This window comes from Suncus etruscus, chromosome 3, assembly GCF_024139225.1.
Source record: "Suncus etruscus isolate mSunEtr1 chromosome 3, mSunEtr1.pri.cur, whole genome shotgun sequence".
In the NCBI taxonomy this organism is placed as follows: Eukaryota; Metazoa; Chordata; class Mammalia; order Eulipotyphla; family Soricidae; genus Suncus; species Suncus etruscus.
This window is the reverse complement of record NC_064850.1, coordinates 96,108,255-96,247,628: the sequence shown is the minus strand read 5'-3', so window position 1 is coordinate 96,247,628 and position 139,374 is coordinate 96,108,255. Positions and strand designations below refer to the sequence as shown.

Sequence of the window (139,374 nt, the reverse complement as noted above, 5' to 3'; positions counted from 1 at the left end):
TCTGGCCCCATCCTTTGTGTCATTTCATCCTTTGCCTATTACATTTATCTATGTTCAAATATTTATTATTTATCTTCTTCAGCTATGTAGTTTTGTTTTTCTAGTTTTTAAATATGAAAACATTGGCAGATTTGAGACATTTCTCTTATCACTTTTTTTGTTTTGGGTGCTGGAGATCAAACCAAAGACCTCATCCATACAAAGCATGTGCATACTACCTTACTTTCCCTTTACTCCTTTTTTTTTTGGTTTTTCGGGCCACCCCTGTTTGATGCTCAGGAGTTACTCCTGGCTAAGCGCTCAGAAATTGCCCCTGGCTTGGGGGGACCATATGGGACTCCAGGGGATTGAACCGCGGTCCTTCCTTGGCTAGCGCTTGCAAGGCAGGCACCTTACATCTAGTGCCACCTCGCCGGCCCCCCTTTACTACTTTTTTATTGCAGTAATTTTCTGCATATGTTTACATCTAAGCATTTTTTGCTTTATTCCATATGTTTTGATGTATTTTCTGTTTCCATTCTTATCAAAATATTTTTATTTTTTATTAACCCATTCATTTTTTAAAAATATGTTAGTGTCATTATTTTCAGCTTTTATTTTGCCCTTTTTTTTTTGAGGGGGTGGAGCACACCAGAGGTCAAATTTAGGACCTTGAATAGGCAAGGCAGGTGCTCTACTGCTGAGCCTCATCCCTCTCCCCATAAGCTAATTTTGTTGTTTTGTTTTGTTTTGTTTTGTCACACCTGAAGGCACTCAGAGGTTACTAATAGCTTTGTGCTCAGAAATTACTCCTAGCAGGCTCAAGGAAGCATATGGGATCTGGGATCAAACCCAGGTCAGGCATGTGCAAGGCAACCGCTGTGGTATCACTCCAGCCCCAGAAGATACTATTTGTTTGTTTTTGTGCTCCTACCAACAGTACTCTAGAGTTACCCTTGGTTCTGTGCTCAAAGGTCATTCCTAATAATATGCAATAGACATCTGTAGTGCTGGGGTCAAACTGGCATTGGCAACAAAGCAGGCAAGCACCATGACCTCTGTATAATCTATACATCTCTTAGGCCTCAAGAGATGATATTTTGTATGATTTAAATCTTTCTAGTTTTTATTTTATTAAGACTATGTGTTTTCAATATCTTTTATTGAGACTATGTTTTTGATACTTGTCATATACTAAAGAATATTCTGGGCCGGGAAGGTGGCGCTAGAGGTAAGGTGTCTGACTTACAAGCACTAGCCAAGGAACGGACCGAGGTTCGATCCCCGGCGTCCCATATGGTCCCCCCAAGCCAGGGGCGATTTCTGAGCACATAGCCAGGAGTAACCCCTGAGCGTCAAACGGGTGTGGCCCAAAAACCAAAAAAAAAAAAAATATTCTATGTGTAGTTAAAAAGAATGTGTATTCTACTGTTGTTGGGTATAGTATTCTCTATATGTTAGATATAGTACTGCTTTTCATACTTATGCTCAACCTGTTTCTATTACTGGAGATAAAGTGAATCTCTTATAGGTGGAATGCTGCCAGTTATATTTTTATATTTATTCTTCTGACATCCACCAATTTGTTTTAATCTATTTTACAGGGTTTTAAGCCACAGTCTGCTGTGCTCAGGACTTATTTCTCAGTTTCTTTGCTTCTGTTGGTGCTTTGAAGGACCATATACAATGCTAGGGTTCAGACTTGGGTTTTCTTGTGCAAGGCAAGCTCTTTACCTACTATACTGTCTCTTTGGTCCCTTTCCCTATCTACTAAGCAAAATTATTTATATATTTAATGATTACAGATAACAGAGGACTTGTTTCTACAATTTTTCTATTTATTTTTGTATATTTTATGTCTTTAACGCTCTCATTTTCTCCAATGTATTTTTCTTTATTAAATTCATTTTTCATATTGTAGTTTTAATTCTGGCTCATTTTCATTTCTATATATTTTTCAAATATTTTCTCTGGTTACCATAGGGATTGAATTAAACCCTAAATTTAGGGGCTAGAAAGATGACTCAGAGGACTGGAGCACATGTGGGAGGTCCATGTTTGATTTCTAGCATTCCCCCCAACTCCAGCACTTCCAGGAGTGATCCCCAAACACCAAGGCAGTAATAACACCTGAGCAATGGCTATTACACTCACCCTCAAAATGCAAAAATAAATAAATAATAAAATCTTAAGTTTATTGCAACTTAGTTTAAATTGATGTCATTCTGACTTTAGTAACATACAAAACACTACCTCCATATAGCTCTATCATATATAAATAATATATTATTGCCACAAAGTATGTATACATTATTTACACACTAACTGAGACTTTAAGTTGTTTCTTTAGGGCTGGGTATATTTGGATTTTTTGTTTTTGAGTAACACCCGGCAGCGCTCAGGGGTTCTGCCTAGCTCTACACTCAGAAATCGCTCCTGGCAGGCTCGGGGGACCATATGGGATGCCGGGATTCGAACCACCATCCATCCTGGATCGGCTGCATGCTATCTCTGTGCTATCTCTCTGGCCCATCTTTTAAGTTTTTTTGTTTTGTTTTGTGTGTGTGTGTTTTTTTTTTGGGGGGTCACATCTGGCAGTGCTCAGGGGCTACTCCTGGCTCTATGCTCAGAAATCACCCCTGGCAGGCTGTGCTATCTCTCCAGCCCCATCTTTTAAGTATTTTTAAAATTTTTAAATATTTAAATTTTAAATTTTTAAATATTTAAAAAAAAATTTTTTTTTTGTGGTTTTTGGGTCACACCCGGCAGTGCTCAGGGGATACTCCTGGCTCCATGCTCAGAAATTGCTCCTGGCAGGCACGGGGGACCATATGGGAATCTGGATTCGAACTGATGACCTTCTGCATGAAAGGCAAACGCCTTACCTTCATGCTATCTCTCCGGCCCCCAATATTTAAAATTTTTTAAATATTATCTCCCACCCCATTTTAGTTGTGACATTAACCAGGATTGCACACAGTTGTGGCACTTACATGCTTGCTTGGAGCTGTACATTCAGTTATTGTGTTCACATTAATTTTTAGCTGTATCAGTAGTTGAGTCCCACCCTCATGTCCATTTGTGTGGGGGGGGGGTGATGGGAGCACATCTGATGGTATTCTAAAAAAAAAACTTGCCGGAGAGATAACATGGAGGTAGAGCGTTTGCCTTGCTTGCAGAAGGACGGTGGTTCGAACCCCGGCATCCCATATGGTCCCCTGAGCCTGCCAAGAACGATTTCTAAGTTTAGAGCCAGGAGTAATCCCACAAACAAAAACAAACAAACAAACAACAACAAAAAACTGATAGTGTTCAGGAGCTAGTCCTGACTCTGTTCCTGGAAATCCCTGGGAGAGAGGGAACATATGTGGTGCCACGAATCTAAACTCAAGTTGGAGGAATACAAGGCTGGTGACCTACCCTATATTATTTTCATGGCTTCCTCGTCTCTATTTTTTGCCAGATATAGAATTCATGATCGATTGTTTTTTTTCCCCTTCAATACTTTAAATATAAATCTTTAGATGTTTTTCTTTGTTTTTGTTGCTTTTTTCTTGTTTTTGCTTTTTGGGTCACACCCAGTTACGCTCAGGGGTTACTCCTGGCTATGGGCTCAGAAATCGCTCCTGGCTTGGGGACCATATGGAACGCCGGGGGGATCAAACCACGGTCCGTCCTAGGCTAGAACGAGCAGATGCTTATACCCCTTGCGCCACTGCTCCGGCCCCAGTCTTTAGATTTTTTTTTATACCTTCTGTTATTTTTAATTAAAATCAACGTTGGGTCTGGAGAGAGAGCACAGCGGTAGGGCGTTTGCCTTGCAAGCGGTCGATCCAGGACCGTCGTTGGTTCGAATCCTGGCATCCCATATGCTTCCCTGTGCCTGCCAGGGGCGATTTCTGAGCAGAGAACCAGGGGTAATCCCTGAGCGCCGCCGGGTGTAGCCCCAAAACAAACAAACAAACAAAATCAACCTGACAGCTCTAAGAAAATGCTCCCAGTGTGTTTTCAGGATGGCTCCTTATAGTAAGTAATTGGGGGTCCATATGGAACTGGGGATTTCAAACCCGGGTCTTTTTTTGTGCAAAGTATAAAAACCCTTGAACTGTCGTCTCTCTTGCCCAAGAAACCAACTTTTATTTTCTTAATGATTTCCTTTTTTTAAATAATATATTTATTTAAACACGTGATTACAAACATGATTGTAGTTGGGTTTCAGTCATAAAAAAAAACAAAACCACCCCTTCACAAGTGCAGCATTCCACCAATGCACCCAATCTCCCTCCTCCCCCCACCCCCCCCCCCGCCTGTATTTGAGACAGGCATTCTACTCTCATTAACATTGTCATGGTAGTTGTTAATGTAGTTATTTCTCTAACTGCACTCTACACTCTTTGTAGTGAGCTTTATTCTTCCCTCCAAACCTCTACTTCCTGAAAATAACTGTTCCCCCCCCCTTTTTTTTATGGTCGTACCTTTCTAGAATGCCATATCATTGGAATCATACAGTATGTAGTCTTTTCACATTGGATTCCTTTTCTTAGTAATATGCATATAACTTTGTTTCTTCTATATCTTTTCAGAGCTTGTTATCTTATTTCTTTGTACTGAATAATATTTCCTGTATATTTGGGGAGTACACCTGGTAGTTCTCAGGATTTACTCCTTCTTCACTCATTAATTCTGAGTAGTTCACAGAGACCATATGGTATGCTAGGAATCAAACGTGGGTCAGCCATATGCAAGTCAAATGCCCTACACCACTGTTCTATCACTTCAGCCCCCTGGATAATATTTTATTGTTTAGATGTACCACAGAATGGTTTAAATAATTAGCCTTGCAGATAATGAATCCTAGTTCAATTTTTGGTACCCCATAGTCCCTTGAGCTCTACCAAGAGTGATTCGCAAGCAGAAAGCCAGGTGTTGCCTGCCCTGAGCATTGTCATGTATGTATGCCTCAACCACACTCCTCCAGCTAAAATAGATGTAACACAATTTATTTATATATATAATTATTTTATTTTATTATTTTTTGTATATATAATTTTTGAGTTAATACTTTGATATTAAGAATGTAGGGGCCGGAGAGGTGGCACTAGAGGTAAAGGTGTCTGCCTTGCAAGTGCTAGCAAAGGAAGGACCACGGTTCTATCCCCCTGCGTCCCATATGGTCCCCCCAAGCCAGGGGCTATTTCTGAGTGCTTAGCAAGGAGTAACCCCTAAACATCAAATGGGTATGGCCCAAAAAAAAAAAAAACAAAAAAAAATTGGGGGCCTGAGAGATAGTACAGCGGTGTTTGCCTTGCAAGCAGCTGATCTAGGACCTAAGGTGGTTGGTTTGAATCCGGGCATTTCATATGGTTCCCCTGTGCCTGCCAGGCGCTATTTCTGAGCAGATAGCCAGGAGTAACCCCTGAGCACCACCGGGTGTGACCCCCCCCCAAAAAAAAAAGAAAAAGAAAAAAAAAAGAATGTAGTATAAAATAGGGGGATGGGGGCTACAAAGAATAAAGAATATCTTCAATTTTTTTTTGTTTTGGGCCACACCCGGTGACTCTCAGGGGTTACTCTTGGCTATGTGCTCAGAAGTTGCTCCTAACTTGAGGGACCATATGGGATGCCAGGGGATCGAACCGAGGTCTGTCCTAGGCTAGCGCTGGCAAGGCAGATACCTTACCTCTAGCGCCACCACTCTGGCCCCAAGAATAATTTCAATTTTGAACCACATCCACAAACACGTTCTTCATATTCACATTGAATTAGCTCTGTAGATACACCATTTTTTTGAAAGAGATGTAAACCAAATCATGAAAATTCATGTGTATACCAGCCACGTAGCAGAAAGCTGACAATCTCAAGAGGAGAAAGCATGCCATGTTCCTGCCTTGCCAAAGCTATGCCTGCTGCATCCATCACTCAGAATCATGTTTTGCCTATGGTTCTGCCTCATCACCCGTCTACAATTCTCTTTCGGACACCAATCTGACCAAACTTCAGGTAAGCCAGTATTTGGGCTGATATCATCAGAGCTTTTTGGAGCAAATACAGGCATCCTTCCCCCATGTCTTCCTTTTTCCAGGAGGCCTGACAGCTGAGTACATACTCCTAAAAATCTGTTTCAGTAATAGTACTTTAAATTTCTGGATAACTTCATTTGTTTGATGTTGTCATCCTTATAGAAACACACTAATATAACAGAATGGACAGCTAAGAACAAGAGCTTACTAAACACTGCCATTGTATTCATGACTTCATTGGAGATAAAATAATTTTTACAAATGTGCTTGCTATACTGTACTTCTTTCTATTCTTATTTATTTATTTATTTTGGTTTTTGGGTCACACCCAGCAGTGCTCAGAGGTTACTCCTGGCTCTGCGCTCAGAAATTGCTCCTGGCAGGCTCGGGGGACCATATGGGATGCTGGGATTTGAACCACTGACCTTCGGCATGCAAGCAAACACCTTACCTCCATGCTATATCTCCAGCCCCCTCTTTTTTTACTCTTTAAAAAATTTTTTTCGGGGCCAGAGAGATATAGCACAGCGACATTTGCCTTGCAAGCAGCCGACCCAGGACCTAAGGTAGTTGGTTCAAATCCCGGCATCCCATATGGTCCCCGGTGCCTGTCAGGAGCTATTTCTGAGCAGACAGCCAGGAGTAACCCCTGAGTAAAAAAAAAAATTCTCTCTCTCTCTCTCTCTCTCTCTCTCTCTCTCTCTCTCTCTCTCTCTCTCTCTCTCTCTCTCTCTCTCTCGTTTTTGGGTCACACCCAATAGCGCTCAGGGATTACTCCTGGCTCTAGGTTCAGAAATTGCTCCTGGCAGGTTCAGGGGACCATATGGGATGCCGGGATTCAAACCACTGACCTTCTGCATGCAAGGCAAACACTTTACCTCCATGCTATATCTCCGACCCCTTTCTTCTCTTTTTTATTTTTTCTTTCTATTTTTTTGTTTGTTTTTGGTTTCTATTGGGCCACACCCGGTAACGCTCAGGGCTTACTCCTGGCTATGGACTCAGAAATCACTCCTGGCTTAGAGACCATATAGGATATCGGGGGATCGAATCACGTATAGAAATCTACATAGGGAACTAAACAATAGTCCCGCTAAAATGTCATAGTTTTAGTGCAAATGGCTAATTTTGTTCACCCCAAGAAATATTTAATCAGAAGGCCTGCTGTGGAAGATTTTACTCCTGCGTGGATCACTGGAAATATTTCTGAGATTTGTGTTATAGTACTGGCATTAGATTACCTTCATATTATTTGGCCTTAAAATTAATTCTCCCTTCTGCTGATATTCACAAGCAAAGTATAGCCTTGATTAAAATCCCTTTACCTGAATAGTTTTTAGCACCAAATCAAAGACAATATTTTTTTCTCTCTCTTCAAAGTGCCCTTGCAGCCTCGGCTTCTGACATGCAAGTCCATGGCCAGAATGCAGATTCTGGGCTATTGACTTTTCCCAGAAAAAGTGAAAACTCCTTAGTGGATTTAGTTCTTTCTTTCACTGTAAAATAAAAGAATCGATCCCAGTGAAGATAAGAATTCCTAAATTTTGGGGCCGGAGAGATAGCATTGAGGTAAGGTGTTTGCCTTTCATGCAGGAGGTCATCCGTTCGAATCCCGGCATCCCATATGGTCCCCCGTGCCTGCCAGGAGCAATTTCTGAGTCCGGAGCCAGGAACAACCCCTGAGCACTGCCGGGTGTGACCCAAAAACCACAAAAAAAAAAAAAAAAAAAAAGAATTCTTAGATTTTGGGGCTGGAGCAGTGGCGGTAGGGCATTTGCCTTGCACATGATAACCTAGGACTGACAGTGATTCTATCCTCCATTATCCCATATGATCCCCCAAGCCAGGAGCGATTTCTGAGTGCATAGCCAGGAGTACCCCCGAACATTACCGGGTGTGGCCCCAAATCAAAACAAAACAAAAGAATTCCTGGATTTTTACTTCTCACTAATCCCTTATTTTGCACCTGCAACTAGCCTACCAGGAACAACTTTGAGTTGTAAAATGTTCTCCTATGTAACTCAGAACTCTTTTTTTTTTTTTTTTTGGTGGGGGCCCACACCCGGTGACACTCAGGGGTTACTCCTGGCTATGCACTCAGAAATCGCTCCTGGCTTGGGGGACCATATGGACGCCTGGGGAACCCAGGTCCATCCTAGGCTAACAACCGCTCCGCACCTCCTCTCCAGACTCGTGCTTTTGGGAATTTTTAAAATTTCTTTCTAATCCTTTGGTTGTTCAATAGTGAACTGTTTAATTTTCCAGTGTTTTAATTATTTCTCCATTTCTGTTTTCAAATCACTTCTATTTTCATTGTACTTTGGTCTGAGAAGATAGTTGATATAATTTCTATGCTCTTGATTTTATCAGGTATTTTTGTGGTCCATTATGTGGTCTATCTTGAAAAATGTTCCATATGCATTGGAGAAAAAGCGTACTAACTCCCTCCCTCTCTTCAAAGCCAGTATTTTCTTGCTGAGTTTTAGCCAGGTTGAACAAGAGACAAAGTGATATTGAAGTGTCCAATTATAATTGGGTTGCCATTGATATTCTTTCTCCAGACTTAATTGCTGTTGTCTTAAGTATTTTGCTGGTCCCTCATTAAATGCATATAGGGTAGGTGTGTAATTTATTCCTGATATACATATTTCTTGATTATTAAGAAATGAACCTCTCTGTCTCTTCTAACCTATTTGAACCTGAAGTTTATGTTGTCTGATTTTAGTATAGCCACACCAGCCATTTTTTATTGTGTGTGTGTTTGTTTTTGTTTTTGAGCCACACCCGGCAGTGCTCAGGGGTTACTCCTGGCTGTCTGCTCAGAAATAGCTCCTGGCAGGCACGGGGGACCATATGGGACACCGGGATTCGAACCAACCACCTTTGGTCCTGGATCGGCTGCTTGCAAGGCAAATGCCGCTGTGTTATCTCTTCAGGCCCGGAATTTAATTTTTAATTCATTTTGCCACCTGTCTCTTGATTGGTGCACTTAGTTTATTGGCATTGAAAGATTATTGCTATAGAATTTTATGCCATCTTTCCATAGATTCGTGTGTTTGTGGTTTTTGTCTTGTCTTAAAGTACCTCCTTTAGTTCTTCTTTTGAAGTTGGTTGTGAAGTTCCTGAGCTGTTGTTTATCCACAAAGTTGTGTATGGTTCCTTCAAATGTTTTGTTTTTGGTTCATACCCAGCAGCGCTCAGAAATCACTCCTGGCAGGCTCAGGGCAGCATATGGGATTATGAGAATCAAATTACTGTCTTTCATGGGTTGGCCTTGAGCAAGGCAAACACCCAACCACTGTGCTATCTCTCCAGCTCCTGGTTCCTTTAAATTTGAATGAGAGAGGCTGAGCAGTGGTGCAGCAGTAGGGCATTTGCCTTGCACGTGGCTGACATAGGACAGGTCACAGTTCGATTCCCTGGCGTCCCATATGGTCCCCCCAACCAGAAGCGATTTCTGAGCAGAGAGTCAGGAGTAACGAGTGTCACTGGGTGTGGCCCCCCAATTTTTTTTGAATGAGAGTCTGGCTGGGTAAATTATTGTGAGGCAATCAATTTGTTGAAATTTTTTTCACTATATGCACCACTTCCTTTAGGCCTGGAGGATTTCCTTTGACAAATCTGCTGTAAATCTTTATTTTTGGTGTGGGGGGGGGAGTTGGGTCACACCTGGCAGCGCTCAGGGGTCACTCCTGGCTCTAAGCTCAGAAATCGCTCTTGGCAGGCTCGAGGGACCATATGGGATGCTGGGATTCAAACCACCGTCCTTCTGCATGCAAGGCAAACGACTTACCTCCATGCTATCTCTCCAGCCCCATCTGCTGTAAACCTTAAGGAGCTCCTTTGTATTTGGTTTTCTTCCCTGATCTTGCTGCTTTGAGTATTCTATCTCCATCTGTGGTTTTCATCATTTTGATTAGAATGTGTATTGGAATATTTTTATTCGGATCTTCTTTAGTAAGTGCCCCTACATGTTCACTCTATTCTTTTTGTTGCTTTGACTAGATGACAACACTTCTCTATCTTCTAGTTTATTTTAGTTTATCTTTGTAGTTTATCTTTTAGTACATTTTTAAAATCTAGCATGCTGTTGAATTTTTCAGCTGTATGGTTGTTCTCTTCAGTTCTGTGACTTTTGTTCGGTACTTCTGTTTTCCCTTCACTTGAAATCTATACCTCTGTGGATTTTTTTTTACTTCTTAAATTTATTTATTTATTTTATGCATTAAATAAAATAGATATCTCTCTTGGTCTTGATGGAATGGTCTCATTTAGAAGATAAAACATATCTGCTATAATTGAAACATATTTTTGTCTGTTAAAAAATGTGGTAGGGGACATATCTGATGGTGCTCAGGGCTTCCTGGCTCTACATTTCAGGGATCACTTCTAGAGAGGCTAAGGGGACCATAAAAGGATACTGAACTCTGGGCCAGATAAAAGGCAAGTGCCTTACTTAATAGCTGTACTACCTTTCCAGACTCATTGTCAAACTTTTTTTGTGTGTGTGGTTTTTGGGTCACACCCGGCAGTGCTCAGGGGTTATTCCTGGCTCCAGGCTCAGAAATTGCTCCTGGCAGGCATGGGGGACCATATGGGACTCCAGGATTCGAACCGATGACCTCCTGCATGAAAGGCAAATGCCTTACCTCCATGCTATCTCTCCGGCCCCAAACTTTTGTACTTTTAAAGGTGACCTACTTTTTTCACAGTGTTCTCAGTATGAGAGTTTTCCAAAAGGAAATACCTTAATTGTCCTCTAGATTTCAGCTAATTAAAGCTTAAATCCTCACTAATAAATCTAGCACTATTTAAGGTATGCAAATATACCTCTTTCAGGAAAAGATGGGACTAATCACTTTTGGTTTGTTGATTCTGTGCTCTGCCCTGTGATGATGGTTTCCTATGGTTTCTTTTCTGCTGATACCTTTTATTCATAAATATAGCCTCTGTGACCAAGAGTGGCATATGATGAAGACACATCTCCTGCAAAGTAGCCATGGAAACAAACTAAGGCACAGATGTAAATGAGACACCTGATGCATGTTCTCAGGAAAACAAAATCATCTTGAACGCCCCAAAAGGAGATTACAAAAATGGTACCTGCTCTCTAAAGAGGATTTTAGTTGATCTTAGATCTGAATTTGAAGATTACATCTCATGCAACACTATAAGATGACCTAATAAATTTTTCAGATTCCTCAGTTGCCTTCTGTGTGGTCTTGTGTACCATGCTAAAAATGTCTCTGATTCTTATCAGTATTGCTTGAATAAGTCTGACCTCTCTCAGCAGTCCATCCAAATGTGAACCTGGTTAGCATGTGAGGACTTCAGTGGCAGAGCAGCACACATATAGCATATAACATTGCCCTGATCTCAGTACTGTGTGCTCCCCTCACTCCGACCACCAGATATAGCTCCTGTGGCTCACCAAGACCACAAGAACGGAACACTGTGTTGCTGGGCCAACTGTTGCTATTGTATCCCTAGATCTTCTAAGCACCACTGAGTATAGCTCTTAGGAAAATTGAAAAATTAAAGGCTGGACTGATAGCACAATGGATAGGACTTTTGCCTTATATGCAGCTGACCCAGATTCAGCTAAGTACAGAACCACGGGTAACCCCTGAGCATTGCCTAGTGTAGCCCAAAAAACCAAAATAACATTTCAAAATTGGAGCCAGAGAGATAGTATAGTGGGTAGGTACTTGCCTGGCATGTGAATGACCCAGTTTTGACCCCCAGCATCCTATATGATTCCCCAAGCCCACCAGGAGTGATTCCTGGGTGAAGAGCCAAAAGTAACCTCTGAGCACCATTAAGTATGACCCCCCCCCCCCCCGCAATTAAAAAAAATTTTTTTTTGCTTTGGTTTTTGTGTCACACCCGGCAGCGCTCAAGGGTTACTCCTGGATCTATGCTCAGATATCTCTCCTGTCAGGCTTGGGGGACCATATGGGATGCCAGGATTCGAACCACCATCTTTCTGTGTCTAATGCAAATGCCTTACTGCTGTGCTATCTCTCTGGCCCCCTAAAAATTCTTAAATTTACATACCTACAATGATAAGCGATTCAGTTCTTGAAAAAAATTTCAAATTATCATCGATCTAAAATTTTGTGGTGTCACCACTTCCACAATAAAAATATTTTGAAGATCTTTCTCATATATGGGATATAAAGAAATAGAGTAAAGGAACAATAAATGAATGGTCAAAGTCATTGTAACTGTCTATTGAATTGAGCTTCCATGGGATAACCTAGCAGGACAGAATACTTTGGTTTGGAGATACTGCTGTTTACCACTTTGCATGTATTATGCTAAAAATGATCAGGATACAAATACTGTCAATTATCTTTTCATGGAGAAATCATTCCAACACCACTGCCATCAGCAGTGTCTATTACCCTTCACCAGTCTCCAGCAACTCTCCCATGGAAGCTCAGTTCTGTTTCTTCCTATGGTCTCTTCTTACTTCCCTCTCAACTTTTTTTGTTTGTTTTGGGGCCACACCTGGTGATGCTCAGGGGTTACTTCTGGCTAAGAGCTCAGAAATCGCTCCTGGCTTGGGGGGCATATGGGTCACCAGGGGATTGAATGACGGTCCATCCTAAACTAATGCTAGCAAGGCAGATGCTTTACCTCTAGTGCCACTGCTCCTGCCCCTCCCCTCTCAACTTGATTTCTTTCCTTACCTGTCCTCATTTCTGTGATTCAGGTGAAGAGTAATCTGAGCATCCCCCTTTTATATCCTAATTTCCCTTTTTCTGTTATTATCACAGATAAATGGTCTTTTTATTTTTTAGATAAGTGGTCTTAATATTATTCTTCTATAACCTTTATATTGTGAGGTTATAATAATTTTACTTTTCTTGTTTTAGACCTTGTTACTTTTTTGCTTGGTTTATTTATTATTCTGGTTTATTTGGGCCACACTCAGCCATGCACAAAGTCTACTCCTGGTTCTGGGTATGGGAGGTACTCTCCTTGGTGTCAGGGATCAAATGAGGTCAGGTATGTGGACAAGCTCCTTAACTGGTATACATCTCCTTAGCCCCCTTAATTTCTTTTCTAATTTGGTATCCTCCAGGGTTTTGAAAAAAAAAAAAAAAAAAAAAACCATCTTGAAGTGGAGTGAGAGTATAGTGCGTAAGGCATTTATCTTGCATACAGCTGACCAGATTCAATCCCTGGCATCCTGTATGATCTCCCTCAAGCTCGCCAGTTGTGATCCCTGAGAGTAGAGTCAGGAGTAAACCTGAGAATTGCTAGATATGACTATAAAACAGCAACAACACAATACTTTAATCTATGGATTTAGAGGTCAGTCTAGTAGTTTCTATTGTAGAAGTAATAACAAGTAGGGAGGGTGTTTAGTGGAGGCACTGGGGTGATGACAGACCTGTGCTCATCAGGATGTTGTTAACTGGAGTGTGCACTTTGTGCAAATTTGTTCAGCTGCTTACTGAACAGTTTGTGATCTTTCCACGATGGAAATTAGGCTTCAATAAAAAATCACCTTAATGGGGCCAGAATGATAACACAGTGGGTAGGGCATTTGCCTTGCACCCAGCTGATCCAGATTCAATCCCCAGCAACCCATATGGTACCTGAGCCTGCTAGGAGTGATTTCTGAGAAGAGAGCCAGGAACTAACCCCTGAACTCCTTCAGGTGTGGCCCAAACAAAAGGCATAGAAAACAAACAAAAAAAATCAGCTTAAGGGTAGGGATGAGGTTTAGCAGTAGAGCACTTGACTTTCCTAGTTTATTCAAGTTTCTGGATTTGGCTTTTGCCAATGGAAAACAAAAACAATAACAGTAACTTAAGGGCATGCTGTAAAGTACAAACAAAGGCCTACCTTTGATTCAGCACCACATGAGGACTCACTGCCTTGGAGATACTTGAGCATCTCTGGGTCTGGCTGTGATAGTCCCATTGCACCACCTACTACTACTTGGGTTTAGGTACTGCACCATCAGGCTGGAACACAGCTGGAATGACCTGGATTGCTCCCCACATCTTCACACACACACACATTCATACACAAACTCACACCCCACTCCACTCCCATAAGCAATACTGAAAGTGACCCCTATTAAAAAAATAACTTAAACGGAAAAGGATGGCCCATGAATGCGATTGTAAATCATTCAGCCATAAGAATAAAGTCATAAAATTTTCCTATATGTGGATAGACATGGAAACTATTATGCTGAGTGGAATAAGTCAGAGGGAGAGAGATAGACACAGAATAGTCTCACTCATCTGTGGGATTTAAGAAAAATAAAAGACATTATTGTAATAACACCTAAAGACAATTGAGATAAGGGCTAGAAGGACCGGCCCACAATATGAAGCTTACCACAAAGAGGGGTGAGTGCAGTTAGAGAAATAACCACACTAACAACTATCATGACAATGGTAGTGAGTGAGAGAAATAGAATGCCTGTCTGGAATACAGCCAGGGGATGGGGGAGGAAGGAAATGGGGGCCATTGGTGGTGGGAATGTTACACTAGTGAACATCAGTGTTCTTTGTGAACTGAAACCCAACTAAAAACATGTTTGTAATCATGGTCCTTAAATAAAAATATAATAAAAAGAGAGAGTTGGGGCCAGAGCAGTGGTGCAGTGGTAGGGCATTTGCCTTGCATGCAGCTGACCCAGGACAGACCACAGTTCAATCCCCTGGCATCCCATATGGTATCCCAAGCTAGGAGTGATTTCTGAGCGCATAGCCAGAGTGACCCCTGAGCATCACTGGTTGTGACCCATAAACCAAAAGAAGAGTAGTACAAAATAGAAAAGGAGCAGAGAATACCAGCCTTCACATGTAAGATATAAAGTACAATAGGGTGTTCATTTTGGCAGCAGGGATACTAAAATTTGAGCAAGCACAGAAATTAGCACAAGGATTGCGCAGAAACTCATGAAGCAGTCTGTATTTCTGGTAAGTCATATGAATCAAAGTTCTGGCTTTTAAAGCAAAACAAAATAACAAGATTTCCATGCTTTAGAGAATATTTCAATTAAGTTCAAACTGAATTTTGAAAAAAATATGAAGCCTGAACTAAAACTAGTATATGTCCTTTTCCCATGTTTGTTATAATGAGAAATGCTACATCCAAGCAAGATACTTGTTAGAAGCAACAAGTGGCCTACTCGGTCCTATTTTAAGCTAAAACCTGATTCTTTGCTGATTAAAGCAATAATCATGAGGGAAGATTTTTTCCTTTTTATTGACATATGAGATAGATTGGACCTGCATGCTGGAGTTTATAAATATTATTCTATATACTCACTTTCCCCCTGCCTTTAATCAATACCAATAAGACAATCAATTAGTCTTAGCAGTAGAAAAGGATATCAAACATTTACAATGGTAGTTGAAGTTATTGCATTTTACTATTATATATTTACTATGCTTACTTATAAATGTTTTATATAGTTGATTTCCCATTATATTCTCTCAACACCCCATAAGAGATCTGCCAGAGATCCAAGAACAGTCCTGGATGTTCTTGTTCAACCAGATCAGAAATGGCTGGGGGAATCACAGGGGGATATTTTAGTTCAATAGAGCCTGGCAGGAGACAATCATACAAAATAATCAAGTTTCAATTAAGTTTCAAACCAGGAGTCTGGTTTGCAACAGTGAACTTTTATACCTTTTTGGGGAGCAGGGTGTCGTTGATTTAGGCTTTATAATTTATAAGGCTTTTTTTTTAAATGGATAGAACAGTGTTTAATTTTTTTTAAAAAACTGTCAAACTGAATCCTCAAGGACCAGTTACTTTTCCTGCCAGCAAGTTGTCCTGTTGCCCCACATCTCTTCTAAAATCAGGTCATCATCACTCTTTCCAGTTTCAGCCAGTGTAGCTGACATGTGATTATTTATTTGTCTTTCCTTGATGACTAATGATGTTGAGCATCTTTTATATGTCTGTATACTGTTGTATTTTGGTGACATCACGTAACTTCCTTAGGTGACATCACGTAACTTTCTTAGGTGACATCACGTAACTTCCTTAGGTATTTCAAAAGCTCTGTATACAAATTCTTTCTCTGAGTTTTGAGCTGCTATCTTCTGCTATTGGTTGCCTTTTTTTAGTGGTATATTCTGAACAGTGGGATTTTATATCCTAGCCATATCCATTGACCCTTTTTTCCTCCATAATTTATGGTTTTAATGTGGTATCTTCTGAAATAATTTATAAGGTTTTGTTGTTGTTGTTGTTGTTGTTGTTGTTTTGGTTTTGTGGATAACCCCGGCAACGCTCAGGGGTTACTCCTGGCTCTATGCTCAGAAATCGCTCCTGGCAGTCTCAGGGACCACATGCCAGGATTCGAACCATCGTCCTTCTGCATGCAAAGCAAATGCACTACCTCCATGTTATCTCTCTGGCCCCTCTCAGGTTTTTATAGAGAGTTTTAGGCACACAGCAATCCAGCAGCATCAATTCCATTTTCAGTGTCCCCACATTCTCTCCTACCCCGACTGCCTCCTTGATGGGAACATTTTTTTTTGTTGTTGTTTTGCTTTGTTTTAGTTTTTGGGTCACACTCAGTGGTGCTCAGGGGTTTCTCCTGGCTCTATGCTCAGAAATCTCTACAGGCTTGCTCCGGGAACAATATGGAATGACGGGTTTCGAGCCACTATTTGTCATGGGTCAGCTGCATGCAAGGTAACCACCCTACTGCTGTGCTATTTCTCAGGCCCCTGGGAGCATTTTTAAGTTTGGTGGTTGTAGTTTGAATCTCATGCTTTCAGACGTGCTGTGGTTCATGTATAATACCTTTATATTGCCAATCTGCCCATTGCCCCTGCAACCTACCTCAGTGACTTCCCACCTTAGTTTTAATTTGTATTTATTTTAGTTTGGATATTAGGCCACACTTGGTGATACCTTAGGGCTTACTCCTTCTTGGCTCTGTGCTCAGGCCATCTGCATCTTTTTACTTTCCCCTTGATTTCTTTCCTTTACTGTCTTTCTCATTTCTGTAATCTAGGGTCAATGATAATCTAGGTATCCCTTCTTTGATACTTTGCATACCCTTGCCTGTTTTACTTTTTTTGTATGTTTGTTTGTTTTGAAGCCACATCCGGTGACACTCAGGAGTTATTTCAGGCTATGTGCTCAGAAATTGCTCCCGGCTCAGGGGACCAAATGGGATGCCGGGGATCGAACCCAGGTCCGTCCTAAGCAGCTGTGTGCAAAGCAAATGCTGTGCTATCGCTCCGGCCCCATCCCTTGACCTTTTATTATAAATGAAATCATTTTATATTTTTCTTCTCTGACTCACTTTACTTAGTATGATATCCTTCAGTTCCACCCAAGTTGCAGTGAATTGCATGACTTTATCATTCATTGTAGCTGCATAGTATTCCAAATGTGTGCATATACCATACCTTCGTTTTTTACTTATCTGTCTTTGTCTATTTGTCTATTTACTTTGTCCATCCATATCCTAGATATTGTATTAAGTACTGTAATAAATAATGGTGTATATGTATTCTCTTGAATGAACTGGGATAGATACCAAGAAGTGAACTTGCCAGATCGTATGTAGCTCTATACCATTTTCCACCAGGTTTGAAATAGATCACATTCCTGCCAGCAATGGTTTATATTCTTATATAACTCCAAATAATGCTCAATTTCCATTTTTTATTTTTGGTTTTTTTTTTGGCCACACCCGGCGGTGCTCAGGGGTTATTCCTGGCTGTCTGCTCAGAAACAGCTCCTGGCAGGCACGGGGGACCATATGGGACACCGGGATTCGAACCAACCACCTTTGGTCCTGGATCGGCTGCTTGCAAGGCAAACGCCACTGTGCTATCTCTCCGGGCCCTCAATTTCCATTTTTAACACAAATGTGAATGAAGTGACCATGGTGTGCTGATTAAAGCTTAATTGTTCTGCTTCCTATGCACTGGCAAGAAAAATGGCTCCAGTTAAATGATTATTCTTTATCCAGATATGAATCACAAGTCACTAATTTTCACTACCTTCCTTCAGAACCTCTTATCAAAACAGAGTTCACAGTTTAAAAAGTTAAGTTCTTATGCAAAATTCAGACTATGTGATGACTGAACTGGACCAGTTCCATAGCTCATTTTTTCTTTTCCTTCTTTCCTTCCTTCTTTCCTTCCTTCTTTCCTTCCTTCTTTCCTTCCTTCCTTCCTTCCTTCCTTCCTCCTTCCTTCCTTCCTTCCTTCCTTCCTTCCTTCCTTCCTTCCTTCCTTCCTTCCTTCCTTCCTTCCTTCCTTCCTTCCTTCCTCTTTTTTTGTTTTTGGGTCACACCTGACAGCACTCAGAGGTTACTCCTGGCAGACTCGGAGACCATATGGGATACCAGGATTGGATCACCATCCTTCATGTAAGGCAAATGCCCCACCTCCGTGCTATCTCTCCGGCCCTTAAACAAGATGTAAACCAAGCCATGAAATGTCATGGGTACACCAGCCCATGCAACAGAAAGTTGGTCATCTTGGGAAGATAGAGTGGGTTAAGCCCCCACCCTGCCAAAGCCATGCCTGTGCTTCTATCATCCACAGTCTCCATTACCTGATGGCCCTGCCTCATCACTATGATTCTCTTCTGGGACACCAATCTGACCAAAACTGCAGGAACACAACCAAATTTAACAGACTGGACAGCTAACAACAAGAGCTTCTAAACCTTCTGTCATTGTATTAATAACTTCATTGGAGATACAATACTTTTCACAAATATGCTTGTTACTGTACTTTTTTTTTTTTAAAAAAAAACTTTCTTCTCTTCCTTTTTATTTTTCCATCTATTATTTTTCCAATAACTGCTTTCACTTATCTGGAAACAAATATATTCTGATCAATAATGCCAACTATGTGATGTATTTTCTTTAAATAAATTAAAAAATAAATAATAAATAAACTGGAAAAATTCTGACTATGTGTGTCCATGGAGATAGTTCAGAGGGTTAGTGCAGTGCACTGTATGCTGGAGGCCCAGATTCTGAACACCTCTGCAAGCAACCACAAAGCAACAAGCATGGACACCCCTAAGCACTGCCAGGTGTGGCCCCAAAAATAAAGTGAAAAACAAGTATGATATTTAACTATTTAGCATTTGATTTCTAGGAAAGGTATGGTTTTCTTTGAACTGATAAGTGAAATGTTAGCTGCCTGGGTGTTAATTCCCTGAATGATCTCTTGCCATCCTGTCAAAAGAAAGCTGAATCAGAATTATGTTACATAGAACAATTCTACCTTAATTGTTGAAGCATCATCTAGTTCACTCTGATATTTCATTGCTTTAATAAAAATAAGGGGCAAGCAATTAAATTAGTAAGGAAATGGACATTTTGATCCAAAATATTGGAGACTTCTTTGGCACCTGAACATTAATATCAAAATTATAAGTTGTAAACACTTTTTCACCAAGACTGTTTTGTCTAAATCTTTTGAGTCTAAAAAGACTTTTGAGTTATACAAATAAAGGTCAAATTGAAATATATAATCTAATGATCCAGCATGTTCATTTTCAGAAAAAAATATTCTAAAAGTATAATCAAGAATAAGATGCTTGTATATGGATAGGAAATGCACCATTATTTGAAACATAAAACAGGAGGAAAAGCTACATGTGGCCAATGGATATCAACATAATATGTAAAGGTATATCCTTATAATAGTCATTAAAATTTTTAAAAGAAGCATCATTTCTATGAGGCTCAACACAGACCATTTGCCTTGGTCAATCCTAGACACAGATTTAAAAAACTACATACAAGGGAAGGAAGGAAAGAAAAAAGAGAAAGAAAAATTTGTCAGCAGTGGAAAATTGGGAGGCATAATGTGAATGAAAATAGTTTGCAGGGCCCGAGAGGTAGCTCAGTGGAGTGGAGCATGTGTTTTGCCTGCATGGTCCCCAGGCCATTGTTAGGAGAGACCCTCCAGCACAAGTCAAAGACTGGTTCCTGGGCGCTGCCAGATATCACCCCAAAAACCCTCCACAGTGAAGAAAACATTTGTAAACCAGTTATGACTACCACTTCCGTGTCTGAATATAGCAATACAAATAATTTCTAAGAGGTGAAATTATGAATTTGTTTATTGGGTCTCCACCTTGTACACAAACCAGCACTGAGCCAAGTCCCACCCTGTGGTCTGGGGGGCGGAGTTCTGCCCCCTTGACTCCTGACCTCTTACCTTCGCCTTCACCCACCAGAAAGGAGGATGAGAGGAGAGAATAGGAGGAGGAAGAAGAGAGGGAGGGAGGGAGGGAGAAGAGAGAGCTAGTCAGAGGTCAGTAGGAGGGAGGGAAACAAGAGGAGTCAAAGGGGATGTATCTATGGCCCTATGACCCAGGGCCAAGCAGCAGGCCTAGATCTGCATTATGGGACCCTCCACTTCTCTCAGTAACCCACCCTAGCACGCCTGCCTGCTCAGGACCCGCAGTGTAGAGGAGCCCCCCTCCTCATCAGCCGATTACTCTGGATTCTAACCCCTGACCCGCTGCTGCACCTTCACTCATCTCCCAGGGCCACCGGCCTGATCCTTCCTGCACCTGTAGCCCTGCCCTAGCCTCACTAGTGTCACCACCCGGGAGATACCCACACTCCTGAGGCCGTCTCTGCGGAGATACATCAGCAAAGGGGCGCTTCAAACAGTCCCTGCGCTCTGGGTGGAGTCTGTCATTTGATGGAGGTAATCACCCACAAGCACGGGAGACTGTAGCATGAAATAATTAACGATGGGGCTGGATGGCGATGGATGGAGGCCTTTGTGCTTAGGCCCCAGCCACGTGGCTTCATCCCCATCCAGCTGGCGAATTCCAGGCCCAGGTAATCGGCGTAATCAAGACTCACTCACAGGCAGGCTTTAGGAAGAATCATCTTTATTCAGGCCCTATTCACCACATGTGTGTGGCCTATCTCATAACCTTTTAAGCACTAGTTATTCTTGGCCCTGCATCTAAACTCCTTTCAGCCATCTTCCCTTTGGGCTCCATGCTGGTCAAAGACCAGAACACAGAAACCCAAAAGCCAGAGCGCCCAGCAGCGCAGAACGGGCAAAGAGCCAAAAGGGCAACAAGCCCAAAAGGGCCGAATTCCCTTGGTCCAAGCCTTATCTACCTTTTCCCCGACCCCTCCCAGGAATGGGAGGGTCTAGCAGGTAAGGTTACACCTACTATCCGGTTTCCAAGACCCCTCTCCGAAATGGGTGGGTCTAGGGTCTTAAATAGGTACACCCACACCTGCGCTCTGGGTGGAGTCTGTCATTTGATGGAGGTAATCACCCACAAGCACGGGAGACAATAAACATGCCGCAGAAACACGGCAGTCAATGGCATACACGCACATACATGGGCACCATAGAGACATATATGTGCATGCACATGGGAGCCTCAGATAGGGGTCGCCTCCTTTTGGAGGTGTGAGGTAGCCAGGTGGTGCGTGACCTTACACAATCATGTTGTTGAAGGAAAAAAGAAGAAAAGACGAAGCTGGAAGATGACTCGCTGGGTCTTCATTGGCTCTACCACTTATAGACTGTATGGCTCTAGGCAGATTATTTTTGACAAAATTTAATGTAAATTTAGGCAAAGCACTTCGTATATGCAACTATCGTCATTATATCACCACCATTATAAAATGAAAACACAGTGAAGGAATCTTCAGTCTCCAAGAGGCAAGGGGTGTAATACAGTGCTAAACAAAACAAAACAAAACAAACCAGATCTCCAGTGTAAATATATACTCGAGGATCATATCCTGAGTCAGATTTCACGAACAGAATGGGGAAAGATTTTTTTTTTTTTACCATCTTAGAGCTGTAATAGAATCGAATTAGATGTTCCTAAGAGGTCTACATAAAGCATGACATGCTCTGCAGAACGTCTTATTGGTAGTAATAGATCGAGTCCATCATTTAATCCACAATTTCAAGTAGTTTTGCCTGGTTTTGGTCCTAATAGGGAACAATATAGGTGCACAGTGGTTACAGAGGGGCCCTTACACCACGTGACAGAATAGCCTGGCAAATGACCTGCTGACAGGCTTTCTCAGCCAATGCCCAAATCATGAACATTTCAGACAACCTATGAGACTGTGAAACACCATCAGCAACACAAATCATGGCTTTTTTCCACTCTGGAGAATACATGCTCTCTCTCTCTCTCTCTCTCTCTCTCTCTCTCTCTCTCTCTCTCTCTCTCTCTCTCTCTCTCTCTCTCTCTCTCTCTCTCTCTCCCTCTCTCCTTCCCCTCCCCCTTCCTGTTTCCAAATAAAACTTGTTTTGTTTTTTTTTCTAAACAAAAAATATCTTGTGGGGCTGGAGAGGTAGCAGTGGGTAGGGCACATGCCTTGCACACTCTGACCTGAGTTTAATCTCCAGCATCCTATACGGACCCCAGAGCACTGCCAGAAGTGTAGAACTAGGCATAACCCCTGAACATTGCCAGGTGTGACCCCCCAAACAAGCAAATACTATATTGCTTCACTGTTTTGCTGCCTTCGGAAAGTCTTTTCTGCAAGAAAGGTGACAAACCCAAGGGTAGGACTGACTCTGCTCTCCTGCAAAAAGCAATTCCTAGCTCCAGTCTGAGTCCAGGCTCCTCAAGAAATAAGGTGGCAGGATCATCTCTCACACTAGCGCAGAACCAGGACTCCAGAAATATAGCCTGGTAGCAGCAGGACATGAGCGTTTGTGCATGTAGGTGCTTAAAACTGACTTTCCCAGACCTGATCCATGCCAGCCATTTCTAAGCACTGGTGGTTGAGGTGGGTGAGCAGAGATAGAGCACTCTTCCTGAGTCTACTTTCCATTCTCCTTACTTTACAGAGCCGCCAACTACATCTTTACTCTCCATCAGAACCAGCCATTCTATCAGCCATCTGCTGGACATCCTGCATTGAGATATTCAAAAGAAATACCCACTCCCCCCCGCCACACCTTCATATTATGATGCAGCCTTATTTTGTTTGTTGGGCAATTATACAGTTCGGTCTCCCGAAGGGAAATATTTTAGTTTACTTGTAGTATGATCCACAGTGATATGATCCTTAAAAGACCAGTTTTCTGTTTCATGTTTCTCACTTCCCTTTTATGGGGGTGCTGCTCTGACGAGGTGACACATGGTTGCAGTGCTGGAACTCACGTGGCTCCAGTGCTCACACCCTCCTGGTTATGGTGTTCACTCTTAATTTTGGTGTTTTTGTTGTTGCTATTGTTTTTGGTCACAACTGGCTGTGCTCAGGGGTTACTCCTGGCTCTGCTCTCAGAAATTGCTCCTGGCAGGCTTGGGGGAATCATATGGGAGCCAGGGCTTGAACCCAGTTGGTCCCAGATTGGCTGTGTGCAAGGCAAATGCCCTACCTGCTGTGCTATCACTCCGGCCCCATCTGAGGAGAGATGTCCATTAGTGGTGATGCTCGCACACACCTGGCTGCAGTGTCTTGGAGGGCACAATTTTTCCTTGTGGCCCTAGGCATCACCAATAGCAGTACAACAGGAGTGCACTCAGTATGAGGGGCAAGGCAGGTATCTCCTGTACTCTCCCAGTACTTGGTCATATTTCATATAACAAGATGGCTAAGAAGGTTTTAGGTCTTTTAAACAGTACATAAATTGTATGATCATGATTAATAGCTAATGGGACATATGATAATCTGGAATGAATACATATAAGTTATAACCTATTATAATTTTGATGTGATTCAAAAACAAGAGCTTTTGGAAAAGATAATGGCCATGAGACAAATACATGACATCTCTGATCACTCCACTGCAGTAAAAAAAGGATATACGTTTGGCTGAATAAAACATGCATTGAAACATAACCATCTCAACTAATTTTATGATGCTTATTCAATTCTGAAGAAAAAAGAGCTACACAAGACAAACATTACTTTTAGATCATAGAAGTAAACTCCCATGCCATCCTCAATATTAGTCATCCCTTTTCAGTAATTCAACACAGAAAAAAATAAATTCAATAAACAGTCATTGTGCTGCCCTCAGTGGGAGAGCAGTGTCACTGATGAGATCTTGGGTCTGCGATCCAGACCTAGAGCCATAAACAAAAATATAGTCAGAAATGTTATTACATTTGATTATGTGGATGGGTCTGGAGAATACCATGCTCAGTGAAATTGGCCAAAGGACATAGAATGATTGCTTTTATTAAGTGGGATATATAGATATATATATCTATATATACATACACATATACATACACATCTATATATACATACACATACAATTGCCTTTATTAAGTGGAATATTCATAATAAAAGCATTTAGTAAATGAACATGAAAATCTCTCATCTTAAGGTGAAAGGACCTAATCATAAATTAAAAACAAACAAACAAACAAAAAAAAAAACTAGGGCCTGGAGAAAGTACTGGGGCTAGGGTACTTTTCTCTGGCCACCGTAGTTCAATCCCAAGCATTGTACATGCAACCGTAAGTACTTCCAGGAGCAGTCCCTGAGCTGTATGTTTGCTTTTTTGCTCATTTTGGATTGCACCTGACAATGTTCAGGGCTTACTCCTGGCTCTGTGCTTTGAGATCACTCTGGTGATGCTCAAAAGATATGGGGTGTCAGGGATCAAACCTGGTTTGGCCTTAGCACCCTACTCACTGTACTCTTGCTGCAGCCCACTGTTTAGTATGGACCCCACCCTAGATGCACATTAAAAATAATCCACCCTGGGCCCGGAGAGATAGCACAGCGGCGTTTGCCTTGCAAGCAGCCGATCCAGGACCAAAGGTGGTTGATTCGAATCCCGGTGTCCCACATAGTCCCCTGTGCCTGCCAGGAGCTGTTTCTGAGCAGACAGCCAAGAGTAACCCCTGAACAACGCCGGGGTGGCCCCAAAACAAAAACAAAACAAAAACAAACAAAAAAAATCCACCCCAAGTAGCCTACAAGTATTTATAAACTGAAACTCAAATCGCTAGTATTGGGGATTATAGGTGATTTTTAAAAAATAATTTTTAGGGCCCAGAGAGATAGCACAGCGGCGTTTGCCTTGCAAGCAGCTGATCCAGGATCAAAGGTGATTGGTTCGAATCCCGGTGTCCCATATGGTCCCCTGTGCCTGCCAGGAGCTATTTCTGAGCAGACAGCCAGGAGTAATCCCTGAGCACCGCCGGGTGTGACCCAAAAATCAAAAAAAAATTTTTTTTTTATTATTACCAAAGTGAATTACATATCTTTCACAGTAATATTTAAGGTACATAATGACATTGAATCAGGGGCATTCCCACCACCAGTGTTGTCCTTCCTATATAGGTAATTTTTTCACAAAGTATTAAATAGATGTTATGGACTAGATATTGAAGCCCTTTTCCCTAATATGACAATGGATACTGGAGATGAACTCACTAGAAGGCAGTCAAGTTTAGATGAGTTTATTTGAGGAAGCAGCTTTGTGTTGCTAAATTGTGATCTCTAAGCACAGGGCCAGGAGCAAGTTCTGAGTGTGCTATTCAGTAGGCAAACTTGGACAATATTGTAAAGGCTACCTACAAAATTACAATGATAAAATAGCAAATGAGCTGGTTATGCACTTGTCTTGTGTATGGCCCACCGAGGTATAATCCCCAGCAACCTATATGAGTTTCAAGAGTGATCCCTGAGTAAATCCAGAGTACAACTGGGTGTGGTCCCCATTTTCTTTAAAAGCCAAATTTCCTCTTAATATTAGTAGTAAAGCAAAAATACAAAACTCTTTTCACACTCCTTTCACCATCAGTCTGGAAGGTCTAATAAGTCCAGCACAAGAAAAAGTCACTGGAACATTATGAAGACCAGGAAAAATTATTATAAATACACTGCACACAATGTAACAACATAGAAAACAGATCTCTAGTGCATTTGACAGGTTATCAGGTTTTTAGGTCAAATTTTATTTTATTTTATTTTTTGGTCACACCTGGAGACACTCAAGGGTTACTCCTGGCTCTGCGCTCAGAAATTGCACCTGGCAGGCTCAGGGGACCATGTGGGATTTGGGGATTCAAACCATTGTTGGCCCTGGGATGGCTGCTGTGCTATCTCTCCAGTTCCTAGGTCAAATTTTTAAAGACCTGATTTTAGACTAGAAAATAACATTTGGAAACTGAAAATTTTTAAGAGTACATTGACAATAGCACACACAAAAGCACTGTCAAAATATGTGCATGACTTGTATGCTATAACTAAAAACATGCTGCATTTATGGGTTGAAAAGTAATTATGCCATGCTCTAAATCAGGGGTCTCAAACTCAATTTACCTGGGGGCCGCAGAAGGCAAAGTCAGGGTGGTCCTGACTTTGTCAGTAGTAAGCCTTGAACATTGGGGGATGTGACCCAAACAACTAAAACAAAACAGAACAAAACAAAACAAAAAAAGATTCGGGCCCCTGTGCGTTTGCCTTGCAAGCAGCCGATCCAGGACCTAAGTGTTTGGTTTGAATCCCGGTGTCCCATATGGTCCCCCGTGCCTGCCAGGAGCTATTTCTGAGCAGGCAGCCAGGAGTAACCCCTGAGCACCGCTGGGTGTGGCCCAAAACCCAATCCCCCCCCCCAAAAAAAGATTCCTCTAGGGCAGGGCCACAAAATGTATGGAGGGCCGCGAGTTTGAGACACCTGCTCTATATTGTTCTATAGATTTAATGCAGTTGGCACCAAAAGGCAAGTATTTTTTAAAGTTCTTGTCAACAAGTCGATTATAAAGTATATAAATACATGGAAAGGTAAGGAATCTATAGTAGCAAAAAATTTTAAAAGGCTTAAAATAGTTATTACATGCATGCATGTAAAGAGAATGGTATGCTGAAACATAAGCAGTTTAGTTTTAAAACTCAACTAAGTTTAAGTAATACCATTTAATGGTATTCAACTGAAGGAAAAATAAACATCAACATATGCAGCACGTAATTTTTATTATAAATTCTTTTATCAGTGGATCACATACCTGTTGTAAAAACTGAAAATGACATTTAAAAAGTGTTACCATTGGGCAACTTTTTCTGTTTTCTTTTTGGATCATGCCCAGGGGTTACTCCTGGTTCTGCCCTCAGAATTTGCTCCTGGCAGGCTTGAGGGACCATATAGGATGCCAGGATTCGAACTGCTGCCCGCCTGGGTCAGCTGCGTGCAAGGTAAATGCCCTACCATTGTGCAATCTATATGGGGCCCCCACTAGGCAATTAAAAAATAATCTTTAAGCACCATTACAATCATGTTTGTAGTTGGGTTTTAGTCATAAAAAGAACACCCCCTTCACCAGTGCAATATTACCACCACCAGTGCTCCCCATCTCCCTCCTCCCCCACACCCTGCCTGATCAAAACAGCCATTAGGCAATTTCTTATATCCAACACCAAATCTGTAAAAATTAATGACATCAGAAAGCTGTTAAGAGTGAAAACGCAGTCATGTCTGATTAATTCATATATTCAGATTACACATATCTGAATAAAAAATATGCTGGCTGTTGAATACTCTGGGTTGACTTTATTTTTTTGTATTTCAAACTGCTAAAACATAGGATTGAAATTTTTGTTCCCAAATGTGAAAACCAGTGTAACAGACATACTTATGATGTCCACACCTCGACAGCTATACCAAATCTTAAAAATACCCATATAGTTTTAACACAGTAATTGTATTTCTAGGCATGTATCCTAAAAACCTGTACACCAAGACCAGTATATTCACTACCCAAAGTCTATTTGTAGAAATGAAAACAAATCGGTCTTAACAATAGGTTATAGTTAAATGGACTGTCTATAAAAGAGATGTCAAAAAAACCCCACTTGATTATGGAAAATATTTGATATGAAAACTGCCGATATTTAAGTCAGAAAATAAGGCATTAAACAGAAAATTTAATTTACTAGAATATATTTTACTTGCCCAATAAATACACATAAATAGAAATAGTTTCTGTGCCTGATGATTTTCTGGCGGGGTGCTTTTTGTTCTATTTTATAAATTTAACTTTTCCTAGTATGTATGTTTCAGAGTTACATTGATTAAAGGTCAATCTCCTTGTAAATGAAAAGAGAAAGCTAACCAGGCATAAGAATTTCATTGAGCAGAGGCAGAAGAATCTGATTGAAAAGGCAGCACGACTACTTTTTTGCCTCTTCCTTTTAGGTGCGCCCTATGCATTTTAGTTTGCCACTTAAATTTCCCTCAAGCCTGCGGGACTATATCTAATAGTGATTTATTTGGCATAGAAACGTTTCAGATTTGGAGGTCAGATGACAGAACAGTGGCAAAGTGTTTGCCTTGCATGTGGCCAATCCAAGACAGACTCAGGTCTGATCCCTGGCTCCCAAATCTGCCTCCACATCTGAGCACAGCTGGGAGTAACTCGAGCGCCACCAGGTGTGACCCAAAAACAAAATAAAGGGGAAACATTTCAGACTTGATCTGATTTAGATACTAATATTGAAGTCCTTAGAGCAGAGACAGAACCCTTGATCAAGCATCTCAAAACTTCAACTTTATTATTGCCATCTAGTGGAAAGGTTCTTAAGAAAAACTGGTTGCTCACCTTTCAGCTATTACTAGGAAGCACAATGGGAAATATTAAAAAAGCAAACACTATCTTAATTCTGTAGACCAAGTATTTTTGTTTGCCAAACTCAATGTGGGTAGTACTTGCTGTGAGATAGGCACTGTGATAAGTGGCCATGCCCATTGTGTACTAGTCACTTTTTTCAGTTAGTTGACTTTAATTGTTCTAATTGAATCACTAATAATTATAAAGCTGATCCTGATTTTCAGTCATACAATGAGTGTTCTATTAACTTTTTTCTTGTTATTTCGGGGCCATACCTGGTAGCGCTTATGGGGACCATATGGGATGCCAAGAATCAAACCTGAGTCGGCTGCGTCCACTTACCCACTCTGACCCGTTCTAACTTTAATAAAGCCAGTAGAGCAGGTGTTTATAATCACTGAAAAATCATCAACACCTGAGAATAACAATACTTTTTTTTTTTTTATGGTTTTTGGGCCACACCCAGCGGTGCTCAGGGGTTACTCCAGGCTGTCTGCTCAGAAATAGCTCCTGGCAGGCACGGGGGACCATATGGGACACCGGGATTCGAACCAACCACCATTGGTCCTGGATCGGCTGCTTGCAAGGCAAATGCTGCTGTGCTATCTCTCCGGCCCATAACAATACTTCTTAAATGAGAATACAAACTTAAATGATGGTAAAATTTAGACTTAATAAAAGTGCTAGCATCAATACTGTTTTCATCTTATAAGTCTTACACTTAAGGTTAAAAAAGAATTCCCCACTTGAAAAAATAGCTTCCATCTGTGTTACCACTTTTAAAGGGAGTGTCAATGGATTTTAAGAAGCAACTTAACACCCAGTAGTAGTTATATGAATGTGTTTATATAGATTTAGAATGATTATTCTTATTGCCCAGCCACTAAAGATCAAAGGACATTAAATGAAATCTTTTTTCCTGTCACTTTTTAAATAAGGTTAAGACAGAGGGTTGGAAATTGCGAATGTTCACAGGTGGCAAGTGGATAGGAAAATACAAGCAACTTGACAAGACTAAGTTTATTCTAAGCATCATTTTATTAATAAAAAGATTAACCATGATCATATATAGGAGTGGCTGGGCTTATAGTTTGCTACACCAGAGAAATTAAAAACTGTTATTTGAGATTATTGTTACAATGATTTATAATAGCATTCCTTGACAAAGGCAGTTTAATTTTAGCACTGTTTCTCTTAAATATAAAAACTAACCCTTAGTGTCATGGATGAGAATAATAGCTATTTATAAATTTAAAAAATGCATTTCCAAGAGCTATTTTGTAGTGTTATCTTATGATCGACATCCAAAGTTTAGGGTAACAACTTCCCGAAAAGGTCTGGAGAGGTTCCAGATCAGACAGAGTATCAATAGAGACACAAAGAATCACTAATCAAGTGTGAAGAATAAGTAACACAAACTATGAATGCACTCAACGTCCCCAAATAAATGGTAAGAATGATCAGGCATAGAATCAATGTGTTAAATACAAATTCAAGTTTGTTGAGTACAAGAGATACAGTAATTTTATTACATAAAACTTGTCCTGTGAGCTAAAAATGTTAACTTACAAGACATATTAGTGGAGAGGGAAATCGTTTGATCATTTTCCACTGATAATAAAACAAAAGCAGTGGGCATGTAAGAACCACTCATTTCTCTAAAATTCAAAGTTGTATTACTGTTCAACCGAAACATACTACCGTTCCTTAATAAGTTAATTAAATACCTACTCAGTTTCTCTTAAAAATAAATTCCTTTTTCTCCATTAAAGCTTCTGTAAGACTGACAAAGGTACATTCGACCTATTAAAAATAGGGACAATCTTCATCTTTGGATAAAGTCTCATCACTTCAGAAAATGTTGTCATGTACAGATCACTAAATTTATATTGAGGCAGCTGTTGTGAGTTCATTAAGCACTTTCGAACACTGTACCTTTAAAGTTGTCTTTAATAATAGCTTTGGAAAACCAAAATAGAAGACATCTATGGCAAAAGTACAATTTTATTCAGATTTGTTAGCTTTAAAATACTCCCAAAGATATTTAGTGCAGTCAGTTTTAAATATGTAAAGAACTTGAGGTTAGTTTTATGTTATGATTAAATGATAAAAAACTTTTAACTTGTTATGAAAAAATTTTAAGTCTTTGACTTAGTGATATCAGTAAGGCAAAATGAAATTAAGCACTGTAAAAAGAAATCTTTAAAAATTTGATTCTCTTTTACAAGTTTAGTTAATAGACGAGTCAAGTGTAGATACAATGTATCCAACACCCTCTAGCTACAGTAAAAAAAAAGAATCTAGTAGCATTTAGATTGAAATCTTTAGTAATACCACTGTAAGTTTCAAAACATGTTCATACAGAACCAATACCTTTCCTTCTCAATGTAAAAGGCGACTTAAAAAAATAACAAAAATACCAATAAAACATTGGAAACTCATTTTACTGTGCCCAAAAGCATAACACAAAAATATTGGCTTAAAGAGGTAGATTAAAAAGAAAAAGAAAACCAGATTCTCCATTCTTTGTCACTTTTATTCAGTAGTAGTTTTTTTTCCTTATTTTCAGTGCCAGACATGGCAAGGAGTGATTACAGCCAACTGTTATTAAAACATTTGTTCGCAACATATATCCCCTTTACCACTGACCCCAAACTGACTCATTGTGTGCTTACGTTCGTTCTTTTTAACATGACCACCACCGAGACTGGGTGGCAGGGACAGGGGTAAGAGATGAAGAGGGGAGAGTCCAGGAGCCAGAAGAGGAGGAATGCTACAAGCCACAGTAAGAATGAGCTGTATTTAATTTTAAAAAGGAGGGAGGGGTGTACCCCACAAATGATACAGTAATGAGGATACACAATTAAATCCCATAAGCATGACTGAAGGCTTTCACTGTGTTTGACGTCATCACAATGGAAGGCATAAAAAGTGGAGTAAATCAATGTTGATATAGTCCAATCTAGTCCATTAGGCAAGATGGTGCAAGAAGTCATTTAAATTAAAAGTGCCCTACCCTTACCTAGATGGCTAGCAGACATGGAGAACACCACAGTGAAGGAGCCACAGAGCTTTCTCCATGTAGCTATAAAAATATGTTGTCGAATGGCACATAGTCAAACACTGGAAAGGGGCACCACAATGGACCTCTCTCTTTTTTAGGTACGAATGCTAGATTCAACTATCTCAACTAAGCAGGAAGTGGGCTCTTCTGCTAGGAATGCCAACCCTAATTCACTTTGTCTTGAAATATATACAGATTGTTTGTAGTAGCTACAGCAATGATATTTTCCTTGGGGTGCCAGGCTGTATGAAGAATTTTCTTGTTGAAGTCTAAGCTGTCAACACTTATTTCATCCTTCTTTCGTTTGCCACTTGCACAGACTTTGCGTGGCTTCAGAACCGTGCGGGGTTTATTGTTTTCCCGTGATGCTTCAAGGGTTATATCTCGCTTTGTGTTCCTGTCAAACATTCTGAAGAAGTTATTGTAAGATCCGGTCATGACAACACTGTAAAAGCAGACAAAACATACAGTTAAGAATTAAGTTGGAACAAATGTTGGAGCAAGAATAGCACTCCAAACAGATGTGAGTCAAGGGGAGGGACTCTGCCCAGTGCAAGGACTGATCACCAAACCAACTGAGAATAAGGTACTAGTCAACTTCGTTTTTCCTACCAAAACTAATACCAGCATTCAAAGCATGCTGAAGTCAAATGTCTTAATAATTTCTATAAATATAGGCCAGTGGTCGGCAAACTTTTTTTTCAACTGAGCCAAATCTCGCCAAAACTACGGTTAAAATTTATTTTGAGGGCCACACAGGGCGCGTACTGACAGAGGCTAGGAGCAGAGTCCTGACTCCTGGAGCGGCCGCCCGGCAACAGAAGAGCCAAATTAAAAGTGTAAAGAGCCACATGTGGCTCGTGAGCTGCAGGTTGCCGACCACTGGTATAGGCTATGTAACATTAGGCATACAGTTTCTACAAATATAAAAAGTGCATTTGTTTACAATTTCTTTGTAGGAAATCAATGCTTCAGTTCAAGATAGTTTTGGGGGGGGATTTTTTTTTGGGGGGGGGGACCACATCTGGCAGTGCTCAGGGGTTATTCCTGGATCTAAACTCAGAAATCACTCCTAGTAGGCTCGGGGAACCATATAGGATGCCAGGGATCAAACCGGGTTGGCCATGTGCAAGGTACACAGCCTTCCTGCTGTCCTATTTTTCCAGACTCAACATTTGGGGTGGGGGGTTGGGGGAGAAGAGGCAATACCTTGAGGCAGACGGGTCCAGACACTTGGAGCCATCACCTTAGTTCCTCCTCATAGCTTAATTTTTAGTGAAAGAAAAATATTTTGCCTATAACACTAAATACAATCAAGCCCCAAAATTTTCTTTTTACTATTTAAAAATTTTAGTTTAGGGCCAGAGAGATAGCATGGCGGTAGGGCATTTGCCTTGCATGCAAAGGGACGATGGTTCAAATCCTGCCATCCCATATGGTCCTGCAAGCCTGCCAGGAGTGATTTCTGAGCATAGAGGTGCCAGGAGTAACCCCTGAGCGCTGTCAGGTGTGACTCAACCCCCCAAATAATAATAATTTTAGTTTAGAAAAGTGTGCCATAAAAATATATTTTTTTAAATTTTTAGACCATATCTGTGATGCTGAGGGCCATATAGGATGCGGGAATCAAACTTAAGTTTAGCCATGTGTAAAAAGCAAGTGCCTTAACACTGTTATCTCTCTGGCCTCATAGAAATCAAGAAAATGTTATGAAAAATAACAGTACTAGAGATTTGGGGGGAGAGGGGAGTGGCATACCCAGTGGTGCTCAGGGCTAATTCCTGGTTCACTGCTCAAGCACCACTCCTGGTAGGTTCAGGGACCATATATGGGATGCCATATATGGAACTCAAATTGGTTGCACTCAAGGCAAACATCCTACCACCTGTACTGTATGTATCCTTAGCCACTAAAAAGGCTTACGTTAAATTAAAAGTGTAAAAAGATACCACAAAAATGACCCCGATCAAGACAATTAATTTGGGGACACATTGTTGTGTGTGCACGCGCAGGCACGTACCTGTTTTGCACTGCTCAGGGAACCATGATGTGGTGAGGAATAATAATAGGTCCTCTGAGCTTCTACGTAGCCCCCAAGAAGCTTTCCTATTAGTTCTACTTATTATCTATCACTGCTCAATGTTACCAAGTATCCTAACAAACAAAACTTCGTACTTTCAAGTATTTAATTCTGAGAATGCTTGCAGGCTGGGGAAACAGCTCAAAGGATTGGAGAATATGGTTTGCATCTGAGCTGTCTCCAGAGCACTGTGGGGTATGGCCCCAGAACAAAGAAAAAGGGATAGTCCTATCCTACCTAGGCTTACCACGATCATGTATTACCAACTTTAAATTATGATCAAGTCCTTTATAGTATACACCACTATAAAACCTCAATTATACCAAGGCTTATATTGAGTAAAGTATCTTTAATTGCTGCACAAACAAGTTAAAAAACTTTCCAGTTGTTTTTCTTATATTATTTTCTGCTCTAACAGACATAATAGATGGTAGATAATATTCACAACTAAAGTATTAAAAGATTTAGATTTATCTAGGGAATAATGGTAAAAATTTGGAGACACAATAAAAGGAGTAGCCTAATAAATCAAGGTAATATGGTTATATTACCACTTCAAATATTTTTAATGTACCTGAAAACTCACATTCCTTTCCTAATGAATTATCTACTATATTAAATAGCTCAAAGAATAGTTTACAAAATTGGCCCAAACTGGTATTTAACAGTTCTAGTTACTGGTATGTTAAAAAGTCACTTACCTGGCTCATGAAAAGGCAAAAATTAAAGATATTTTTATTATAATCGCCTAGAATTTTTGTACTTTTAAAATGTACCATAAATGAAATACAATGTTTATTTTTATCAGCCTACATTGTTCGAAGATAACTATTTCAAGGAAATGATGAGATTTTAAAAATAACATTACTAATCACAATTTTTAAAAATCTATTTTTGGTAACATTGTTATACATACTAAGAGTGAGGTGGCACATTTCTTTCCTTGACAAAATTTACATTTGAATGAGGTTCAATTTAAAACAATTACCTGTCTGATCCATTCCAACAACATTCAAACTTGTCAAATATGCAGTCATTTTCATACAGTGAACAAAGTTTACTTCTGAGGTATTCATGTACCTAGGAAAAATATACATACAACTTATACCTCAAGGAAGGCCTACTGGCTGAAATTAAGAAAACTATCATAGATACATATATTTTATATCTTACTAAAATCAACTTTCTCAGTTAAAGAAACAGAATTTTATTCTTTTATAAACATTAGGATCCCTTTTCATGGACATACATGTTCCTATTCTATAATGAAGAAAAATATCGTTTATAAATCTAAAAAACAAAAATAGCATAAATAAGAGATTATAGAATATTAGAGCAGGGGCCGGGCGGTGGCGCTGGAGGTAAGGTGCCTGCCTTACAAGCGCTAGCCAAGGAACGGACAGCGGTTCGATCCCCCGGCGTCCCATATGGTTCCCCCAAGCCATGGGCGATTTCTGAGCACATAGCCAGGAGTAACCCCTGAGCGTCAAACGGGTGTGGCCCAAAAACCAAAAAAAAAAAAAAAAAAAAAAAAAAAAAAAAAAGAATATTAGAGCAATATTTGATTTGGCTTTTATTTGGGGGGGGTCAGGAGTCACTCTAGTTCTGCACTTGGAAATTGCTCCTGGCAGGCTTGGGGTACTATATGAGATGCCAGTAATTAAACTGGTTTCTGTCTTGCATTCGCAGTGTGTAAAACAAACGCCCTACAGCTGTGCTATCACCTTGGCCCCTACAGCAATATCTGAAAATGGTGCCAGTGGATACGTGATAATTTTTTTTTTGGTTTTTTTTTTTGGGCCACACCCGTTTGACGCTCAGGGGTTACTCCTGGCTAAGTGCTCAGAAATTGCCCCTGGCTTGGGGGGACCATATGGGATGCCGGGGGATCGAACCGCGGTCCGTTCCTTGGCTAACGCTTACAAGGCAGACACCTTATCTCTAGCGCCACCTTCCTGGCCCCGGATAAGTGATAATTTAAAAAAATGTAATCTAAAGTGCTTACTGTATTGGACAGAAGTAAGTGTATATATTCACTGTATGTAATATGCTATGATAGCACATCTATGCTCTGATAATATCCATGGTTCCTATCAGTATAGGTTGAAAATCTTTTTTCTCCCACCCCTTGAAAATCTTATTTTTACTCATTTACTCAGTGCCCATTTCAATTTTAAGCACAGTGGGGTGGTTATTATCACATCACACAGAAAACTTGTAAATGCAGATGAATTGCACCTCATGTAGAATTAGGAACAAAACAGAATGCGTGGAAAAAATGAAAAATATACACAATTCTGCAAGATACTTCATAATTCATCAATAACTAAATGTACTACATTTAAATAATATGATTCTACCTTCAAATATTAATCCAATTTAGCAGAAACTGCAAATCAGACAAACAGAAGCAAATTATTATTAATTCAGCTAAGCTTTGGAATGCAAATGTGGAACAGTTTCTCAGCAAATAAATGAAGTTAGGACTCAAATCACAAGTTTATGACAAAAGATATAGGTAGTGTGGAATCAGAATCTTGGCAGTTACATGAATGTATTTGAAAGAAAGTAGAATTGCATCCCTTTCCTTCAGTGAAGTACGGTATTTCTTTTTAAACTCCAGGCACCATCAAGTGGTTTTTATTTGTCAAAGAGGGTTTAAATGCCTTAGAAGTACTTAATTTTGAGAACATACACATGGAGGACCTATTTAAACTACACCCATGACACAGCATCAAGTGTTCTCTACACGAGTGCCACTCAACTTTGTAGTGACCGCTGAACTCTCCTGACTTGCCTTCCTATGGTCCACTTGTCCTACCACTAGCCTCCTACTCTGGTGCTGTGGGCCTCCATTTGTAGGATTTTCACCTATTGTTTCCTGCAACACTTTGGGGCCCTCAAAAAGACATATAGATACTGGTTAAGAAATGTTGCTCTTTAATCTCAGTTTAAGCACAGGGTCTAACCATTTCTATGCCCCCACGCCCCCCCCCCCCCGGTTGTGTGTATCATCTTTCTCTTTTCTAAAAGAGGAGGACAGGATTCATGGTAGCAGCAGACTAGAACCAAGAAATGATGAAGCTCACAGATTGGTAACTATCAAAGGTATGTGTATGGCTTTGATGCAGTAGATCCACCAAAAGGCAGATTGGACACCCATTTATTTGTCTCAGTATGGCCAAAACTGTAGTTCAGCTGCTACCTACAGCACACACCTCAGCTAGGACTAGCCATTCTCTTTAATCTTCCTCTGCAGAGCTTAATAGAGACTGTACTTCCCTTCTCCTTTATTTGGGCCACACCCGGCAGCACTCGGGTTACTCCTGGCTCTTCACTCAGAAATCGCACCTGGCAGGGTCAGGTGACCATGTGGGATGCCAGGGATAGAACGCGGATCCATCCGGGGTTGGCAGCATGCAAGGCAAACACCCTACTGCTGTGCTATCTCTCCGGCCTCTGTACTTCCTTTCTTACTGTGTGACTGTGTGTGTGTGTGTATGTGTGGTGATGGTGGAGGATAGGTGTGGGTCAGAATTAGTCAGTATTAAATCAAACTGGCAGTAAAATATCCACTTAAACTGCAAAACTCAATAGATAATGCACCTATAAAATACATATAAAGCTAAGAAAAGCAAAAGCAATGTACTTGTGAACCTCTGAAAGAAAAACCTACTACAGAACTAACACAATAGTAGAATTAACAGTAAAAAATCCTCTATAAATATTTAAAAACACTGCAAATACCTGATATGTTTCCACAGGCCTGTTTTCCATATTTAAGTCCCAAATTTTGACTGACAAATAGTCTCTAGTCATCATATATCGACCACTATGGCTGAATTTTACATCAGAAATAGAGGAGATGATTTCAGAAAAAAAAGACCTGTTACTGGGATCTTCTGGTTCTTCAAACACTAAAAACAAGCAAAAATAGGGGGAGAAAAGGAATAATTGGCATAATATTCTGATTGGGGTAAAGAATTTGTCCAATGCTAACAACTATTCACAAATTTTCTAAGAGTAAACTTAAAATAATAAAGAACTGAAAAACATCTCTCTAAAAAAAAAATCTTACCATGTTTCTGAAAGCTTTACTACAGGTTGAAGATGCCTAAGAATGGAGAAAATTTGTTCTACAGCTAATTTAGCAGAACCAAACTCAGCCAACACATATTTTAGTACATCAGTTTTTAATTCTGCACATCACTTTAATGACTAACCCACTGATACCACCATGAAAAACACACCAACCTCAATATCCAAATTCATAGCAGTATTTTAACTTTTATTGCCCAGTTAAAATGATTTTTGCCAACAGGCATGTTATAATTTTCATCACTATTAAAAATACTCAGTAACAACATTACCACTACAGTCATCCCTTAAATTTTTTAACCCAATACTTTTCCAAATTTTGAGCAAGAAAACTAAAAAATCGAGAGGAAAAAAAGACGAGGAGAAAAGGACTATTTAAAAACATGGCCGAAGAGGTGGTCTCTGAGTTCCTCAAAATGCCCTGATAAAATGACATCCGAACAGATACACCTATCACTAACCTTCACAATAGCTATTACCATCACCACCTCCACATCCTTCTGTTTTTCTAAGAGTATTCTCCCACATCACATATGGAATGAGGTAATAGCCCTGGGCACAGGCTTAAGACTTATAAATGTATGTAAATGTGTCTAAGATATTTAAAAAGCTTTAGACAAAGAATTATCTTAAAAAAAAATACAATAAACTTACATTTAGAATGCCTATCACAGAGGGCAGAGGCCCTCATGTCACATAACCGAATAGTTCCTTTACTGCTGCTGTATACAAACGTGTTACAGCTGTTTGGGTGGAATTCTGCTGCTGTAATCACCTCTGTGAGCTCTTCCATATTGGCAGGCTTAATGTCCACAATATCTAGATAGCATTTTATTAAGGAATTTCCACTTAAAAACGACAAACATAATTTTACATTTCTCAGATGTAATATTCACTCAGAGTATGTTAAGTGCTTTGAATTGTGATCTGCTACTTACATGAATACATATCCCAGAGGAATCAAAACTACTGATGCTTAAAAAAACATAGAAAATATTCTCTTAAATAACTGTAAATATAGATAATACCTATTTCTAAGTATGAAATAAATACTAGAAAAAAAAAGAAATAAATACTAGAAGACAGACAAAGACTAATACTTAGGTGCTATCCAAATTTAAATAGATCCTTAATATTGACAGCACTGGGGGCCGGAGAGATAGCATGGAGGTAAGGCGTTTGCCTTTCATGCAGGAGGTCATTGGTTCAAATCCCGGCGCCCCATATGGTCCCCCGTGCCTGCCAGGAGCAATTTCTGAGCCTGGAGCCAGGAATAATCCCTGAGCACTGCTGGGTGTGACCCAAAAACAAAAAACAAAACAACAAAAAAAATATTGACAGCACTGTAAATCTCAGAATCTCAAAAATTATATATTTTACCCAACTATGAATGACTTGTTAAATCACAATAGTTTCAACAAAATAAAATTTTAAAAAATTATAAATTTTAAATGGGCAAAAGTGGAATCAAAAAATCCTTACTAGAAAAAAAAGAGGAAACTGTACCACAATAGAAGGCTAGGTGTTTAATTAACATAATAAAGATTTAAAAACAAAAGTCAATTAAAAAATCACAAATTCAAAGGCAAAACTAGGGAAAAAAGAAATTTCAGGGACTAGGGAAGGTGCTCAGTAACAGAAAGTATGCCTTGCATGAATGAGTAAGGCCTGAGTCAACCTCTGCCATAGACAGAAAGACAAAGGGAAGGAAGGGTATAATGGGGGTGGGAAGAGAGAGAAGGGAGAAATGTAAAGGGCTGATAAATATGAACGGATGTTCAAGAAAGATCTGGGAAATTGGTGGTGGGAATCCTGCACTGCTGAAGGGGGGTGTTCTTTACATGACTGTAATCATACAAGTATAATTATATTTGTAATCACAGTGTTTAAATAAAGATAATTAAAAAAAATAAATAACTTTTTAGGGTTTTTTTTTTGGTTTTTGGGTCACACCCAGCAGTGCTCAGAGGGTTCTCTTGGCAGGCTCAGGGGACCATACAGATGCCAGGATTCGACCCACTGTCCTGCATGCAAGACAAATGCCTTATCTTCATGCCATCTCTTTGGCCACAAGTAGCTTTTTACTATGTAGAATTATAAAGCTAATACATCTAGAAAGATTTTTTCTGCATTTATATATACATATAATGCTTTATGTGTACATCAGGCATAAGCTTATGTATCACAAACTTGTATGTGTTCAAAAAAATTCCAGAGTGACAATAATAAACCAATGAGAGTGAGGTTTGGAGAAGTCACAACTTTTATGACATGTTATTAATACCATGATTTTTTCAGACTTGATGAAAAGTTTTTTTTAAGCTGATGGGTATGGTTGGTGCTAAAACATATTATTCATGAAGCACCCTTCCAATAAAAAAACAAAGATGTGTTGACATATAATAGCAAATACACTTCAAACAGTCAATAAAATAATTCTAAGAATGCAACTTTTGTTTTGGAGCATGCCCAGCAATCTTAAGAATTTCTTCTCATTGGTGCTTAGGAGACTATAAGGAGGTGCCCAAGGGGGGTGCTGAGAGGATTGAACCAGGTTGGCTGCATATAATGCAAGCATCTTATTCGATGTACTATTGTTCCGGTTCTCAGAATTCAAATTTTACATCAGTAAGTCAGATCATTTACTAAATAACTTGACCCAGCAGCAAAAAAACAAGTACATAAAGAAAAAAAGTGGTATAAAATAATTTACTATCTGGGGCTGGAGAAATAATATAGCGGGGTAGGGCACTTGTCTTGCAGGTAGATATTGCAAACCAGGATCAATTACCAGCATCCCATGTAGTTCCCTGAGCACCACTGGATATGGCCAAGAACCAAGAGTAAAGAGGAAAAAAAAAAAAAAAAGATGTCACTACAAAGAAAAAACAAACTAAGGAGAGAGGAAAATAAATGTAATGTAGACACAATACACCCCTCTCCATTTTCTTCAGGTTCTTGCCACACCCTGCAATGCCCACCGCTTAATACTGACTCTGTTCAGGGGATTAAACCTTGGCTGGCCATATACAAGCCAAGTTTCTTACCCCTACACTCTGACCTCTGTGTTATGCATTCTTTACCAATACCAAAGAAAGAAATGGATACTAAAACTTCTGTCTGTAATTTCTAGATGCCAAAGATTAATCCGCAAGTCATCTGCAGATAAATATGTTTCATAATCACTATTAATAGAAATTGAATTGATGTGATATGTATGAGCATTGGCAAATATTCTTCGTGGACTGGCTTCAACCATTAGATCCATGGGCCTAAAGACTGGCACCTGAAAATAGAACACATAAAAAGTAGTTATTGCATATTGATAAGTCTACAATAGAACTTCAAGTTCACTGATTCAATTTTTGATAAGAGAATATAAGACTTTTACAATAAGACAGGTTAATTGATGGTTAATATTAAAGTGCTGAGGGGCCAGCAAGGTGGTGCTAGAGGTAAGGTGTCTGCCTTGCGAGCGCTAACCAGGGAAGGACCGTGGTTCGATCCCCTGGTGTCCCATATGGTCCCCCCCAAGCCGGGGCAATTCCTGAGCGCTTAGCCAGGAGTAACCCCTGAACATCAAACGGGTGTGGCCCGAAAAACCAAAAAAAAAAAAAAAAAAAAAAAACAAAAAAAAAAAATCAACCCAAAACATTAAAGTGCTGAAATAGGAAGAAAAACAAACAAATGACCTGCCATAAGATGGTTGTTTCGATTTTATCAATTGCTTGAAAGATGTGCAAAGTTAATAAATGTTAATAGTTTAAATTAGCTAAGAAATAACCCAGAGCCCAAACTTGGCACTTTTATGTAGCAGCAAAAATCTTGAAACTATGTACCTGACCTTCAAACTAAAAAGGGGTGTGGTACCGTATTAACATTTGCAGAGTTCTGGTTCTGCCTCAAGGCATTAATACTTCTATGAGGGGAACAGATTGTGATTGTAATTATTCCTATTCATGTTTACTTCAGAAGAATATGCAATATGAACACAAAACACTGTATCAGAATTCTAATGATCTTTTCCTATGTACTTACACGTAGTGTAGTAACTGTAGTGGGATCTCTATACCTTCCATCTTCTTCTTTCAAGTTATACCCTTCTGGTCTTTTGTCCCTTTCACTGATTTTCCATAATTTTATTGTTTTATCTGGAGAGAAAATGAAGACATTTGAAAGAATAATACAGATGTGGTTTATGGTACAGAATATTGCATATGCAAATATCTTGATTCAATCCTCATCACCAAGAGTGGGAAACAATTGGGATTAAAAAAAAAAAATTGTGGGCCCGGAGAGATAGCACAGCGGTGTTTGCCTTGCAAGCAGCCGATCTAGGACCAAAGGTGGTTGGTTCAAATCCCGGTGTCCCATATGGTCCCCCGAGCCTGCCAGGAGCTATTTCTGAGCAGACAGCCAGGAGTAACCCCTGAGCACCGCCGGGTGTGGCCCAAAAACAAAAAAACAAAAAAACAAACAAAAAAAAATTGTAAGATATATTTAAAAAGGAGTCAGAGCAAGAGTACAGCGAGTTGGGCATTTGACTTGCACACAGCCAACCTGGGTTAGATACCCTGTCATCTTTATGGTTTCCCGAGTCTGCCAAGATTAAACTCCTGAGCATGGCTGGTTATGACCCAAAAGATGTACGTAAGCATTCCATTTTATAGCTCACATAAAAGGATTAATAATGAAATTCCTTATCTTACTGAATGAAAAGAAAATTTCTTAACAGAAGTTTTAATTATGATTAAAGCATTTCTATATTATTAACACCCACAATCAACTTATATTTTATTACTTCCTTTCTTTTTCTTTTTTTTTGGTTTTTGGGTCACACCCGGCAGCGCTCAAGGGTTACTTCTGGCTCTACGCTCAGAAATCGCTCCTGGCAGGCTCGGGGGAACATAAAGGATGCCGGGATTCAAACCCCTGACCTGCTGCTGCATGCAAGGCAAATGCCTTACCTCCATGCTATTTCTCCGGCCCCCTTTATTTCTTAAAGTACAAATGCATACTATGTGATCCGTGTTTAATTTTAAATAACAAGCAACATAGTTAAAACATCCAATTATTTAGAATAAAAATAGTAAAGAGTAACCAGTGAACTTGGTCCCATACCATTTAATATATCTAACTAAAAACTCCAAAATATTTCATTAATTTGGCTACCTCTGTTCAGATCTATCTTTTCCCTGTATTACAAATTTTTAGTTACAGATTGAAAAAGACTACTTAATCAATTAAAAGCATAGATCTCTCAAGATCTTCAAGCCAAAATGTGTCAGCATTAAAATAAATCTTATTGGGCTGGCGCAGTGGCACTAGAGGTAAAGTGTCAGCCTTGCCAGAGCTAGCTTAGGACGAACCATGGTTCGATCCCCCGGCATCCCATATGGTCCCCCAAGCCAGGAGCAACTTCTGAGCACATAGCCAGGAATAACCCCTGAGCGTCACCGGGTGTGGTCCAAAAACCAAAAAAATAAAATAAAATAAAAAATCTTATGTTGTAAAAAAAAGTCTAGTGAAAGAAGAGTTGGAAAAACACATTTGCTAAAACTACGAAATAGGCATTAATAAGTTAACATCAAATTCCATGCTTTAATTCAAACTTCACCCGATAGTCCACTGATTTCCCATTCCAGTTCTTTTTTTTTTTTTTTTTTTAAGTTTTTTTGGGTCACGCCTGGCACGCTCAGGGGTTACTCCTGGCTCTATGCTCAGAAATCGCCCCTGGCAGGCACGGGGGACCATATGGGATACCCGGATTCGAACCACTGTCCTTCTGCATGGAAGGCAAACTCCTAACCTCCATGCTATCTCGCCGGCCCCTCCCATTCCAGTTCTAGGATCCAAACTCTGCATTTAGAAGCTCCCAATTTGATCATCATAATTTCTCAAGATTATCCTTGTTTTGCATTATCTGCCTAGTTCTGAGAAGCAATAGTAAAGTATTTTATGGACTGTCTCTCAATTGGGTGTAACAGATCAGACTGGGATCACAGATGTTTGAGAGGGTACCAAAGGTATTGAGGGTTTACATGATTATCACTACTTTATTTGATAATGGTGGCTTTGATCACTTTAAGGTAAGGTACTATCTGCTAGGTTTCTCCATTTTACAATTACAATTGTCCTCCTTGCCCTTCTTTGGAAGTTGCTGTCCAGTCCATACTGAAAGGGAAAATTAAGTTACCCACTACAGGGAACTCACATTTTCATTTGGAACTATCCTATAAAGAGTCCCTTCTCACTTGGTTAATCATTTTTTCATATCACTATGTGTTAACATGTTTGTATGATAATCTTAAAATGGCATTCATATAAGCTTTCTTTTTTATTCATTTTTATTTTGACCAAAGTGGATTACAAATCTTTCACAGTAATATTTTAGGTACATAGTAACATTGAATCAGGGGCATTCCCACCATCAAAGCTGTCCTCCCTCCACCCCAGTTCCCAGCATGCATCCCATGTCCCCCTATTTTATCCTCCGGACTGCTAGTATAAGTAAGTCCCTTCTGTGTCTAGCATGTAAACCCATAGCTTTCTTAACAGCCTAATTTAAGAAGCAAATGAGTATCACACAAAATCATTTAAAAAGCATTAAAGACACATTATATAACCTCAAATATGGGCACAGGCCTCCTCTTGTCTAAATATCTCTGCTGGAGTGAGAAGCATTGGAAGTTGCCTTTGTGTATACAAAGATGATACAGAAAACCCACAAATGCTGATCTGTGATCTAGTCTTTTGTTCATATACTCATAACAAAATTTTATGCACTATTTATCCCAAAATTCATACCCAAAAATTGGGTATGGTCCAAAAAAAAATCAATATACAAGATGAGGTTGACCTCTACCCAATTCTTCCAATTCCTAGAACTATTTTATGAACCTGTTCAATTTATAATCCTTAATTATAAGATTCAGATATTTTTTTTTGCTTTTTGGGCCACACCCTAAGACGCTGAGGGGTTACTTCTAGCTATGCACTCAGAAATAGCTCCTGGCTTGGGGGATCATATGGGATGCTGGGGATCGAACCCAGGTTCATCCTAGGCTAGTGCAGGCAAGGCAAAAGCCCTATGACTATGCTATCGCTCTGGCTAAAAATTCAGATTTTTAAGATGACAAAATACCTACCAAGTTTTCAAATGAGACAAAGTTAATATCATCCCAATAGTGTTACAGGAAGAAAGTTCTGGAAAAATAAAATCATTTAAAATGAGCCAGACCAAACAGTACAGCAGGCAGTGTGCTTTCCTTTGCACTTGAAAGACGGGGGTTCTGCCATCAGGGCCTGTCAAAACTTAATCCCTGAGCAGAGAGCCAGGAATAAGCCCTGAGCAAAGCCAGGGGTAGGCCCAAAACAAATAATTTAAAAATAAGTAGAAATAATTCATTCTTGTCCATTTTGTATTCTGCCCTTTTGCACGCCCCTACAAAGCTCATTTTTACTCCTTAACTCTCTCACCCCCCCACCATCAGTAACCAACATTACTCTTTTTAACTTCAGTACCGCAAAATCCTAATCACAGACCAAAGCCGTGCATTGGAACTAACAACCCCCAAATATTTCAAAAGACATAAAATGGACACATATCTTTTTAATATTTTTGTGTTTTTTCTCTGAAAGCTATAAATCTTACTAATATTCTCTTATACAATAACTATTCTAACAATTTTTTATCTTTCCTTCTCTTTGTGAGCTGTTCAATAAGGAATTTTGGTGAAAGAGTCCCCCAGTTTAATGCTTATGATTGAACCATGTACATGGGGATTGTTGGACTTTTTCTTATGGCCCCCATATGCGCCGATAACGTCACATAGCGTTGTTCCTTGTTTGCATAGGCACATTAAAATGGGAAAATACTATACATACAAATAAGATCTTATCTAATAGAAATTGGAACACACAAATCTCATAGTGCAACGGGACCTTACACCCTGAACACTGACATAATGACCTGGCACATGCTTCAGAAGAATGGGCATTCTCCATTCACCCCTGAACCAGGGAAGCCATCCACGAAACATCCAAGTTTGTCTATAACATCACCTGGAAGCAATCCTCTACCAGAAAAGACCCTACTGCTGCTCTGACTTCGACCTGCTCAAAAGAGACTTCCCTTAACACTGAGAAGACTTAACAACAACGACCTGCTTACATGACAGTGCTCTCAGCATTGCCCTTTAATTGTGAGGTGAAACTAGAGAATGCTCCACATCCTAACTTCAATGTAGGATATGCAGATTCCAGGATCTTTAATACAGAAACATGATACCAACAACAGAGACTGTGTGAAAAATAAAAGTGTGTTGGCACTACAGATAATGTCTTGGATTGGACAAACTAGCTTGCCCGGAGCCTTGAGTTGGTCTTATGCCAGGAAACTTCAGGGGTAGGGTCTCCTTATATTTAGGCCAAGGTTTTTCCTTTCCATGTCCCTCATATTTTGGTGGGCCTATGCAAACAATAATTGCCACTCTAACACCGTTTTTACTGTGCTCCTTTGACTCTAATCCAGGGGTCTCAAACTCAATTTACCTGGGGGCCGCAGGAGGCAAAGTCGGGGTGAGGCAGGGCTTCATAAGGGATTTCGCTTACTGAATATTCACAATAAAAAATCGCATTAGTAAGAAAAAAAATCGCATTAAACATCTGCATACCCCGAAAGGAACTGCTCAGGGTATGCGAATGTTTAATGTGATTTTTACTGTGTTCTTATTGGATCATGGGGCACACAGAAAGAGTGCTCTCATGGGAATAGAGAGATCCTTGACTGGAGACCAACCTTTGAAAGAATAGTTATGATCTGAAAAGTTTTGTTGAATTTAGGCATTCTAGAACAAAAAAGTGACTGAAGAATTAACATTTATTTAGCACTCAAAATGTACTGGAAGATCTAACAAATTAAATTAGATTTATGAGGCAATTTCCACTCAGTAGTAGCTGTCCAAGGCAAAAGTTAAAAATGTAGCAGAAATGATCTCACCAAAATCCTATGTAATAGAGTCCATTGTTTTCACTACAAATCTCCTGATAAAAGAAAACTGACATCTAAGAATCTTTTCAATAGAAGTTTCTAAACTAAGTAACCATAAAAGACAAAGACTAGAGTTTCTATCATGCTTTCTTAGAAAGGACTACATACTAAGGGACATGCACATGTACAGTATATCACATTCATAGAGCACATGAAAAGAAAAAAGTTACACTTACCATTGGTAGACAATAAAAACTGAGCAGCATTTTTTTGGGGTAACCACCTAATTTTGTTGATCTTTTCTTCTATTTCTAAACTTTTCAAGTAGTCAAACTCTGGTTCATGGCTCTGAAAGGTGCTGTAAACATTATATTCTCCTCTGCTATGAGACTGGATTTTGTTCTAAAATGGAAACAAAAAACATTTGGGATGTTTTTTTGAGAAATACTTCAAAATAATGATATGTACATCAACTCCAATGAAACTGGATCATGAAATTCTAGCTGATTCATTTATCTCATGTGCACGTAAGATAGATCTTCCTGACCTCCTTAATTTAATATAGTTTAGCCTACCTACCTCAAATGTGCTCAGAACAAAGATTAGCCAGCAACTATTAAAAATACTTACACAAACGTTTTCTAAGTGATATACTACATATCTATATATGTTAAATACTAGACTAAAAATTAATAACATTTTTGGGGCCGGAAAGATAGCGTTAAGGTAGGGTGTTTGCCTTGCATGCAGAGGGACGGTGGTTTGAATTCCGGCATCCCATATGATCCCGAGCCTGCCAGTAGCGATTTCTGAGCATAGAGCCAGGAGTAACCCCCGAGTACTGCCAGGTGTGACCCAACAACAACAACAACAACAACAACAACAACAAACTAAAAACGTTTTAGGGAATATTCTTTGTCCTCATGGCAGAACAGCCATGGCTGTGAACAGCCATTGGCTCACTGCAGTACAAGAATCTCACATCATCATTTATCTAAGGGACAAGTTAGAACACAAGGCAGTTTCTCTGGGATGTGTATCACTTCTGTACATTTGCAAAGTAGAACAGTTTTTGTTGTTTTTGTTTTTATTTAAGTAGAACTTTTTTGGGGGGGGGCCACACCCAGCGGTGTTCAGGGGTTACTCCTGGCTATCTGCTCAGAAATAGCTCCTGGGAGGCATGAGGGAACCATATGGAACGCTGGGAATCGAGCCAACCACCTTAGGTCCTGGATCGGCTGCTTGCAAGGCAAACATGGCTGTGCTATCTCTCTGGCCCTAAAGTACATTTTTAAGTCAAGGCTTGCCTATAGAATTTTAAGAAAGCTATTTAATCTAAAACCAAAATTGAAATCTGACTCCAACTCTACATGTGCTCTAGCACTACAGGGTGGCTCTCAGGCCTGAACAAAAAGCACCAACAGGTCAGAGCATTGACTGTTTATGAATCACAGGAGTGGCTTAAAAATCAAATTCAACATAATAGACATTACAGTAAGAATCATTAATTCCCTATTATATCTTGAATAGTATAGCAGCATACTAATTTTTAATCCATGCACAAATATGGTAGTTATCTAAAAATCACAGATTAATAAATAAGGACTTGTCAGAAACAATTGGTAGAGGCAGAGATTTTTCTGCCCACTTTACAGTCAATTCTTATGGTTGTCTATTAATCAAAAAAAATTTTTTTTTGGTCATACCCAGCAGTGCTTGGGAATAACTCCTAGCTCTGTGTACAAGTATGCTGGGGTAGGGGTGGGAGTGGGAGAGGTTGCTTCCACAGGTACTTTGGGGATCATGTGGTTCTGGGGATCAAACAGGGGCTCCCACATAAGCCAGCCCATTATCTCCAGAGCCCTACAGTCAACCCTTGACCAGTTACAGTTTGTTACTTTAAAAATGTCCTTCCTTGGGGCTGGAGAGACAGCATGGAGGTAGGGCATTTGCCTTGCATGCAGAAGGACAGAGGTTCAAATCCTGGCATGCCATATGGTCCACCAAGCCTGCCAGGAGTGACTTCTGAGCGTAGAGCCTGGAGGAACCTCTGAGCACTGCTGGGTGTGACCCAAAAAAACCATATATATACTGTTGTGCGATCTCCACATCCCTTGACTTATCTCTAAATCGCTTATAAGGCTAGCACACAAGGGTGATCTATTTCAATTGGCACCCCTCTCCCAATTTCCTGCTATCTTTCCTGAATAGTGAGACCCTCCAACAGCTGGGAGGGGTGAGAGGCAGGAAGAGGCAGCAGGTAGAGAAGGGGCACAGGTTGGGTACAGAGAGGCTGGTTAGCTTAAAGGCCATGTGAGATATGCACAAGGTGGTTTAGCTTGTAATAAAACCTTTTGTCTCCTGAAACTTCATCTGACTGTTGTGGATCATTTCCTTGCCATATCCTGAACCTACAGATCCCGGGGTGGGACTGGGCGGGGCTGGGCTGGGCCAGGCCAAAAAAAGCCCATTCTCTCCATGCATGGTTAGGACTATATAATAATTGATATTTTTTATTTTTTTGGTTTTTAGTTTTTGGGTCACACCCGGCAGCGCTCAGGGGTTACTCCTTACTCTACACTCAGAAGTCGCTCCTGGCAGTCTCGGGGGACCATATGGGACGCTGGGATTCGAACCACCGTCCTTCTGCATGCAAGGCAAATGCCCTACCTCCATGCTATCTATCTCTCCAGCCCCCTGGAATATTAATATTTTTATGCAGGAACCTTGAGTTGTATCCCCAACTCTGCTTGGTCCCCTCTGCCCTGTTACACTTTAAATGTAATCATAAATATATGTTAGCATTTTATTTACTAGTATTTACATCATTTTAGACTTAAATCTAGATCTTAGAGAAATTCTACACGTGGATTTGAAGGCAATCTGGCTGGCTAGGAGGTGTTTCCTTCCTCCCTCACTGCTCCATATGCATCCTTCCCAAAGCTGCGCTCAGTCAAAGAGAATGTCCTTCCCAGAAAAGTGCTGGACCGTTCTTTGGTCGAGGTCATACAAGTAGCTGAGCTCCCCCTCCAAGCAAGCTCTCAAGTTCCATTTGTAGGAGGAAGTAGGGTAGTCAAGATTCTAAGACTCCACACACATCCAAATGAGGCGCATGTGGTAGTCTGCCTTAAAAAATCATTATATGTCGTTTGGAGAGATGGTACAACCTGAATTCAACCCACAGCACCCTAATACAGTCCCTGAATACCACCAGGAGTAAACTTGATCAGCCCCTCCCCACCAAAGAACTTCTACACATGGACTTTATTTTTCATTTTTGATTTCTAGGCACACTAACAAGTATGCAGACCACTTCTTACAGTCATTCCCCAGCTTTGTATGTTCAACTAAAAGTAGAAGCTGATTCAATGTAAAGACTCAGAGACAAGTACACACTAATCTATATGCAAAGCCTGGGGTTAGGTGTGGGGGTTGGCTGGAGAGATAGTACAGTCTTGCTTATGATTCAATCACTGGCGCTGCACAAGGAATAGCAAGAGATGCCAGGTATCACTCCAGAGCACAGCAAAGAGGCTAAGAACCCCTTGGTGAGCATTAATCTCCCCATTCCCCCACAAATTTAATCTGGGTTGGGACCCTATGGCCTACACTTTATTTGATAAAGAATGAAGAGCAAAAACATAAAAATACTTCTGAAACAGAAAGGAACATTATTCTATCCTAGAGAATCAAGAATAAGTACAAGTCTAAACATGATTTATCTATAATTCACCAACATTATTGTGAAGGTGTTAGGAAGTCTCTGGAGTTCAATGCTCATTTACAATAGGAAAAAAGTATCACAAGGCATTATTTCAAAAAGTTAAACATGGTATATTTTAGCATCATCTCTTCTGCAAATTCACTACATTTTCGATAATTTTCACTTCCAGCAAATAGTCTTTAAGCAAAATCAAGAAGTACAAGAATACTGGCACAAAAAACAGCAACAGTCACAAACAGAAGACCATAAAACAATACTAGTGCCAAAAGATAGTACAGGAGGCATGTGGCTGGGGAGCAAGCAAGCAAACAAATATATATAAGAGCCAAGAAAGATACAGTACAGGAGTTAAGGCACTTGCCTTTTATGCAATCAACCACATTTCAATTCCCAGCACTGCACACAGTCCTCAGAGGACACCCAACCACCGGTCATTTCCAGGTGAGGAAAGGAAGGAGGGGGAGAGATAGCTCAGATATGAATGTACCCAGCTATGACTCAAAGAGTTTCACTGCCAGCAGAGTTACTGTTCCTAAAAATTGGTGAAGAGTTTCTATCAAAATGATCAAATCTGTAATTTTTTTTCTGCATAGACAATGAACAAATATGACAGGGAAACATTCCCAAGTCCTTGATACTAACAATACAAACTGCGTATCAATGAATTCTCTCCTACAATCATGGAGAACAGGTACACTCAAATGCCTCATACTCAAGTTTATTTCACACAGCTTTTCACGTCTTCTTTTGGGAGATGGGGGTGGGTCACACCCAATGGTGTTCAAGATTAATCCTGGCTCTGTGCTTAGTGATTTTCCTGGCAATGCTCAGGGGACCATGGATCCCAAATGCCAGGGTTCCAGGGATCAAACTTGGATTGGCCATGTGCAAGGCACATGTATTATCCACCTGTATTATCCCTATGGCCCTTGCAACTTCCTTTTTTCTTAAATTTCCTTTATAATCTCTGAGAAAATTTCTTTTTTTATTGTTGTTTTTGGGCCACACCTGGTAATGCTCAGAAGTTGCTCCTGGCTTGGGGGACCATATGGGACGCCAGGGGATGGAACCGCGGTCCGTCCAAGGCTAGCGCAGGCAAGGCAGGCACCTTACCTCTAGCGCCACCGCCTGGCCCCAAGAGAAAATTTATTTTCTTATCCACACAATTTGCATGCAAGAGTCTACAATAAAACCGGAAGTATTTTATCTGAAACACATTTAGAGGCCTAGCACAACAAAGACATTCATGAATGTGAAGACTTTCTACATAAATTGGGGCCAGAGCATTTGCATGCAACCAACCCATATGGTCTCCCAAGCCTGCCAGGAGACTTCTGAGCGCAGAGCCAGGAGTAACCCTGAGTGATGCCGGGGTGTGACCCAACAACCAAAAATAACAACAACAACAATAAAAAAAAAACAAAAACCAAAACAAAAGAAAACAAAACAAAACAAAACAAAACAAAAAAACCCAAGAACAGCAACAGCTTGGTCACAAAACAGGCCTGGATTTTAGCCAGCTCCTAGAGCTCTTGTTAAGCGAGAAGCAACTTCAAAGTGTCAACGGGCTTGTCTGTCTTGTGTAATGACCTTCGAATTCTTTTTTTTTTTTTTTTTTTTTTTTGGTTTTTGGGCCACACCGGGTGATGCTCAGGGGTTACTCCTGGCTATGCGCTCAGAAGTCGCTCCTGGCTTGGGGGACCATATGGGACACCGGGGGATCGAACCACGGTCCGTCCTAGGCTAGTGCAGGCAAGGCAGGCACCTTACCTCTAGCGCCACCGCCCGGCCCCATGACCTTCGAATTCTTAATTCCCAAAACCACTCACGTAAACTAAAACCAAATGAATCATAAATGTGAATGTTCACTACTTAGGTTCCAGGATAACTGTGTCCAAGATACCTTTCTTGTAACCACGAAAATGATCACTATATATTCATAGAAATATCTATTCTGTCCAATCACTAACCACACATATATACTGAGCACTGAAATACTGTAACCAAATTGTCTAATTTTAATTAAAATGCAAATAGCCACATAGACATAGAAGTAAAATTAATAGGCAGACACACACATGCACACACTTTTTTTTTTTTTGGTTTTTGGGTCACACCTGGCTGTGCTCAGGGGTTCCTCCTGACTCTATGCTCAGAAGTAGCTCCTGGCACGCTCAGGGAACCATATGGGATGCCAGGATTTGAACCACAGACCTTCTGCATGAAAAGCAAATGCTTTACCTCCACCATGCTATCTCTCCGGCCCCTTTTTGCACACACTTTTTTGACATATTTATCTGCTATGAAGAAAATAATGTCTAATGATGGGGCCAGAAAGTTATACCATAGTGGATTCAATCCCCAACATTCTATAGGGTCTGAGCACTGCCAGGAGTAATTACTGAGTGCAGAGCCAGGAGTAACCTTGAGCTTTGTCGGGTGTGGCCCCCAAACCAAAAGAGAATCAAAGTCATAAAAGTGTAACAAATTTCTATGTGATTTTCAAGCAAAACAAAACCTATTGGTGGGCCCGGAGAGCTAGCACAGCGGCATTTGCCTTGCAAGCAGCCGATTCAGGACCAAAGGTGGTTGGTTCAAATCCCGGTGTCCCATATGGTCCCCCGTGCCTGCCAGGAGCTATTACTGAGCAGACAGCCAGGAGATAACCCCTGAGCAACGCCGGCGGGTGTGGCCCAAAAACCAAAAAACCAAAAACAAACAAACAAACAAACAAACAAAAAAAACTATTGGTATAAAAATCTAAAAGCAAAAGAGTGCCCTCCCCCCCAAATGCTGACAATTCTGACTAAGAAGTAAACTACTAAAGGTTAAAGAGGACCTCTCATGCGTGGAGCATGAAAAAAGGCACAGCAAGAGAACAAAGCAACAGAATCTAAGAACTAATTTGGGATGATGAAACTTGAGTTTCCCAAGGCAGTGAGACCTGGGGATGGGGGCAGGGCACAGATTCAGACAATGGCTGAGGAAATGAATGGAGACAAAGGTGGGCGGGGTTGGAATGACCTATGCATGAAACCCTATCAGAGACTAAAATGTCAAACTACAAATCAGTGACTTAAGTATTCAGTCTTAAAAATTAAGTATGATTAATCAATAATTAAAACTTGTGAAAATACTACTTAACATTCGCTAACAGCTAATTCTAAATATAAGCTTCAGTGTAATTGCATCCATCATGCTTTTTTACTTAGAAAATGGTGAAAATGTGGGAAATCTTTAGATTACTTCTTGAGCAGATCATATTAGGCATTTTCAGAAAATATTAAATATACTTTCCTTGTTTTGTTTTTGGGTCAGACCCAGCGGCCCTCAGGGGTTATTCCTGGCTTTGAGCTCAGAAATCTCTCCTGGGGCCCGGAGAGACAGCACAGCAGCCGATCCAGGACCAAAAGTGGTTGGTTCCTGCCAGGAGCTATTTCTGAGCAGACAGCCAGGAGTGACCCCTGAGCACCGCCGGGTGTGGCCCAAAAACCAAAAAAAAAAACAAACAAACAAACAAACAAAAAAAAACAAACAAAAAGAAATCTCTCCTGGCAGGCTCAGGACCATATGGGATGCCAGGATTTAAACCATCAGTCCTGAATTCGATACGTGCAAGGCAAAAGCCCTACGGCTGTGCTATTTCTCCAGCCCCTAAATATACTTACTTTTATCATCTCATATAAGAAAGAATGTTTCACCACAAAGAAAGACTTCATCATAAGTCCCACTCCTGGACCTGTGCAGATAATGAGATCTATAGATACAGAGGTCTTATTTCATCACCCAGGATGGAGTAGAAGTTTTCCAAACACCACGAAAGCACCACCAGTAGAATAAATGAACCTGAACAAAGTCTATAGTTAATCCCGTGACAATATACCCCAAGGGTGAAGAAACCCCATAGCGCTAAGGCCAAGTGAATTCCTTTTCGAATGACGCCAGTATTTACTGTGCCAGTGCAGGAGGGAAAAAAAAAAGGCAAAAAGCACAAAACATTTATCTTTTATATATTATTTTTTCTTCATTTATTATTATTTTTATTTACCTATCTACTTTTTGTAGATTGCTTTGTTTTCGTGTGGTTATTGAAGTTGTTGTCCCCATTTATATTTATATTGTTTTTTTTTCTTCTTTTCTTTCTTTAGATGCTCTGCCATGTTTTTTAACTCATGTTTTTTTGTGGTGCCTATTGTTATCACTGGAGTGCTCACTAGATATTTGACTCTTCTTTTTGTACTGTTGGGGTGTTTCACCTTTTTCTCCATCTCTCAAACCGACAATGAGAGTCTCTAGAAGGATTCCCCCCATTTTCAGCATATTAGACTTTTACCCCAGTTTATTACTTTTCTCTTTTTCAAATAAAACCACATAACTTGAACTATGTAGTCCTTCCTCCCAGTTAGAGGGGGAAATAAGGGAGGCACCAAGACCAAGACTACTAAGTACTAAGCTAGGTACAGAGGGGACCACAATTTCTCGCAGCCCCGAGGATGAGGGAGGAGGATATGGGAGGTAGGATGAACACGGAGGTGTAGGGAGAACAAATCGGTGATAGGAACCCCCCCTGATTTTATGTAAATGTGAACCTGTAATATTATTGTCAACAATATGTAAACCAGTACGATCAAAATAAAAATTGTATTAAAAAAAGAAAGAATGTTTCTTTAAGCCTCAACAAAATTATTAAAACTTAAGTTATTGGCTTATTTTTTAATCTTCTATATCACAGGAAGTCATTTGTTTTAAATTTCAAAATAGTTGAAAGTACTTAAAAAGAGCCTTATAAAGTTATCTGATAACAAAAAAAATTCTTAAGTAGACTGGAGAGGAGGTACGGTAAAATTGCTGTGCACATAGCCAACCTAGACTTGATCTCAAATACAGTATGTGGTCCTCTGATTCCTACTGAAAAGAAAAGAAGCCAGACAATCAAAAGAGAAGTTGGAGATAACAAGTCTTGCATGTGGCCAATGCAGTTTTATTCCAAGTACTACATACAGTCTAGTCCTCTGAGCACCAGAAGGAACATGAGCAAACACTCTTGAGGAGTCAGAAACAGACCCTGAATTCCACAAAGTATGTGCCAGAACAAAATCAGTTCATATTTGTTAAGCTCTGTATCAATCCATTCAGCAGAAAGTGGAACTTTTTCTAGAATATAGCAAGTAAAATTTAAAATACAAAAAAATGGGGCCAGAGAGATAGCAAGGAGGTAAGGCTGCTTTTCATGCAGAAGGTCGGTGGTTCGAATCCCAGCATCCCATATGGTCCCCTGAGCCTGCCAGGAGCGATTTCTGAGCATAGAGCCAGGAGTAACCCCTGAACGCTGCCATGTGTGACCAAAAAACCAGAAAAAAAAAATTACAACAAACCGTGTACAGAAAACAAAACAAGGGGCCGGGCGGTGGCGCTAAAGGTAAGGTGCCTGCCTTGCCTGTGCTAGCCTTGGACGGACCGCGGTTTGATCCCCCAAGCCAGGAGCAACTTCTGAGCACATAGCCAGGAGTAACCCCTGAGCGTTACCGGGTGTGGCCCAAAAACAAAAAACAAAAAACAAACAAACAAAAAAAAACCCACAACCAAGGGAACTTTTTTCCCCCTAAACCCCACATAATCATTAGCAAATCAAATAGTATTCTTGTCTATAATGTAAAGAAAATGTGATAATATAATTGATATAGTGTTTATAAAAATCTGAAATGATTAACCTATTAGACCGTTAGTCCTACAATATGCGACAAAAGTAGGGGAAGGTTACAGAGGAAGAATGCTTTAGTTTAGGTTTCTCATGCTGCTGATAACATCAGACACAAAAAGCACACACAATTCCCCCTTCCCCTACTTATTATCCCCCTTCACTCCAACTTCACATCACTCCTCAATTTCAAAAGGCACTCCTTACAAATTCAGTCAAATTTTTACTTTGAGCTTCAAAAAAAAAACCTTTGGATCTCAAATTTTCTCATGTGTTAAATACAACTCATCCTTTCTATCTCTAAAGTGGCATGGCAGTTTGGAGAACTTAAGGGAAAATGAATAATGTTCAAATATTGCTCTCTCTTCCTGATAGGCCCAAATTTAATCCAATAAAAGATATAGGTATTTAATGTTACATGATTTAGGGCAGGAGAGATAACATGGAGGTGGGGCATTTGCCTTGCATGCAGAAGGATGGTGGTTTGAATCCCGGCATCCCATATGGTCCCCTGAGCCTGCCAGGAGCGATTTCTGAGTACTGAGCCAGGAGTAATCCCTAAGCGCTGCCGGGTGTAACCTAAAAACCCAAAAACCAGGAAAAGAAAAAAAAAAAAGATTACATGATTTGATACAACTAAAACTACACCAAGGCCTGGATTTCAAGAAACCTGAGGTTTTTCAATAAATACGAATAGGTGGGGAACTAGCGGAAGGTACAATCACTGGGGTCTCAAACTCACGGCCCTCCGTAAACATTTTGTGGCCCTGCCCTAGAGGAATCTTTTTTTGTTTTGTTTTGTTTTAGTTGTTTGGGTCACACCCCAATTTGTTCAAGGCTTACTACTGGCTTTGCACTCAAGGATCACCCCGATTTTGTGTCCTGCGGCCTCCAGATAAATTGAGTTTGAGACCCCTGATTTAGAGTAAAAAATAAGATGAGTTTAAGTGAGAAAAAAAAAATGAAATGCAGGCAAATAATTTGAAGGGAAGTGACCAAGAAACAAAAACAAAAAAGTCAATCTATTGAAGATTAATGCCTGGTCTCCTGAAGGACTACTGCCTTTCACAGCATGTGGCCTACAAAACCCAATCAATACATTAGAAAAACTGGACACACTAAGTAAATAATTTTATTTATTTATTTTTAAATAATTTTATTTAAATTATAAAGAAACATAAAACGAAAACCCTTTAAAACAATCTTTCGTTTTTCTCTTGTTTGAAAAAAAAAAAAGGTGGTATGAGGAACACTAAAAACTAAAGAAAAAAATCAACTAAAGAAAAATTTGGAAGCCTAATTTAGTAAAAATTTCTGGTTTTTTTTTGGGCCACACCCAGTAATGCTCAGGGGTTACTCCTGGCTTGGGGGACCATATGGGACACCGGGGGATCAAACCGCGGTCCATCCAAGGCTAGGGCAGGCAAGGCAGGCACCTTACCTTTAGCGCCACTGCCCGGCCCCAGTAAAAATTTCTGGAAGCTGTGACAATGTTAGTAAAAACCGCTTTGATACAGCTCCCTAGTAGACTCAAATATAGGGATGCTGTTTTCAATGACTGTCCCTCTCATTGACTAGCAAGAGTCACCTGGTTGGTCGAAATGTTAAATAAACTGTAGCACATCTCTTTATATAGTGTCTGTCATGTAATATAAAGAATAAAAATATCAATGACATTTATAGATATTAAGAAGGGGCTGGAGAAATAATACAAGGGTAATGCCTCAAATGCAGTGGGCCAGGATTCAATCCTTGGCACCCTATACACTATACAGTCTCTCTAAGCACTGCCAGAAGTGAAAATGCAGAAACAGGAGTATGTCTGGAACACTGCCAAGTGTGGCCTAATAAAACTAAACAAAGCAGGGGAAAATAAAAGGCACTAAGGAAAGGGCTGTAGAAAAAGAGTCAATACAAGAGTTACGGTGCTTGTCTTGGTGCCTTGATCTGGCCTGGTCTCAAGCACCTGGGTATATGGTCCCTGAGTATTCCAGGAGTGACCAAAGACCAGGGCCAAAAATGGTCCCTGAGTACTAGTGTTGCCATACAGGGTCTATCACCCCGCTACCTCAAACAAGAGATCTGAAGGGAAAACCAGACCCTAATTATACTATGATCTCATTTTAAAAATACATGCCAAGTTCAAGAGTCCTCTGAAGCCACCAGGAGGTTACTTCGGAGTGCAGAGATGGGAAGTCCTAAAAGTACCACTGGGTGTTGACCACCCCGTCAAAACAATACCAAGTAAAGGAATACTACCTAACATCATGTGACAATGTTCATGCCAATGGGTGCTACAAACAGGAAAAGTAGTGCATGTTAATCCAATTCTAGAAAATGTAATAATCAAATGCAGTAGAACCCTCAATAGATTAGCACTAACTGTTAAGTATTGGGTAGCTGGCTGGAGAGAGGGCTAAACAAGAAAGAAAGGTGGCTGTATGAATTCACAAAGATAAAGTGATCTAGAATCATGCCTTTCAACACTCAGTCTAAACTCTCCCATTTTTCCCTGAGGGATCTCAGCCTGAGGATCAAGTACTTACACTTCATTACAAATCATGAAATTAAGTTTCCTCAATTAACACGAAGGCTCTTTACTTAAAGGAACAAACCTTTTTTTTCCTTCTGTTAAATAATAGCCAGTACAGTATATACTGAATTATTCTTACCTAAAAAGAATACCGTATTTTCCGGCGTTTAAGACGACCCCCTAATTTTGCAGTTAAAACATAGGTTTAGGCCTATATTCGCTGTATCAGACAGAACGTTCCTGTGCTGCAACTGTATATACCACAGTGAGCCAATCACAACAAGCAAAGTTTCAAAGATTATACTGTAATAGACTTCCTCTCTGACTCTGGCCAATCTGAGCAGGCTTTTTACAGTGTAGATTCAGGTCCAGAACATTGTCTAATTTGCATGCATAAAAAGCCTGCTTGGATTGGCTGAGTTAGAGGCGGTCCGAGGAGCCTTGTAGTGATTGGTGCAGGATCAAGTTGGAAAATTCGTTTTGTGGCAATATTCAGACATTTTCGTTTAGCAGCATATTGAAACATTTTGGGGGTATACTCGGCGTATAAAACGACCCCCGATTTTCGGTTGACTTTTTTTTTTGTTTCAAAAGTCGTCTTATACGCTGGAAAATACGGTAGTTGTGGGACATCACAACCCCTCAGCACAGAACCCAGGAGTAGCTTCTAAGCACCACAGAGTGTGGTCTAAAATAAAAACCAAAGAGCCAAATTGGTAACTGAAGATAGTACAGTGGATAAATAAAGGTTTGCACACAAATGACCTGGAATCAATTCTTGGAACTCTTGGGTCCCCTGAGGGATTTTTGAGCACAGAACTAGGAGTAAGCAATGAGCAACAAAAGGTCTGCCCCCAAAACAAAACACCAAAATTTAGAGCTGGACAGTTGATAGGGTACGTGTTACAGGGTATGATATAGGGAAACTAAATGGTATAGCAAGGATCAAACGTAGGCCTCCTGTGTGCAAAGCCAGTTTCCAGTCTTTGGGGGAGGGGTGCGCGCACACACACGTGGTGATGCTTAGGGGTTACTCCTGGCTAATTGCTCCTTGCTTGGGGGACCATATGGGATGCCGGGGGATCAAACCATGGTCCGTCCTAGGTCAGCTACGTACAAGGCAAACACCCTACTTCTGCGCTACCCTAAGACCCCCAAAATGCTTAATCTTTTTAATTTGGTGTGTCTTATCTTAGTTTAATTTCTACATTTTAAATTCTGCTTCTAGTGGAAAGCTATCTTCAGAACAATATCGACATAACTGAATATTATCTATCTAATACCTATAAACATTTACTTCTATACCTAACACATTTAAGATTTATGAATTCATATCTGTAGCTAGGCCTGTAAAATACTGTTTAAAAAGTAGGGTGGCATTAGGGGCCGGAGTGGTAACACAGCAATAAGGCACTTATTTGCCTCGCACATGGCTGATCCAGGACAAACCTGGTTAGACAATAATAAAGCTCAGAAATTAAAATAAGTGTCTACATCTGCCCCCCCTTTAATTTTATTTATATCTTCTAGCTAGGGGCTCCTACCTTTTTCACAAAACCTTAGAACATGATTCTTTTTGTTTTGCCTCATTTGGGGGGGGAGGGTTGGCCATATCCGATGACGCTCAGGGATTACTCCTGGCTATGCACTCAGAAACCGTTCCTGGCTTGGGGAACCATATGGGATGCTGGGGATCAAACCATGGTCCATCCTAGGCTAGAGCAATCAAGGCAAACACTTAATCCCTGCACCACCACTCCAGCCCAATTGCCTCATATTTCTATGTCTTCCTACAAATTGAGAAAAGGAAAAAAAAAAGTGGATGGGAACCAGGGGCCTAGTGGACTCAGGTGCATTGAGTGGGGGGAAAAAAGCGATCAGAACTAAAGACCCATGCCAATGTCAACGACAATAGAATCAAGAGACCCAAACTATAACAAGCTAAATACAAAATGGACCTGTTACACTGGGGCTAAGGATGGAGATATGGGATGCATGCTGGGAACTACAGTGGAGGGAGGTCAACACTGGTATGGGAATGGCCTGATTCACAGTCACTATATGCCTGAAATACAACTGTGAAAGACTTTGTAATTCACAACAGTCTAAACTAAAAAAAAAAAAAATTGAGTGTCTATATTTCAGTTGAATTTATAACTAACATTTATAATTATTTTTACATCTTTCCAGTATACTTTATGCTGATAAAGCCTTTCTTCATTTATTGGTTTGGTTGTTCTGGGTCACACAAGTGGTCCTCAAAGGACTTTATGGGAGTGCCAGGGATTGAATTCAGGTCAGATACAGCAGCCTATCCACTGTACTATCAGGCCTACAATGAGCATTTCTCAAGCCTGAGACTGGTACAGTTCTATTGGTTTTAACCTCGAAGTGCTAAACTTCATTCAGTCCATAGGCAAATAAAATCTACCTGTCTTTGAATTTTTTTTAAAAGCAGTTTATTTATTGATCCATTGATTGGTTTTTGGGCCACACCCGGTGACACTCGTGGGTTACTTCTGTGCTCAGAATTCGCTCCTGGCAGGCTCGAGGACCATATGGGATGTCAGGAATTGAACCAGGGTCCATCCCGGGTCAGCTGCATGCAAGACAAATGCCCTACCATTGTGCTATCTCTCAGGCCCCAGTCTTTGAAATCTTTAAGCTAAGCAAAGCTAATTCAGGAGACACAAATATCAAGCTCTGACATCATTAACGCCTTCCCTTCCACTGACCATCAGAAGTGTCACTCTCCTTTTCTGTTTCCTTCCAGTACCTCTGGCTGCCTGTCCACCTACTACTTCACATCAGAACAGGGTTGTTTCAGTATTTCTCTCTGGTGATCTTCAGCTTTTCTTCGCTGTTACTTGATAGTATTTTCATAGCCAATACTTTTTTTCCTACTAAGATTTAATCTTTATGACAGAACAGGCAAAGAGAAATTGAGGCACTAGGTAAAGTGATTTCCTACAAGCATCATACTCATCCCCTGACCAGTAAGAGTAGAAATTCTGATATCTAACCTACAGTGTTCCTTATATCCTGAAATGGATGATATATGTCTTACTAGCTTATTTTCATTCCTTATGACTTGGGACAACAACACAAAAAGGTGAAGAATGTCCTTTTTCAATTTTAACACAAAAACACATAATTTCTTAGCTGCTACACAGGGCAAAGAAAGTTGAAAGGTGATTGGGGTCTATGTTGTTAGTTCGAACGCTAAATAATCATTTAATGTCTAACTTTCTTATTTGTAAAAAGAGGCAAGAGTCATCTATATGATTTAATCTGAACTTGCATTTCAAGATTCTTATGGTCAAGCTGCTTGAAAACTAAAACTTGATTCTGCGCCCCCTCATCCCCACAAGAAAATTTTTGGTCAAGAAAAGCTTGAGTCTTTTCATATTTTTCCACACAAAAAATTAAAGGACACAATATTTAGTGTTTGTGCACTTTCTAACCAGACAATTTTAATGATTTCTTTTAAAATTAATTTACCTACCTCACTGGGGTGCTGTGAGGATTAATTCATTAGTGTTTGTAAAGCACTTTGAGATCCTCAGGTCAAAGGAGCTATAAGTGCAAAGTAGTTGTATTATTACTAGATTCTCTCTAATTTAAAAAATTTTACAATCTTTTAAAAATCTAATTCTGTGTCACGATTTAGACATCTATTTGTAAAGAAATCTATCCACATTATTTTTTTGGGGCCACACTCATCTGATGCTCAGGGGTTACTCCTGGCTAAGTGCTCAGAAATTGCCACTGGCTTGGGGGACCATATGGGATGCCGGGGATCCCCGGGGGGTTAAACCAGGGTCCTTCCTTGCCTAGCGTTTGCAAGGCAGACACTTACCACCTCTAGCGCCACCTTGCCGGCCCCTATCCACATTATTTTTAAGTCATTAAAAATACATTCCAGAGAGGGGCAGAGTGTTTTTGAAACAAATTATCTCCATAATTTTAACTTTCATCTGGCAAGTGGGAGGGTGTATAGGAATATCTACTATGACAAATTTATTTTGTTTATAGAGATTTTAGTGAGAAATCTTACCAACCAGATTTGGAAGTATGCCTAAATTGCATCCAAAATAAGATAAAACTCCACTTTAAAGACCAATTTTGCAAAGGACAATTCCTTCCTTCAATAGGTTATGGGAGCATTATTTAAATCAACACATTTAAAGAGGAACACAGTGCTTATACGTAACACTACATGCACACAAATATAACTGTCACTTTACCTTTAAATTTAATTTGCAGTAACAGTATTAACTGACAAAGTAATCAAGTTGCTTTTTCTTTAAACTCTCTCCTCTCCTTCCCCTCAACTATAAAAAACAAACTAAACATTGAGAGTGCAAAGAAATTTTTGTTGTGCTAACTTCTGAGGGGAAAAAAACAGGTTTAAGCTTCAAATTAAATGATTCCACTATTTCCCACCCCTTTCTCTAACCAAAATTTTTTTAAAATAATTAAAGTGTTCTAATTAAACAACACACACACACAATTAGAAGAACCAGAACTATCTATATATTGGTTATTCTGTTCCATAAACAGACACTTTCTTTGGGGGGGTTGGTGCATCTATCAATGAGATTTTTCTAGTATATCACACAATACAAGCTCAGTTTGAAGGGAAAAATAAAATTTAGATATTAAATGTTAAAAGACTTACCTCCTGCTCCTGTTGAAAGATGACAACTCTCCCACCTTTGTCTCCTGTTGCTAATAATTCTCCAGAATGATTAAATTCTACTGTAGAAATTATATCTGCTGTATAATTAAAACAAAAAGAAAAGACATTAGTTTCTTTATCAATTTATAGTTCCAGAACTTAGCACAATTTTCCCCAATATAGTCCAAATTTATACACCTACTATCTACTACTACTATTTATACACCTACTATCAGAGACAAATTTGAATTTATTTCATAAATATTGGATTGCCCCCAAAACTCTCCCCAGAACAAGCCCAGAAGAATCTATTTTAACAAATGGAAACACAACAAATAATAAGTACTAGTGGCTTCTTATTTCAAAGGCCTATGAATGCAGTAAGCAGCTATTTTAAAACATTATCTTCCTTTTCTTTTCTTTTCTTTTCTTTTCTTTTTTTTTTGGTTTTTAGGGCCACACCCAGCATTGCTCAGGGTTCCTCTTGGCTGTCTGCTCAGAAATAGCTCCTGGCAGGCACGGGGGACCCTATGGGACACCGGGATTCGAACCAACCACCTTTGGTCCTGGATCGGCTGCTTGCAAGGCAAACGCCGCTGTGCTATCTCTCCGGGCCCCATCTTCGTTTTCTTTCTTGATTCAGTATTGTTGTTGTTATTATGGTAACTGTCCAGGGTCCCAGGATCACTTCCTGCACTATGTGTATTTGGGTGTCGCATGTGCTCACAAACCAGGTTGTTCTCAGGGCTTACTCCTGTCAGGGCCTGGGGGGCCATACAGGATATTAAAGATCAAACCTGAGTTGTTTACCCCCTATAATAACACTCCAGCCCTATCTCCTGTACTTAGGAGTGCCTTGTGGCACCGGATCCAATTCAAGGCCTCACACAGACACTTGAGTCACATGCCTGAACTCAGACATACTCTATTGTCCTGTTTATTTGTGGAACAACACACAATTGGAGGGAGGAGTCTGACTGAAAGACAGACAGATACATAAAAAAATTATTCTAATAGATATTTTTAAATTTCACTGGTAATATATCAATAACCTGTATAGCACTGTTATAGTTCCATTACTAGTATTTTTCAATTTAACTGATTTTGGAAAGACTGTAATGATTCATAATGCTTTTTATCTATTTTGAACTCTGAAGAATATACTAAATGTTACTCATTTTCCAAAAGAAAACTACAAAAATGTGCACAAATATGCATTTAATTTCTGGTAGTTTGTATAACACTTCGCCTCCAGGTTACTAACATCAGACCAGACAACCAGCCATCATAAATGATCAAAAGAATAAATTTAGTTTTCACTGAATGTATGTATATACTTAACAGCACAGTAAAGAACAATGTATATATTGAATGTCTATAGTCATTCACTATATACCCATCAAGTGTTTCATCATCCTATTATGTCCCCTGAATTAAAATGACTTCTGTAGCCAAAATAGTAAAATTTTAAAGACAAACTTCAAGCACATCAAAGATTAGTTTCTAAAAATCATAAAGTAATTCATAGTAAACAAACTTTAAAATTTAAAAAGTCCAGGTAGGCAATACTTTGAAACCTTAGTATGTTCAACTCAGATACTTTCCCCTATAGCAATAAGTTTGTAATTTCTATGGTTCTATCAAATGAACTAGTTAACTGGAATATAGAACCATGGTACACCCATACATAGTACTAACATGATGCATTTTCCTGACCATTTCCAAAAAATGACAGATTGAATTGGCTCAGTACTTAAATTCAACTTTTCTCCAAGTCCAAATTGTGGTTTTCACTTAAATTCAAGAAACTGGTTCTTTGTTAAATAGATGGATGAATTGTCATAGCTAAACCTTAGCTTAATATTGGGTATGTTGGTGATTGACGTTGTCAACTAGCCGGACTAGCCTCACTGCTACATTGCAATGGAAACTGGGGAAATGGGCACGCAGAAAAAAGAACTGAAGAATTCTGATGGGTAAGTGTGTGCGGTGGGAGAACCCATTTTTCTTAGGTGAACTGGACAGAAGAAAATTTCAGAGATAACTAAGTCAGTAAAGATACTATAATAAAAGTACTAAAAAGATTTGAAGTGGTATAGTGATGGTAAAAATTTCATACTTATCTTATTCTTAAAGACAGAAAAATAATACGGGTGTAGGCACAATTCTACAAACTAAAGATTTAACTGGTTCACAGGAAAGGGGCCAATAATTTATTACAGAATATAATAGCAAAAATAAAAATAAGACATTTGTTATTAAATGGATCAATTCTTATATATTCAGTGATGGGGAGGTCGAACTCTCTTCGTCTAGTTGTAAACTAGCTTTGGTAATAAACTTTGCAGCAAGGGTGCAAAACTTTCAAAGAATAAGAGATTCTTTTTTTTTTTTTTTTTTTTTGTGGTTTTTGGGTCACACCCGGCAGTGCTCAGGGGTTACTCCTGGCTCCATGCTCAGAAATTGCTCCTGGCAGGCACAGGGGACCATATGGGACGCCGGGATTCGAACCGATGACCTTCTGCATGAAAGGCAAACACTTTACCTCCATGCTATCTCTCCGGCCCCAGAATAAGAGATTCTTATCTTGGGAAAGGATAAGGAATCTTAGAAACAACAGGTCTTATCAAAAAATGCTGAACATCCATAAAGGGGGGGCTCAAAGATTTACCTTATAAAACTTAACCAACTTCACATAGCCTATGGGAGAGAAATATTGACTGAAAGTTAGTTTCCTCAATTTATATAGTCCTAAGACTTCGATACATATAACTATAAACTTTCCCGAAAGCCAACAAACAATTAAAAAAATTAATAGTCCCAAACTAGTGTAGTTGAATAATGTACAGAAATTTTATTTCAGAAATGGGTGAATGAATTTAGAGTACTCTTGAGGATTTTTATAGCACATCTAATGTCATATTTCAGATAGGTAATTTTTTTCCTGGCTTATTTGATGAAATTCAAATAGGATCTATTTGGTGATCTGTCTACCTCCAAATGATTTTAATATATGAAATGTGCAAGTATGAGAGATACCATATATAAAAGTACCCACTAAATCAAAGTTTACACAGGATTTTTTTGGGGAGGTTGCTTTTGGGCCACACCCATCGACGCTCAGGGATTACTCCTGGCTAAGCACTCAGAAATCGCTCCTGGCTTGGGGGATCATATGGGATGCCGGGGGGATCAAACCATGGTCTGTCCTAGGCTAGCACTTGCAAGGCAGACACTTTACCTCTAGCACCACTGCTTCGGCCCCTATACAGGATGTTTTAGAAAGTTTCTTTTTTGTTTGTTTGTTTGTTTGTTTTGGGCCACACACATTTGATGCTCAGGGGTTACTCCTGGCTAAGGGCTCAGAAATTGCCCCTGGCTTGGGGGGACCATATGAGATGCTGGGGGATCGTACCTCATCCTTCCTTGGCTAGCGCTTGCAAGACAGACACTTTATCTCTAGCACCATCTCTCCAGCCCCAGAAAGTTTCTTAAGTGTCCCAAAACAAACAAACAAAAAAAAAGAGTGTGAAATGCCAGGACTGATAATATCTTACAAAAATATGATATATGAAAAGGAAGAATAAGTTATAAATCCAAGGAAAATACTCGGGAATGAATAACGAAGAACACTATCAAACCCCAGGCTCTTGATTACAGAAGTGAGAATGCCGCTACAGAAAAGTGGAGAGGAAATGGGCCTGGTAATAATGAAAGGACAATCAATGATCAAGGGTTTTGGTCATTTTAGTGTTGCATTTTAGGTAAGCTAACTAAATATATCAAGGGCCAGAGAGTTCTTCTAAAGTGTTTGCCCTGTATGCAGACAACTCCAGTTTGATCCCTTGCACTGCATCTGGTACCGAGTACCAGAGTACCCGAATCTCTGCCAGTACTGAGCAGTCAGAACTAAGCTGAGCAGAGTGAAGTATGGCCCAACTTCCTAAACACACACACACAAGACCCTGCCTGCAAGAGTCTACAAGAGTCAATACTAAAGTCTATGACTCAAGCTATAATAAGGAAGAAAACTTAAATGTATTTGCTAACAGGCAGGATAAAGAGAGGGAGGGAAACTTGCAACACATTGATACATACTGGTAAGTTTCCTCCAGCAACCTTTTGGTGCACCCCAGTGTACACAAACACTACTCTAAGCAAGCTGTAATTTGCAAAAGGGAAGTCGGATATAAAATTAGTGTCCCATATACCAAAGTATTTTCCACAATGGCCAGATATTAGTTTATCTGTGAGTTTGAAACCTACTACTCAAAAATGTTTTTCTAATGATCATACTTTTTTTTTTTTTTGGTTTTGGGCCACACCTGGTAATTCTCAGACGTTACTCCTGGCTCTGCACTCATAAATTATTCCTGCTCTGGAACTATATAATAGGGTGCTAGGGATCAAACCATCTGCATGAAAAGCAAAGCCACAACTCTATACTCTGCCCTCCCCCAAATAACCAATTTTTAAGTGATATTCGTAATTTTAAACTTCCATTAATTTTACAAAAGAACATCTTAATATAGCTAACTAAAAATAAGATCTCGGGTCCGGAGAGATAGCATAGCGGCGTTTGCCTTGCAAGACGCCGATCCAGGACCAAAGGTGGTTGGTTCGAATCCCGGTGTCCCATATGGTCCCCCGTGCCTGCCAGGAGCTATTTCTGAGCAGACAGCCAGGAGTAACCCCTGAGCACCGCTGGGTGTGACCCAAAAACCAAAAACCAAAAACCAAAAAAAAAAAAAAAAAAAAGGTCTCATATTTAGAACATTAGTCAACTACTCTACTACCCTTAAGTCAGTAAAGCAATTTCAGGTGCATTGATTTGCAAATATGACATAAATATTCTGAGCCTGAAAGATGACTGAAAGGGAGGAAGAGGAGAAGGGAGGGCACAATGGGGCCTGAGGTACCCCATATGGCCCACCAAACTGCCAGAAATAATTCCTTAGCAGAAGCAAGCTGAGCACAACCAGGTGTGGCTCTAAAACAAACCTCCACCCAAACAGGAATATCCAACTTTAGGGAAGAAATTTTATTTATTTATTTATTTATTTATTTATTTATTTATTTGTTTGTTTGTTTGTTTAGTTAGTTAGTTTTGGGTCATGTCCAGAGGTGCTCTGGTACTACAGGCTCTGCACTCAGAAATCGCTCCTGTCAGGCTGGGGGACCATATGGGATGTAGGGATTTGAATCTGTCCTGGGGTCAGCTATGTGCAAGGCAAACGTCCTACTGCTGTGCTATCTCTCAGGCCCCTAATGGAAGATTTTAAATCTTTGTCTTTAACTGCTTTTTTAAAAGGTGGAATGGTAGGTGGCAGTGGTAGAAACGCCAACAACAGCATTAATTACTGTTCTTTTTAAAGTTTTTTTAGGTTAGATCCATTTATTTCATGCTTAAAAATATGGAAAGCTTCACAAATTTGCGTGTCATCCTTGCGTAGGGGCCATGCTAATCTTCTCTGTATCGTTCCAGTTTTAGTATATGTGCTGCTGAAGCGGGAACCTTTTTAAAGTTTTATATTTTTATGAGTTTATTGATTGAATGCTTTTTGAGCCATACACCCAGGAATGCGCTTAGGGTTTATTCCTAGCTCTACACTCAGAAATTAATCCTAGCATGTACAAGGGACTAAATGGGAAACGGGAGATGGAGCTCGGGATTAACTCCTAGTTTTGTGCTCTTGGATCACTCCTAAAGGGTGTGGTAGACCATATGTGGTGCCAGAGACTAAACCCAGGTCAGCCACATGCAAGGCAAATGCCCTACCTGCCATATTTATATATATTTTGTTCTGGTCCATTTTCACTTTACTGAGGAGCACAGACCATTTCCTCCTGGTTACCCTCTCTTCTCTATTATTTATGTGCTACAATAAACAGAACCTGACAAAAATCATACTGTCAAAAAATAAAATATAGGGCCGGTGAAACACTAGCCAAGGAAGGACCACGGTTCCATCCCCCGATGTCCCATATGGTCCCCCCAAGCCAGGGGCAATTTCTGAGTGCTTAGCCAGGAGTAACCCCTGAGCATCAAATGGGTGTGGCCAAAAAAAAAACCAAGAATAAATAAAAAATAAAATAAAATATATAACTCTCAGTACAAAGACTGACAAGGGAGAAACCATAGATATTATACATAAGTAATTGCTACACATATTAAGTAGCCAAATTAGGGCTGAGTGCATGCTTTTTGTATGCAGACCCAGCTTCAATTTCTGGCAAAATCTCCCAAGCATCACTGGGTTATGACCACCACAGATAGAAGTAACCTTGAGTAGTACCTATGGCCCCAAAAATGAACAAAAAAGTGACTGAATCACTATAAGTCTTGCATTATTAGAAGTGCTTTATGAGAATTACACATTGATTTCTAAAATTTCATTTTAGGACTTTGCTCTTGTAAGTCACATGAAAGAAAGCAACTTTAGTACAAATATAATTATACTGCGTTAGCTAAATAATGAAAATTAAGAACTTATTTCAAAGACCTAATAACAAAATATGTTCAATTCTGAGTTATCTCCTCAGCTATAAATAATACTTTCCTGGAACCTAGTCACAGCAATTTATTTGTATTAAACTGTCTTTAGCTCTTTTTACAGTTAACAGCAGGATTGAAGACTGAAATTTGCTATCCTAATCTTTAAGAAAATTCTTGTCAACCTTGCTCTAGTGTATTTAATATAATTGGATAGTAAGATTATTTTTAAAAAGAGATGCATTCAATTCTAAAATCAGCCACATCAATTGATTAAATTCTTTCCTTTACAAATTTTATTCCAGAAGTCCTCTCTTCTTCCCTCTAGAGAACTCTGGATTGTCTTTAAAAAATTAAGTCAGGGGGCCGGAGCAATAGCACAGCAGTAAGGCACACAACCGACACAGGCAACCAACACAGTACAGACAGCGATTGGAATCCTGGCATCCCATAAGGAGGCAGGGTGTGACCCAAAACTCCCAAAATATAAAATAAAATTAAGCCAGTCTTAAGGCATCTGTCTGCCTTGCACGCGCTAGCTTAGGAAGAACAGCAGTTTGATCCCCCAAGCCAGGAGCGATTTCTGAGCGCATAGCCAGGAGTGACCCCTGAAAGTCACGTGTGGCCCAAAAACCAAAAACCAAAAAAAAAAAGAAAAAAAAAAAGAAAAAGAAAAGAAAAGCCAGGTAGTTGGAAATGATCATTTTGGACAAGAACTGGGTATTGTAAGGAGGTAAAGTGATATACATGATACTGTTCAGTAATAGTATTTGCAAGCCACAATGCCTAAAAAAGAATGGGGAGGGGAGGGAGAGAAGTAGAGAGAGGAAGGGGAGGGAGAGACCCATCCCAAATGTTAAGTTTAAAGAATAACTAAGGAAACAACAAATGATAAATAAAAAGAATTGAGATATCATGGGGGCTGATCAAGGATCCTTAGATTATTGGTGGGAGGAAAGGGGCCTCAGGCAGTAGGCATATTGCTGAAATGACATGCCAGGTACTGTAAAGCCCCATATCTTAATAAAAGTGATTTAAAACAAAAAGCACAGTAAGCAAGCAGTTCCTCTTTCAAAAGGCATAAGTCAAAAGAATAAATCACTTTTTTTGTTTGTTTTTGAGCCATATGGGATGTGTGCTAGGGAACAAATGTGCCAGGATTCAACCTGCATGCAAAAGACCATATATAATCGAGTATAAGCCAAGTTTTTCCGGCACAAAATTTGTGCTCAAAACTTGAACTCGGCTTATACTCGGGTCATACAGGTTATTTGATTCGGTACGCTTACTGAATAAAATGTAAATAAAATGCATGTAGTGTCCAGTTGTCTTCTGCGGTCTGCTGGAGGTGGTGGTGCTTCGGCTGGGCCAAAGCGGTAGGTGGCTGAACTGAACTGTGTGCCACAATATTCTGCGTTTTGTATGAGACCAATAGCAGTGATGATATCTGAGAACTCAGTGATGAAGACAATGTCTATGCTGATACCCTCACATCAAATACAGCTGAAGCTCTGTTTGGACATACAGATGAGGAGGGGGAGGAATCCAGTTTTGAAGGATTTTAACCTTTGTGATTTAGCTTGATTATCAATTAAACTACGGTTTTCAGCACTTTAAAGTTTTAAAGTTATTGTTGCTAGTTTACAGTTTTTCTTCAGTAATATTGAAAAACATTTAACCTACTGACTCCTCAATTATTGTAATTGTTTTGGGTATATATTTTTATTTTTGAAACTTACCACTGACTGCTGCATTTTCCACCTCAGCTTATACTCGAGTCCCCAAGTTTCGAGTTTTCAGGGTAAAATTAAGGGGGTCAGCTTATACTCGGGTCAGCTAATAGTCTAGTATATACATACAGTAGGTGCTCCAGCTCACTCACTGTACTCTTTTTGGTTTCCAAACAGCCCCAAATATTTTTTCATTGACTTTAACTTTACTTAAACACTGTAATTTACAAAGTTGTTCATATACAGTTGTTTGAGGCATTCAATATTCCAATACCAGAGTTAACTTTCCTTTCACAAAATATCCCCAGTTTCTGACAACCACTGCAGCCTGTCCCCTTAACCGGCACACTCAAACAATATTTCTGCTATATCAATAATCCCCCCCCCTTGTGGTGGGGGGGTTGTTGCTGGGACAGAAGAATGGCACAAACACACAGGCTCTCTGAGGCTTCACACAAGCCAAACAGCCAAATTTCAAATCTGCAGTTTGCTTCTAGCCAGGAGGGAATAAACAACCTTAATTTAGACTTAATTCTCGCTATGAATGATTTAAACAAAATAGAACAAACTAACAAAGGGTTTTAGGCTATGAGTGTGAGAAACTCACTCAGTCCTCTATTTGCCAAACACTGCCCTGGGAAATCCTATAAATCAGAAAGAACTCAAACACAGTAAGATGTGAAGATAGAACTGGGATCCACTTACAGAAAACAACAGTGACTCTGTGGGCAGAGTACAGAGAGAAAAGACTCTACAGAGAGATTGCTCAGACCCTTTGTAAAACACAGAGCTGAGCACAAAGCCTCAGCAGAACCAACCCCAGAGTTTGAGCTCCCATAAATTGGGGCCGGAGAGATAGCATGGAGGTGGGGCATTTGCCTTGCATGCAGAAGGACAGTGGTTCGAATCCCGGCATCCCATATGGTCACCCAAGTCTGCCTGCAGCCATTACTGAGTGTAGAGGTTGGAGTAACACCTGAGTGCTGCCGAGTGTGACCCAAAAATCAAAAAAAAAAAAAAAAAAAAAGATAGCACAACTATTAACAGTAGTTGTTCTCAGAACATTATCACTAAAGGGCAGCAATCTGCACTGAAGAATTAATTTGTCCTAACAAAGCTTAAGAACAAACTGGAAAAGACCAAAATGTTTCCATGGACTTTACTATCTGCTAGAACAAAATCCATTATTCAATGTACAGTGTTACCCATTCTAAAAATCACTGAAAGTTTAGACTAAAAAAATATAACCATAACAAAAACAAATAAAAGAAACAAAGATAAATGAACAGATGAGAACCTCGAAACTGGACACAGGGGCACACTCCGCAAGCAGGAGGCTGGGTTTGATCCTGGCAGTCCAGTCAATCCCCTGAGCCTGGCACCAGGAGCAACCCTAAAGCAGAGAGCCAGTAGTAGCTGATTTCTAAGCACTAAAGATTCATTCAGGACCTTATAGATGGACACCAGCGTGTACTACTATGTACTCAATGTATTATTTGTGTGCAAATGCACTCACATTTTGTGTAAAAATGATTAATTTATGATTAAATAAACCATCAGTCAAAAACCAACAGAAAAGGTAGCAAGAGAAAAGGTTAGCTTGCTAGAATTCCATATTCCACTTTATCACTTTAGGGCTGTGCCTATTGACTACTAATGAAACAGCCAGACCCTGAGAAACAGACTGTCACACCAGCATCAGTGTGTGTCAGCACCACTATAAATATGTTGTACAGAACTTTCCTTACACTCAATCCTAGTTTTTAGACTGTGGGACACTATTTCATGAGTTGTTTTCAAATAAAGTCTTTTATGACTTCTCAGTAAATGTTTTGGTTTGTATACCTATTTTACACATGTTTACTGAAGGTCACAACTGGAATGATAGCTCAGCAGGCAGAGTACTTGCCTCATATGTGACCCATCTGGGTTTGAACCTGGACATCTCATATGGTCCCCCTGAACATGCCAGGAGTAACCTCTGAGCACTGCACAATGGGGGTGGGGGGGGATAAGGACAAAGGAGCAAAGAAACCAAGTCATAAAATCATGTTTTATTCTACTTATACAACATAGACTATACATGGAACCACAGTATGAGAACTTACAGAGACAAATGGGCAACATTCATTAGTTATACAGTGATATAGAAATTCTGATGTTAAATAAAATCTTTACAAAGAGAAGTAATGAGATACCACTACATATTCAAAAGACTATTAATCCAATACTCCAATTATACTTCTACAGATTCCAATGACTAAATGCTTTATAAGTTAAAAAAAATAAAAGGACAAATCAGGTACGATTCAGTTGATTGATGGGAATCAATTTGTTAAAAAACAAAACAAAACAAAAAAAAAAAAACAAACAGTGCCTGAAGTTGGGACAGGGATGCAGCACAATGGCAAAGCACATGTTCTGTGTGAATGAGGGGTGAAGAGGTGGGGGGGGGGAGGTTAAAACCAACATTTGTAAAACACAATGCCATAAAAATCTGGACACACGTGCTCGCAGCTACTTTGTCAAAACTAATCACAGGCATCCTGAAAACACTCCCAGCCCCTCAGAAAACCACTAATCATATGGCTGGAGAGACTATCAGGCAGGGAGCTTGCCTTGCAAGTGGGCCACCTGGGTTTATTATCTGGCACCCCATGTGGCCTCAGCAACACTAGGAATGATCCCAGAGCACAAAGCAGGAATAAAAACCCCGAGTACCACTGGGTGTGCCACCCCCCATGTGGCAAGAAAATAAAAAATAAACACAGCCCCAAAGAACTGGGGAAAATAAACAAAATTGGCATATATCCATACAATGAAATATCTCATAGCAATAAAAAAAGAAACAAACGAGTAAGCGAGAGAGTAGTCGGGTCGGAGTCCTGGGCTCGACCTGCAGCACTGCAAGGCACCCAAGTACAAGATCAGCAAAGCTCCGAGATCGGCAAAGCCAGGCATTAGGTTAGAATAGGAGGGAGAGAGAGAGAAGAGAGAAATATATCAGTAACAGAATAGAAAAATTCTAAACTGGGGCCGGGCGGTGGCGCTAGAGGTAAGATGCCTGACTTGCCTACGCTAGCCTTGGACAGACTGTGGTTCGATCCCCCGGCGTCCCATATGGTCCCCCAAGCCAGGAGAAACTTCTGAGCGCATAGCCAGGAGTAACCCCTGAGCGTCACCGGGTGTGGTCCAAAAAAACCAAAGAAAAAGTCTAAACTGCAAGATGCTAACCAAATGAAGATAAGATTAGGCTGCATTTTCTGTAATTTCAGTATCTGACACTCTGGAAAAGGCCTGGTTAATGGAACAGAAAAGAAATCAGGGCGAGGTAGGGGTTACAGAACCTTTGTTTTGTTTCGTTTTGAATCTGCAATGTTGCTGAGGGTACTCAGGAGACCATAAGGATACCAGGGATCGAATTCACCCCAATTGCCTGCATGCAAGACAACCAAACCAAAGTCTTTCCCACTGTACTATCTTTCCTACCTGCAATACAACAGAACTTTAGTTGGTGTTGAAACTTTTTATCTATGGCAGTTGATATGACTTTTTAAATCAAAGCTTCAAGAATTATATCCTTTAAAGGGAAATCAATCATTGTATTAAACACTGTATAAACATTTTACCTCAACTCTTATTATGTACCTTAATATAACAGTGAAAGACTTGTAATTCACATTGGTCTCAATAAAAATTTTAAAAAAATTCACCCCAGCAAAATAATATACTGGCATCTCACCCCTGGTACTTCAAAAGTTTTCTTGTTGTAGGTAACTCTCTAAAGGACTACCATAAAATTTCTGAAGTACAACCTAGCATTCAATCTATATCCCATGAGTGCTTCCTTCACTAAACTAGTACACTCCAAATTCTAGTAAAGTTATGTTTATACCCCACTCCATTCGTGTCTCGTTAGTTCACTGATATATCCAATGAGAGTAAAAAAAATTAAATTAAAAAAACTAATTGCATTAATTCAATTAATTAATTAAAATAAAAATTAATGAAGAGGTGGCAAGTATAGCAGAATACTACAGATAAATTTTGTTTGTTTGTTTGTTTTGGTTTTTGGGCCACACCCGGCAGTGCTCAAGGGTTACTCCTGGCTGCTCAGAAATAGCTCTGTAGACACATCTGTAAACTTACTCATTTTTAATCTTAACAAGGAATGCCAGTGTCTTAGTGGTATACATTTTAAGGTTGGTTCAAGCATCCTGTCATTTTGTTCTTTAGGAATACAAATAGCTTATTGAGAGCCCAGAGACTTCTGGGTCTGACTGTAAAATCATCCTCTGTGCTGTATCTCCAAGCCCGAGTCTGAATCAGGGTCCCACAAGAAATAATCCAGATTAGGCTGAGTGTGAAACATATGCAGTCTAGCAGTCTTCAACGAAGTATCGAGCCTGCTGCCTGCCAGAACTACCGGTTTTTATTGAGCACAGAGATCACAGGTGGTGGCGATTTCTGAGCGTAGAGCCAGGAGTGATCCCTGAGCGGTGCCAGGTGTGACCCAAAAACTAAAAGGAAGGGAGGAAGGGAGAAAAGGAGGGAGGGAGAGAAGGAGAGGAGGAAGGGAGGAAGGGAGGAAGGGAGGAAGGAAGGGAGGGAGGGAGGAAGGAAGGAAGGAAGGAAGGAAGGAAGGAAGGAAGGAAGGAAGGAAGGAAGGAAGGAAGGAAGGAAGGAAGGAAGGAAGGAAGGAAGGAAGGAAGGAAGGAAGGAAGGAAGGCAGGCCATACCTACTGTATATGGCTCCAGACCCAGATATCTTGCTCTTAGGGCACTTTCGGGTCATTTGGTAGTTTATACATAACCATGCTGCAAATTAAGGTAACTGGCAAAGAATAGTTGAATAACTTCCTTAGAAAACATATGAATAGTCACGAGCTATTGATCACAGGGGAGGGAGGGAGGGGCGAGAAAATGGGAGGTATTAAATTTCTCCCTTCCAAGAAGGGTATTTCTGCATGCATTATTTGGAGTTCAATCACTATTATACTGCATAGCAGGTTAGTTCATAGGTCCTTTGCATGCTGCTTAAAGCACTTTTGAAATTGAAAAAGAATATGACTTCATATATTTTAAATACTACCAGATCAAATATGACTTGACTCCTTTTGTAAATTTGTACAAATAACTTTCAGGGGCCAGAGCAATAGTACAGTGGGTAGGGAACCTGCCTTGCTTGCAGCCTACCCTACCCCAGCACCCAATATGGTCCAAGCCCTGCCAGAAATAACCCCTGAACATTGTGGATGTTGACCAAAAACCAAATATTTAATTGGGTTCTCAAGAGATGTATGACTATGAGAACAAAAGGAGCAATTGCTGGCACCAAAACTAATGTTCACCCTTGGAATATTTAATCATTATTAAGATTTCCATCCTAGAATTTTCATTTAATCATTGAAGCCCCTAAAAGTAAACAAAACAATACTATATATATTATTCTCCAGTGTTTTAACACCTGCCTGTGACTTGAGTTCTTGAATTTACTTCTAGTGACTTGCTTTTCAAGGTAGCATGAGAACCAAATATCCTGATAACCTTTGTTTCTTTAAAATTAGGAGTCTTGGCTATAGCAACAGCAGAGCGAGTTAGGCACTTGCCTTACATGCAGCCAACCCAAGTTCAATCCTTGGCACCTATTTTGTTCTCCTGAACCCACTAGGAGTCATTTGGGTACAGATTCAGGAGTAAACTCTGAGCACTGCCAAATGTAGTCCCAAAACAAAACAAAAGGAGCCTGTTCTACCCCAGAATTTAGAATCCAACCCCACTACCCAATGCCTTAAACAAGGGGGGAAAGGGAATTAATAGTCTAGAATATGGCTAAAAGAGAAGAGCACATATAAATAATGTGTAATGTCCTGACTCTGATGTCCAGCTCTGCTGAGTATGGCCCTTATAAAAAAATCAAAACCAAGGATCTATGTCAAAATTTTCAAAGCAGAAACATCACAGAAGTGAATTCCTGTTTTGATATTGTTGTCACTCATTTATGAGCCTCCACTACGATGTGGGATTTTGATGTTTTTGTTTGGTAATACTCTAGATGGCAATCACTAAGTCTGAAGATTGTCCCCACATGTGCTAATTAGAATGAGTGACCCAAATTTATTCTCAAAAGTAACTAATGGCTCCCAAATAGAAAAAAATACCTTCTGGATCTGTAAAAATCACACCTGTAAAATGCTAGCCTTCTGATAAAGGGTAAGGCCAATGAGGTGTAGAAGGGATCCTTAGGACAGTGGCAGTGTTTGATTGTCTTGGTGGAACCATGTATGACTGAAACTATCATTAACAGTATTACAGGGGCTGAAGCAATAGTGCAGTGGGGTAGGGTGTTTGCCTTGCACACAGTCAACCCATATGGTCCCGAGTCCTGTGCATGCAGTTAAAAATTATCCCTCACATTGCTGTTTGTGGCCCAAGCCCAATAAAGAAACCAAAATGGGTATTAGAAACCAAGGCACCTTCATAAAAACTGGGAATGGGGAGATGAAAAACCTAGAATTTTAAAAAGTACACTTAAATTCCCCCAGATACCTTGATATGATGCTTGTTTATCATCATTTGGCCTCTAGGGGGAGCTCAGAGTTTCATTATCCCCAAAGGTACAGTACTCATCCACGAGTGTGCTATGTTCAAGATTTAAGATTTAATATTTTATTACAGCATCCAGAAAGCGAGTAAAATGTGTCAACCATTTAAAAAGTTGTTGCTCCTCCAGGTCCCTAGTTATTTCTTTCTCTCTTACCTCCAGTCTTGAGATCCCCATTGGCATTCACTGAGGGTGAAAAAGGAAGCCTGAGGCAAAGGGGACACGTGTCTGTCCCCTCTTTTGATTACTCATTCTTTCAATGCAGCTGAACAGTGTATATCTACCTGGAACGCGTCACTGCAATTATTTGTGTTTTTCTATGACAATATGTATGTATGTAGACAGACAGGTAGAAAAATAAACAGTAGATAGATGGGCAAGTCAGACAGATCAGACAGACAGACAGATCTATCTGCAATTTACTGGTAGGTTAGCTCATGCCTGCCCTGCTCAGGAAGTCTAGCTAGCAAAACCCCTGCTCAAACATTCAAATACAAAGGGTGGGGGATTATTTTAGTACACCTGTAACAATCTGGGAGACATATTCAAGGAACTTGAATGTGGCATGATGAGAAGTCAACCAAACTGTACAATTCCCACTTCACTAGTCTACAAGACTCTGAGGAAACAGCAATTTTATCATTTCTTTTTTGGGGGGTACACCCAGTGATGCTCAGGGATTACTCCTGACTGGGTTTCAAGGATCACATGTAGTGCCAGTAATGCCAGGGCTCAAAGATGGATCGACTGCGTGCAGAACAAAAACTGCAATACTGTCGCTCTAGCCCCAATAACTTCAGCTTTTGAAGTTCTCTCAACTTTAAATACTCATACCTCATTAAGACTTCAAAAACTAAACAACAGACTTACATCTTATTAATGGGCCTATACCACAAACCACAGTTCCTGCCTGCTACTCTATCAGCCAGGTGAGATGGATGACATCCCTGGGCTACTCTCAAACAGGAGGCAGAGCTCCTCCCTTCCTTCAAGTTAGGTCCAACAGCCTCCACACATGACCTGTGCCATATATATGAGCACTGACTACAGCTTCTGAAGCACATAGCCATTGCGATTTTTGTGGCTGCACAACAGATCTACTATTGCAAATTCCTCACTGCTAACAATTATACTTCCTGTCATTCAGTGAAAATAGGCAGAAGACAGCAACCCCCAGCATAATTAATCCTTTAGCATCTTCAACAGCAATTACCTGCAAAAAAAAACGACAGATCTACAGCACAGCATTAGAAAACCAATGCGGCAGACACATAGAAGACCACCATATTCACAGAATAAAAATGAGTGAAGGGGCAGAAGGGGCTAAGCAGTAAAGCGTCTGCCTTGCTCACACTAGCCTAGGACGGACTGTTAGATCCCCCAAGCCAGGAGCGATTTCTGACCGCATAGCCAGGAGTAACCCCCTAAATGTCACTGGATGTGGCTCAAACCCCCCCCCACATAAAATATACTGAAGGTACAAAAAAAAACAAAAACAGTCCAGTAACTCTTTAGAATAAGACTTCAGACACTTAAGACTTTAGACACCATGACTATGATGTTTACTGAACTAAAACTATATATCGCACAAGTAGTCAGAAAAGCACAAAAAGTTTGAGTTGCAATGAGAAAATTACTACAATCAGAAATGACAAAAATAAGCAGCATGATAGATGATATTAAAAAACTTAGCAGAAATTCCAAACAGGAGAATAACAATAACTGAGTAAAAGATTAAGGAGCTCCAAGATGAGGACATTGCTAGAAAACAGAAGATAAAAAATGTCTGAAAAGGGGCCGGAGAGATAGCATGGAGGTAAGGCATTTGCCTTTCATGCAGAAGGTCATTGGTTGGAATCCCAGTGTCCCATATGGCCCCTGTGCCTGCCAGGAGCAATTTCTGAGCATGGAGCCAGGAGTAAACTCTGAGCACTGCCGGGTGTGACCCATAGAGAGATACTACAGTGAGTAGGGCACTTGCCTTGCAAGCAGCCAACCTAGGTTCAATCCCTAGCAATTCATATGGTCATTCCATATGGGCCTCAAAGGCTGCCAGGAGTAACTGCTTTTTGAGTAAAGACAGATTAACCTGCCCTCCCCCCAAATAAATGGGAGTCCTTCAAGAAAAGAAAGGCAAATATGAAGAAACAGTAGTTAAAGACTTTATGGATATAAGAGTTTCCCGGAGTTGAAGAATACAAGGACCAAGATCCAAGAGGCCAAAGGATCGGGTGAATATGAGTGAACCAGGAAAAATCCAAGACATGTTGTACTCAAGACTCCCTTTCTTCGAATCTCCCTCAGCCTCCAACCCCCTCCCTCTTTCTTTACTTGTCTTACTCTAGCAGGTTCTAAGAGGATCTAACTGGGCCTCTTGCATGCAAATCATGTGCTTCAGCTCACTGAGCTTTCTCTCCAGGTTTATGTCTTTGATGTTTCTTACTGGCACCTTTGAGAACCAGGCCACAAACATGACAATTGGAAGCTTCTGTAGCTTTTAATACGTTCACGTGACACTAGAGTGTGATCATTTTTGAAAAGCAGTTTTAGGGGCCTGGAGAGATAGCACAGCAGTGTTTGCCTTGCAAGCAGCCAATCCAGGACCAAAGGTGGTTGGTTCGAATCCCAGTGTCCCATATGGTCCCCTGTGCCTGCCAGGAGCTATTTCTGAGCAGACAGCCAGGAGTAGCCCCTGAGCATCACCGGGTGTGGCCCAAACACCCCCCCCCAAAAGCAGTTTTAGAACAGAATCTGGCAAATAACCAATGGATAAATTCATCCTGTTGTTACACATTTTGTAAACAGAGTAGAGGGGTAGAGTAACAGAGTAAGGAGAGTAGAGTAGAAGAGTTTTAGTAACAAGCTGGGTGAACTACGGAGCCTAAATATTAGTAAAACAGACAGAAAATAAGAGACAGAATATTGGGCCCGGAGAGATAGCATAGCGGCGTTTGCCTTGCAAGCAGCTGATCTAGGACCAAAGGTGATTGGTTCGAATCCGGTGTCCCATATGGTCCCCTGTGCCTGCCAGGAGCTATTTCTGAGCAGACAGCCAGGAGTAACTCCTGAGCACTGCCGGGTGTGGCCCAAAAACCAAAAACCAAAAAAAAAAAAAAAAAAAGACAGAATATTGAAAGAAGCAAAATCAAAGAAAGAATTTACATACAAAGGAAAGTCCTTAAGACTTTATATAAGCAGATCTAGCAAATTAAATTATCATCCAGTATATTAGTAGAACCAACAAATGAGACTCTGCATCAGAAAAATATGGAGGAATGTGGTATCATAAAAACTCTAAATTGAGTAACCCACCAAGATTATCCAGCTAAATTATTATCCAGTTTTGAAGAATGGTATTAACCTTCATGGACTGATAATAGCGTAGAACAGTGATAGCTAACTTTTTTAAGCCCGAGTGCCCAAACTGCGGCACAATGCCCAGTCCTCCCCAATGGCCAGTCTGGCCCTGTTGCCAGGTGAGCTACAACGCAGACACCAGCACACTCGCCTCCCGCTGCACCACATCTTAATTGCAGATTTCTTTAAAGGACAAGACAAATTTTCCAGTACGAGACATATGAGTAAGACATTCACTAACAGTGCATATGGTTGCCCTCTACTAGATTAAAAAAGGTATGCCTACTCCTAGTTTGCTAAGACATTTTATACACTTTCAATAATGAATTAAAGGGGCCAAAGCAATAGCACAGCGGTAAGGCATTTTGCCTTGTACACAGCCAACACAGGGCAGACCCCTATTGATCCTGGCAACCATATGGTCCCCAGAGCCTGCCAGGAGCAATTTCTGAGAGCAGAGCCAGGAGTAACCCAAGAGCCACAGGTGTGGCCCAAAAATAAAAAACAAAACAAAAATTTAAGCCTCATTTATAATGACTACTCTATCTCGTCAATTTTTTACATTCAGAGATTTTTTACAATATTTTATTTTTAATACACTTAAGAAGAATCTCTAATGTTTTCTAATAGAACACTGTACTTTTAAAGTACTATTCTTATTTTGCCATTTACATGTTCTTAATTCTCTTCACTCTAACTAAATTTTACATTTGCAGAGTTTACCTATTTCTTGGAAGCTCTAAAGCAGGGGTCTCAAACTCTCCGTACAACATTTTGTGGTCCTGCCCTAGAGGAATCTTTTTTTGTTTTGTTTTGTTTTTGTTTTGTTTTAGTTGTTTGGGTCACACCCCCCAATGTTCAAGGCTTACTACTGACTTTGCACTCAAGGATCACCCCAACTTTGCTTCCTGCGGGCCCCCAGGTAATTTGAGTTTGAGACCCCTGCGTCTAAAGCTTATTAGCATAGAATTTTTGAAAGCCTTATTTGACAAAAATGACATAATTACCACAGAAAGATCCAAATACAAAATAAATTTAATGACATATATTTGATACAAGCTGAAAACTATATTGTGTTAAATGATTTTATTTTATCACAAAATGACTCATTTGTTTGCTTTTATTGAGGTCACACTTAGTGATGCTCATGAAACCACATGGGATATTGGGGATCGAATCTATTTGCTGTGCTATCTTTCCTGCACCAAATCTTATTTACTTATGGGCCATCCAAGACCCCCCCCCCAAAAAAAAACAGCTACCCAGAGTCTAAAACTGGAGACCAAACTGAGTACAAGGATTTACATATAAACTGCAAACACACACAAGAGGACTTGACATGACAATTTTCTGAGGATTCTGAGTCTCTTGGCCAAAGCATCACTTTAGTGTACCATGATTCTGGACAAGGTGCTGATGATCTTAACAGCTTTTCTCAACCAATGAGTATGTGAACAGGGACCTGTTATGTGATAAGCAGCTATCAAGACGTAATTCCCAGAAATGTGTTCTGGAACCATTCCCTCTTCTTTTTAACTTGTTCCTGGATAATATATCATGTTTGGACAAAATGGAATGGAACTATACTTTCCTGCAACAAAGAACAGAAAGATAAACAGCTGCTAATATATTTTGTCTATCAGTGTGATCATCACACTTGGTGTATTAGCTATTATAATATTAGAAAAAGTTTTAAGTTAACCAATATAAACTTACAGTTGTCGTCGTTATTAATGTTAAGCAACTTTATCTGACTCTTAGTTACTTAAAAAAAATCACCTAGGGATGTTATCAGGTAGGGCATTTGCCTTGCATGTAACTAACCCCATCCATCCCCAATGGTTTCAACAAGCACTGCCAAGAATGACTCTTAGTTGCAGTGAGAAGTAACCCCTAACAGGAGTTAATTAATCCCTCCCCCCCAAAAAAAAATCCCTTCTAATTCGCTTGCTTTATCTAAATACAAGTCATTTCTCACTAAAATTATACAAGTAATATTTAATAAAGCTTCCACATTATAACTTAACATTTTTCTAAACTAGATTACAGCATGAAACTTTATCCATTTTGTCATACACAATTAATTAAAATCCCCTTATATTCACTTACAAACCAGATATAAAGAAGAACATTGGGGCCAAAGAGATAGCCGTAGGGTATTTGCCTTACATGCAAAGGACCTAGGAGGGGCCTGGTTCGATTCCCAGCACCCATATGATCCCCCAGCCTGAGTACAGTTCCATAGTAACCCCTGAGCACCACTGTGTGTGGCCCACCAACCAACCAATCAATAAATAAAGTTTAAAAAAAATCATTACTGAAGAGGCTAAATGTCTTTACGATAAAGACTTTACAGACTTGGGCTCTCATTATTGCAAATGATAAAAGGAAGTTAATTTCTGGTCATACAATGCACACCATACACTTCAGACAAGTAAAGGGCTAGGAAATAAAAGGGAAATAAAAGCTATCAGGAGACCAATCTTCACTTACTCCAGAAACCCTAGTAAGCAATAAGTGGTCTCAATCAGTATAATAAAAGAACAATATTATCCAGGAGCAACCTACTTTTAAATGCTCTCTCAATATGTAAGGTTAAAATACCTTACAACAGTAAGATAACACCCAGCTATTAAAAGAAAACACCTTCCTCTTTCCTTAAAACCTCACCCTTTGATATGTAAAGTCCACCTACTCAGCCTTCCCCTTCCTGGTGAATGGGTGTTGGTTGAATAAAGAAAGAGAGCCTTTGGCTTGGTGCTAGGAGGCAGACACCAGGAGGGAGAAGCAGATGACTCCATTATTCTCTCCTGGGTAGATTGGCTTATTAATCCTTCGCACTAACACCCTACCTGCTTCTTCAGCCTGAGATATGGTGTGTAGGGTGATTTCACAATATATGGAATTTATTTTACAAAAACAAATCTTAGTAAAGTTTACCGCACTAATAAATCCATTTAAATCAGGGGTCTCTAAACTCAAATTACCTGGGAGCCTCAGGAGGCAAAGTCAGGTTGAGGCAGGCTGCATAAGGGATTTCACAAAAAAAAAAAAAAAAAAAAAAAAAAAAGTCCTCAAACGTCATTATTAACAGTTTTAATTATTTCTTCTGAACAAGAATAGAACATTGGGTAAAGATCATGAACAGTTCTTCTGAACATGACATCTTTTGCCTATTCCTTGCTGCCAGAGACTTGACAGTGCTTCTTCTCACAAATCTGAACCACATTTGGCTTTAGAGTGGAAGCAGTTGAGACCCTCAGGATGGCTTGAAGATGATCATAATTAAGTCTAGACCTGTACTTTGACTTACTGAAGTTCAATGTGGAGAATAACTTTTCACACAAATATGTGCTCACAAAAAGGCATATGGTGTGCTTGAACATTCGGGAAAACTCAGGGAAGCTGGGGGGGGGGGGGCAATTCTCTTAAAAATTGCCCATGCATGTCTGCTTTTCCACTAATCTCCCTGAACTTGGCTTTGAGATCAGAGTTGCATTGCAGGTCAATGAGCTCCATTTGAAGCACAGGAGGGGCATCTTGCAAATCAAAGGAAAAGGGGTCCAACAAAAATTTGGAAAGTGGCTCTGTGCTTTTTGAAGTCTGCAAATTTGTGATCAAATTCCTTCTCTAGCTTAAAAATAGCATCAACATATTTCTCACCACTGAATGGTTTGCCTGCATCCACAAGTTCCTTGCATGCTGGGAAATGGCAAGGGTTTGTCTGAGAGAGCTGGGACTTCCATGACACAAGTTTTGGGGAGAATGCTCTCACATTGCCATAGGCAGCACTGAAAAGCTGCCCCGGGCCTTGTAACATCTTGTTTAGTACATTCAGCTTATGTGTGATGTCAACAAGAAAAGCTAAGTCCATGAGCCATTTGTGATCACTCAACTCAGAAACAGCATTCCCATCCTTCTCCATGAAGGCTTTCACTTCTTCTCTCAACTCAAAAAATCTTTTCAGGACATTTTCCCTGCTGAGCCAATGTACCTCGGTGAAATAGAGCACATCTCCATATTCTGACTGCATTTTCTCTAAAAAAAAAAAAAAAGGCACAGGACCTCCTGTGCTTTAAGCCCCTGGATCTGATTTGGTTGATGCATTTCACATTGTCACACGGCAGGCATTTACTGCAAAGGGCCTGCTGATGGACAATGCAGTGAAGAGCAATGGCCTTCTCTACACCTCCTCTTCAAGGTTTTTTTTGAACAAGTGCCACCAGTCCATATTTCCTCCCTGTCATCGATGGCGCTCCATCGGTTATTATTCCAACAAACCTCTTCCATGGCAAACCTGCATTCTCAATGGCATCACACAGTTGCCGAAATATCTCATTAGCGGTGGTCTGGCCATGCATTGGAATTATTGTGAGCAGCTCCTCTGTCAATTCAAAATTGCAATCAACACCACGGACATAAATTGTGAGCTGTGCAGTGTCTGTTATATCTGTGCCCTCGTCAAGAGCAACTGAGTATGCATCAAAACATTTGGCTTTCTCACACAGTTGATAAATGTCACTTGACATATCAGAAATGTGCTCTGCCACAGTGTTGGCAGAAAGGCTGATTTTGCTAAACTGACCTTTCTTTTCCGGACAGATAATACTTGCAACCTGTAACATGCATTTTTCAACAAACTCTCCTTCTGTGAATGGTTTCCCTGCCTTAGCAATCATCTCACTAACAATGTACCTAGCTTCGACTGATGCACCATTCTGTTTGGTTGCTTTCTTGAAGAAATCTTGTTGCCTCATTAGACATGCTTTAAGACTGGCAACTTGCTTGGCTCTCTCATTTCCTTGATATTTTGCACATTCCTCAGCATGTTTAGTTGAATAATGGCGTTTCAAATTGTATTCCTTGTGCACTGCAACTTTCTCTGAGCAAATGAGACATGTGGGGATGCCCCTGTGCTCAACAAAGAAATACTACATCTCCCACTTTTCCTGAAATTGTCTGTGCTTGTCATCAATCTTTCTCTTCACTGCGGGCTTTGATGAAGTCATGATGAAGGTATGACAAAATCTAATTCTGTAATAAACTTCTCTCCTTTAGGCCTCCGATAATGCAAGGGACAGCGGGCAGGAGCAGCAGAAGACATCTGTGCTAGGTGCAAAGTATTCGCGATTATTCGCTTACCAAATATTCACAATAAAAAAATTGCATTAGTAAAAAAAAAATCGCATTAAACATTTGCATGCCCCAAACGGAACTGCTCAGGGTATGCAAATGTTTAATGCAATTTTTACTGCAATTATTCGAAGGCCAGCTCAGGCCACAAAATGTTGTATGGAGGGCCTCGAGTTTGAGACCCCTAATTTAAATGATGAATAAGATTAAACCATAAAGTCTGAAGAGTAAATACACATATGCATATTTTAAAGTGTTTTTATAGAACAAATGCATAAAACAAACCTTGAGAATGTGATTAAGGTACGATGCTAACGATAAAAGCAAGAATAATGTTGTGATTCTCATGATAACTGAACATCAATTAACAACACTAGGGTCCGGACAGATAGCATGGAGGTAAGGCGTTTGCCTTTCATGCAGAAGGTCATTGGTTCGAATCCCAGTGTCCCATATGGTCCCCCATGCCTGCCAGGAGTAATTTCTGAGCACAGAGCCAGGAGTAATCCCTGAGCACTGCCGGGTATGACCCAAAAACCACAAAAAAAAAAAAAATAAAATAAAATAAAGAAAAAAAAACACTAGTAGATATTTACAGTACCATTTAATATTATCTAAACGGCAGTACATTTCCGGTTAAAGCAGAAAAGTTTACCATTAACTAATGAGTTAGTCCATAAAGTTAAGACATGATTTGGAAAATCTCTTAAGCTGAAAGAGTAATTCATTCAATACTGCCTAAAATAAATTTAGGGCAGATCATTCTGAACGTTCAAATAACTGTACTGAAAGTTCTTCATCTCTCTTCATTTATCATTTTTCTTTTGGTTCCAGTAAGCTAAGTTTTGGTTAGTGCAATAATTTCCAAACCTTATTTTCAGTGGATTTTAATCTTGTGTGACACAAAAGATAGGGGCCCCTACTCTCAGTTGTACTTGGGGGGGTCACTCCTAGCAGTATTAAAAGAAGCATGAAGGGGCTGGAGTGACAGCACATTTGCCTTGCATGTGGCTGACTCAGGACAGACCTCAGTTCGATCCCTGGCATCCCAAATGGTCCCCCAAAAGCCAGGAGCGATTTATGAGCATCACGGGGTGTGGCCCAAAAACAAACAAACAAGGGGAAGAACCACTAAGTGCTAGGAACTAACACCAAGTCACTCCACTAAGCTATTTCCAAAGCATAGTTTCTAAGCAATTACTAGAACCATGTTTTTGAAATGACTTTATTTACTGCTGTAATTTCAAAGATTTTGTTTCATTTATCTTATTGAAAAACAGAATTAAACACAGAAATGTCTTCTTACTTAAACTAAAACACTAGCTCTAAAAACTAATCTTAAGCATCTATTACATGCCAGAAACTCGAGTTTTCCAACCCATTTCACTCGTGGACCTGTGCCAGATCAAATTCACTTAAGAACTAAGTCATAAGGGCTGGAGCGATAGAAAGCAGTAACACAGGACGAACCCTGGTTCGAATTCCAGCATCCCATATGGCCCCTGGAGCCTGAGCTTCGCAAAGCCAGGAATAATCCCTGAGTGCCGGGTGTGGCCCAAAACCAAAAACAAACTAAGTCTTAATAACATTTCTAGGTCAAGGAACACAATTTTTTAAAATCTACACTGTCTAGTAGTTATGTTCTAATGATAGACATATGAAATATATCATAAATATAAAATATTGCTCTCTAAAATTATGAAGATCAATAAGGAAACAGAAAGTAACTTAGCAGTGTGAAATGGAATTAGTTTAAATACAATAGTTACAGAAATCTCTAAAATATAAAGCAAAAAGTATAGAAATTCATTATGCAAACTTATAAAAGTATTTATAAAATTTACTTATTATTGGGTTTTGGTACAGTTTTGTGGTCAATACTCAATCCTGACTCTGTCAAGGATTTGAACTGATGTACAATTTATCTTGCCCAAGGAAAGTATTCTCTTTTTTTTTTTTTGGGGGGGGGGGCACATCTGGCAATGCTCAGGGGTCACTCCTGGCTGTCTGCTCAGAAATAGCTCCTGGCAGGCACAGGGGACCATATAGGACATCGAGATTCGAACCAACCACCTTTGGTCCTGGATCGGCTGCTTGCAAGGCAAATGCCACTGTGCTATCTCTCCGGGCCCAAGGAAAGTATTCTTACAAGAGGGTTTAAGTAGTTACAAGTTCAAAGACTAGGCAGATGGTGTTGGAGAAAAGAATATAGTGGGAATTTGGTACAAGCCCCACAAGGATTGATTCCTGAATACAGATGTGAATAAGACCTGAGCACTACCAGGTGTGATCTAAACTCTCCCCAACCAACTCCCTCAAATGCACATTAAGGTGGTAATGATACAGCACTTAAGAAGTGGCTAGGGGGCCCGGAGAGATAGCACAGCGGTGTTTGCCTTGCAAGCAGCCGATCCAGGACCAAAGGTGGTTGGTTCGAATCCCGGTGTCCCATATGGTCCCCCGTGCCTGCCAGGAGCTATTTCTGAGCAGACAGCCAGGAGTAACCCCTGAGCACTGCCGGGTGTGCCCCCCCCCAAAAAAAAAACAAAAAAACAAACAAAAAAAAAGGAAGTGGCTAGACCTATACAGGAAAGTACATGTAGCAGTGTAAGAATTTGTCTTTTTAACTATCTTTTGTGCTAAAACAATGGAAAAAAGGGGAAAGTTACTGAAGTGTCCTAACAAGAAAAGATGATCTTCTGAACCCAACCATAGCCAATTAAAAAAAAGGGGGGGGGTGAATTTGAGAACACCTTCAGAAAGTAATACTGCCATGACTTAATAATATAAAGTTCAGGGGCCGGAGCAGTGGCACTAAAGGTAAGGCATCTGCCTTGCAAGCACTAGCCTAGGACGAACTGCGTTTGATCCCCCAGCATCCCATATGGTCCCCCAAGCCAGGAGCTATTTCTGAGCACATAGCCAGGAGTAACCCCTGAGTGTCACTGGGTGTGGCCCAAAAACAAAAACAAAAGATAACAGAAATTTCAAGGAACTAATCCTAGGTTTTACAACTAAATCCAACAGAGGAAAAGCACTGCAATGTATTAGGAAACAATTAGGAAAGAGGTGGTTCAGGGTAACAGAAAAACAAAATTTCCATTTTCATCTAGTGCACATTTGATCAGTCATGCAAGCATAAACATTACTTTAAAGTAACCACATAGATTTGGAAACAATTTAGAGATGGAAAGAAAGATATAAATTATAGTTTTATGAACTAGTAGCAGGCATTTATGTGACTGCCTAGTGACTAAGTATGGAGTCTGTAGACTTCCACCTATATCAGCATTGAAAAATGAGAAACCAGAAGGAGAGAAGCAAACACTGGGGGGAGCAGCTTCCCATCAAAGTGGGCAGCCTTCCTAAGAGGAGGCAGTAAGATTTAGTACATTAATGTCATTAGGAAAGAGCTATTTTCTGTAGCTTTATTTTACAACTGTCACAAAGAGAAGTAGTTCTACAACAAAACAGATATGGCTGAAATAACAAGCTCCAACAGGGTGAAAATTGGCTTATTAGAACATCCTCTTTATATCTGTTATTAATGAAGACTCTATTTCTTTTATAGTTCTTTGGTGAAACAGTGTTAAACAAATAAGACTCCAAATTTACTCGGCATGCTTCTGAATTGCTAACTTTCGGATTCAGATTTTTTTTCCCCAAAGAAAAATACTATGCACTTTGAATCACTCACAGGACTTTAAAAAGTGCTACTTATTGCCTATGTGAAGGACATTTTGGTTTTATGTTGGTTTTTTTTTTTTTGAGGGTGTGGGAGGCCTTCACCTAATGGTACCTAATGGTACTTAGGGGGGTTCAGAGAACCATATGGGATGCTAGAGATCAAACTCAGTTGGCTGTGTGCAAGGAAAATGCCCTACACCATTGTACCACCTCTCTAGCTGTGAAGGAGTTTTATCAATTTAGGATTGGTAGTCTACCCACACTGTCTTTTAGCACAATTATTTCCAATAAAGTTTTACAATAGAAATGTTCAGACCTGGGGCCGGAGAGATAGCATGGAGGTAAGGCGTTTGCCTTTCATGCAGGAGGTCATCGGTTCGAATCCCGGCGCCCCATATGGTCCCCTGTGCCTGCCAGGAGCAATTTCTGAGCCTGGAGCCAGGAATAACCCCTGAGCACTGCCGGGTGTGACCCAAAAACCACCAAAAAAAAAAAAAAAAAAAAAAAAAAAACAACAAAAGAAATGTTCAGACCTATACTACATAACACAGCAGCACTAAGTGATATGCTATTATATGCTATTTATCGAGCATTTGATCTGTGATCAGTGCAATTTTAAAACGCAACTAGCCATTTGTACGTACGTCTCATTTCTTTTTATTGGTGTGTATTTTATTAATCTCAGAAAATATTCCTAATAGGGCAAGTTACCGAAAATTAGATATGAATTTTGACTTGGTACATAAGTGCCCCATTAAGAGCTACACTTAAGGCCAGAGTAGTAGTACAACAGGTAAGGTGCTTGCCTTGCATGCAGCTGAGGCAGATTCCATCCCTGGTCCCACAGAATTGCTAGAAGTGATCCCTGAACATGGCTAGGTAAGGACCCCCCCCCCTTTTAACAAAAAAAAGTTTCCCGTTCTTGACTTCATTTTTATGTGTTTTTTTTTTTGGGGGGGGGGGGAGGATGCCCACACCCAGAGGCGTTCAGGGGTTGCTCCTGGCTAGGAGGACCATATGAGATGCCAGGGGATTGAGTCAGCCATGTGCAAGGCAAATGCCCTACACCTCAGTGCGACCTACCACTCAGGCCCATTGACTTCATTTTTATATGACTGCTCTGACCTCTCAAACTCCTAGTTCTCAACATAAACTGAATATATTCCTTCTTAAAATGTGTCTATAATTTGCTTCTAATTTGTTCTGAATTGTGGAAATACAGCCAACCTTTATTCCTTCTGCAGCCTGAGAGGTAAACAGAAATGCCATTGTTAGAGAGCAGTGAACTACACAGTTGCAGCCTGACACAACACACGCTGCGAGACTCTGTTCTGCCAGAGAGAATCATCCTCTTAGGGGGAATTGTATCTTTGGAATGTTTAAATGGGGATATAAGAATGTACCCCCACTGCGGGAATGCAAGGGCAAGATAGAGAGGCCCTTTCAAGGTTTCCTCTCAGAACATCTGTTAGCCGTAAAAGGATATCTGTATTAGACCTCAGATTTAGGAGGAATGAAATAGGACAGCAAGGACTCTTGATCGTTACAAGGTTGCGAACCCTTTTCCTCTGACAAGCTCTCCTTGCTATTTGTTACTTTTGAACTAATGCACCAATAAGATACGTGTGTTGCTAAGCCTATAGAAACCTTTATAAAGCCTGTGCTTCCTCAGTTTGGTGACCGCGGTCTAGCCTGCTTCACTGTAGGACCCCTGAGTGCTCAGGTGATTAAATCCTGTTTGTTCTTGTAGTACTGATTGATTGTTGCTCTCTCTGGGATTTTGGGGCAGTGGGCTCCTCAGCCTTTAACCTCATTTTTCCTGCCTTTCAGTTCTCTTTTCTAGCTTTCTCTGTACAGCTACTGTTTCGCTGATTTCTCTAAATTTTTCTCAGTTGAAACAGTCTGAATAACCCCTTGGGCATTGGCAGCCTGCTTCTACCTTTGCTCTTTTTTTTTTTTTTTTTTTTTTTTTTGGTTTTTGGGTCACACCCAGTGATGCTCAGGGGTTACTCCTGGCTGTCTGCTCAGAAATAGCTCCTGGCAGGCACGGGGGACCATATGGGACACCTGATTCGAACCAACCACCTTGGGTCCTGGATCGGCTGCTTGCAAGGCAAACACCGCTGTGCTATCTCTCCAGGCCCTCTACCTTTGCTCTTAAATCTCTGCCACCTTTGGCTTCTCTAACACCTCCTATCCAGTTATCTCCCAACAACAGAACATGGGGGCTTGCCTTCAATTTAACACTTTGGAAGGGAATATTTCTAAAGTCCTGCTACTATCTGCCTCCATTAAGTCAATAGTTAAAAGAACCACAAATTTCACTCTGGACCTGCACTGGAGAGTGTTTGATTTTCCTTTTATATATTTACTTATTGAGTTTTGGGCCACACCCAGTGGCGCTCAGGGGTAGTACTCTTGACTCTGCTCAGAAATTACTCCTAGCGGTAGGGCGTTTGCCTTGCATGCAGAAGGACGGTGGTTCGAATCCCAGCATTCCATATGGTCCCAAGCCTGCCAGGAGCGATTTCTAAGCATAGAGCCAGGAGCAATCCCTGAGCGCTGCTGGGTGTGATGCAAAAACCAATCCTCTCCCCCCATCCCAAAGAAATTACTCCTGGCAGGCTTGGAGCTATATAGAATGCTAGGATTCAGACCCAGGCCAGCCGTGTGCGTGGCAAGGCAAACATCCTTCACACTGTGTGTCATTGAGCCCTCTTGCTTTTGAGTCTCCTTAGAACAGTAATTTGGTAAGGCATTAGCCTTGCGCATAACCAACACAGGACAGACAGCTCCTGGCATCCCATATGGATGCCTGCCAGGGGCAATTTCTGAGCACAGAGCCAGGAGAAATCCCTGAGCATCCTCCATTTTCATTTCTTTTTCGTTTTGTTTTGTTTTGTTTGGGTCACATCTGGCAGCGCCCAGGGGTTACTTCTGGCTCTGTGCTCAGAAATTGCTCCTGGCAGACTTGGGGGACCATATGGGATGCCGGGATTCGAACCACTGACCCTCCTCTGCATGCAAGGCAAACACCTTACCTCCATGCTATCTCTCCGGCCTCAACATTTTCGTTTCTTTTTTTTTTTTTTTTTTTTTTTTTGGTTTTTGGGCCACACCCGTTTGACGCTCATGGGGTTACTCCTGGCTATGTGCTCAGAAATCGCCCCTGGCTTGGGGGGACCATATGGGACGCCCGGGGATCGAACCGCGGTCCTTCCTTGGCTAGCGCTTGCAAGGCAGACACCTTACCTCCAGCGCCACCTACCCGGCCCAACATTTTCGTTTCTTATAGTAAGCCACTGAAAACCATTTTCTCATTACTTTTTTCATGTATTCAGCTTTGGAAAAAAGTCCCTGTTTAGGTTATAGTGGGAGACAGTTTAGGTTCCTTCCACCAAAATACAGTTAGTAACAAGTTCAAATTTGGTTGGCTTTTTTTTCTTTAAAGGGAAAGGATAGCTTTCTACTCTCTGTATTAGTTTCAACAGCTAACCCCCTGATTTACTAGCTTAAAGCCACAAGTATATCACCCTAGTTTTTGTGGATCAAGAATGTTAATCAGGGTCCTGAAAGCTAGTAGAGTTTAAGGTGCTTGTCTAGCATGGAGCTATGGCCATGACCCTGGTCAAAAGCCAAACACAGCATATGACAACATACCAACCCACCCTCCCCAACATTCCTCCCTCCTGACACCCTTCCCTGTGTGTGGGGGACAGAGTCAGGTGTGGCCTCTGAGGGCCTCTAGATGAGGCCAAAACTAACTATCTAAACAAAATGTGTTTATGGGCTAGCAAAGTGGCATCTAGCTCAGGCGTCTCATTAGAAAGTCAATGTTTCCAAGGCCTTGCATACTGCTGTTTAACCAGAGAGCAGCTACTGGCCACATAAGTTGCTTACCCCTTCATAGGGAAGGTCAACGAAAAATAGAGAAGATTTCCTCCGAGCGAATGAAATTCGTAGCCCAACAAGGTGTCGCGAAAGCCTTTTCTGATGACACCAAAGTGCCATCCCAGACACAACCTAGAGCCACCTCTCAATGACATTCCACACACAGTTCTAAACGTAGATGGCAGGGAACGTAGGTGCCCATCTTAAAAGTTACCTGCCATGCTCCTTGGTGGTCAGCTTACAGGTTTAGCAGTATGTGGATAGCTAGCAGATTCAGGACCAACGACAACTTATACCAGCAGTTTCAACTTCAACTTCACCACTGTTTGGCTTAGTCTCCTTCAACAAGCAAGCAAACATAAGCTGTTCCTCCCTCTTTTCTGGCTTTATTCTAGCTTTAATTCCTACTTTCAAATTATACAGCTGAAGGCAAGAGTGACAGTAGTCACTATGGCCCTTGCTTTAAGTACAGCCAACCTGGGTTTAATCCCTGGTATCACATATTCAGGTTCCCTGAGCCCCAGTGATCCCAGAATGCAGCCAGAATTAGTAACCTCCAAGTTTTTGGGTGTGGCCCCAAAACAAACAAAAAAATTATGCAGCTGCCCACCCATAGAGACCATCTTTCAATTCTAGCTCAGGCTACTTAAAAAGCAATTCCCTTTATTTTTGCCTCTCTTGATGTCATTTCTCAACCACAAACATAAATACTCCAAGTCCAAAAGAACCATCAGCTGTGGTCCAAAAACAAAAAGTATAAAACAAATTTTATGTTACATAAAAACATATTTATCATGATAAAAATAGTTGTTAGTTCCCCACAATAAAGAAAGGTGGCCTCAGTTAAGAATTAATTTCCGGGCCCGGAGAGATAGCATAGCGGCATTTGCCTTGCAAGCAGCCAATCCAGAACCAAAGGTGGTTGGTTTGAATCCCGGTGTCCCATATGGTCCCCCGTGCCTGCCAGGAGCTATTTCTGAGCAGACAGCCAGGAGGAATCCCTGAGCACCGTCGGGTGTGGCCCAAAAACCAAAAAAAAAAAAAAAAAAAAAAAAAAGAGAGAGAGAGAAAGAGAAAAAAAAAAGAATTAATTTCCATAGAGAGGGGAAGAAAAAAATTAATTCACTAGTTTGCTTCATCAAAAACTTTGGTTTTGGGGGCCAAACAACCAGTAAAGAGGTAAGGTGCTGCTATACACATGTAAAAACAAGTTAGATCCCTGGTACACACATGGTCCCCCAGCATCACCAGAAGTAAGCCCTGAAAATGTCCAGGTGTGGTTCTAAAATAAGCCCCTTAAAATTATGACCTTAAATAATAAATACATACACATAACCACATTCTTTTTTTTTTTTACATACTCACATTCTTATAGCTACAGGATCAACAATTCACAGGCTAAACTAAGGTACTTACTTTAGGAGAGAATAAGAGGTAAACTACTATTATATAAACTATTTACTTTTTATTACAGAATATACCAATCGTGTGTTCGTAGAGGGTTCATAAGGAATACATAGAAATCCTTATGGAAAATGACAAATCTTGATTCATTCATAGGTCTATGGCTCTATTCTCAACATCTAGAGTAATTTCAGGCATGTTACCGTATATGGAATATAGTGGGGGAAATAGGGATAGGCAGATTAATTGTTTTAAATCGCACTTGATAAAAAGATGCCCAATTAAATTAATAATGGTTGGTTAAGGGTGGAAGACAGTAGGAAATCAAAGTCTTTTTGGTTTGGGGCCACACCCAAGATCCATCAGCTTGCACTGTATACAGAAATTTACCATAGGCACCTGCGACTTGAATGCAAACCTCATACAGTAAGAGCATAGGAACCCAGGAAAATGTCCACTTCTGCACAATAGTACTTGCTTTACATTTGGATCACTCAGATTTAATGCTCTGCATGCTGGTCCCATGATTGTTGTCCCTTCCATTCCCATCCTTCCCTACTGCAAGCACTACCTGAAACACCTCCAAACAGAGCCAAGAATAGCACTCCTAGTAGTGCCAGGTGGTTATGGCCTCAAAGAATTTTTTGGACGTAAAATTTTAAAATGGTAGTGCATTTTGTTTTTGTTTTTCTTTGGTTTATTTGGGCCACACCTGTTTGATACCCAGGAGTTACTCCTGGCTATGCAGTACTCAGAAATCGCTCCTGGCTTGGGGGATCGAACTGTGTGCGGTCCATCCTAGGTAGTGCTTGCAAGGCAGATGCCTTACCTCCAGCACCACCAATCCGGCCCTGGTGTGTGCATTTTGTAAACCAGTAAAGTTCAAGTTCAGAAATAGGGAACTAGTTCAAAGGATTTAAACACACACTTTACTGCTGGAGAACAGCAGGTCTCTGGGACCACACTCTATCAACTGGCTCAGGAATTCCCCTCCAAATAATTAAACAGAATATGTGAAAGTTTAGGGAGTCAACAAATTACAAAATCTACAAGTGTCATATACCATTATCTGCCGAAATTACTACAGAAATTGAGAATAAAGTGATAGAACAAAAGAAATTACACTCCCTTATATATGAAACATAATTTTTAAGGAAGTCTATAAACAAGCAAGCAAAGTTACTTCAAATAATGATTGGGGATGGTAGAACAACCAGCTAATGTACACACTGTAGTAAATTCTACAAAACACCTACCCCTGGACAAGGTCAAACCCTTGAGCAAGACCAAGGTCATGTTCAAGGGCCAAGAGCAATTAATACATCTCCAGCAGCCAAGATACTTGCCCTAAACACAGGCGACCTGGGTTTCATCTCCAGCATCCACGGTGTCCCGAGCATGGCAGAGCTGAGCTGGGCAATGAATGCCATGTGTTGCCCCCAAAGTGGGGGGAGGGGGGAGTCCAAAGACAAAAAAAAAAAAAATCCAGGGCCCAGAGAGATAGCACAGCGGTGTTTGCCTTGCAAGCAGCCGATCCAGGACCAAAGGTGGTTGGTTCGAATCCCGGTGTCCCATATGGTCCCCGTGCCTGGCAGGAGCTATTTCTGAGCAGACAGCCAGGTGTAACCCCTGAGCACTGCCGGGTGTGGCCCAAAAACCAAAAGCCAAAAAAAAAAAAAAAAGAATAAATAAATCCAAGCCAGAGTTACTAGAGCACAAAGAGTAACAACTGATTTCAGACAAGAAATTCCAAGAGTAGTAACTACACAACAAAATTAGAAATCTCACAGACGAAACTGAAGGGAGTTGAAAAACAGAGCTCATGGTTAAAAGTAAAATTGATAGGGCGAAGAGATAGCACAACGTGTAGAGTGCTTGCCTTCCATGCGTCCTAGGTCCTGAAATCTTTGATTTCTGGATGTGGCCCAAAACCAAAACCAACCAACCAAACCAAAAAAAACCCAAAAGCCACAAATTTATTTCACCAGCCAAATAAATTAATGTAGCGGAACAACTAAAAACAAATAGAAGAGACTAGCCGTACTGTAGAAAATATACTATAAACCCAATATGAAATTGATATCTAAGGGCGGAGAGATAGCACGGAAGTAGGACATTTGCTTGCATGCAGAAGGGCGGTGGTTGAATCTCGGCATCATATGGTTCCCTGAGCTTGCCAGGAGCTATTTCTGAGTGTAGTGCCAGGAGTAACAACCCTGAGTGCTGCAGGGTATGACCTAAAAAAACAAAAAAAAAAAAAACAAAAAAAAAAAAGAAAAGGAAAGAAAGAAAAGAAAGAAAGAAAGAAAAGAAAGAAAGAAAAATGAAAGAAATAAATTAATAAACAAAGAAATAAAGAAAGAAAGAAATAAAGAAAGAAAGAAAGAAAGAAAGAAAGAAAGAAAGAAAGAAAGAAAGAAAGAAAGACTGAAAGAAAGAGAAAAAGAGAAAAAGAAAGAGAAAAAGAAAGAAAGAGAAAGAGAAAAAGAAAAGAAAAAAGAAGACAAAACAACAACAAAAACTTCAATCAAAAAGTAATTTAAAGGTCTGGCCTGAGTTCCATGAGATGCAAGCACAAGCTTGCTTAACATGCTTGTTAAGAAGCAGCCAGATAAGAACAGACCCAGTGCTGGGGAAAAGAAACTGCCTGGGCCAGAAGTAGCCCAGATTCCTTTGAGATAAATGCTGATCTCTTTGGAGATAGAGAAAATGAGTCACTGCCAATGACAGAGACACCACTCAGAATGGTGGACTCCAGGGCAGACGAGGACAATAGGTCATGATAAAAATATAAAAGGGCTATTTTAGATTGGAGTCTTTTTACCTGTTGTCAGATTAACTCTTCTTATGCAGAGAATTCAAGACGGTTTGGAAGAACCCTTCTATAAAACAAACTAAAGAAAGACTGGCCTCATTGCTGGAGAATAAGCCTGCATCGCAAACTGAAATGTGTAACTACCTTTTTCCCTCTTTTTAACTTTGAGGGCCATGACTTACAATATTATTAATGATAACTTCCTGAATATATAATTCCAAAACCACATCCATCATCAGTGCCCAGACATCTCTCTTCAGTCCCCTATAAACTGTTCTGTGAATTGCCCTCTCCTTGTGTTGCATTTGACACTTTGTTGTTACTGTGCTGTGTATCCTATGAAAGGGTCCTTCTGTATCTATCCCTTTCTTTCCTTCTAACTGACTTCACTCAGCATAACTTCTAGTGGCATCCTTTTCAGGATTTCGAACTGCATTTTATTCATTTATACCACAATATTATCCATTCATCCACAGTGAGATATATGTGTTGCTTCTGAATTTTACCTACTGTACTAAGTGCTTCAATGAATACAAGTGTGTGTATATCCTTTCGAAGTAATGTCTGTATCTTGAGGATAGATGCCTAGTACTGCTGGGTTGTATGATTATATTCGATTCATATTTCTTGAAGACATAGACATTATAATTAATTATCCCCAGTCTTTACCCTCAGGGGTAGGCTGCCTTTCTTTTTCTTTCCTTTCTTTCTCCTTCTCTTTCTCTAAATTTCTTTAATAAAACTAATTTCACAATAGCACTTCCAAAATTATTTTCTTTGAGGAATGGTAAATTCCTAAGAAAACCTGCACAGAATTAAAACTGATCTTACTTTTCCTGCAGAGAGCAATTTCGTTCAGCAGCCTCAGTCCAAAATTCTAAGAACTTGGGTGGTTCTGCACACTTGCATCCATTCCATATAGGTAGGTGCTCTAAGCAAGTGTTATCAGTCCTAACTCAAATCAGGCACTTCCCCAAGTGGCCCAGGTGGGTTAAGGAAAAAGGGAACCACTTGTCAACCTCCGCTGCTCCCTTCATCTTCACCTTCAACACTTTGCTTGCAGGAGGCCTGGGTTCAATACAAGCATCAAGTGGTTCCCTATGAACCCCTAGGAGTCATCCTTGAGTGCTAAAAGTAGCCCCTGACAGCATCTTGTACAGCCCAAACAATTTTTTTTTCTTTCTAAACAACAATTTTTTAAAATTTAGTCAGCTTGAGGCCAGAGCGGTGGCCTTGGAGTTTGACTTGTAACACAGTTGACCCAGGTTCAATCCCTGACACTCCATGTTCCCCCTCCAAGCACCACCAGGAGTAATCAAAGGGATGTGGGGGAGAAAAGCAAGATGGAAAAAAAGTGGCACTTAAAGTGGGAAGTGATCACTGGTGATAAATGTGGTGTTAGAAAGTTGTGTGCATGAAAGTATTATTAACAATGTTGCTGAAATACTGTACCTTGTTGAAAACTGAAATAAGTAAAAAATATTTTACACTTTTAGGCAATGAAGAAGATGCAGCAAATAAACTCATAGATGGAATGTAAATCAGTGCAGCCATTTTGCAAAACAGTATAGAGCATCACCGGGTGTGGCCCAAAAACCAAAAACCAAAGGAAAAAAAAGAGGGGGGTGGTAGAGCAATAACACAATGAGTAGGGTGTTTTGCCTTGCACACAGCAGATCCAGGTTCTATCCTCAGCATCCCATATGGACCTCCGAACTGGCCAGGAGTAATTTCTGAGCACAGAGACAGGAGTAAAGTCTGAGAACTGCCAAGCTGTGACATCTCCCCAAAAAATGTTTAAAAAAAGCAAAAGAAATAAGCACAATCTAGATACCTACACACAGTCAAACAAATATAAGTGGAAGTATTCTGATGGTAATGTGGCACACCAGGTGACCAGAAATCAGGAATAGGCACTTCCAATAAAAACCAACATCAGGGGCTGGGAGGTAAGGCGCTAGAGGTAAGGTGTCTACCTTGCAAGCACTAGCGTAGGACAGACCACGGTTCGATCCCCGGAGTCCCATATGGTCCCCCAAAGCCAGGGGCGATTTCTGAGCGCATAGCCAGGAGTAACCCCTGAGCGTCAAATGGGTGTGGCCCCAAAACAAGAAACAAAAAAAAGCAACATCAGGGGCCAGAGATAGCATGGAGGTAGGTCGTTTGCCTTGCATGCAGAAGGATGGTGGTTTGAATCCCGGCATCCCATATGGTCCCCCAAACCTGCCAGGAGCGATTTCTGAGCATAGAGCCAGAAGCAACCACTGAGCACTGCCAGGTGTGACCCAAAATAAATAAAATAAACCCAACGTCAACCTTCTATGGCAATTATTGGTAATACATACCATAAGCTATTAAAAAAATAAAACTATATCTTTAACCAGAAATTCAACTCTAGAGGCCCGAGACATAGCACAGAGGTAAGGCATTTGCCTTGCATGCAGGACAGTGGTTCAAATCCCGGCATCCCATATGGTCCCCCAAGCCTGCCAGGAGTAGAGTGTAGAGCCAGAAGTAACCCCTGAGCACTGGCGGGTGTGAGGTCCCCCCCAAAAAATTAAACTCTAGACATGTCATTAAAACTAAGGTTTTAAAGCCAGACAGTACAACAAGAAACTTGTTTTGAATGCAGCCAACCAGTAATTTAGCCCCATACCACATACCTCAAGCACTCAGAAATCATTCCTGACTCGAGTAAGCAACCTAGATATGGCCTCCAAACCAAAAAGTAAAGTACAAAGATTTTTCACAATAATGTCCATTAGAAATGTAAAACCATGGGCCCGGAGAGATAGCACAGCGGCATTTGCTTTGCAAGCAGCCGATCCAGGACCAAAGGTGGTTGGTTCAAATCCAGGTGTCCCATATGGTCCCCCGTGCCTGCCAGGAGCTATTTCTGAGCAGACAGCCAGGAGAAACCCCTGAACACCGCCGGGTGTGACCCAAAAACAAAAACAAAAACAAACAAAAAAAAACAAAAAAACACAACAACAACAACAACAACAAAAAGAAATGTAAAACCATTACAAGTAAATGCCCAAGTTAAATATTATACAGCCATTTCATCTTGTCAGTTGCCCACTGGGGAGAAAAAGCCTAATACGGAGCTGTTCATGTAATCCTGATTTTGAAAAGTAAATACCATCAGAAAAAGAAAAAGAAAAATTTATGCCAAAGAGATGTTATATTATAAAGAGAGTATAGGGAAGCTGGAGTGGTGGTGCAAGCGGTAAGGTGTCTGCCATGCCTACGATAGCCTAGGACACAGCTGGGTTCAATCCCCCAGCGTCCATATGGTCCTCCAAGCCAGGAGCGAATTCTGAGTGGGAGGGAGGGAGGAGGGAGGGGGGAGGGGGGAGAGGAGAGAGAGGAGGGGGAGGGGAGAGAGAGAGGAGAGAGGGGGGAGGGGGCAGGCCAGCAGGTGGAGCATTTGCTTTGAATGTGGTCCACCTGGATTAAATCCCAGGCACTCTATATGCTTCCACAATCACCACCAGGAATAATCTGTGAGCACTGAGCCGCCAGTGAGTCCTGATGACAGCCAGGTGTGCCCTCCCAATAAAAACAAAACAAAACAAACAAAAGAGTATAAAGTAGCCAGTATTATTTTGAAGTCAGGTGAACCAAGATTCAGTCCCAGACTTACTAACCTGTATGACCCTGGTCAACCTTATCTAATCTGTAAATAAAACTACTACTTACTGACCTTTAAGTCTTTATAGATGGTCAAATAATGTATGTTAAAGCATCTGCACTATAGGCAATTAACTAAGACCTTATTTAACCACTTAATTATCAAATATACCAACATTTTGTTGGTATTCATAGCTGTTTCCTTAACTAAGAATTAAAATAAACAAAAAGCACTCATTCAATTCATTCAAATCGGGGGCCAGAGAGATAGCATGGAGGTAGGGTGTTTGTTTACCTTGCATGCTGAAGGATGGTGGTTTGAATCCCGGCATTCTACACGGTCCCCAGCACAGCGGGTGTGACCCAACCCTCCCCCCCCAAAAAAACAATTCATTCAAATCACGACATTTTAGCATTTTAAACAATGCCAACAAAATTTCCAAGACATTAAATTCAGACTCAGAAATAGAAATCACGTGTTTACCAATTAATCAAAAAATATAAAGATATCCTCAGGAGAAAATGCCATTTTACACCTAGCCTACTTTATTATTTATTTCTATTATAGTTCTAATTAAGTGCTCACTGAAAAGATCTGGTCACTTTAGACTCCATTAGGAGCTGTAAGGTTCAACCAAAATAATTTAAGGTCTAACAAGTTCCAGGCATCACAAACTGCTTTTTTTTTTCTCTTTTTTTGGTTTTTGGATCACACCCTGCAGGACTCAGGGATTACTCCTGGCTCTATGCTCAGAAATTGCTCTTGGCAATTTGGGATGCCAGGATTCAAACCACCATCCTTTGGCATGCAAGGCAAACGTCTTACCTCCATGCTATCTCTCCAGCCCCACAACTGCTATTTTTATAGACTTGAATATCATATGGTTTCAATTATCAAATTACTGATAATTTATTAGTTCTAGGGTCCACTAGCTACCTATCCCAAATGTGTACAACTTCAACAACTCCCACGTGAAATCATACAAACCAAAGATCAGTTATAAGCAAATGATAGAGTTGGAATGTTAGTACAGTGGGTAGGAAGCTTGCCTTGCACACGGCCAACCTGTGTTCAATCCTGAACACCTCATAAGGCCCCAAGCACCACCAGAAGTGACCCTGAGCACACAGCCAGAAGTTCATCCTGAATACTGTTGGGCTTGCCTCCCAAAAGAGAAAAAAACGATAGCTACTTAAACACATCACCTCATCAGATGCTCTCTAGGTACTTCAGAACTTAAAATGCTAAACATATTTCTTAAATTAAATATATGAAAATATAAAATATTTTCAGGGAGGTGGGTGTTTCTGAATAGACAGTACAAATATTTGCCTTGCACATGGCAAACATTGGTCTGACCTCAGTACAGAGCCAGAAGTAAAGTCTCAAGCACTACTGGGTCTAACTCACCCCAAAAGGGGGAGAGAATATATTTTTGGAATTACAAACAGAAAATATGGAACACAATTTTTGAGGACATAAAACTGTGCAGAAATAAGGAGACATACTTTCAATGTATGTTTTACACAGTTTGAACATCACAAGTATATGGATGACTTGCTAGTTAATAATAACTGCCATTTTTGGTTGGTGGGAAAGGGGTCATTGAGAAAGCACGAAAAAAGCAAGAGAAAGCAAGAGAGAAACCTCAAAGGCTGGGACACAAGCTTAGCATGGTATACCAATCTGCCTTATTTGTTTTTCATTTATTTTCACCTTCCCTTCTAATTTTTGCTGTCAAGATCAGCATGGGTCAAGGAACACCTTTCAGCACTTACAGTCATGCTTGCTAGGAATTGCGGGCACATTTGAACTGCAGTGTTTGCAACAAATTACACACCTGATTGTACAACTTGCGTCAAAATTCAGATTCTCTGTTGTGGAACCAGCTAATGTCAAGAGACTGCACTCTTGCCATGTCAAATGCCCAGGGCCAAATTCTCAGCAGCCCATGGTTGCAATCGATAAGGTCTACCCTGGAGCCTCACTAGGTTTGTTTGCTAACAACATCTAACTTTCTGTGATTTTGGGCTATACCTGATTCTGTGCTCAGTACTGTCCCCCTGGCCATGGAGTGGGGACATACATGCACACCTTATGTAGTGCCAGGATTTAAAAGAGGTTGACCATGAGTAAGGTAAATGTCTCAAGCAAGCCCCTGTACTATCTCTCCAGATCCCAAAGCAAAGAAAAGCCAAGAAATAGTGCTCAAAGTTCAATTGTCTTTCCACACCCCTCCCCACAAAATCACCTCCACACTGTCCGGTAGCCTAAGAGTGCTCCATGGGAAACTAACGTGACCCCCACCATCAAGTTACCACTGTCCACTGAGTCAGCCATGAAGACAGAAGACAATATATTTTTATGCTCAATAAGGATGTCAAGGTTAAATAACAAACACCAGATTAAATAGGCTGCAAAGAAGCCTGTAACTCTGATATAGCCAAGCTCAACACCCCAATCAGACCTAATGGAAAGAAACAAATGTGCAGCGGGCTCCTGACTGCAATGCCATGTTGCCAACAAAATTGGAATCATATAAAGAGAGTCCTGCTAGTTAAAAAACCTGTCCCCTCACTATTTGAAGAAAGAAAATGAGAGAAAAAAAGAAAAAAAAATTTAAAGAAAATTCTGGGGTCAGAGCAATGGCGCAGCAGTAGGGATTTGCCTTGCACGCAGCACCCAGGATGGACCGCAGTTAGATCCACCTGCATTCCATATGGTCCCCCAAGCTAGGAAGATTTCTGAGTGCATAGCCAGGAGTAACCCCTGAGTTTCACGGGGTGTAGCCCAAAATCCAAAAAAGGGGGGAAAGAAAATCCTGTCTTATGAATTGCGAGGACATGAAATAAGTTAGTCAACAAAAAGACCTAAGAATATGTGAAGAGTTCACTTTATACAACAGGGAAGGGAGATAAATTAATTCCCTCTCTACTACCAATTTCTGTAAGACTCCTTGTATTTTGGGCAGGGGAGAGAGGGATGAAAAGAAGGAAAAGAGAGGGGAAAAAAAGAATCCTGTAATTTGCACCTGGGGATATGGAATCTGGTAAGAAGTAGTTCCTCCAAGAGCCAGGTTTTTTTTTTCCAATCTTTTGCCAATATTAACAATTCCCTCTATGCTCTTAAAGGTACTCATCTACACCATATTTTGTAGCAAATTACAATTTAAAAAAAGAGAAAGACTGAGTTAAATCAAAAACAAAGGTTCCAGACCCTTTTTCACATAAATAGCACCACAAGTCTTTTTTTTTTTTTAATTCGACAGGTGAGTTGTTACACACTCCTTAGTGGATTCCAACTCCCATGGCCACCATCCTGCTTGCACCACAATTCTACAATAAGTTCTTAGACGGGTCTCAAACTCAATTTACCTGTGGAATGCAGGAGGCAAAGTCAGGGTGATCCTTGAGTGCAAAGCCAGTAGTAAGCCTTGAACATTGGGGTGTGTGACCCAAACAACTAAAACAAAACAAAACAAAAAAAGATTCCTCTAGGGCAGGGCCACAAAATGTTGTATGGAGGGCCGTTTGCGGCCCGCAAGTTGAGACCCCTGTTCTAAGAGTAACACTGGGGGGGGGGGGGGGGAAGAGGGCTGGGGGTGGGTTTGGAAGATGCAATCCAGACAGCTCTGCTATGAGATTCCCATTTAAAAAGAGGGAGTGGGTCCAGAAAATGGTTCAGTGGCTTAGAGAATTAAGTGTGAAATCTGAGCTAAATACCTGCTGCATGAAATGCACAACTGATTCTTAATGATCTGGTGAAGAAAAAATGGGACCCAAGAAAGGAGAAAATCAAAAATGTTTTAAGTCTCAGGGAAAGAATAAAGAGATTAAAAGGTTGGGCCAGGGTGATAGCAGTAGGCCATTTGCCTTGCACATGGCCGAGCCTGGGTTTGATCCCTGGCTTCCCATATGGTCCCCTGAGCCTTTCAGGAGCGATTTCTGAGTGCAGAGTCAGGAGTGCCACCATATGTGACCCAAAAACCAAAACCCCCCCCAAAAAAGTGCTTGCCTTGAGTACAGCCAGCTCCAATTTGATTCTCAGCACATGGTATCATCAGAGTACAGCCCAGAACAACCTCCAAGAACAGAACCAGAAGTAACCCCCAAGTATCTCCAGGTGTGACCAAAATCCCTCCCCCACAAAATGTTATAGATCCGACTTTGTTCAAGAGCTTTAAAAAAAGTTTTACATTTATTCATCAATCCCTTTTGGTTTTGGTCTCCCTCCTCATAAAACTATTGAATAATAATTTGGATTCCCTCTAAATAAAGAATATAATGAGCAAGTGGTTCAAAATCCACTTCTAACCCACAGAAAGCAGCAGCAGTTTTGGACAGCAGTCTGTGTTGTTGCGGGAGATGGGGAGACTGGTAGTGCTTGGGGTTTGACACCAAAAACTGTTCAGTGGGTAGTTGGTACTAGAGATCAAACTAAGAGTCTCTACAGCTGTGCTCACAAGGTAGTTTTCATTTTTTTCTAATCCCCTAACAGATTTGTTGTTGATTTTGTATGGAGGATTTGCAAAGTGGTATGGCTGCAGCATTCACACAATTAGATCACACTCTTCGTTGAGGCACACTTGCATGTATGATAGGGGTTGTAGTAGCTACTTACACAAGTACTTATTGAGGAACACACTTCTTGGCCATGGAACTGGGAGATCTTTCTAGTTCTGTGCTAGCTGAAGACTAGCATTCCTTTTAGTGATATTTCTACAGACCTGGCTGCAGAATGACTGACTATGAATTGTGATGCCAGGAATGATGACAGGTGACAACTGTCAAACAGTAGAGTTGGCAAAATATACCCACTGAATGCGACACCAGGGAAATAATCCATCACCAAACACTTGCGAGGCAGCTCTCTAAGCCCCTGCACTATTTAAAAGAGCGCACAGACCCACAGAAAGTTTTTAAAAGTCTCACAAACTGTAGGCAGCATGAGGCTGGAATCCCTAGCTGCATGTAATACCACATCATTGCTATTGTGATCTCCAGCACCACAACTGTTAAGAGTTCCAGGACATGGGGCCAGAGCAATTGCAAAAACTGTAAGGCGTCTGCCTTGCCCACACTAGCCTAGTACGGACTGTGGTTTGATCCCCTGGCGTCCCATATGTTCCCCCAAGCCAGGAGCGATTTCTGAGCACATAGCCAGGAGTAACCCCTGAGCGTCACCGGGTGTGGTCAAAAAAAAAAAAAGCTCCAGGACAACACAACCAACACAGCAACAAGTGTACTAACCAAGTATGCAAACATCACATCAGCAAAACTAATGAGAGGAGAGTGAAGGGGAAAAATTAACCCATACATGCTTTAAGAAACTTTATAAAAGAACAGAAAACAGCCACAAAAGTACTATAAAGTAGGCTGGAGCAATAGTACAGAAGGTAGGGCATTTGCCTTGCACACAGCCCATCCAGATTCAATTGTCAACCTCTTCTATTGTCTGCTGCGCCTGCCAGAAGTGATTCCTAAGAGCAGAGTCAGAAGTAGCCCCCTTAGTGTTCAATAATTCTACTATAAATATTAATGAGAACTGGACCACAATACAGAGGGAAAGCCCTAAAAATTACTTTTAGAGGCTAGAAAGATAGCACAGTAGGTAAAGCACTTGTCTTGCACACAGTCAATCCAGGTTTGATCCTCTGCACTGCACAGAGGGTCACATCACAGTATTTAGAAGTAAGCCCTGATGGGTATAAATTATAGGAACAAAAACAAAACTTTGGGGGGGGTAGCTAAAAATTTTTGATAGCTATATGGGGAAGGTGGGACAAGAGCAACCAAGACCATAACCAATGATGTGTCAAACTTGGGGCCTCATGCAAATAAGGAATGTGCTCAAGTCCTTAAGAGATATCTCCACACTTCAGGGAAGCTTAAAAATAGAAGTTAGGTGAGTAGGAGTGATAGTTCAGTGGGTAGGGTGCTTGTCCTATATGTGGATGACCCAGGTTCGATCACCAGCATCCCATATGGTCCCCCAAGCCCACCAGGAGTGATTACTGAGTGCAGAGCCAGGAGTAACATCTGAAGACTGCCAGGTGTGGCCCCAAAACAAAAACAAAAAAACATGTTTAGGTACCACAGGTATTTTGAGGTGCTTTCCTTCCATGTAGCCAACCTCACCAGATCAATCCCTAACACCACTTTTTTTTTTTTTTTTTTTTTGGGTTTTTGGGCCACACCCTGCAGTGCTCAGGGGTTCCTCCTGGCTGTCTGCTCAGAAATAGCTCCTGGCAGGCACGGGGGACCATATGGGACACCGGGATTCGAACCAACCATTCGAACCAACCACCTTTGGTCCTGGATCGGCTGCTTGCAAGGCAAACACCGCTGTGCTATCTCTCCAGGCCCCCTAACACCACTTTTTAATAGTCAGTCCCACAACAGAGCTAGTCATATACTTGAATATTGCAGAATATAGCCCAAGTCCCCCAACCCCTTAAAAAAGTTGTTTCTGGGCCCGGAGAGATAGCACAGTGGCGTTTGCCTTGCAAGCAGCCGATCCAGGACCAAAAGTGGTTGGTTCAAATCACGGTGTCCCATATGGTCCCCCGTGCCTGCCAAGAGCTATTTCTGAGCAGACAGCCAGGAGTAACTCCTGAGACCACCGGGTGTGGCCCAAAAACCAAAAAAAAAAAAAAAAAGTTGTTTCTACATTTGGAAAAATATCATTCTTCCACCATATCATGGGGATGGAGCAGTTAAAGCAGTTGGTATCTAAGTCGGCAGTAAGATAAAAAATATAATCACTAATGTTATGGTTCTTGAAACTCAAAGCATTAGTCATGCATTCCATAATGATGTTTCACTCAAGGACAGACTCAAGTATGATGATCTTCCTAATAGGCAATTAAATAGTCTAAGAAGGTAGTAGACCATTACCAAGGTAAAACCTTTTTCACAGCTGAGAATCAGATGCAGAAAACCACAGGACTATACCAACCACATTTGCGTAATTACACTTGATGATTTTTACAATGAAATTTGTCCGAATAGGTCTGGAGTGATACCACAGAGATAGACCTTTGGCCTTTCACGCGGCTGACTCAGGACAGACCCGGGTTCAGTTCTTGGCATCCCATATGGTCCCCCAACCTGCCAGGAGCAATTTCTGAGCACAAAGCCAGTAGTATAACCCTGAGTGTTGCTGGTGTGGGTCCCCCTCAAAAAAGAAATTTGTCAGAATATATCCTGTCATTGACACATGACTCAATTACAATAAAATATACTAAAACAAAAACAATAGTAACCAGCCATTACCAGATAGTAAAATGTCCTTATATTATAAAATCTGAGGATTCCTGAGACTCTAATATATTTAATTATTAATTCATGAAAAGTAGTGATAATCCTATACATTAAGTTAGAAAAACGATTATATACCCAAAAAAAGTTCAGGAAAAAAACTTACATTAGCTACAAATCATTTTTTTTTTTTTTTGGGGTTTTGGGCCACACCCGGCGGTGCTCAGGGGTTACTCCTGGCTGTCTGCTCAGAAATAGCTCCTGGCAGGCACAGGGGACCATATGGGACACCGGGATTTGAACCAACCACCTTTGGTCCTAGATCGGCTGCTTGCAAGGCAAACGCCGCTGAGCTATCTCTCCGGGCCCAGCTACAAATCATGATTTTTATCAAAGATCAAGAGTCTCTTAATTGCTTTAGAACCCAACATATTATAATATTGACAGTAAAATACAGAAAGAAAGTCCTGAGATTTTTAGTACAACAAGTAAGAAGATTCTTACAGATGGCATACAGCTGAACGGGGTTATAGCTGAGCTAGATTCCCAGCACAACATCTGATTCCTTGAATACAGACCCAGGAGAAAGCCCTGAGCACAGCAGATATGTCCAATAAAATAATAATAAAGTTCAGAAAGAAATTCAGCTTCGCTCAAATAGGTATTTGAAGGGAGGGGGAATTATTTTTAAGAGATTTTTGCACACAAACAGAAATATATACTGGAGAGAGGAGAGGAGAAAGGAGGGGAGGGGAAGGGAGTGGAGACAAAGAAAGAGACTGGTAGTGTTCAAGGCTTACTCCAGGATCTACACACAAGGATCATTCAGGCAAAGCTCCAAAGACGGTAAGAGTTGCTATGGCTTATTCTCTTGAGCTGGAGGCTAGCTCTAGCCTGCATGGGGTTTGGGGAGACCCCATGTGGAAGGACTTCTCCCTAACTTGGGTGTGCTGGGAGCCTTGATAGGCCCTAGCCTTCCCCTCTTCTGCCCCCGGCCTCCAGGCCTTCTGGGGTGGCAGCCCAGGAGGCCAGAAATGGTGGGTCCTAAGTTGGAGTGTGCTGAGATTTGCTTGGTTGCGCTGTTTGTCACTGGCAATTTCTGACCAGTCTACATATGGAAAACCGCGCGGGGGCACGCACTGCATGTATTAAGAGTATTCCTTATCTTTATGTTATGTTTTGCGTATCCAGAATGTCCCTTTTGTATTCTGCCCTTTCCCACACCCCTACAAAGCTCATTTTTACTCCTTAACTCTCTTGCCCCCCCAAACATCACTAACCCACATTACTCTTTTTCACTTTAGTACTGCACAATCCTAATCACAGACCAAAGCCGTGCATTGTGTGTAACAACCCCAAACTGTTTCAAAAGACAAAATGACACGTATTTCTTTTGAATATTTTTTTTATTATTTTTTTATTTTGAATTATGAGAACAAAAGATGCAAAGAAAGAGGATAAGGTAAAGTTACAGTGGAAGGACAATCACCCATAACATAATTATCAGAAGAAGTCCCCTTGCTGATATCTTAACTTTGAACTTTCACCAAAGAAAGTTAAGATAAATAAAACAGAATCCATGTGCAATTACTTTGTCCCTCAAGTCTCCAGATTGTAGCACATTATAATATTTCTTAACAGCACACAAGGCAATCTAAAGCCATCAAACTTACGTAACTCCTTAAACATTAGAGGCATAGTATTTTTTACATTTCCATGTACATGCATATTAGCTTAAGTTAACCTCAAATTTTAAGTGGGTGCGTTTTAAGGATTAGAGTCAAAGGAGCACAGTAAAAACGGTGTTAGAGTGGCAATTGTTGTTTGCATAGGCCCACCAAAATATGAGAGGCATGGAAAGGAATAACCTTGGCCTAAATACAAAGAGATCCTACCCCTGAAGTTTCCTGGCATAAGACCAGCTCTAGGCCTCAGGAAAGTTATCGTTCGATCCAAGACTTTGTCTGTAGTGCCAACACACTTTTCACACAGTCTCTGTTGTTGGTCTCATGTTTCTGTATTAAAGATTCTGGAATCTGCATGTCCTACATTGAAGTCATGATGTGGAGTGCCTTCTCGTTTCACCTCACCATGAAAGGGCAATGCAGGAAACCCTTTCCTGTAAGCAGGTTGTTGTTGTTGTCTTCTCAGTGTTAAGGGAAGTCTCTTTTGAGCAGGACGATGTCTGAGCAGTGGTACGGTCTTCCATGGTAGAGGATTGCTTCCAGGTGATGTTATAGACAAACCTCACAATTAAGGGGCAATACAGCAAGCCCTGTCCAGTAAGCAGGTCTTTGTTCTTGTTGTCTTCTCAGTGTTAAGGGGTGTTTCTTTTGAGTAGATGTCAGAGCAGCTGTAGGGTCTTTCCTGGTACAGGAATGCCACCAGGTGATGTTATATACAACCTTGGATGTTTTGTAAATGTCTTCTGTAGATCAAGGGGTGAATGGAGAATGCCCATTCTTCTGAGGCCTGTGCCAGGTCTTTATGTCAATGTTCAGGGTGAAAGGTCTCATTGCACTACAAGATTTTTATTAGATAAGAACTTATTGGTATGTATAGTATTTTTCCATGTTAGTGTGCCTACGCAAACAAGATATAAAGCCACGTGGTGCTATCAGATATATGGGGGCATAAGAACATTTCCAACAAGACCCATGACTTGGTTCAAACATAAGTATTAAACTGAGGGATTCTTTCACACCAAATTCCATATTGAGCAGTTCACAAAGAGAAGATAAAAAACATGGGGGGGGGGATCATCACTGTATAAGAAAGTATTTAGCAAAAGTTATAGCCGTCAAAGAAAACACCCATAAAATGTTGAAAAGATATGTGTCCTTTTTATGCCTTTTAAAATAGTTGGGTGGGTGTTAACTCTAGGGCACCACTTTGGTCTGTGACTTAGGACTCAACAGTACTTAAGTTAGAAAGGGTATAAAAGGAGTAATGATGATAGGAGTTAAAGAAGTTAAAGAGAAATATGAACTTATGAAGGGGTATGCAAAAGGGCAGAGTAAAAAATGGACATTCTGCATACATAAAAACATAATTCAATGATAGTGAGTACTATTAAAGTTTCTTGTGAGAGTACTATTAAAGTTTCTTGTGAGAGTACTATTACAGTTTCTTGTGAGAGTACTATTACAGTTTCTTGTGAGAGTACTATTAATGTTTCTTGTGAGAGTACTATTAATGTTTCTTGTGAGAGTACTATTAATGTTTCTTGTGAGAGTACTATTAATGTTTCTTGTGCCAAACCTCCTCCTGCTAGCCTCCCGGCTCCCAGGAAGGAGAGATCCTTCAAGAAGCTGGGAGACCAGAAGCTCAGAGCCCCACCCAGACCCTCCCTAAGGAGCCGCATGGATGGTGGGGGGGAAGGCCTAGGGTACCTTCAAGCTCCACCAAGGGACCCACCCTCACCCCCAGGACTGCTAGAATATGTGGTCCCCTCTGTACCTATCCTATTACTTAGTAGTCTTGCACCTGTTTGGTCCTGATGCCTCCCTTATTTCCCCCTCTAATTGGGAGGCAGGGCTAGGTAGTTCAAGTTATGTGGTTTTGTTTGAAGAGAAGAAAAGTAATAAACTGGGGTAAAAGTCTAATACGCCGAAAATAAGCGAATTCTTCTAGAGGCTCTCGTCATCGGTTTGAGAGACGAAGGAGAAAAAGAAGGTGAAACACTCCACCATTACAAAAAGAAGTGTCAAATATCTATTAAGGATTCCAAAAATAACGCTAAGCACCACAAAAACAAAACAAAACAAACAAACAAAAAATGCCATGGTCTTGAGATAAGCAACATGGCAGAGCACATAAAGAGAAAAGAAGGGGCCGGAGAGATAGCATGGAGGTAAGGCATTTGCCTTTCATGCAGGAGGTCATTGGTTCGAATCCCAGCGACGCATATGGTCCCTCGTGCCTGCCAGAAGCAATCTCTGAGCCTGGAGCCAGGAATAACCCCTGAGCACTGCTGGGTGCTACCCAAAAACAAGATGGCTACAGCCAGAACCCAAGGGTGTGTTTTTTTTGGTTTTGTTTTTATTTTTGGTTTTTTGATTTTTGGGTCACACCAGACAGCACTCAGAGGTTACTCCTGGCTCTATGCTCAGAAATTGCTCCTGGCAGGCTCGAGAGACCATACGGGATGCCGGGATTCGAACCACTGACCTTCTGCATGCAAGGCAAACGCTTTACCTCCATGCTATCTCTCCAGCCCCTCAAGGGTATGGTTCTGATATAGCAACTCTCTTGCAACCATGCCAATGTTAAAGTGTAAGCTCTGTTGCACCACAGACTAGTATGAGATCCCTTAACACAATGCCACAAGGGCAAAAGTACATGCATTATAAATACATTATAACATACACACAAGAGGATTTTCCTTCTACTACTAAATAAGCACACCTATAGATCCTAATAAGTTAGTGATGATTTATTTCCATTATCACCCAAGAAAATTGAAGACATTATAGTTGAGGATACTGACTGAAACTGAGCACTGTCAACTACAAAAAAAAAAACAAAAAAAAACCCTCAATGAAATCATTTCCAACCCTTCCATTTTCTTTAAAAATATAAAAAACAAAATAGTTTAACTTTCCTCCTGTAACTCAATGTAATTTATAGAGATGTACATATACTTTGTAGTCATCTTTTTACTGATACACTGATAATCAATGTTAATAGTTCACAAAAAAATAAAAACATCTAAGTTTCACAAACATGAACCAATGAAAGTTATAACATCTACTATGGGACACAAAAACTGGGGACAGAGACAGTACAAGTGAAGTGTGGGCACTGTATCCATTTGAACAGGATTCAGTCCATGGCACCAATATAATCATCCAATCACTATCAGAAGTGATCCCTATGAAGAGCCCTTAATTCTGCCCAAAACCAACTACACTATTAACAATTATGTAACAAACAGGACAACCTAGAAGAGAGGCAAATACGTAAACATTCAACATGTTTCAGACTGAAACATGATCCAAGACTGAATCAGAAAATCTGAACAGTAAAGCCCATGAGAACAGTGCAAGTCACCGAACACAAACCAAAACCTAGGGAAGTTTCTCTACTTAAATAACTTCTTTTTTGTTTGTTTGTTTGTTTGTTTTTGGGCCACACCTGGCAGTGTTCAGGGGTTACTCCTGGCTGTCTGCTCAGAAATAGCTCCTGGCAGGCACGGGAGACCATATGGGACACCAGGATTCGAACCAACCACCTTTGGTCCTGGATCGGCTGCTTGCAAGGCAAACGCTGCTGTGCTATCTCTCCAGGCCCTTAAATAACTTCTTTACTTAATGACATCAAAAATACAAATTACCCATCTCAAATCTTCCCTAAAAATTAAACACATTTTCCAAAGCCATTTCACTGATTTTGAGACCAGTCTTAAAATGAGCTCAAAACAGCAGAGACCAGGGCTGCAGAGTTGGTAGATAGCAGGGCTGTGGAGCTGGTAGATAAATGATTCGACTCCGACTTCTCACTCAGTTTTTCTGTACTTCTGACTCCGACTCTGACCCCAGGTACCCAAAATTTCCTCCCATTCAGACTCCTCAGCCCTGACAAAGACATCACACATACAATAAAGAAAAAGGCCAGAAATGGCTCAAAGAGCTGATGGTGCATGTTATGCAAGAGAAAGCCCCAAGTTTGATCCTGGCACTGTACTGTGTTTCAGCAGTCTGGAGTAGTCAACCCAATCTCACCTCTACCCCTCCCAAGTTGTGTCTCAAAACAGAAGAAGGATAACTATGTGGTAAACAGAGGCAAAAGTCCTCAACAAAATACAAGCAAGCCGAACAAGCAATATATATTAGAACTGGAACATGGTCAAGTCAGATTTATTTTAGAAAAGCAAGGACAGTTCAGTATCTGCTAAACCCTCTTGATATAAAAGGAAGGTCAAAATCATGGGAGTATCTCAATAGATGAGCACAAACCACTTGGCAACATTCAACATCCTTTAATCATTAAAAGCTAAACCTCTAAGATCTAACACTATTGAAAGCCCAGGACCCAACTTACAGCAAATAAATGTTAAAATATATCAGAATTATAAGAGTTGTGAGCTGGGAGGGAAGCTGGGGTGGAGGGGCAGAGTCATGGACTGGTGAGATTCGAAGTGGGAACATTTTCTGCTTGAAGTCCTATATTATAAACAACTTTGTATATCATGGTATCTAACAAAACCAAAAAATTTTAGCCACACCCACAATTCAGGTGTTACACCTAGCTCTGCTGGAATTAGGCCTAGCAGTGCTAGGGAGACCACATGGGATGATCGGGATCAAACCCAGGTCAGTCCCGTGCAAGGCAAGCACCCTTCCCTTTATCATTCAGCCCGCCCCCCCCCCCAAAGTGTCTTAAAGAAACCTTCAAAAGGCACATGAAAAAATGCTCCTCATCACACTAACCATCAGGGAGCTGCAAATCAAAACAACTATGAGATACCATCTCTTTTTTTTTTTTTTTTTTTTGGTTTTTGGGCCACACCCGGCAGTGCTCAGGGGTTACTCCTGGCTGTCTGCTCAGAAATAGCTCCTGGCAGGCACAGGGGACCATATGGGACACCGGGATTCGAACCAACCACCTTTGGTTCTGGATCGGCTGCTTGCAAGGCAAACGCCGCTGTGCTATCTCTCCGGGCCCGAGATACCATCTCATACCACAGAGATTGGCATACATCACAAAGAATGAGAACAATCAGTGCTGGCAGGGATGTGGAGAGAAAGGAACTCTTATCCACTGCTGGTGGGAATGCCATCTAGTCCAACCTCTATGGAAAGAGATATGGAGATTCCTCCAAAATCTCGAAATTGAGTTCCCATTCGACCCAGCTATTCCACTCCTAGGGATATACCCTAAGAACACAAGAATACAATACAAAAACCCCTTCCTCACACCTATATTTATTGCAGCACTATTCACAATAGCCAGGCTCTGGAAACAACCAAGATGCCCTTCAACAGATGAATGGCTAAAGAAACTGTGGTACATATACACAATGGAATATTATGCAGCCGTAAGGAGAGATGAAGTCATGAAATTTTCCTATACATGGATGGACATGGAATCTATCACGCTGAGTGAAATAAGTTAGAGGGAGAGAGAGAGAGACACAGAATAGTCTCACTCATCTATGGGTTTTAAGAAAAATAAAAGTCATTTTTGCAACAATCCTCAGAGACAATGAGAGGAGGTCTGGAACTTCCAGCTCACTTCATGAAGCTCACCACAAAGAGTGGTGAGTGCAGCTATAGAAATAACTACAGAGAACTACCATAATCATGTGAATGAATGAATGAGGGAACTGGAAAGCCTGTCTGGAGTACAGGTGGGGGTGGGATGGGATGGAGGGAGATTTGGGACATTGGTGGTGGGAATGTTGTACTAGTGAAGGGGGGTGTTCTTTACATGACTGAAACCTAATCACAATCATATTTGTAATCAAGATGTTTAAATAAAGAAAAAAAAAAGAAACCTTCAACAAGACTGGCATAAATAAAAGTATATGAAATAATAAATGCCATATATATATATATATATATATATAAAACAAACCAACAGCCAGCATCATCCGCAACAGTGACAAACTGAAAACCTTCCTTTGAGAAAAATAAGACAAAGATATTCACACACCACACACCACTATTATCCAAGAGTTACGAATGGCCTAGCAAGAGCAATTAAGGGGAAAAAAAATTGGAAAGGATATTACTATCTATTCATGACATGATAAAATGCATAGAAAAATCCCAGGACTCCAATAGCTAGTAGAAAAGAAAAAGTGGTAAAGTACTTCATTAATATACAATATACAATGTGTCATATATATCAAATAAACCACTAAAAAGAAAATCAAAGAAAAATTCTCATTTAAAAATCACATCAAAGGGCTGGAGCAATACATACCCAACTTAGGTTCAATCATTGGCATCCCATATGGAATCCTGAGCACACCAGGAGTAGTTCCTTAGTGCAGTCAGGAGTAACCCTGAGCATCACCAGGTATGGCTAAACAAATTTTAAATAATAAAAAGATCAAAAAAATCTCATCAAGAAAATTTAATAATTTAGACTAAATCTAACCAAAGAAATTAATACGACCTTTCATCAAAAAAAGTCACAAGTATTACTGGAGGAAAGAAAAAAATGTTAGCATAAGATATTTCATGCTCATAGATTAGAAAAACATTAAATATCAATAATACCAAAAACAATGGACAGATGAATATTTAGATTTATAAAATATCCTGGATAGCAAAAGTACTCTTAAGAAAAAAAGAAAAATGGAGACAGCACTCCCTAATTTTAAGCTGTACAACAAACTGTGTAGTAATAAAAGCTACAGGGTACTAGAATAAAAACAAAGAGATCAATGGAACAAAACTGAAAGCCCAGAAGAAAGCCACACATAAACATACAGACAACTAATTTATAACAAAGGAACAAAGAGCTTACTATGCAGAAAGTCTCCTAAAAAATACTAGGGAAATTAGAAAAGGCTAGAGACAGCTCAACAAACTGAAGCCTGCTTGGCACATAGGAGGCTCAGGTTCAATCCTTGCATTCAGTATAATCGACGCCCGACCCCAAAACCCTACTCCTGTGTGCCAACAACAACCCTTGCACAGAGCTGGAAAAAAAGAATCCTGAGTATTGTTAGGTATAGCTCAGAAACAAAAATACTGAGAGGGGGTTAAAAGAGGACAAAAAAAAGGAGAGTTTGGGGGAAGCAGAGCCAAGGCCTCGGGTACATAGGTGGTATAGAAGAATGGTAATAGCCATCTACCCAAACCAGAGTTAATGACGCCCAAAGCAGGAGATGAAACGCCAACAGCCTGATGGTGGCAAGCTGGTTAATGGACAGTGGGAAAGAACTGGTTGTGAAGAGAGGTGCTGAAACATTATACTTCCTAGTTAACTAACTTTGTAAATCTTTTTTTTTTTTTTTTTTTTTTTTTTTTGGTTTTTGGGCCACACCCGGCGGTGCACAGGGGTTACCCCTGGCTGTCTGCTCAGAAATAGCTCCTGGCAGGCACGGGGGACCATATGGGACACCGGAATTTGAACCAACCACCTTAGGTCCTGGATCGGCTGCTTTCAAGGCAAACACCGCTGTGCTATCTCTCTGGGCCCTAACTTTGTAAATCTTAATTAAAAAATTAAAATTTCAATATAAAAATTAAAAAAAATTTTTAAAAAAATAAGACAGTCACATCCAATAAATAAAAAGGAAAAAAAAAAGAATAAAAGAATTGGACAAACTGCAGTAGAGGTAGAAAAATGAGATGAAAACTATGAAAGTCAGTGATGGAAAATGAACACTAGTAAAGGGATGGGTATTGAAACATACTGTATGGCTGAAACTCAACTATCAACAACTTCTTTTTTTTTTTTTGGTTTTTGGGCCACACAAGCGATGCTCATGAGTTACTCCTGGTGTCTGCTCAGAAATAGCTCCTGGCAGGCACGGGGGACCATATGGGACATCGGGATTTGAACCAACCACCTTTGGTCCTGGATCGGCTGCTTGCAAGGCAAACACCACTGTGCTATCTCTCAGGGCCCTATCAACAACTTCTATCTCAATCTCATGTGATTTACTTAACAACAACAAAAATTGGACAAAACTCTGCTCCCTGACTCTGCCAGCTTATCAAGAAAAGGGAAAGATCAGCCCAAAAGAATTTTGTGGAACTACTGCCCCAGACTTTTCTATGGATCTGGGCTCCTGTGTTAATTCAGGACAACTTCACTCATTGCTCTTAGCCATCTGTGTTGGATTCTCCTTTCTTGGACAATGGCAGATCTTCTGGTTTATCCTTTCTGAGTCTGAATCCCCCTCTCTGGTCTCTTTATTTGAGTACTATAGGAACAGTCCCCACTATCTGAAATAAAGTTTAGCTCCTTATTCCTGCACTCCTTCACCATTTTTCGCCTACAAACTCTACTCAGTTATTTCCCTTTTTTTTTTTTAATAATATCTTTAGGGGCTGGAGAGTAGCACAGCAGTGGGGCATTTCCTTTGCATGTGGCCTACCTGGGAGAGACCAGGTTTAATTCCTGGCTTCCCATATGGTCCCCTGGCCTGCCAGGGGCAATTTGTGAGTGCAGAGCCAGAAGTAACCCCTGAGCTCCGCTGAGTGTGGCCCAAATACCAACCCATCTATAAATAAAGTTTAAACAAATAATATCTTTATCTAAGCACCATGATTACGAATGTTTGTAGTTGGGTTTCCGTCATAAAAAGAACACCCCTATTCACCAGAGCAACATTCCCACCACCAGTGCCCCCATCACTCTCCTCCCCCATCCCCCTGCCTGTGTTTGAGACAGGCATTCTACTTCTCTCATGCATTAACATTGTCAGGATAGTTGTTAGCCTAGTTATTTCTCTAACTGCGTTCACCACTCTGTGGTGAGTTGCACATTGTGAGCCAGTCCTTCCAAGCCCTCATCTCTGATGTCTCTGTGCCTTTTTTTTTTTTTGGTTTTTGGGCCACACCCAGCATGCAGCACTCAGGGGTTACTCCTGGCTCTATGCTCAGAAATCGCTCCTGGCAGGTGCAGGGGACCATATGGGATGCCGGGATTCAAACCACCGTCCTTCTGCATGCAAAGCAAATGCCCTACCTCCATGTTATCTCTCCGGCCCCTGTCTAATTCTTAATAGCTTCACTACCACCACGATCATGATCACCATTCTCGCTTTTAGTGATACAATGATCAAAATTAGGGTTTTGTACATGCACAATTTTAATTTTTTTAGTTTTTAAAAATTGATACTGAGATACTGCAAATTACAATACTGTTAACTATGGTTTCTTGTATACATGGTTAAATCACAACTCATCTTACCAGTGTACCCACCTCTCTTCCCCAAGCCTAACAAAGTGATTTCTGAAAGTAGACAGAAGTAAACCCGGAGCACCACTGAGTATGGCCCCAAAACAAAGCAAACATCCACTGACTGACAGCAAAGTTAATAGTATATACACATAATAAAATACTACAGCTGGAGAGAAGGCATGGAGGTAAGGCATTTGCCTTGCCTGCAGAAGGTTGGTGGTTCGAATCCTGGCACCCCATATGGTCCCCTGAGCCTGCCAGGAGTGATTCTTTAAGCGTGGAGCCAGGAGTAACTTAAGCGGTGACGGACGGACGGACGGAAGGAAGGAAGGAAGGAAGGAAGGAAGGAAGGAAGGAAGGAAGGAAGGAAGGAAGGGAGGGAGGGAGGGAGGGAAGGGGAGGGGAGGGAAGAGGGATGGAAGGGAGGGAGGAAGGGAGGAGGGAGGAGGGAGGGAAGAAGGAAGGAGGGAAGAGAGGAAGGAGGGAGGGAGGAGGGAGGGGAGGGAGAGAGAGAGGAAGGGAGGAAGGAGGGGAGGGGAGGGAGAGAGAGAGGGAGGGAGGAAGAAAGGGAGGAAGGAAGGAAGGAAGGAAGGAAGGAAGGAAGGAAGGAAGGAAGGAAGGAAGGAAGGAAGGAAGGAAGGAAGGAAGGAAGGAATACTACAGGATCATTAACAAAATCCAGCTATCATAATCTCATGGATGAATTTAAAAGGTATGTTTAGTGAAGTAAGTCAACAAGACAAACATTACATTATTTTAATTAAATGTAGAATGATGCAGAGAAAAGATTATACAAAAACAAAGATGATTTAATAGTTACCAAGAACAGAGAGTTATATAAATTAAGCAAAAGCAACAAATGTATTACGAAGTACAAAAATTAGTTTTGTTTTTGCGGGCCACAGCAGGATATAAGCATAGTAGAGGCTATGTTCAGAGTCCACTCCCAGTGGTGCTGCAGAGAGAGGATTAAATGACAGAACTTTTATTTTTGGAATGTTCAAAATCCCTAAATAATGGTCTCTTAGATACAAATGATCCCAAATAATAATGCAGGGACAAGAATACCTGCCTTGCAAGCACATGGAAACAAGTTCAAATCTCTCTAATGATTCAACATGTACCAAGCACAATACTGGTAGGCCAGTTGTCTGTGATCTGTTACCACAAGTGATTTACAACCAGTGTCAGGTATATTTAAGTAGTCTAAAAATGGGGTACAACCTCCAGGAAACACTACACTGAAGAAGTGATATAAGTGACAGCCAAGACATGCAACCCCTGAACAGCATGTGTGAGTACCACAGAAACCCCTGACAAGCAATATAATGATAATCTGTTTATCAATTAGGATTGTAGCCCCTGGCTAGCACCAGAACTAGCTGAGAACCAGTGTGAATTCTGGCAAACACCACAGCTGAAATGAGATGGGAGCCAAACTGACACAATCAGACATGGGTGCAATTCACAGTAAAGAATGAGGGAAGGGGGTGCAAAAAGAACAAAGAAAGTTTAAATAAAGGCGAGCAATTATGAGCTTCAGGAAATATAAAGAAACAGAAAGGAAGTGAGCAGCATTGCAGAGTTCTGGTTCAGTAGTGGACATTTATGGGTCACAGCATTATAAAAACTGACTTTTATTTTAACCAGAATGTCTAATACAAAACAATAGGACAGAATGAGAATATTGGAACTGATAAAGTGGACAACATAATCTAAATGTCTAAAACTGACATACATATATATAATATATAAATATATATATATATTTAAGCATCTGAGAAAACAGCTAGAAGAGTTCTAGGTAATTACTATAAGGCAAGGGCCTTGGGTCTTTGAGGAAGTATTTTCCATTTAAACTCATGCACAGAACTGATTTAGGGGAAATAGGAAGGAATCAATGACTCCAACCAGTGCTGGGGGGGTCACCTGGTGCTAAAGATCTAACCTGGCCTCCATATTATCTCCCCAGACCAGTTTTAGATTTTTTTAAAAAAATAAAGCAAAACACAGGGGCCGGAGAGATAGCATGGAGGTAAGGCATCCCATATGGTCCCCTGAGCCTGCCAGGAGCAATTTCTGAGCATAGAACCAGGTGTTACCTGCCCCAACCCCCCTCCCCAAAATAAATAAAACAAAACAGGGGGGCGGAGCGGTGGTGCAAGCGGTAAGGCTTTTGCCTTGCACAGGCTAACCTAGGATAGACCACTGTTCAATCCCCTGGTGTGGTTCCCCACCCAAGCCAGGAGCGATTTCTGAGTGCATAGACAGGAGTAACCCCTGAGCGTCACCGGGTGTGACCCAACAAGCAAAAATAAAATAAAATAAAGCAAAACAAAACAAAACAAAAACCAAGACAACTATCAGGGCCAATGAGACACAGGCCAATGTTGATTTTTAGCACCCCCTGGTTCCCAAAACATCACCAGGAATGATCCCTGTACACCAAACCAGGTAGTACCCAGAGTAGCCCCTGAACATGGCCAGGGTAACTGAAAAAATAAATCAATCAATCAAAATAAAAAGCATTGTGAAATCTAACAAATACAGAAGAAAATACTTAAATATGTCCAGGATTATCAGTTATTATAAACTTCTGTACCAACCAGACCAAGTTCCCCTTTCTCATACTACCTGAATGTAACCACTTACCACCTTTTACAGTTTCATATCTTTTCATTAAATTTACCTGTTTTAAGTCCTGAACTTGTGGTTTACATTTGTTTTGTTTTACTTTGGGGCCACACTTGGTTTTGCTCAGGGCTTACTCCGAGCTTTGTACTCAAGGCATTTGTACTCAAAGCATGTGCAAGGCGAATTCCTTCGTCACTGTACTATCTCCCCCAGTCCACATATGGTTAAATTTTTTTGAACTTCGTACTAGTGAAATCAGGAGTTATGTATAATCATTTGCATACAAATGAGGCTTTTTCCTAGCTCTGCGCTCAGATATTGCTCCTGGCAGGCTTGGGGGAATCGTATGGAATGCGGGAATTGAACCCACATCTGTCCCAAGTCGGCTGCATGCAAGGCAAAGATGGTTTCTAAAGAGTTGGGAAAGTAAAAAAATAAAAACAGATCTGTCTGATTTCTATCACATACTTTATTACCATTGAAAAGTAAGCCACCACAAAATAATTCAGATAGAAGTGATAGTTTCGAACCCCAATACCCCAATACCCCAAGTGCTCCCCAAAGTCCTGCCTGGAGTAAGCCCTTGAGTGCCACCAGTGCAGCCCAAAATAAAATTTTTTCATTTTTAATTTAATTACTTAAAGTTCAGATAATTTGTTGATGTCCAAAGCTGGCTATTTTTCAATACTTGTCAACTTGGCACTGAAGTAAATGAAGCTGCTTAGGTCTCAAGAAAAACTGTTACCATTACCTTAAAGCAGGGGTCCTCAAACTTTTTAAACAGGGGGCCAGTTCACTGTCCCTCAGACCATTGGAGGGTCTGACTATAGTAAAAACAAAACTTATGAACGAATTCTTATGCACACTGCATATATCTTATTTTGCAATGAAGAAACAAAACAGATCCAAATACAATATGTGGCCTGCGGGCTATAGTTGAGGACCACTGCCTTAAAGAATAGGGAGTATCCATATTTAGGAGCATAAGTTTCCAAAAATAACATTTTTTGTCAGAGGAGGGTACAGTTAAGACAGAACTGGTATCTAGACTCAAGGTTCTGCATATGATGTCATCCTTCCTCATCATTTGAGATCCCCCTCCTTCCTCTTATCCCATTTTTTAGCACAGTTACAGTTACTGTAACATGTACTCACTCAGCCATGTGAATTCTCCATATGTACTTAATTAAACTTTTTTTCTCCCAATAAGCAAATATACCAACATAACTATACAGGGGCCAGAGAGGTAACACAGCGGTAGGGCATTTGTCTTAGACGCAGAACAGTGGTTCAAATCCCAGCATTGTATATGGTCCCCCGAACCTGCCAGGAGCGATTTCTGAGAGTAGAGCCAGCAGTAACCCCTGAGCACTGCTGGGTGTAATCCAAACAAACAAACAAAAAAATACCTATACATGTCTTAGAAAAGCCTACATGAGGGGCCCGAGAGATAGTATGGAGGTAAGGCATTTGCCTTGCATGCAGAAGGACAGTGGCTCGAATCACCACATTCCATATGGTCCCCCAAGCCTGCCAGGAGCGATTTCTGAGAGTAGAGCCAGGAGTAACCCCTGAGCACTGACGGGTGTGACCCAAAAATAAAAAAAATTTTAAAAAGAAAAAAAAGAAAGAAAAGCCTACATGAACTAAAGGACAATGCTGTCGAGTCAAAAGAAAAATTCTAAGTTCTGTAATATTCTCAATAAAAAATCCAAGACAGGCCTAAATTCAATAGTTGTATTTTTTTTTTTTTTGGTTTTTGGGCCACACCCTGTGATGCTCAGGGGTTGCTCCTGGCTTCTTGGGGGACCATATGGGACGCCGGGGGCTAGCGCAGGCAAGGCAGGCACCTTACCTCCAGCGCCACCGCCCGGCCCCCCAATAGTTGTATTTTTAAATTCTATATAATGTCCAACATCTCAAACAATTTATAATATCAGCAGCAACAATACTGATCTATTTCTGTTTAAAATTTTTTGAAGATTGACATAATTATCATATAAAAAATAATGTAGATGTCATGCTTTATGGCTAAACATTCGTTAACCCAAGAGTACTTATCCAAATTGAAAAGTACTTGTCTGTCACACACACAAAAAAAGACAATCTTTTTTTTTTTCTTTTCGTTTTTGGGTCAGACCCAGCAGCGCTCAGGGATTACTCCTGGCTCTATGCTCAGAAATCACTCCTGGCAGGCTCGGGGGACCATATGGGATGTTGGGATTCGAACCACTGTCCTACATGGAAGGCAAATGCCTTACCTCCATGCTATCTCTCCAGCCCCATAAAAGACAATATTCCAATATAGCTTGGTTTTTTGTTGTTATTGTTGTTGTTTTGGTTTTGGGGCCATACCCAGTGACACTCAGGGGTTACTACTGGCTCTGCACTCAGAAATTGCTCCTGGCTTGGAGATCCATATGGGACGCCAGGGGATAGAACCATGGTCCGTCCTAGGTCAGCCGTGTGAAAGGCAAACACCCTAATGCTTCGCCACCACTCCGCTCCATAGTTTAGTATTTTTAATCCAGTTATCAGGTCTGTCAAGTGAATAAAACAATTATTGCCAGTAGTATACTCTCTCATTCTACTGTTCATCAATCCTCATTCCCCTTTCATAACCTACTAATAGTAGTATTCATTCTGCAATACTTATTGCATGCCAGGCACCCTCTAAGCATAGCAGGTTATTTAGGATGTCCTGCAATAAGCTTATATTATAAAAGTTGGAATTTGGAGTACTAATTAGGTTGCTGACAAAATGCATAATGCAATATATTAAAAAGTATTTTCCACAAAAGAGCATTACGTTAAAAAAGGGTGAAGATGTGACTTGAAGGATAAGCAGAGTTCTGAATTGATAGGAACTGTGGGAAAACAGCATGTATTCCAAAATGGGAACAGCAAGAAAAGCAAAAACCAAAAGTCAATGTGTACAGAACTTGTTTAAAGAACAGCATCCATTTAGCTAGATCAAAAACCATATTAGCAAATACACAAAAGTCATACAAATGCATTCAATATAATTCATAAAACACTGAATACAGAAGAACCCAGAGATTTCTAAGAAAATAAAACAATGGTTGCATATAACTTAGAACAGGACAAGAGGCACTAATTCAATTAGGAAACAATCCTAATGAGATCCTGAGAACCTGAACTAAAGTGAAAGTAGATATGGAAAGATTAAAGCCAACATTACAGAAGTAAAAATGGTATACTATGACAGCTGGGTGCATGTAGAAAGAAAGAGACCATTTGAAGCCTTTGATGGGGAAGAAATTGGGATGTATAATTAACAGAAAATAGGCAAGTTAAGCAAAAGGTTGACTAAGAGTAACCAAGACTCTAGTCCAAACCAATACCGTACTTTCCGGAGTATAAGACGACGGGGCGTATAAGACGACCCCCTAATTTTGCAGTTAAAACATAGGTTCAGGCCTATATTCACTGTATCAGACAGAACGTTCCTGTGCTGCATGTGTTCCTGTGCTCATGTACCAGTGAGCCAATCACAACAAGCAAAGGTCCAAAGGTTATACTGTAATAGACTTCCTCTCTGTAGATTCCGGTCCAGAACATTGTCTAATTTGCATGCATAAAAAGCCTGCTTGGATTGGCTGAGTTAGAGAGGTGGTCCAAGCAGCCTTGCTGTGATTGGTGCAGGATCGAGTTGGAAAATTGGTTTTGTGGCAATATGCAGACAATTTTTGTTTAGCGGCATATTGAAACATTTTTCAGGATATACTCGGCATATAAGACAACCCCCGATTTTCGGTTGACTTTTTTTTGTTGTTTCAAACGTTCTTATACGCCAGAAAATACGGTAATAATCTTACTGTACTTCAGAAACACAAATCTTTCCTTCCTAAAAATAAATGTACTACCAGTGGTCCTCAAACTATGGCCTGCGGGCCACATATTGTATTTGGATCTGTTTTGTTTCTTCATTGCAAAATATGATATATGCAGTGTGCATAAGAATTCGTTCATAAGTTTTGTTTTTACTATAGTCAGACCCTCCAATGGTCTGAGGGACAGTGAACTGGCCCCCTGTTTAAAAAGTTTGAGGACCCCTGTTAAGTAACTAGACTCTAACATAAAGCTATAGTATGTAAATTATTAAAGCAGAGTATTTTCAAATTTGGATACCTTTTATGCATAACACACTTGTTTAGATGCTAAAACAAGCCACATTTTTAATAAAAATATATATGGGACTCGAGCAATAATATAGCAGACAGGATGATTGCTTTTAATGAGCTGTCACAGGTTCAATCCCCTAACACCCCAGATAGGCCCCAGAGCGAGGAGTAATTCCTGAGTACAGAGCAAGGAATAACCCAGGAGCCAGACCTTTGAATGTTAAGATGTCTTGAAAGTGCTCAATGCTAAAATATTTCAAAACCCCAAAAGGATATTATTTAATAAATAAGTAACAAGACACGGCTAATGACAGAAGAGAATTACAAATGATCCATCACTATAAGATGCTGGTAAGCAATTTCTTCTTTTCAAATCCTATGACCATCTTGCCTACGCTTTAGACAAGCTATGCAGGGTCGGAGCAGTGAGGCAAGCAGTAGGGCATCTGCCTTACATGCGCTTAACCTAGGACGGACCTTGGTTCCATCCCCTGGAGTCCCATATGGTCCCCCAAACCAGGAGCGATTTCTGAGAGCATAGCCAGGAGTAATCCTTGAGCGTCATTGGTTGTGGGCCAAAAGCCAAAATAAATAAATAAAAATAAACAAGCTATGCAACTATGTAGAGCAGTTTATGTTCTAGTAGATAATCCCTACCTTCAATGGGGAGCACTAAGGAAATCCACAAAGGACTTAAAGAAAATAAGTAAAAGGAATGAAGGGACAGTGAGAAAGTACAGTAGGTAAGGCACACACAGTCAACCCAGATTCAATCTCCTGCACCATATATGCTCTTCCTGCACCCCACCCACACCACCCCCACCTTCAGTCCTCACTTGGAATGATCCCTGAGCAGAGCCAGGAGTAAGCTCTGAGCATCACCAAGTGTGGCCATACATATATAGGAAAAAAAGTTAAAAGACTCAAAACAAAAAGAAAGCAAGTTGAATTCAACCAAGGAATGTTTTTCAAGTATACAGCACTTTCATAATTTAGTTAAGTATTACACAACAGCACAAAACCAGTGATCCAGTGTTTGAGTGCCTACTATTCAACAGGTAATGAAGTTACAAAATGAGTAACATATGACTCCTCCCTAGAACTTAGGGTTTATTTTCCTACATATCAAATACCAGAGACTCATCAGAACACCTTGATTTGCAGAGTATAACGAAATCTCTGAACTTCTTTAAACTTGTGATTTTTCATCCTAAAAATAGTATCAGAAAGAAACATGAGTGGTCTATTAAAATATCTAAAATATATGGGTCCAGAGATAGTTCAGCAGGTATGGTGCTTGCGTTGCTCAGTTCAGTTAACCTAGGTTTGATCCTCGGCATAACCATGTTCCCCTGAGCCCCACCAGGAGTTGCCCCACCAGAAGTGATCCCCAAGCTCAGAGCTAAGAGTAAGCCCTGAAAACTTTAGGGTATGGCCTAAAAACAAACTAACAAAAAGATTCATAGATAAAACTCATGCTAATTACCAAACTGGTATCACCAAATTCTGATTAGATGTTTAAGAATGACATGTTTGACACAGCAAATCCAAAGATTGACTATATACAAGGTCATCCATCATCTTATTCTAACCTGAGAAAACTCTCAAAACATTACTCTAGAGAGGAAGTCAGAAACAAAAATCCTAATGTAAAGACTAGAGAAATACTTTACCAAGTTTTCACTAAACAAAGTAGCTGTTTTAATATCTTTTGTTGGAAAAGTCCTATTGTAATCCATGACACAATTTAGTAATAAAATTTAAGCTTTACAGGAAATAACATACACCTAAGACAAGGTCCAAAGAGTGAAACCTTAAAATTTCCAAATGTTACGACATTAATAAATCTTGGAAGGGAAAATTGAGAAATGATCAAATTTAACTTCTAACAGCACAACCCAGGAAATAAGTCCTATAACCACAATGTGGCTATTTTCTTAGCCATCTCAATTAATCCTTGACAAAATCCTTCACAGAAAATGTCATCAACACAATACTCTAAGTTTCAGTTACAAAAACAGCAAAAACTTTCCTTCAAAAGAAAAAAAGAAACCTGCTGTTAAGCATGCTGAGATAAAAAATTAATAGCACACATTCCAATTTATTTAAAAACTGTACAAACAAGAAAATACATTTGTGCCTGGAATTCACACAGCCAGAAGACTAGCAGAAGTTCTTAGATAGTTCTTCTGATAATTTTTCATAGATACATGTATCCCATCATCCAGTGCTACTTTCATTTCATTTATGGAAAGAAAGTAAAACAAAGTACAAATAATAAAAAATATTTAAGACTTTTCCAGGGGGCCAGAGTAGTACTAAAGTAGGACAGTACAGAAGGTTGGATGCTTGCCTTGCACAGGTTTGATTCCCAGCACAGCACAGTGGGGCAAACCCCTGCGCCAGCCAGGAGAGATCCTGAGTACATAACTAGGAGTAAGCCCTAAGCAACATCGCGTGTGGCCCAAAATGCAAAAAAATGAACAAAAATAAATACTGTTTTCCAGAAAGGTGATTTTTTTTGTGTGTGTGGTTTTCTGGGTCACAGCCGGCAGTGCTCAGGGGTTACTCCTGACTTCATGCTCAGAAATTTCTCCTGGCAGGTACGGGGGACCATATGGGATGCTGGGATTCGAACCGATGACCTTCTGCATGAAAGGCAAATGCCTTACCTCCAATTCTATCTCTCCGGCCCCCAGAAAGGTAATTTTTAAAACTGTTCATCAACTGCCTAGATAACCAACAGAAAATTGTCTTGCAGAGCAGGAGCAGCAGCGCAGCTGTAGGACACTTGCTTTGTACTCGGCTGACCCAGGATAAACCTCAGTTCGACCTGTCATCCCATTTAGTCCCCCAATCCAGTTCTGAGCCCATAGCCAGGAGTAATCCCTGAGTATCACGGGGTGTGGCCCAAAACACACACACACACACACACACACACACACACACACACACACACACACACACACACACACACACACACACACACGGCAAGAAAAATAGTCTTGCAGTATAGTAATTATTCAGCTATAATGAAATATTAAACTCCTTCTTACCTTCTGCTACATCATCATCTACTGCTCCTTTCACCTGAGAAAAACACCACTGAATATCATTCCCTCCTCCAGCTCCTGGAAAAAGAAAACATAGCAATTAAAACTGAGTTCTATTCATGTTGACTCTCATAAACACAGAGATGGTATCCATGGTTGGCATGACACTAAGAGCCTAGTACTGCCCACATGTACAAGCACTACCCCAAGCACTAGTCTAGGAAAAGGTTAGTCCCCCACAGACAGGTTTGTATTTTTTAATGAAGAAAAAGACATTCCAGACATGAAATTCTTGAGGGCATGCACTGTCATTAACATTGTACATGTGTCCAAAAACTTTTCTTCCATTTTTTCCTTTCCCTCAAATACAGTAAAGCCTTTTATTGAAAGCCTTACGCACAAGACCTACAGAAAAAAGAAAATAGCATAATTAGTGTTTTGCTTTAGGTGTACGAAAGCCTGTTAAAGAGTGAAACCAGTATAGACCACCGAATGAAGAGCAAACTTCAGAAGCATTACTGCCTAGGCAAGGGCTAATTCCTATCAATCCTATCACTAACACTCACCATCCATTTCTTTGCATTTTGTTACCAGTAAATCACTGGCTGCAGACAGCGGCAAAGAAACCAGAATTAAAGCTGATGCAGACTGTCATATGAAGCTACTTTTTACCTGCTCCTCAGAAACCAAAGGACTGGGGCAAAAAAGTTTGGCTAATTTGTTCTATCTTGTCCAAAACGACTTCTTTTATTTATTCAACAATGCCAAGGAGCAACTTGTTGACAGCAAAGAATAAGAAATCAATCCAACACCTTAGCTTTCAAGGACTTAATTAAGCATTGGGAGGAAGCACAGAAAACTGATTAATCTCTGAGTGTTTCTACTCCCTCTTCCAAACACTAAAGAGCAGAAGCCCTGGATCTAAGGAGGAGACTGAATTTAATCTTGAACTCTTGGGAAAAAAAAAAAGGCGATCGGCAACAGCAAAACATACCAAAATAATCCTGACAGCAACTAAGCAGCTTTCTTTCTTCATCTCCATTCCTAGGTCAAAAATACAACCTGGCTCTCCCGGTTGCATGCATCCTCTCCCCCACAAACTCTTTACCTAAATCCTTGCTCCCTTTTGGCTATTTATATCTCTAAACGCCACCAACTATTTTAACTAACTCTATGAAGTCCTTTTGGGTTTTAAAAAGGACACGGGCAGCAATGCCAAGTTTAAATTACATTTTTTGCGTGCAAACTTGCTGTTAACAGCAAAGACCTTGCACTCCCCTTAGAGGAAAGAAGGGGGGGGGTGGAGGAATGGTTGCAAATTAAAATGTTGCCTTTAAGAGTCTTAAAAATTATACAAGGGATTTAAAAAAATATATACATATATATAAACACAACCATACCCATTGCATTTTAACTTAAAATAAAATATTTTTGAAAACTTGAAAACAAATCTTCCTTCTCAAGGCAGATCAGGTATAAAAAAAAAAACCCAAGGGTTCTGCAGAGGGGGAAAGGAAATAAATAAAAAAAAAAAAAACACAGGAATTAAAGGTTAAGACGATCGGGCAATTAAAATAAAAACAAAATACTGGGAGGGGGCGCGGAGGTGACACAGGGCGCAAAGCTGGGCGAGCAATCTGCACGGCGCGGCCCCCACCCCGCGCGCCCCACCCCACCCACGCCGGCACCCTCCCCACCCCCACGCCAGCCGCGGGCCCGGCCCTCCCCCGTTCCAAGAGCCACGCTGCCCAGAACCTCTCCCCCCGCCGCCCCCACCCCACCCACTCGACCCATTCCCAGAAACCCGGGGCGGGGGGGCGCGCGCCCCGTGGCGCTCCGAGAGCGGCCCGGCGGTCGCTAGGGGGTGATGGAGGGAGGAGGAAGGAAGCGATGGCTCGCCAGCAGCCGAGGGAGAGCGCGCGCGAGATTTCGCCCTTACCTGCCATGTTGCGCTGCAAATGGTGACCCCGCCGGGTTCCCCGAGGTCTCCGCTTCCCGAACTCACCCCCCTCACCTGGGGATGGGGGGGTCGAGAGGGCGGATGGCGGCGGATGGCACCCACGGGGGGCGCGGGCGGGGGCGAAGGGAGCGGGAGAAAGGAAGGAGGGGCGAGCAGACCGAGCCGAGCCAGCGGCACGATGGGAGAGATTGCGCGCTCCGGGGCTTCCCGGCTCTCGCTCTCCTTTTCTCCAGCAAGCGACGGCGGGCGGCAGGCAGGGGCAGGCGACTCCACTTTCAAAATGGCGCCGGCTGGCCTGGCCAGTGACGTCACCCGGGGTGGAGCCTCCGGGCCGGGCCCGAAGGGAGGGGCGGCGCGGCGCGGCGCGGCACGAGGGCCGGGCCGGAGCGCAGAAGGGGAGGGGCAAAGCGCGGCAGGGCGGGCTGCTGGCCACGCCCCCTTCCGGCGCCGCCCCGCCCTCTCTGCGTCCCGCCCGCCGCGCCTGCGCGGTGCGGGGGCACGCTCGCTTGATCCCACTGGGCTTTCTCAGCCCGGAGAGCCTGGGTCGCACAGATCGGTTGTCCCGGGCTAGAGCAAGGGGTAGCTTTCCAGAGCGGAATAAACTGTCCAGGAGACGTGCTGACTCTCTCGCCAAGAATTCTTGGGGGCCCCCATGTGTTTAGACACTATGTTCTGTAGGCTACAGCGGGTTACCTCAGGAGTCAGTCACATTAAAGGGCCTCTGGGTGCAGCTTTGCTGTTTGGCCTAGGTGAAAGTTCGAGGATCTGACAAAGGAGCTGGGCTCCTTCCATCTGGGTGAAGTAGATTCCCTTTGCTTAGGCACTGGTCACTGAGGCGAGAGTGTTTGGCGATTGAAAGTGGTTTCTCAAGAATAAACATGAGTTGACTAGGCGCAGAATAGAGACAACAAAGTGACCCGAGTCTGCCCAGCAGAGAATTGTAGAAATTAAAGTTAAGAGCTGGGCTCTGATAGGGGACAGAGCTGTGGTGCAAGCTGTAGGTCTTCCTTGCACGCACTAACCTAGGATGTTTCCGTCCCCGGTGACCCATATGGTCCCCCAAGGCAGGAGCGATTTCTTAGTGCCTAGCCAGGAGTAACCCTTGAGCCATCACCGGGTGTGGCCCAGAAAACAAAAAAAAATGTCTGAAGCCAGACTACCAGAAGCTGACTCCACTAGGGAAACAAGGGTAACAATGCAACTTATTAAAATTCTTTGCAAGATATAACATGCACAGATAAATGTTAGTTGCTCTAACTAGGTTTGTATTAAACGCTTTTCTTTTTAGTTTAAAGTCACCACCAAGCACCGCACTGTGCTTGCTCCAGGGGCTCCATGGAATGGTGGGGGACTACGGCAGGGAGGGAATAGGACCATATAGAGCGGCATACAAAACAAGTGTGCTGGTCTTTGAATTATCTTTCTTTGTTTGTTTTTGTAGTCCCCCTGAACCATCTTTTTAATCCTTAAAAGCATTTTCATTAGGGCTGAGATGTAAGAAAAAAGTAAGGAACAACAGTCATTATCAAACTAGAGATGTACTTTTCACGGAAAGATGAACTAACACAATATCTACATACTAGTGCACTTTATGGCAATCTCTGTCGCCATAATATTCATGGCAACTTTATTTTCCACATAAAAAAAAAAAACACGAGAAAAAGTATCCCACATATCTCTATATGTGAGAGATATCTCTGAGCGATAGTACAGTAGGTAAGACATTTGCATTGCACGCTGAGGACCTAAATTTAATCTTCAGCATTCGATATGGTCTCCTGAGTACTGCCAGGAGTGATTCTAGAGTGCCGTCAGAAGTAGTCCCTGAGGTTCACCAGCTGTGCACAAAAAAAAAAAAAAAAAACAGAAAAAGAAAAGAAAAAAATCCAAAGTGAAGTCCAGAAATTTATGTTTTACTTGTCCTGTGTTGGAATGGAACCCAGGTCGGGTTTCACATATAAGGCAAGCTCTCTGCCACTAGATTTTGTGCCATTTTTGATTCTGTTTGTTTGTTTGCTTGCTTGTTTGCTTTGGTTTTTAAACCACACCCTGCAGTTCTCAGAAGCTATTCCCAGTTAAGTGCTCTGATGACCATAGGATGCTTGGTATGTAACCCCAGACTAATCCCAGACAAGCAACGTATGTGCTTCCACCCTTGAGCTACCTCCCTGGCAATTTATATCATTAATCTTCACTTACTCCTTTTCTTTTTGCCTTTTGGAAAAAGAATGGCCCCCGGACCAATGATCACATACATGCAAGGCATGTGCTTTATCACTAAGCTGCATTCCAGGCCTCCTTTTTCTTCATCTCCAGAAGTCAACATTGTATTATTTTTTCTTGGTTGTTCTATTAACTTTTCTCACTTTAAAAAAAAAAAATTAAACCTGGGCAGGAGGTTGTAGAGTGGCCAAGGTGCTTGCCATGCATGTGCCCAATTATATGTCATATGATTCCCTGAGCAACTCCAGGAGTGATCCCTAACTACAGAGCCAGGAGTAAGCCCTGAGCACTGCCAATTATAACCCTTAAACCAAAAACGAAGGAATAAAAATGAGCAAACCAAAAGGTGGTACAAGGGTTACTTGCCTACTATAGTAGTGCACTTGCCAAGCATCTGTCTTACCTCTAGTTCAGCACCATGTGGCCTCTAGAGTTTCTTAAGCACCCCTGGGTTTGATGCAAAACCAAACAAACAAACAAAAACAAAAGGAGGAGGAGGGGGAATAAGAAAAAAATGAGAAGGAAGAGGAGGAGGAGGAGGAGGATGATATTAAAACAAAGCTGGAGAGAACAGCAAGCCCTGAGTACTGCTGGGTATAACCGAGAAGCAAAAACAAATAAATCCATAATGAACAAAGCAAAACTGCAATTCAGCACCCTGTAGCTATTACTTTTTATCAACTGTAGACCTCTGGATATGCCTTTACTGATCATTTTTCTTTCCACTCTTTCTGCCTTTGTTTTGTAATTCAATCCTAGACTCTCTAGCAAGGACTCTATTTAACAAGAACTCAGAGCAAAGAGTAAAGGAGGGGGTCTTTCTTATGGTTCAGTTTTTCCCATATTTAAGATATATAAGATGTGTATCTTCATTCAATGATTTGGTCTTACATAAATTTCTTTTTACAAGACCATTAAACTTGGAAACTTGAAAGAAAAAAAGCACACATTGATAGAGCACTATCTGCTGGCAGGCACTAGTGTAAGAGCATTACACAGACCCTTCAGGGTACTATAGACCTCTGAGATAAGCTGACATGATCAGAACATCCTGACACCAGTATCTGACACTTGCCCTGCACATCCTTTCAGTGGTCTACAAGCTGCCTCCCTTCTGAATGGCTCTTGTAAAGGAACCAGAATGCACACTAGCCCAAAGCCAAGAATTTTTTTCTTCTATTTCTTTTTCCTCACCTTCCATTCTATCTTCCACACTCTGTATTAGGGTTTACAGTTTCTGTACCTACCACTTCATCAAAGCCATTAATTATCTCTATGTGCCCAAAAATCCACACTTCTTTTTTGTTCTTTTTTTGGTTTGGGGGCCACACCCAGCAATGTTAAGGGGTTGTTCCTGGCTCTGCACTCCTGGCAATACTTGGGGACCATATAATACGTTGGTGATCAAGTCCAGGTTGGTCATGTGCACAGAAAACACTTCACCCACTCATAGTGCCCAGTCCCCCATAGTAACTTCTTTAGTTTTATGTTTCTCTACTTCCCAATAATATTTGAAACTGCTGATCAAATCAAATGAGGTTTAATTCCCAGCACCCCAATTTGGTCTCACAAGCTTTGTTAGGAGTGATTCCTTAGCACAAAGCCAGATATCATGCTTGAAAACAGCTAAGTGTGGTCCAAAATTGGAACAATCAAAAATATTTTAAAATAAAAAAAATCAGGGGCTGGAGAGATAGCACATCTGGTAGGGCTCTTGCCTTGTATGCAGCCAACCTAGGATGAAGGATGGTTCAAATCCCAGCATCCCATATGGTCCCCCATGCCTGCCAGGGGCAATATTTTGGCACAGAGCCAAAAGTAACCCCTGAGAGCCGCCAGGTGTGACCCAAAAACAGAAATAAAAACAAAAAAACATAAAATATAAAAATAAAAAAGAGGCCAGAGCAGTGGTGCAGCGGTAGGGCTTTTGCCTTGCATGCAGCTGACCTAGTAGGGATGGCGGTTTAATCCCCTAGCGTCCCATATGGTCCCTCAAGCCAGGAGCAATTTCTGAGCACATAGCCAGAAGTAACCCCTGAGCATCACCAGGTGTGGCCCCAAAAACAAAAACAAAACAAACAAAAAACTAACCAAACAAACAAACAAAAAAAGCAGATCAGTCACTCCATACTGTAGTCACCCACATCCCAGAAGAATTCCTCTTCTCTTTGGGACTCTCTTACACTCTTCTTTCTTTTATTTGTTTTTGTTTTTGTTTTTGTTTTTGTTTTGGGGACATACCCTGTGAACTCAGGGGTTACTCCTGGCTAAGTGCTCAGAAATAGATCCTGGCTTGAGGGACTATATAGGACACCGGGGTATATAGGTCAGTCCTGGGTAAACTGCATGCCCTATTGCTCCAGCCCTCCTTTCTTATATTTATAAACAAAACCGATTTGCTAAAAAGAAAGAGAAAGAGATAGATGTAATCACTTTCAGAAATACTGATGATTTCTCCCATTCTCTAATGACTTTAAGCTGGGTTGGGTTGGGTTGGGTTGGGTTGGGCTGCTTTAGGTTTGACCACGGGTATGGCTCAGCAGAGGAACACTTACCTTGCTTGTAAGAATCCCTGGGAATATTTAGGTCAGCAATGAAAGAAAAGAAAGAGCAAGAAGGGAGAAAGAAAGAGATAGAAAAAAGAGAGAGGAGAAAAGAAAAGAAGGGAAGTGTTGAAAAACTGGGGGTGGGGTGACAGGGAAGAAAGGAGAAAAAGAGCTAAGGAATGAAGGGAGGTGTGGCTATCTTTTCTTTTTAAAATATAATAAGTTCTTCTTTTTTTGCTGAATTAAATGTAATTAAATTGTTCTAAATAAGTGACCCTTAAAAACAAACAAATAAACAAACAAAAAATAAATAGGTGACCCTGGAGATAGCTTAAAGAACTGAAAACACACTTGCATGGGGAAGGTCCAAGTTCAGTTTCTGTCACCAAATGTTCCTCTTGAGTGCCTCCAGGACCTGTCCTCAAATAGTGAGATAGAAGTCCTGAGTGCTGCCAGATATGATCCAAAAACAAAAATTAATATTTAACATTATTTAAGTATGCAATTATTATTATTAGGTGAGTTCTTTGAATGTAGGTTGTATGTCTTACTCATCACAATATGGCCAGACACATGACTTCTTGGAGTAATGTATGAATAATAAATCTCTCTGACTTGAGCAAGAAGCCACTGAAATGTTGCCCTCAAACTTTTCCATATTAACAATGTTTTCACTTTACCTAATAATACTGAATAGAGGATATTTGACAAATTATTTAATTATTTTTATTTACATATATTAGGTAACAGTTGATCATATATACAAGTTGCTTTTGTATAAATTTACTCCTGTTACTTCCAACTCTGTCCCTGAATACATATTATCCAAGACTTAATAGAACACTATTTCCTCACCACATTGTCATATAGGCAGTTTTTGTGATCCCTTAGCCAAATCTTAAACATCTGACCATATGAAAGAGATATAAAGTGAGAGTTCTGAGAGACAGTACAATAGTAAGGCGCTTGCCTTACATGCAGCTGGCCTAGGTTCAATTCCTGAAACCCATAAGGTCCAATTCCCTGCAAGAGTGATTCTCGAGTCCAGAACAGGGTGTAAGCATACATATAGCTGGGTGTGATTTAAAAAACAAACAATACAAAAATGTACAAAGTACTAGATAGTTCCTTGTCAAACTTAACTTACCTTCAGCCTGGATTTTTCTGGTGAGGTCTATAAATCCTGGAAGTAGTTTGCCTGTAGTATGAACCATAGCCACTAAATGACACAATACCTGTAATCTCAACAGCAATATAAAGAAAGTGGGATTCATCTTTTTGTAAGGCTTGTGTTCTTTTTTTTTTCTTTCTTTCCTTTTCTTCTTTCTTTCTTTTTTTTTTTTTAAATGAAAAAATTGGGTGGTCACACCCTGTGGTGCTCAGGGCTTACTTGTAGCTCTATGCTCAGGGATAAATCCTGACAGTTCTCAGGGGACTATATGTTGTACAAGAAATGAAACCTTGGTCAGCTGCATGCAAATGAGCACTTTACTCAATCTCTCTGGACCCTTTTTTGAGGATGGGGCAGTGTACAAAGAATAGGGCCACACCAGCAGTGCTCAGGGTCATTGCTGGTGGAGCTTAATGGAACATATATGGTGTCAGAGAAATGAACTCAAGTCAATTATGTGTAATATGCAAGGCAAGAGTCTTAACTCCTATACTGTATCTCTAGTCCCACTTTATTTTACCAAAGATGCTCAGTGCTTAAAGGTTACTCGTAGCTGTGCTCAAGGGATTATATGGTTTTAGGTATCAAAACTGGATTTCTGCTAGGTATCAAAAAATGTACTCTTGGGGCCAGAGAGATAGCATAGAGGTAAGATGTTTGCCTTGCATGCAGAAGGTTGGTGGTTCAAATCCTGGCATCCCATATGGTCCCCCAAACCTGCCAGGAGCGATTTCTGAGCATAGAGCCAGGAGTAACCCCTGAGCGCTGCCAGGTGTAAAATGTTCTTTTAGGGCCGGAGAAATAGAACAGCAGTAGGGTGTTTGCCTTGCTAGCAGCTGACCCGGGACGACCCGGGTTCAAGTCCCAGCATCCCATATGGTCCCCAAAGCCTGCCAGGGGCGATTTCTGAGCACAGAGCCAGGAGTAACCTCTGTGTGCCACAAGGGTGTGGCCAAAAACAACAACAACAACAACAACAACAACAAAAATATAATATACTCTTGCCTCTTGGGCTATCTCTCTGGAACAAAACTGCAATTTGGGGGAGAAGAAAGAGGGTTTATTTTGTTATTGTTTAGTTTGAGGGCCACGCCTGACTGTGCACAGTTTTTTCCTGGTTCTGCACTCAGGGATCACTCCTGATAGGGCTTAGGGAACCAAGCTGGGTCAGCTGTATGCAAAGTGCCTTGCCTGCTGTACTATATCTCTGGTCTCAAGACTGCTTTTCATTTTACTATTTTTATTTTACTTTATTTTTATTAGGCTATACCCAGCTGTGTGCATGACTTACTTTTGTTTTTGTTTTTGAGCCACATCCGGTGACGCGCAGGGGTTACTCCTGGTTA

General features: G+C 40.7%; 1 protein-coding gene and 1 non-coding gene across 5 annotated transcripts; both read right to left on the bottom strand.

Moving 5' to 3' along the window:
- Positions 1-30,047: 30,047 nt before the first annotated feature.
- Positions 30,048-132,363, bottom strand: PPP2R2A (protein phosphatase 2 regulatory subunit Balpha). Of its 4 annotated transcripts, none has more exons than XM_049769457.1 (10): positions 132,068-132,363; positions 130,132-130,206; positions 63,421-63,518; positions 47,021-47,186; positions 41,831-41,943; positions 40,901-41,078; positions 38,447-38,611; positions 37,442-37,611; positions 34,683-34,774; positions 30,048-32,059 (listed from the first exon to the last, which is right to left on the bottom strand). In XM_049769457.1, the coding sequence occupies exons 1-10, from the start codon at positions 132,072-132,074 to the stop codon at positions 31,780-31,782; spliced, it is 1,344 nt and encodes a 447-aa protein (XP_049625414.1). In that variant the 5' UTR covers positions 132,075-132,363; the 3' UTR covers positions 30,048-31,779. The 4 variants fall into 4 exon arrangements, with proteins under 4 accessions (XP_049625414.1, XP_049625415.1, XP_049625412.1 ...); XM_049769458.1 differs by having other exon boundaries at positions 63,421-63,515; XM_049769455.1 differs by lacking the exon at positions 132,068-132,363 and adding an exon at positions 130,408-130,715 and having other exon boundaries at positions 130,132-130,207.
- LOC126005776 (U6 spliceosomal RNA) lies at positions 68,829-68,935 on the bottom strand. The gene has a single exon (XR_007494811.1). It is a non-coding gene; the product is annotated as a U6 spliceosomal RNA (small nuclear RNA).
- Positions 132,364-139,374: the final 7,011 nt, after the last annotated feature.

Excerpts from the sequence above, each read along its gene's own strand:
- PPP2R2A (XM_049769455.1), bottom strand. The coding sequence starts at position 130,476 with ATGGAAGAAAAGTTTTTGGACACATGTACAATGTTAATGACAGTGCAT. Across the intron at positions 63,519-130,131 it reads AGATGATGATGTAGCAGAAG|CAGATATAATTTCTACAGTA; the intron begins GTAAGAAGGAGT and ends TTAATTATACAG. Across the intron at positions 38,612-40,900 it reads AATTACAGACAGAAGTTTTA|ATATTGTGGACATTAAGCCT; the intron begins GTATCCATTTCT and ends AATGCTATCTAG.